At 40.3% G+C, this 124,839-nt stretch overlaps 6 protein-coding genes across 9 annotated transcripts; 5 read left to right on the top strand and 1 right to left on the bottom strand.

Moving 5' to 3' along the window:
- The first annotated feature begins 4,192 nt into the window (after positions 1 to 4,192).
- LOC124263032 (heparanase-like) lies at positions 4,193 to 12,259 on the top strand. The gene is made up of 7 exons (XM_046697651.1): positions 4,193 to 4,315; positions 8,308 to 8,358; positions 9,382 to 9,582; positions 10,405 to 10,519; positions 11,233 to 11,345; positions 11,647 to 11,787; positions 12,053 to 12,259. Exons 3-7 carry the CDS (start codon positions 9,437 to 9,439, stop codon positions 12,204 to 12,206), a joined length of 669 nt encoding a protein of 222 aa, XP_046553607.1. The 5' UTR covers positions 4,193 to 4,315; positions 8,308 to 8,358; positions 9,382 to 9,436; the 3' UTR covers positions 12,207 to 12,259.
- Positions 12,260 to 14,175: 1,916 nt separating this feature from the next.
- On the top strand, positions 14,176 to 21,352 carry LOC124263028 (heparanase-like). Its single transcript, XM_046697647.1, has 10 exons — positions 14,176 to 14,364; positions 14,513 to 14,643; positions 14,975 to 15,148; positions 16,910 to 17,081; positions 17,497 to 17,547; positions 17,837 to 18,037; positions 19,541 to 19,655; positions 20,297 to 20,409; positions 20,675 to 20,815; positions 21,147 to 21,352. The coding sequence occupies exons 1-10, from the start codon at positions 14,180 to 14,182 to the stop codon at positions 21,304 to 21,306; spliced, it is 1,443 nt and encodes a 480-aa protein (XP_046553603.1). The 5' UTR covers positions 14,176 to 14,179; the 3' UTR covers positions 21,307 to 21,352.
- Positions 21,353 to 23,294: 1,942 nt separating this feature from the next.
- LOC124263021 (heparanase-like) lies at positions 23,295 to 30,618 on the top strand. The gene is made up of 10 exons (XM_046697631.1): positions 23,295 to 23,488; positions 24,267 to 24,397; positions 24,611 to 24,784; positions 25,849 to 26,017; positions 26,216 to 26,266; positions 26,921 to 27,121; positions 28,467 to 28,590; positions 29,734 to 29,840; positions 29,991 to 30,134; positions 30,427 to 30,618. The coding sequence occupies exons 1-10, from the start codon at positions 23,295 to 23,297 to the stop codon at positions 30,581 to 30,583; spliced, it is 1,452 nt and encodes a 483-aa protein (XP_046553587.1). The 3' UTR covers positions 30,584 to 30,618.
- A 3,796-nt stretch (positions 30,619 to 34,414) lies between these two features.
- Positions 34,415 to 45,683, top strand: LOC124263038 (heparanase-like). The gene is made up of 10 exons (XM_046697655.1): positions 34,415 to 34,634; positions 34,953 to 35,080; positions 35,464 to 35,637; positions 36,064 to 36,238; positions 40,454 to 40,504; positions 41,645 to 41,845; positions 44,057 to 44,177; positions 44,661 to 44,773; positions 45,052 to 45,195; positions 45,429 to 45,683. Exons 1-10 carry the CDS (start codon positions 34,426 to 34,428, stop codon positions 45,589 to 45,591), a joined length of 1,479 nt encoding a protein of 492 aa, XP_046553611.1. The 5' UTR covers positions 34,415 to 34,425; the 3' UTR covers positions 45,592 to 45,683.
- A 4,715-nt stretch (positions 45,684 to 50,398) lies between these two features.
- Positions 50,399 to 90,118, top strand: LOC124263041. 4 transcript variants are annotated; one of them, XR_006894757.1, is made up of 5 exons: positions 50,399 to 50,654; positions 67,148 to 67,231; positions 68,963 to 69,642; positions 70,145 to 71,650; positions 90,107 to 90,118. XR_006894757.1 is itself a non-coding variant. In XM_046697657.1 (4 exons), exons 3-4 carry the CDS (start codon positions 69,111 to 69,113, stop codon positions 70,255 to 70,257), a joined length of 645 nt encoding a protein of 214 aa, XP_046553613.1. In that variant the 5' UTR covers positions 50,399 to 50,654; positions 67,148 to 67,231; positions 68,963 to 69,110; the 3' UTR covers positions 70,258 to 71,978. The 4 variants fall into 4 exon arrangements, 2 of the variants coding, with proteins under 2 accessions (XP_046553613.1, XP_046553614.1); XR_006894756.1 differs by lacking the exon at positions 90,107 to 90,118 and adding an exon at positions 72,901 to 72,954 and having other exon boundaries at positions 70,145 to 71,915; XM_046697657.1 differs by lacking the exon at positions 90,107 to 90,118 and having other exon boundaries at positions 70,145 to 71,978.
- LOC124263043 (ubiquitin carboxyl-terminal hydrolase 48-like) lies at positions 84,071 to 122,057 on the bottom strand. Its single transcript, XM_046697659.1, is given in 30 exon segments — positions 84,071 to 84,496; positions 85,822 to 85,870; positions 86,933 to 87,058; positions 87,183 to 87,350; positions 87,998 to 88,206; positions 88,297 to 88,418; positions 89,297 to 89,410; positions 91,408 to 91,576; positions 91,578 to 91,581; positions 95,949 to 96,073; positions 96,859 to 97,017; positions 97,282 to 97,406; positions 98,526 to 98,642; positions 98,974 to 99,020; positions 99,753 to 99,801; positions 101,199 to 101,304; positions 101,804 to 101,879; positions 102,767 to 102,882; positions 104,548 to 104,646; positions 105,604 to 105,786; positions 106,725 to 106,807; positions 108,123 to 108,256; positions 108,995 to 109,103; positions 112,076 to 112,200; positions 113,304 to 113,361; positions 117,365 to 117,440; positions 118,355 to 118,487; positions 119,322 to 119,439; positions 120,590 to 120,739; positions 121,940 to 122,057. Coding segments are annotated over 29 exon segments (3,186 nt in total). The 5' UTR covers positions 120,724 to 120,739; positions 121,940 to 122,057; the 3' UTR covers positions 84,071 to 84,443.
- Between the last annotated feature and the right edge of the window lie 2,782 nt (positions 122,058 to 124,839).

Genomic DNA, 124,839 nt, shown 5'->3' with positions numbered 1-124,839 from the left:
TAAATAACTTTTTTGATTTTAGGACATAAATTCTGCAAACAAATCACAGAGTTGGTCTGATATTTTGATTATGATCAGCGTTTCATTGAGTATTATATGTATATTAGTTTTTTAGTTAGATTGCAATTCATCGGTCCGCTTTTAAGCCAAACGCACTATATACACTTTCACCCTTTATGTGTATTACTTCTATATGATATCCAAAGAGGAGTTGTCCTGGAGAATCGTGCTTAGCGTCGAAGATGACCGTATCCATACAGAATCAATGTCATATAATTATGATAATGAATGAACACTCTTTATTTCCCAATAGTTTGGGGGGGTACATACAATTTCAGTACCTCATTGGTCAGTGCGACTGACAATGGAAAATCGACAAACTTTATGGATAACAACGTCTTTATTACGAGAGTGCCAAGCAGGTGCTAGAATCCGTATCGAAACGTCGCAAAGAATTTGTTATCTATAAAGTTTGTCTATTTTGTACTTTACAGCTTCTAAAATGCCACCCAAAGAAGATATATTCGAGACTTAAATGGAGACTCACTAGGAAGATTTCTCTGTTCAATGAGAACCTTCGCAGTAAAGTCATTGATCCTCATATACGCGGTTACAGGATAGACAATGTCCTGACGTTACATTGATTGATAGTTTGCTTAACGCCGCACTCAGCAATATTCCAGCTATATGACGGCGGTCGGTAAATAATCGAGTCTGGACCAGACAATCCGGTGATCAACGCAATGAGCATCGATCTACGCAATTGGTATACGATAACATGTGTCAACCAAGTCAGCGAGTCTGACCACCAAATTCCGTTAGTCGCTTCATACAACAAGCATGGGTTGCTGAAGACCAATTCTAACCCGGATCTTCACGGGTCCCCATACACACAGATTCCAGAGTCAATATGGAGCAAGGTAGATGTGAATATCACCAACCCCATGCATATCTTGACGCTGTTGCCTTTCTCCACTGCATATATTTAGACACAGAGCTTGTTGTACCATGCTTTCCCATGAACCCTTACATGGAAATTCTCCAGACTTAATTTATTTCTATTGTGCGCCTGATAATTCATATTTGTTGGCCACATCGGGTAGATCATGTATCATGGATCTGGTACTATGCTAGCGAGGGGTGATATACCAGGTTGAAGATATGCTTCACTAGGGTTGTGCAGGAAGAGAAGCTTAATATTGTCCATTCGGCCCAGCATTGTCCATAATCCTAGAATCTTAACTGTGGCAGCTGAAGATGATCTCATGTGAATATTTTGGACTCGTTGCGCTTAGTGCCGTTGCAGAATTTCCTTTTTGCGGTCTCATAATTGCTGATGTTTGGCCAGAATTCACATGCAGAAAACGTAGACGGGAAGATAACCTGTTACCTGATATTCGATAAGATGCAGGGCACACTTCTCCAGTAAAGTCTTAAGCCATTTCGAAGGGAGTTGGTTATCTCCCCTCATTGTTAACAGTCTGTCAGAAATACTTTCTGCAATATGTTCTTCTGCCAACTAATAAGCCACAGTTTTATGAGTATATAAATCGGAACTGTTTTAATGCATCACGCACGGAACATGTTGTTACTGATAATAACACGCGTAAGAAACATAGGATAGTATTAACGATATGTCTTTTTTATTCCATTGACAAAATATTGTAAACCAAAGTACATGTATCTAAAAATGAGAAAAGAACTGCTTTTGTAATTACATGGTTCTCAAAACTCAAATGGTATGATTGTGATTCGAACTTACACATGCTTGAAACACACACACACACACACACACACACACACACACACACACACACACACGCCAGGAAGATCCTGGATTGGCGAAAAAGGCCTGGTGCCTTGTATGCAGGAGTGTTATAGCAGCTCGAAGGTGTAGATCGTCTGCCATTCATAGTGTATGATTATTAATAATGTTTCATTGAATTTCATCGGGTTGGTCTGTGATAATTCCTTGTACACATAAACCGTGTGGTCTCAAGTACTGTTAAAAAAACTACATGCTGTATATTACGATCTTGCAAAACACGTCTGCAATTGCAACACATTTATGTTGTATTACACTGAGAAATGTTAATAGAAACGGGGAAAACCCTTCCCAAATCCATATGTATAGAATGTCAGTGCGAAAGAAAATCCAGATTGCTTTGGACCTAAAACTCAAAATAGCTGTGAGATCTGTATGCAAGGATAATTGCAAATATATATTCATACGAATATGCATAAATAAATCTCTGTCAAAGCAGAGTCAATTATACGATTCCGACTAAATCAAGAGTACGTGAATCTCTATCAAATAGTATTACCGGGTGTTCACAACAAGTGAGTGCGTCCTGTCGGTGGCATCCGTCATAAACATATGCTACTTTAGTCAGTTGGTCAGCTGAAAATACACGGGACCAAACTTCCTACACTTATGTGTCTATCATATATGCTTCTGGAGTTTTCGTAAAAAGAGCTTGCTCGTCTCTACCTTAAACCTTGTGGAATATTAACACCACTGGCTGGAGCTGCAGGAAATACTTCTCGACATACCCAAACAAATAATGGAAGTCTTCAAAAGAGTAATAAACTCTTTTGAAGAGTTTTTATCTCACTGAATCTTTACACATGGATATGAATATGGAACAGATGAGACAGTCTTACTGGTTTTCTGTCTTGGCAGTTCAGATGAGTAAAGTAGTACAAGGCAAGTGCCTATGTAATAGTTATTGATCATCAGCTCATCGAAGGGCAAGTTAAACGTCTTGCCTAAATTACTTTGCTTTATATTTGAATTCAGGTTCACATACATGAAGAAACAGTTTGTGCCCATTGAAATGGCTACTATATATCATAAATTTGAAAACCATCATTATTGTGCTGCTGACTTTGACTCCCCACGGAACAAAGGAAATGCATCGAATCATTGCACTGTCATCGTTTCGTGAGAAACACTACCTGATATGCAACCTAGTAAACTTTTGGAATCAGAATAACAATGCTGTATACTGAAGTTTATATGGATGACCTTTGATGCACAGTTCTGACCTAAAGTTTCTATTTCAGGCCAACTACTTTTAATTATATCGTTTATCAGCAATGTGTCCTCGACTCGAGGTCAGTGCTCCAGATTAAAAGAAAACGTTTTTATCTGATTTAGTTTACTGCTGACACCATGGATGTGAGACGTGTGCTCGTTATTCTCTGTTCCTTGTATGTGCAATGTACACACAGTCAGTCTGTTTCTGTAACTGTTGCCACAGACAAAGAAATAGGATTGATAAATGACCATTTCGTTGGAGTGACATTTGATTCATCAATGCTACCAATATCAGCTAATTGGTATGGACTTGATTTCAGGTGAGTGGGCGTACTTCATACAGATAAATTAATAGCTCTTAAGTGTTTGAGTTTTACAATGAAATACATTCATATGGTGCATATTCTTTGAAGTTTATAAATATTAAAGCAACTTTGAAAATAAACTTTGCTTTAATACTAGATCACCTAAAGTCCAGACGCTGGCTAAAGCGATGTCTCCGTGCTACCTGCGGATAGGCGGAACACCTGGAGATTTTATGACCTTTGACCCAACAGGTCATGGGGGTACAAGTGCAATCTCCACTTACACCGGTATAGCTATATGTCCTATGTCGTATATTGTTTTTGCAGCTCTACTATAATGCCATAACAATACTAAATAAGTAGTGCTTAGCTGATTCATACCGTTCAGCATGCATGAATGACAAATGATTGTGCTAACTATATGAGTACACGCAATATTCTGGATATTTTCAGCTGACTTATAAACTTCTTCATTTTATCATTGAAGTGCTATGTGGGACAACGTAAATGACTTCGTGAAGACTGTAGGATGGGACCTTGTGTTTGCCCTAAATTTACTGAAGCGGAAGCACGGACAGTGGGACCCTGCGAATGCCATGGAACTGATGAACTACACCATTTCCAGGAACTACAAGATACCCGCATTTGAACTGGGAAATGGTATTGTAATGTTCTATAGCTCACTGGATAATATGCATAGCTATGTCATCTTTGTTTACCATAATAAATCTTCCTGGAATCTTCATCTCTGTGTATTACAAATTGATACCACGAAAACGTTCTCTGGTTGTTCTCTAGAACCTGCATACTTTCCCCCGCCCTTCACCGATACAATATCTGGAGCACAGCTGGGGCGAGATTTTGTCCATCTCAGGGCAATCCTCAAGTCTACTCCTGGGTTTGAATCTACCCTTGTTATTGGACCCGACGTAACAGCCATCTCGGGACCGAAATCAATTCTGTTTAAAACGTGAGTGAACAGACATTCTTGTGATTAATATAATTGTTATTAATGTTTTTTTCTGAGACAACGCAACCTTATATGATATAGAATAAGTAATATGTATGATACTGCGCTTGGTAGCAGCAGCATGTCTTTTGTGCTCTCACAAACTTGGACTTTTTCACTGGATTATTGTACAAATTTGATTCTACAAAGTTGATCATATTGTACATGATCATTTCCTCCACACATTGCTGCAATTTTTGAGACTTTGGGGACTGAAATGTGGATTTTGTGTATAATAATCTCATTCATAAAGGTTGATTTTATTGTCAACTTGAGTTCACCACCAATCAAGGGTGTAGCTGAGGCCTTCAAAACCCAAGCTGACTCGGCCAGTGTAACAATGATCAATCAGTCAACAATAGCCTACAGCAGGGAGACTCTGCTTGCCATTGGTGAAAAGTGTTCAAGTGCACATCTTGGAACAACTGCCAAGGGACATAACTCTGAACTACTTCACCATCTGAATAATCTTAGAATTTCATTAAGAAAGCGAACCAGAAGAGGATGTAGAGCTGGCAGAAAGATACCAAAACGGATTAAAGTGATTCAAGGACGATGGAACAAGGAGGTCAGGTGTTAACTTTAACAACCTGGTTCAAGTTTATCCTAGAAGATTTCCAAATACACTCAGTGTCTCCTTGATAAACGTTCAATCATGCAAAAAACAAGACTTTGGAACTATCTGATTTGATTCAGGAAAATGATATTGACATTCTTTTTCTCACTGAGACATGGTTACGAAAAGAGGGGGATGAAGTGAAAATCGCTGAGCTGACACCCCCTGGATACAGCTGCATACATGCTCCAAGATCCCAGCGCGCTGGTGGGGGTGTAGCAGTGATACATAGGTCTAACATTCAGATAGAATGTTTAGACAATTTGGAAGAATTCAAAAGCTTTGAGTCAATCAACACTAAAATTAGTTCTGGAAATACTTGTGCTCGTGTTGTGTGTTTGTATCGTCCACCGTCGTCAAAGAAAAACCAACTTTCAACCTCTGTATTCCATGGTGAGTTGTCTGTACTCGTTGAGAGGTACAATCAGTTGAACACTATTTTGCTAGGTGATTTTAATATTCACTACGATAACAATCAGTGCTCAGATACAAAGAAGATGAAACAACATAGTTTGTGTCAGTATGTTGATGCTCCAACACATAAAGGAGGCCATATCCTTGACTGGGTGATATCCTCTGAAAGTAGTTCCTTAGTGTCTTCTGTCAATGTGCAGGATATACAACTTTCCGACCACTTTCTGGTTTCTATGACCTGGAGTATGGACAGACCTCAGCGTCAGACTATCAAACAATCCTGTCGTAATCTCAAGTCTATTGACAATGTTGAGTTTCGAAGAGATCTTGTAAACTCTGACTTACTCCAAGACCCCCCGGATGATGTAAACCAACTGGCTGAGTTGTATTCATCCACATTGTCATCTCTCTTAGATAAACATGCTCCATCAGCTCTGAAGGAAATAATTGTCAGATCAGGGACTCCTTGGTATAATGAGCAGGTTCTCTTAGCCAAGCGGAAACGCAGAGCTGCAGAGAGAAAATGGCGGAAGAGTCGCCTTGAAATTCACCGTCAGTTGTATAAGTCTGAGCGGAACTCTTGTGCTAGGGCTCTTAGAGGAGCCAAATCCAGTTACTGTACCAAGAAACTCTCTGACAATGTGAAAAATCCTTCCTTCTATCACAAATTCATGGGATCTCTACTTGGCAAGAAGAATGATACCCCATTACCACCGTCCACTAATGACAAGGATCTTGCTGACAATTTTTCAGCCTACTTCTCAAGTAAAATTGAAAATATCAGGAAAAGCTTTGACCAAACATTTCTTGACACACAGGATCCTTCAACATGCCCACCCGATGATGGGATCTGCCTGGACACCTTTGATTCTTTCACTGAGGGTGAGATAGCTGCACTCATCAAACGGTCAAAAAAGACATTGTGTCTTTTCGATCCGATGCCAACTCGTCTCCTTGATGACTTTTTGGAGACTCTTTTGCCAGTTATCACGAAACTGATCAACTTGAGCTTAGGTAATGGTGTCTTTCCAGAGGTGTTCAAGCAAGCTGTGGTAAAGCCATTACTTAAGAAAGACAATTTGGATATCAATACTCTCAAGAATTACAGACCTGTCTCCAACCTCTCTTTCCTTTCCAAGATCCTTGAACGTGCAGTTGATGTCAGACTCAGATCCTATCTCTCTTCAAATGATTTTCTGAACAGATTCCAATCAGCCTATCGTCCTAGGCACAGTACCGAGACCGCCTTTACTTCAAATTCTGAATAACTTGAGATGCCATGCGGATTTGGGTAATGTGTCACTTCTCCTCTTGCTTGATCTCTCAGCGGCGTTCGACACGGTCAACCATCAGAAGCTCCTTAGCCGTCTTCAGGATGACTATAACATACAAGGGGATGCATTGGCCTGGTTCCGTTCCTATCTGAGCATGAGGAGTCAGTCAGTTCTTGTCTCTGAAAGCATCTCTGAGTCAACGATCCTAGAGTGTGGTGTACCCCAGGGCTCAGTCCTTGGGCCGCTTCTCTTTGTGTTATACACAAACCCTTTGGAGAAGGTCATTGATAACTTTGATCTGAATCACCACGCATTTGCAGACGACCTCCAATTGATGGATTCCTTCAAACCAGAGGATGTACAAATAGCCAGATCTAGAGTGAGTCAGTGCACGAAGGCAATTAGTTCATGGATGATGACAAATGAGCTGAAGCTCAAAGATGATAAGACTGAGGCTATGTTGATTGGCACATCGCAATGTCTGAAAAGGATAAACTCTACGGACATCACAGTAGCCAACTCAGATATCCCACTTTCATCCAGTGTAAAAAACCTAGGTGTTCATCTTGATCCTTGTCTCACCATGGAGCAACATGTGAACCATCTCTGTAGAGTAGGCTACTTCCATCTCCACTCTATTGGTAACATCCGCCATCTTGTAATCACAGATGCTGCTAAAGTTCTCACTCAGTCACTTGTTCTCTCCAGGATTGACTATTGCAATAGCCTACTGTTTGGAATCTCCAATGATCTTCTCTTCAGACTTCAAAACTTCAGAATGCTGCCGCCAGAGTTGTCACTAAAACATCCAAATGGACTCACATAACCCCAATCCTCCAGAGTCTGCATTGGCTGCCGGTTGAAGCAAGAATTCATTTCAAGATCTGCACTCTTGTTTTCCGCTGCAAACACGGCCTAGCTCCTCCATACCTCTCTGAGATGTTGTCAACATATATGCCTGCCCGTTCTCTCCGCTCTCAGAATCAACATCTTCTCTCAGTTCCCCAAGTTCGTCTCAAACACTTTGGCCATAGGTCATTCAAATTTGCAGCACCAACCCTATGGAACAGTCTTCCTACTCCCATAAAAAAATGCTTCATCCCTAGAAGCATTCAAATCGGGACTCAAAACCTTCCTCTTCAAAAAAAGTCTACAACCTATAACTGTAAAATACTCTCACGGTTATTTTTGGCTAATTGTCATATCTTCTTCTTGAACTCTAGTCACTCTTTTTATATGTAGCGCTTTGAGCATGCTCTGGATGGACTATGGCGCATAAGAAATATCCATTTATTATTATTATTAATATATGCTACTGATTATATACCATGCCCCTACTGGTACGTCCTAATACCTTATGTTTTGGAAGCCGAGAAGATCGTTGTTAGAATTGGTCTTCAGTAAACCATGCATGTCATAACGGCATTGGGTGGTCGGGCTCACTGACTTGGTTGACACACGTCATCGCATCCCAATTGCATAGATCGATGCTGATGCTGTTGATCACGGAATTGTGGTCTAGACTCGATTATATACAGACCACCGCCATGTAGCTGGAATATTACTGAGTGCGGCGTAAAACTAAACTTACTCATTCAGTTATGTTTTGGCAGGTCATTATGAAACGAATCATGTTATATTTTTTACAGTTTCTTTGAAAGCAACGGAAGAAAAGCGCTCGACAAGATAACCTTCCACCAGTGAGTAGTCTTGTATCATTGTCTTACTTATCTTATAATTAGTTTAGTTGTATTTGGCAGCAGATACTTTATAAATCACAAATGTTCGAGATGTTTTCTAGTGCGGTTAATATTACGGAGAACTGAGAACTTAATTGGATTTCTCAAAGTGGTCATTTTAGTCCGTCAATAGGTTAATGGCATAGTACAGCCGAAAAATATTTTCTGAACAATGACACACTGTTAATTATTTTGGTAATTTTCTGCGTCAGCCTTTCATAAACAATGAAGAAATTTGTCTGGGAACTTAGGAAGTTCTATGTGATTGTAAGAATTATATAAAGTAGCGATCCAATATGAACATTACTCGCAACCACTCCGCGCCCTGACGTCTACCGGACCAACGATGAACTATGTCACACATTATTTTGAGAGGAAGGGAGGCCACTCCATTTCCCTTTGGCATGTGTCTATATTTCAAAGACCTGACACAAGGCATTTCAGCTGTTAGTTTTATCTTTGCTCTCTTATCTCTGACATAAACCATGTGCATGTATATCAGGACGTTTCGTTTCGGGAAAGATATCATAGATCTGTGTCTGTGGACAACAGACACACTATGTTCAGTTTGTCATGAAACTGGACAATGCGGACAGCAACTCTCCGATGTTTAAAAATGTTCATCAGATTTGTATTGCTTCAAGCAGCATCAGAGTTGCAGGCTCTTCTACCAAACTGAGATGTACACTTATATCAGCCGACCCGTTTTGAAGGATTACTGAAGTTCGAGAGAATATTGCTTTTGAAATGTGTTTCTTGTAAAGCTGGTTCATTAAAATGTGTGGACTACAGGACATATTGTTAGACTTTTGTCATGTCGTCTCCATGATCTGGTAGATCGACGGAAGGCGGAAACTCTGTGGTCCCATCCCAAGCTCTATCATACTAAGTCATGTTGAAATCTGGTTCCTGTTGTTACCTTTGCATGAGGCCTTAAACACCACATTTTGCAAAACCTAATTTCGAAATCAATTGAATGTTTAGTTACTACGGCTTCGAAGGCAATGTCAAAGTGGAGACCTTCATCGACCCAAAAGTGATGGACAGCCTGATAACATTCATTGATATTGTACGTAACGTCACCACCCCTGCCGACCCCAACACTCCATTGTTGCTTGGTGAGACATCGTCTTTCTCGGGAGGGGGAGCCCCTGGACTATCTGACAGATATGTAGCCGGCTTTCTGTGAGTATGTCACCACAATGTCAGTATTCAAAAGGTCAACGTTCCTTTTTGTATGCTTTCAAAATGTATCTGCTGAGTAAAATGAGGAAAATCAGAGGATGATATTATGAGTGCAGTAAATGCACAAGGAACGATGGCTTACATGTACACTCGCCACCATGCATTGTGTCAGCTCTTTTAACACTTTGTCATTAGAACCGTGCCCTACAAATCACAGCAGTCCCGGAATTCACAGACTCAAAAATTAAGGATATATTTCAAACAAAACGAACGGTCATGGTTAGCGATCCAGGGGGTCCTTTCACGAAGCAACCTTTACTAAGGTTAACCTTAACTCCCATTCTTTAACATTGTACTAAGATCACCTTAGGGACTTACGATCACCTTAGTGCTTTGTGAAAGGAGGCCCTGGTTTACAAACCTTCTTTTACCTGAAGTTGTCGATATGTGTATTGCATCATATTTTGTGTGATAATTCAGGTAAACTGTGTACCACACGAGTTAATGACTAACATATAAGTTTGAAAACAGAAGGCCTTCTTAGAAAGTGTCCAGTAAATTATATTTGGGATTACACCTTCTGAGTAATGTTCGGATTCTAGTACATTTCTATGGGGTCAAGTCCCATCCTGGATTCGAACCCACACTTGCAAGGTCAGGCACCTAATCGCACACATTGATAGTCATTGATAGCCCTGGGTTACTGCTGACTGGAGCTTATAACACTATCATAGTATAGATAATGTACTCATTTTAAAAAAAACAAAGCATGACTTGTATATTGACATGAACATGTACATGGTATTGTCGTCGATGTTTCAGATGGTTAGACAAGCTTGGGATTGCTGCACGGATCGGACTTAAAGGGGTGTTAAGACAATCGTACTATGGGCAAAACTATTCTCTCATCGAGATGAACACGTTTGAACCCTATCCGGTACGTACAAAACTTATCTTGTTCAGTTTGCTTAGGGTTTGCAGAACCACAGAGTGTTCAACTCGGATATATATTGTAGAGCACGTAATAGTGATGCACCTGGGGCACTGTACCTGGGCTTTGTACTGTGTGTCCTGGGCATTATACTGTGTGACCTGACCATTGCACGGTGTGACCTGACCTTTGCAAGGTGTGACCTGGCCATTGTACTGTGTGACCTGGGCATTGTACTGTTTTCCCGTTAAACAGGAAACAAGGGAATATATACTGAATTCTGCTGAAGCGTGGGGAATCATCAAATTCAGCAGCTAAACACGATTATCTGAAGGCCTCAGTTTCTAAATGCCTCACTGCATACATTTGCGACATCTTGTGATAATGGAAGGATTTTATTACTTTTCACCATGAACGTAATCACTATCAAGATACAAAAATGTAGTACGTAGTATTACACTTTGTCTGGTGAACGAATGTGTGAGTGTAGATGGGATGGGGATGGGATGGGGATGTGTTGCGAATGTTGGACTGCCGCTGTAACTTGTTCAGCGGACGTGGATCCCTCAAGCTTTTAATGAAACCTGTGTCCACGTGTTGTTCCTGATCACGTGTCTTACCACTGGCTCATGTCTATAAGAGTAATAACACAAATTTGACTATCTGATGACACGTGCTTTATGCTGTATGATATTAAGTCTGAATGTGTCACTTTCCAGGACTATTATCTGACGGTGCTCTACAAGAGGCTGGTTGGGTACAAGGTGTTATCTGTACAGACCAACTCAACCAACAGTTTCAGAGTCTACGCCCACTGTGCAAAACAGGACAGGTACTCATTTGGAACGTGTTTGATGATGTTCTATCTGGGCATCTAGGACATAATTCATGACGATTATTTCAACAGTCAAAATCACTTTCACACACAACAAGGAGAGACAGGCACGTTAATTATCAGCATGTGCCAAATTTAATCAAAAACGTATGCTGAAAGAATATCTGCAACGAAATTAGACCATGTCTGCCTACAATGACAAACACATCCACTCAGATTCCCAAGGCATTTAATGGTTTTTTGATGTTCTTAACAACATTGCCCCATCACTCAAAGTGTTGCAAATGTATTGTTACAGTCTCTACAACTACAAGCCAGGTAGTGTCGTTGTCTACATCATCAACGTCAACAACTACACCACCGTCGTCACCTTCCCACAATTCAAAACCAATATGGATGTCTTCTGGCTTCAACCAGAGTTCCCAGACCTTACTTCAAGGCGAGTTGAATTTTTATGAGCACGTCAGTGATATCCAGTGATCCGTTCATATAATATCCACCACCGATTTGCCTCAGTATTCAGAGGAGTTAATTGGAACATATTAAACCTCAGAGAATAAATGGATACAGGCTTGCCTCTCAAAAGTGATTTGTACTGTTGTAAACTGTTTTTGATGCAGCTGTATAATTTATAGGTTGTTGTTGCTGGGACGTGGTTTCATATTGCCAGAGACATTATACATCTTATGATCTTGTAATTTCAGGAATGTCACTTTAAATAGTGAACGGCTGGATTATGTGAACAACACCCTCCCCGAAATGCCGCCTAAACGAGCGTATGGTGGGAGCCTCAATATCCCAGCAAACACCTTCGGGTTCGTTGTGTTCCCTGATGCCGATGTTAATATCTGCATGTGATACTGAATGTCATGTGTTGTAATGTGTACCAAACAAAGTTTCATTATAAAGTTTGCTTTTGTTCTTGCTGGTATTCTGCAGTAATGCGTGCAATGCACTCAATGTGTAAAAGTGCAAGTATACTATTAATAGAATATACGTACTGTGGAGCATTTGCCAACACACACATGTAACACGTGTTATATTTGGAATTACACTTTCCCAGTAAAGTACAGTTTCTAGTTCTTTTGTTGAGTTGAGGCCCATCCGGGATTCGAACCCACATGTACATGGTTGAACATTAAATATACCAGCACAATGATATCGATCTCAGATCTCTTCGGGAAAATGTTACAAAGACGAGATCTATGTTTGTTCACGACTACGACCATGATGAAGAATTTCCGTCCGACTTCTGCAAGTGGCAGAGCGGGTCTCCGTACCACTGAAAATCTGTGTTCATAAAAATATTCACCCAAAGAAATCTCTGCCGAATGTACGATTCGGATTAAATAATGAGCATGCACTTATGAATAACTATGAACTATTGATGAGACGACGTGTTCAAGAAACATGAGCGCATTCCGCCCCACCACCATTGACAAATCCAAATTGTAGTCAATTGTTCACCTGAAAGAATCGGGAACGTGTGTTACAGGTCAAAATAATTAATTGCATCGGAGATCCTTTTTGTACTGATGACAGATATTGAAATGTCCTCGTGGGTACCATAAATCTTTTTGAAAGCTTCACTGAGGTCTTGTCACCTCGATCGGACAACTTCTGTTCAGACGGTGTCCCTGGTCTCCATTGTTCCTATTGCTGGTGGACCAATCAGTTGAAGGGAATCGGTTTATGATACTGACTAAGCCATATCAGACCATGGTATACGTGAAGCGTAGGTTACGTTTCTTTACCAAATTAACTTATTTTACTTTTCCAATCCGAGCAGAAATTCTGATTCAGTATGCGTAATGAAACAGATCTGTAAGAAGGGGAGTATAGGTTGTGCCAACGGGGATGCCTAAATGTCTTCATACTGGACTAAATATACCTCAAAGCGCCACGAATGTAGTTCAGAGCAGGTCCGTGTTGGTGAGGATAAACCATAACTTGTTCCTGATTGTTCTTCAATAGCTCCGTACGCCAGACTGTTTATAGTAAACTCAAAGAGCTTTAGGCGTCTGAATGATTATATTCTGTTTATTGTTGTAAGCATCAAAGATGTCATACAGTTTCATATGCGGTAGGCGTATGTCACATCCCAAATACTCTGTTATCAATCGTTATCAAGCATAGATATATACGCACATACACGCAAATAAACTGACCCAGAGCTTATTTTCTCATGATGACATGCAGATTAGTTTTAAATCTGACAGCGTTATCCAATATTGTGTCTTCCATGACAAGCAGTAATTAGTGACGGGCATCAAAATATTTTTTCTACAGCTGGCATCATTTCTCCTCAGAACATATTGAGATCTTTCACATAAACGGTAGTATATATCACCGTATTGTGTGGGATACCAACAGAAACTAGTAAACTTTGGGAAATCGGAACACTGATGGACACTTCTGAGAGAGTGAGTGAGTGAGTGAGGTTAGTTTTACGCCACACTCAGTAATATTCCAGTTATATGGCGGCGGTCTGTAAATAATCGAGTCTGGACCAGACAATCCAGGGATCAACAGCATGAGGATCGACCTGAGCAATTTTGAACCGATGATGTGTCAACCAAGCCAGCGAGCCTGACCACCCGGTCCCGTTAGTCGCCTCTTACGACAAGCATGGGTTACTGAAGATCAATATTCTAACACGGACCTTCACGGGTTGATTGACACTTCTGAGTTTAGCTGAAATTTTCCATCATCACGAATGCCAACTATTTCCTTATCATTTCTGGCTTATCAGCAATGTGTACTGGTCTCCAAATGGCTGTTTCAGATTAAAAGAAATACGTCTTTATCTGATGTACTTTAGTGCTGACACTATGGATGTGAGACGTGTGCTCGTTATTCTCTGTTCCTTGTATATGCAATGTACACACAGTCAATCTGTTTCTGTAACTGTTGCCACAGACAAAGAAATAGGATTGATAGATAACCGTTTCGTTGGAGTGACATTTGATTCAACAATGCTACCAATATCAGCTAATTGGTATGGACTTGATTTCAGGTGAGCTGGCTTACATAATACAGTTAAATAACTCTTATTGCTTTAGGTAAATAATATATTGCATGAATACGGTGCACATGTCTCTTACATCTTAGAATACAAAGCAACTGTTTCCAGTTTCTGAAAAGATACAATATTTTAAAACTAGCTCACACAAAGTGCAGATCCTGGCGGAAGGAATGGCTCCATGCTACCTGAGGATTGGGGGAACGCCGGGGGACTTCATGACTTTTGACCCAACAGGTCATGGGGGTGGAAGTGCAAACTCCACATATACTGGTATGTTTCTGTGTCCCGATAGTTGCCATGACAACTATAACTGATGATGTTGAACTGATTCATTACTTTCAACGGTTTGGTTTGCCTAGTTCGTATAATCGCCATTTTATTTTCATTTCGGTGAAACCGGAACTAAAGTGGTTTACGTATTGTCGTGAAGCGTGATTTCATCTGGCTAAAATATAAAGAAAGCCTCATTAAGTGTGTGGATAATACCTCAATTATGACATATAAATCAGATATGGACATATGTATACCAACATAATTCCTGTTTAAATTAATATTCTGGCTGTTTTGTATGAAGTATACATTTCTATTTTTCCTCATTGAGGTGCTATGTGGGACAATCTTAATTACTTTCTGGCGATTGTGGGATGGGACCTGGTGTTTGGCCTCAACGTACTGAAGAGAAAGGACGGACAATGGGACCCTACAAACGCCTTAGAACTGATGAAGTATACCAATTCCAGGAACTACACCATACCGGCATTTGAACTCGGAAATGGTATTGTATATACCAATAGTTCATTTGATAGTATATCAAGCTTAGACCAGTATGCCATATTATCTGTCCCTCTTCAAAGTTTGCATCTGTGTGTATAACTAAAAGCCTGATAATATTGTGTTGCGATCAGCGCTTATTTCAATGATCTATTCCTTTGTGCAGTATAACCACACCGATTTGTAGCAAGTCATGACACTATGTAGACATTATATAGCGTTACACTGACTGGACTATAAATAACGTAGTGCTGCGAACGCTTTGTGGATCGGGCCTCTGTTTATGCGTTTCTTTAGATCAACTGTTCTATAACTCATTTAATGATATAAATGTTCTCTTGGAAATAAAGGATTGAGTCCTGATACCAAAGAACAATGACAATTATTGACGGCAAATATCCTATGCAAAAATATTTATGCCTGTAAATACTTTCCACAAAATATCCGATAGTGTTCGCTATTCGCAAGGAGTAGCGCCAAACACATGTGTAGATGATCATGTCTGATTTAAACTTCCGAGGAGTGAGTGGTTATCGTTTTACGCCGCTTTTAGCAATATTCCAGCAATATCACGGCGAGAAACTTCTGAAGAAGGTCAGTGAGTATCTGCTGACCACTACTATGTCTGTCACTCATTCTGCGTATCCTGCAGTCTGAATTGTTTATGCACTAGCGATGCACCATCTTCACAGCGTGTGGGGTTGTCGGTTTCCCCAGCAGTCAGCGTACAATGCCAAAGTTTGTTTGTTGATTAACGCCCCACCCAGCAATATTCCAACTACACGAAATCATTGGAATCACGGTAGCAAATACGTACTACAATGTTCCAGTGTGTGTTGTAGCAAGCTGTGGAACAGGTTCTAGGAAAGCCATTATTCCCGTGATAAACCAGGGTTCATTTTCAGGGAGTCCTATGCCAACCGCAAGAGTACAGGGGCCTATTGACCCGAAACCACGCATAACCAATCGATGTGAGACAGCGACTCAAACTGCTGCAAACTTACATAAGGCTACTGGACCTCAAGTTACTGCTCAGACGATCAGAAACTGCCTATGTGCAGCTCTTATCTATGCAGGACGGCTATGTGGGGTGCCGTTTCTTACAAATCGTCATTTTCCAACAGCTGTATGGTCACAGATGTCAATCGTACTTTCATGTTTAACGTCCTTGATGTACGTGGTCTTGTCTGGCGACGTCGATGCCGATGTCAACCTGCGTGGATCGACGGATCGACGAACAGAGTGGATCGACGAACAGGGGAACGATCCAGCGACAGTCCCGTTGTCATCGTTGTCAGTGTTGCAGCAGCATTGTGTACAAGATTCCCCTCTTCGTTATTTTTTCATCAAGGCGAACTACCAAAACATGCCCTCGTTGTAGTTCATGCATAAATCAAAGTCATCTGTGGAGTGCTTGATGAATGCAGGTATATGTATGGCAAAAGTCACATACTAGACGATCCGGGGTAGAATAGGTCTTCAGCAACCCATGTGCTTGCCATAAAAGGCGACTATGCTTGTCGTAAGAGGCGACTAACGGGATCGGGTGGTCAGTTTCGCTGACTTGGTTGTCACATGTCATCGGTTCCCAGTTTCGCAGATCGATGCTCATCCTGTTGATCACTGGATTGTCTGGTCCAGACTCGATTATTTACAGACCGCCGCCATATAGCTGGGATATTGCTGAGTGCGGCGTAAAACTAAACTCACTCACTCACTCACTCACATACTAGACACTGTACTCTAATGTTGTTGTGTTCTCCAGAACCTGCATGTTTCCCCCCGCCCTTCAACAACACAATATCTGGAACACAGCTGGGGCGAGATTTTGTCCATCTGAGGAAAATCCTCAAGTCTACTCCCGGGTTTAATTCTACTCTGGTGATCGGACCCGACGTAACAGCAGTCTTTGGACATAAATTAGAATTTCTTAAAACGTGAGTGGAAACGTACAAACAGAAATCCTGCAAAATAGTATAATTGTTATTTTGGCTCTGAGACATGACACAGCATCGTATTGATACGTATTGATACGATGATATCATCTCCGTATTGACAGTCAGGCTGTCAACATTCAGTTATTTTGGAGATAAGCATAATGTGTTCGAAAATCAGAGGTATATAACGAAGTAATAATATCTCTAATGCTTTTTATTTAAGAGCCATTATAGTTTCCTTATATACCTCTGATGATTTTCCAACACAGTATGTTTATCTCTATTCTACCTTAACCGCGTTATTAAAATTCTAAACAAATACATACTGTGTTGGAAAATCAGAGGTATATAACATGATTATACTTAATGTTCCCGGTGGGACATTATAAACAGACTTACATTTTATCTTCTACAGTTTCTTTGAAGGGGAAGGAAGAAAACCTCTCGACAGAATATCCTTCCACCAGTGAGTATGCTATCTTACTTGTCTTTTCAAATATACGGATTTTGGCAGGCTGTAGCTCTTCAATCAATAAGGGATAGCAGCATGAATACATAATTTCGGCAAGCTCTCCCATGTAGTCTAGTGGGTGGAGTGACTGCCCTTAGAGGAGAAAACTGGCGGGTTGATACCCGGCCATATAACAATCTTTGAAATACGTTTAAACATGGCTCCTGTTATTTTTCTTGTATACGACGGTAGACGATATTTCAGCTCTTATAACCTAATTGGATGTTGGTTTAATTACTTGTAGGTACTACGGCCCCGAAGGCATTGCCAAAGTGGGCACCTTCATTGACCCTGAAGTGATGGACCGTTTAATAATTTCTATTGACACTGTACGCAACATCACCATCCCCGCCGACCCCAACACTCCCATGTGGCTCGGTGAGACATCGTCTTTCTCGGGAGGGGGAGCCCCGGGACTTTCTAACAGATATGTGGCCGGCTTTCTGTGAGTATCGTACCACAATATTAGTATACAAATGGTCAGCGTCTCTTTTGTGTGCCTTACACAATGCCAGTTGAATAAATGTTGTTTTGTCAGAAAGTCAGTATTTAAGCTACAGATGGAAGGAAAGTAAGTAACGAGTCTTGACCAGGAAAATCAAATGATGACAGAAAGAGTTTAGTCAGTGAAGTCAGGGAACGGTGAAAGAAAAAAATCAGTTAGGATGAGAAAGCCAGAATAACTCGGTACGCCTAGTGGCAGCAAGAGTTATATACTCCCAAGGGCGTTGAGAATGATAATATCATGTGCCTTTGAGATTGACATCCAATGATCGAGGGAAAAATACCAGCGCCTTGAGCATGCACCAGTTGCGTGGATATGTGCGCTATATAAATATACTATAATAATAATAATAATATCAGTGCACAATGGTCTTGTTGACAAAAGCATGACCTTTGTAGGTCAAAAACCGCCTCGGTTGGTTGAACATTGGAGTGAGGTAGTTTAGTTTTACGTCGAACTCAGCATTATTCCAGCCCTATGGCGGCGGTCTGTAAATAATCGATTCTCGACCAGACAATGATCAAGAGTATGAGAATCGATCTACGCAATTGGGGGTTGCACACTGGACAAGAAGTAACAACAAATGACATAAACTCACTGGTGACATCTGTCGTCTCGATAGACGCTATTTATTCAAGTATATGAGAAACATGGGATTCCTATTTGTTTTATTTGTTCAAATGTGGCTGCTGACTTGTTCTATCCCTTCTGTGCAATGTTTGTGTAGTTTTACAACTTCGTTAACCCCGCAATCAGCAGTATTCCAGCATTATACAGGCGGCCTTTAAATAGCAGCATCAAGAGATTTCACCGTATAAGAACCAATACCCGACACCATAATGATGGTAAGAGAAGCTAACGATGTCGATATACAACTGCGACTCTTGATACAACCGATATTTGATGCACATATAACCTGCATTAAGAAACTTAAACGTTACGAACAATGCAAGTGTGTTAGACCGCCTCCGTAGTGTAGTCGTTAGAACGCCCGCCCGGAGTGCGGAAGGTCGCGGGTTCGATCCCCGACCGCGTCATACCAAAAGACGTTAAAATATGGTACTTGTTGGTCACTGCCTGGCGCTCGGCATTAATGGGTACAACAAGGACTGGTCGGCTCGGAGTCGGTATAATGTGTCTGAGTGGGGTATTCATGCTTCACTGCGGCATGGTATCTCAGTGAGCTAGCACTATAAAACCAGCTTCAGTCTGGGCTAGTACAAGCAGCCGCACATACACATACACACGCATGCACGTCGTCATATGAGCGAAATATTCTCAAGCACGACGTTAAATCCAATTCCACCACCACCGCAAGTGTGTTAATGCAGGTTATATGTGCTGAAACTTCCCTAGGTATAGATAACTTCCTAGTCACATGACTGCATCATACTGCATCATATATACACCAACAAGTACATTGTATTGTTGTCAATATTTCAGATGGTTAGACAAGCTCGGGATTGCAGCACGGATGGGACTTAAAGGGGTGTTAAGACAATCGTTCTATGGAAAGAATTATTCACTCATCGAGATGGACACGTTTGATCCCTACCCAGTAGGTACAAATACATACTATCCCCTTCGAAAACTTGAAGCGCATTGTCTTTTGAACCAATTACTGTTCCATCTCACTGACGCTTTTGTTGTGTGAAGTGATGAACATTGATAAACAATGCGATATCAGCAAAACAGAAACGATATCTTGAGGTTATAGAAAAAGTATTTTCTCACCTTACTTGTTACTTCCACGCTATTTAAATACGAAGCTCAAAACTTGTATATTTGTACATTTTATTACACTTTGTCCGCTGTGTGACTGCACATGTGTGTGTGCGATGTGGTCGATATGTTGTGCCAAAATGCAATAGTCAGGCGTGAAACCCATGTTTATGTGTTCTAATGACAATGTCCTCCTGTTATGATTAAACGTTTGACATTACACTGTCCTCGTCTCAAGCTGTGACACAATGTAATACCATTCCAAGCAACGTTGATCTTAACCCACTCTCATAATGTTGAATGTGAGGCTAACACAAACGTATTGACTTAATTTGCCAGTCCTTGATCGCAGACTAGATATTCTGTAACGTACCACTATGCCACCACTTTACGCCACTACAGGAATAACAGACATAGCTAAGTTAGCGTTATATGTCCGACACATATTTAACATTCGCTTGAATGTGTCATTTGCAGGACTACTGGCTGACGTTGCTCTATAAGAGGCTGGTTGGGTACAAGGTGTTATCTGTGCAGACCAACTCAACCAACAGTTTCAGAGTCTACGCCCACTGTGCCAGACAGGAAAGGTACAAGGTGGATTGTGTCTTCATCACACGGGGGATGTAGGATAATTTCATCAATCAGAATCGTCAATCAAAAACATCAAGGAGGGAGAGGTCACGTTGGTTATCAGCATGTGTCATGCTTAGTCACTAACTTAAGCAGAATTAAACCATATATGACTGTCATGGCAAACATGCCCGACAGTATTGTCATGAGGAAGTGGGTGATTTGTGATGTTCTTAACAAACTTGCAGCTTTACTCACAATGTCCACGATGTATTGTTTCAGTCCCTACAGGTATCAACCAGGTAGTGTTGTAGCTTATATCGTCAACGTCAACAACTACACCACCGTCGTCAACTTCCCTCAGTTCAAGACCAATATGGATGTTTTCTGGCTCAGTCCAGAGTTCCCAGATCTTACTTCGAGGTGAGTATATGTATCAACACTTCAAATATGCTTACTGTTTTCTCACCTGGTGTCATCACTGATTTTCAGAGATCCATTTACTGTCAAGTGATCATTTAGATTGATTATTTACTTCAGTTGACAATTGATATTGAAATCACAAAGATACAGAACACTTTGAGCACTTGAACAACCAATAAGGTCCAGTGGCTTCATCATTGCTCTCAAGGGTAGAGATGGTATCATTTTTGTAGAACGAATAAGTGATGGGTTCTTGTTGGCAGACCGTGGTTTGGTCCCATACTGCCAAAGAGGTAAGATAGATATTATTACCCAGATGTTTTAATTTCAGGAATGTAACTCTAAATGGCAAACGACTGGATTATGTGAACGACACCATCCCCGAAATGCCTCCCGAACGAGCTTATGGTGGGAGCCTCCAGATACCAGCCACGACCTTCGGATTCGTTGTGTTCCCTGATGCTGGTGTGGATGTCTGTCAGCAGGACTGACTGTGTTGTAACGTGTAACCACACGATATAAAACAGTTCCATTACAGATCAATGTTTGGGTTTTCTTGTTGCACTACTGCAGTTAGTTCTCAATATATCAAATGGTAACGTTTGGAGGATATGTTTATACATATGCCTACATATATATGCGGACACTATGTCTGCTTGGCATCGGGTGCTTGGTTGAGTAGTGCTGGAGAATGTGTATTCTGCTGAAAACTACCTGCACCAAGCAAAAAACAACAACTGTTAGTCAATCAGTTTTTCTCCGAAGCATCTATCACAGGCAGCTGATAACAATTATTTTAAGAAACGACTGTATTCGCAAATACATGGCATCTCGACCAGTAAGTTTGTGATTCGAACTCACTCATATTGGACGCCTAACCACACAAACACTCTTCAGAAAGATGCCACATAGCATGATTGGATATTCAGGCTTTTTGACCTGCTTAACTGTCTGTCATCTGAGCCCTAAGACGTAGATCTCGCACGTTTTCTTTTTTATTAATAAATACTTATTAATTAATAAAGTGGCCATACTGAAACATATGTCAACAGATGATATTAAGGTCTTTCAGTGGCGCTCAACAAATATTGAGTAGTTTTGTGATCATTTCCTGTAAACTTTCCTTTAATGTTACAGAAGTTTCCAAGTCTTGTTAGAGGTACAATAACAATTACACGTTGTATGAATGAATGAATGAATGAATGAATGAATGTGCTTTATTTCCTCCATTAAGACGGAGAGTACATATATGAAAACACCTTAGGATATAATATTAAACATATTTACATATTCAAACATAGTCTCCCACATAGTCTCTGACATAATGTCAGCTTCACAGATACAGCAGGGCTTAGAGGTTCCAGGAGCTGATGCTTTTTGCTGTAATGTCAATAAATACAGCCCACTCATTCAGTGACATGTTTTCAATGAGTGGTTCGATTCCACCTAGAAGGGTGGTAATCTTGAGTTCATTATCATCACAATCCTCGAATTGTATATAGCTTTCAATGGTCATATTGTCAAACAACGGTCACTAAGTGCATTGCGCTTAGAGAATAAACTGCAGCAGTATAAGAGTTGGTGTTTCACCATATCATCACACTCGGTGTCACAGAGTAGGCACATCCCACCTACAAAAGGTAATACACCAAGTTTAACTAGATTGTACACAAGTGTGGTTGAGATTGGGTACAGTTCACACATTCCCCACAGTCTATGGGGCTGGAGCACCGTGAATGTTGGCAAAACGGCTCATTTCTGGTGTCTGAGTGAGTGTCATTTGCCAGTTATAATATTCTGCGTCGGCTACTTTTCTAATTATAGTTCTACTCCATTCCAGTTTGCACGGAAAATTACCAGTCTTCATAAATTCACTCACATGCGACCAGATCGTACTTTTGAACAATTTTCAGAAGATCATGGGTTAACCACACATCGCACGTGTTATCAGTAATAAACTGTCCTATTCTATACAGGAGTACTCTTTTGTGGGTGCTTCCTGTGAATCATGATATTAAGATGATATTAAGGTCTTTCAGTGATGCTCAACAAATATTGAGTAGTTTTGTGATCATTTCCTGTAAACTTTCCTTTAATGTTACAGAAGTTTCCAAGTCTTGTTAGATGTACAATAACAATTACACGTTGTATATTCATTGTCTTACTCTCTTGACTTGTATGACACGTGACCATACTCGATTCATTTTTGTCGTCAATAATCTGCTCCGATTTTGAAATGTGAAACATACCAATTTTGATGGCAAAGCATAAAAGATCTATATTTTATTGAGCATAACGTATGGTAATAAGGGAAAAGTGAAATTACAAGGTGAGATTGAAAGATTTGTTTTGGAACATATTATGAAGGATATTTGAAGCCGATAAGACAGTACACAGTTCGTAATGTCAACCCTCAGTCTGGTTATCCAGATGTAAGGCAACACGGCCTTAGAGTCTTATCACTTGTTCCAGACAAACAATGGTTGCCACAGACACTGTACTACTGTGGACACTCAGTATCTGCACCTTGTCTGTTGTCTGTGGAAAGTCGTCCGTGTCTGTAGACATCAACACTGATTCGGTACTACAAACAATAGACCACAGGTTTGTTGGTGTCACATTTGATGCCATCTTGATTCACAATGGATTCCAAAACACTGGTGTTGATTTTAGGTAAGAAATTATAGGTTACCTATGTAGTATACACAGGAAAAGGCATCTAAATATGCTTAGTCTAAATGCCACTATGTATTGATACTGACAGGCGTTGAACGGCGTTAGCTACCAGGGCGACCCCGTTCATCACTATGCAAAGACGAAACATCACACTTCAGCAGGATAATGCTTACCCCCATGTTGCACATGTTATAAAATACTCTGTCTGGTGTTGCTAAGTATAGGTAAATGGACTACACTTCAAATAGGCGTTATCAACTCACTGATGACATGGCCGCCTCCGTGGTGTAGTGGTTGGAGCGTCCGCCCGGAGAGCGGAAGGTCGCGGGTTCAATCCCCGGCCGCGTCATACCAAAAGACGTCAAAATATGGTATTTGTTGGTCCCTGCCTGGCGCTCGGCATTAATGGGTACAACAAGGACTTGTCGGCTCGGAGTCGGTAAACTGTGTCTGAGTGGGTTATTCATGCTTCACTGCGGTATGGTATCTCAGTGGGCTAGCACTATAAAACCAGCTTAAGTCTGGGCTAGTACAAGCAGCCGCAAATACACATACACACGCATGCACGTCGTCATATGAGCGAAATATTCTCAAGCATGACGTTAAACCCAATTTCACCTCACCTCACTGATGACATCAATGTTTTAAATGATAAAGAAGATCTTGTAGTTGCTGCAGCTGCACACGTTGGTGACTATTACAGTGTGATGGTGTTAAGTGTTGGTAGCATTAGCGTGAAATAATGTTGGTGACGCTCTAGAGAACGCATTTTCAGTTCACCACAATTAAAGACCCTTGCTCGTGCGTTTTCTCCCTGTATACTCCGTATTGGGGGCACGGATGCAGATGGTGTGAGGTTCAACCCAAGTCTGAAGACACCGACTGTATCTGACAGTGTACTCACAGGTGATTAGTGTAAACAATTACATAGTGTTGAGTAAATGCTGACCCATGTTAAGTATTTGCAGGTGATAACGATCATTTAATCTGAAATACAGAATCAATGGAATCAACCTGGAATATTCACTATGTCATTCTCAAACAGCAATAATCCATGTTTGTTCGCTGTACACATACTACACATACTTGTATATGGTTTCAAATCAATTCACACTGCAGCTCATGTTTGGGACGAAATCAACAATTTCACCAGGGATGTGGGCTGGGACCTGATCTTTGGTCTGAGTGTGCTGCAGCGGAAAGATGGACGCTGGGACCCTACAAATGCCGACCAACTGCTCGACTACACAACCCAGAAAGGATATGACATCTATGGCTTTGAACTGGGCAATGGTATAAGGCCTTCGAAGGCATAATGATGAAACACGAACGATAAAAACAATATGTAACATGTTGCTTTGGGACCATGAGAAACGTGTGTAAGCCAGTAATATCTCCAATCTCACAAATATATTAATGACCTACTTTGTAGGAATATACAAGGAATCTTAGTGTTTAGTCTAACTCAAGATACGATCAGCGAGCAATATGATCTTAAATACCATATTATGGAAAAACATCGTCATGCATTGTAAGGTGATGTACGAGGGTGCACATACGATGTATCATCATTTTGTCATAGAATCTGCTTCCCTGCTTCAGTCTATAGATACTACTACATACCTCGTTTGCCAATGACTTACACTTTGTTGTAGGCTGAAGTCAAACTGAAACATACATACATACATACATACATACATACATACATACATACATACATACATACATACATACATACATACATACATACATACATACATACATACATACATACATACATACATACATACATACATACATACATACATACATTTGTATAGCTCCGATATCCAGCATTGTCAATCTCAACTCCCTGGGGAGCATACAACTCTTGCAGCCACTAGGCGCACCGAGTTATTGTGGCATTCCCATCCTTACGAGGTACCCATTCACAGCTGGGTGGACTGGGACACATAGTCACAGTACTTTGTCCAAGTTTACTGCACGTTGCTGTACCCGCAACTGGGTGTTTGCACGTATTCATGTGGCCACCATCCGGTCATATACCAACGGATTCGTGGGTTCTTTTAAGTGCACAGGGTTGTGTACTGTACACTAGGGGTTGTGACAACACTGAGAGAGTCTGCACACAAAGTTGACTCCAAGGTTTTTACACCCGGTCACAGGTGGGCTCGATCCCGTCACCTCAACCTCGCTGGATCATGTATCAGTGGGTGGAAAATGGCGCGCTAAAAATATCCATTATTATTATTATTTATCACTAGCCTGGCGCTTTAGCCAGTTCGCCCCCCGCGCCATACATGAACTTACTAAATTCCAATTACCGTCAGCATGTGCATGGGTATGTTTTCCTGCAGAACCCCTGAGTATTCCGGATCATTACAATACAAGCATTTCCGGCTCGCAACTTGGAAGAGACTTCCTGACTTTTCACGATGAACTGCGGAAGCGTCCATACTTTAAGGATACATTGATACTCGGGCCGGATATATTCTACATCGAGAGGGGGATTTCATTCATGAAAGAGTATGTTTTTCATTATCATCAACAAAACACTCCATCTTGATTACATGTATTATGTATTACCATTAACAAACGAGCTATACACAGGTGTGGACTTCGTTATGTATTCCTTGTATTTACTTCTGTACATGTTCAGATGAAGACTTACTAATTTAAACCAAGACAAATGCAATGGTAATATTCAGTTTTTATGTTCCATAGCTTCTTGACCTCTGGAGGTGCCCGATCCGTGGACGCCATTACATTCCATCAGTGAGTGAAAGTCATATACTCCAATATGTACATTGAATGTACAGCTGGTAGAGCCATCAGATGGCGTCGTCATGGAAACGTTTGATTCATGGGCACATATGTCATAAGCTCTCAATAATAACGCGTGCTGGCGACGTTCTTAATTATCGCATCGTGTGTGTGGTGGGGGTGTTCCAGAAAGAAAATGTATAATCTGTTGACTCACTTAATTATCTTTAACCATTGGATGCTACTATCTTTACGACCGAGCGTATAAATGCACCAGACAATATACTGCGTCGGGATCTGCTGATCGTGGGTTCAAAGCCACGAGTCTCCTCATCCACGATGCTTGAAACTTCAACAACATATAAGTATTCGTGATATTGCACCATTTGTCAGTGTTTCATTAAACATTAATCTTACATGACATGATTTGGCTGTGCAGCCCTCAGGTAGCGCAGCCCTCATCAGCATTCACAGTTAGTTCTGTTGTGTTGTATCCTTAGATATGTGTTTTTTTATTGGTTTGTTCAATCATATTCATCCTCGTGTGTTTCACCTCGGGGGTTACCTCATCGAGCTGACACTATATGACAGTATTAATGTTCAACACCACCTTCTAAACGTGGTATATATTTCACGCACTCTGAACTGAACTCTTTCCTGTCACAGCTACTTCGGCAATGGCAAAGAAGGCCGACTTGCAAACTTCACCGACCCCGTGTTTATGGACAGGCTGAAGGTGACGCTGGACATTGCACGCAACGCTACGTCAGATGCTCCTGCTGGGACGCCCCTTTGGCTTGGAGAGACGGGGTCATTCTTTGACCATGGTGTGATGAATATGACTAATACTTTTGTGGACGGATTTCTGTGAGTTGTTATTTGTAGATTATGTTAGCATCATGTACAACCTAATTATATTTTATTCTGATGATAGCGTGTATGGGTAAGGTGCACGATCAGCACTTCTAAACATAACTTGTCAACATCATGTCAAGTTTCAGCACATTAAGTTGACCACGATTTCAGGATGTAATCATAACATTAATTTGTTAGAGATAAATATTCCATGCATGTATATGAACTGAATGCAAGGTATCTAATACCATGGTACATAATATAATATAATATAATATAATATAATATAATATAATATAATATAATATAATATAATATAATATAATATAATATAATATAATATAATATAATGTAATATAATATAATATAATATAATATAATATAATATAACATAATATAACATAATATATGATATAACATAACATAACATAACAAAATAAAACATAACATAACATAATAAAACATAACATAACATAATAAAATATAACATAACATAATAAAACATAACATAACATAATAAAATATAACATAACATAATAAAATATAACATAACATAATAAAACATAACATAACATAATAAAATATAACATAACATAATAAAATATAACATAACATAATAAAACATAACATAACATAATAAAATATAACATAACATAATAAAATATAACATAACATAATAAAATATAACATAACATAATAAAATATAACATAACATAATAAAACATAACATAACATAATAAAACATAACAAAACATAACATAATAAAACATAACATAATAAAACATAACATAACATAATAAAACATAACATAACATAATAAAACATAACATAACATAATAAAATATAACATAACATAACATAATAAAACATAACATAACATAATAAAATATAACATAACATAATAAAACATAACATAACATAATAAAATATAACATAACATAATAAAATATAACATAACATAATAAAATATAACATAACATAATAAAACATAACATAACATAATAAAACATAACAAAACATAACATAATAAAACATAACATAATAAAACATAACATAACATAACATAATAAAACATAACATAACATAATAAAACATAACATAACATAATAAAATATAACATAACATAACATAATAAAACATAACATAACATAATAAAATATAACATAACATAATAAAACATAACATAACATAACATAATAAAACATAACATAAGATAACATAATAAAATATAACATAACATAATAAAACATAACATAACATAACATAATATGATACAATACAGTACACGCAATGCGTTCCTCATTTGTGCCAGGATATGTCATATGATATAGATCTAACTGCATCAGCTATTGTTCAGGTGGTTGGACAAACTGGGTCTGTCAGCCCAGTCAGGCATCAAGAAAGTCATCCGCCAAGACTTCTCTGGTCCTGGTTGGGTGTTTCATAACTTGATAGAACCTTTCATCAACTATCCTGAGACGGTACGTATCTCAACAGTGAGGTGAGGTGAAATTGGGTTTTACGTCGTACTTGAGAATATTTCGCTCATATGACGACGTGCATGCGTGTGTGTGTGTATGTGCGGCTGCTTGTACTAGCCCAGACTGAAGCTGGTTTTATAGTGCTATCCCACTGAGATACCATGCCGCAGTGAAGCATGAATACCCCATTCAGACACATTATACTGACTCCGAGCCCACCAGTCCTTGTTGTACCCATTAATGCCGAGCGCCAGACTGGGACCAACAAGTACCATATTTTAACGTCTTTTGGTATGACGCGACCGGGGATCGAACCCGCTACCTTCCGCTCTCCGGGCGGACGCTCTAACCACTACACCACACAACAGTGATCTCATATAGTTAAGAACAAATACGGAATAACAACAGTCTCTATGCATGTTGCTTCACGGTATCACACATTATATGCTGACGGGCAAAAGAAAGTATATACTTGAACATTGGATTTGACAAAACACTTACAAAGTACAATTTGGCATAAAAGTCGTCGAAATGGTTTGGGGCTGAACAACCATAAAAATTCATCGGCGCGTGAGGGATGCGAACTCACACTGTATGTTTCTGGCGTGACGACACAACAGGAAGACCGCTACTTGCACGACACTTTAAGTATAGTTTGTCGGACTTCGGGCGAGATCTCCGTGTATTCGGGCCTACCGGCCAAGTCCAAGAGAACGGCCTTGGCCGACTAACAACTGGGCACTTGTAAGGTCGACACTGGCGGATGTGTGACTGTGACTGCTTTTTCTAAAGGCATTAAAAGGACAACCAGCGACTCGGTGCAGTTTCTCTTGACTCCCTACTGATTGAGGCAAGGGGGGGGGTGCACTTAGGAAGGGCATCCATGTAGTGGAGGGAGGCTGATGGCTAGTGGCAGCCAACTAATAGTGCCTATCGTAATATCGTAGCTCGGGTCCGCAGGGATGACGTGTTTGTGCCACCATCAAGTTAGGTTGTATACATTCTTTTGCCCGGCAGTGTAGTTTCCTTCGTTCTTGAGTGGTGGGAATTGTGCAATGTGCAATGGATTCCCAATTGTATGCTTGAGATTAGCTGTGTCAGAATATGTAACTGTACTTCAAGACAATTCTGTTTCTCTCCTAGGACTACTGGCTTACTCTCCTGTTCAAGCAACTGGTTGGCAATGTCGTATTTGACACGAAGGGTTCCACCAACATCAGAATATATGCCCATTGTACCAAGAACAAAAAGTAATGTTCCTACATCGTATAGAAATCTCGCATATTACATTGTGATATAATGAATTAAGTTTTCTAAATACGCAAATTGACAACATACGTTTATATTACCACCATGCAATATGTAAACTGTTAATGGTACGTTTATCAATCTGACTTCAGTAACTATGGTTATCCGTCGGGAAGCGTCACAGTCTATGCAATGAATCTTGACACTGAAGATGCGTCCGTCATCTTTCCAAAAGCATTAAACAACCGCATGGAACTGTTTTGGCTTTCCCCAGTAGGTGACGACCCCAGAGCCAAGTAAGTGAAGCAGACAGAATTCATTTACTACACTATAGTACCGTTTGTAATGGCTTAAAACACGGTACCGATGCTTTATTCTGATATTCTAAGATCTATTACCCTTGCAAAACAGAGGCTACTTATGGGATCATCAATAAACGTATCACATCAAGGCAGTCAGGTCACATGTTTAATTAGGGCACTTGATCATACTTTCACATCATTGATCGTAAGTATAATAGATCTATATGTAGACTATTAAGTATGTTTTCACTTTCACATTCACACTCACATTCATGTGACCGTACAGGAACGTACTGCTGAACAGAGTACAGTCTCTGTACATGGTGAACAACAAGATCCCCGTGTTCCGTCCTCGATCCCAGACTGGAGGACCGGTCATCCTGCCCCCGCGTACATACGGCTTTATTGTCTTCCCTGAAGCTCATGTCTCTGCTTGTTACTGAGTAGAAACCGGAAATAAAACAACTCTTGCACAAGACAACGTTCTGTCTCTGAGTCGCCTAACGGCTACACGGCATTCTTCATAATTATGTTGGTAAATCGGACAGTACGTCACGTTATACATTATGGGTTGTATGCTTCTCTCGAAGGTAATACAGTCTGAAGTTCTCCTCTTTGTAGCAGTGTCACCCGAGCCGGAAGGGGTAATCAGACCGTATTACCCAAGGGAAAAGCATAGAACGTAATCGTACCGCCATGTTATGAATGTACAAAATATCATTCTATTTCATTTTGAAGATCGCTACCGACTATATGACATGTGACCAAAATGGTGTCTGCTTCTCGACTGGATGTTTAAAATCAGTGAAACATATTCTGACAACCTTAAAACTGCTTTAAAATGGTTAATTATGTTTAAGTTGAGTGTGCAAACGATTCAAATTATAAAAGAGTTCAAATATAGCAGTGATTGTCGGTAAAATAAATGTGTACAAAACGGTTTTTGAACTCCGGGCACTGCATGCGTCATATTACGACGTCATGCGATTGTTAGCGATACAGCTTCTCGGCGGAGAGTTTGGCGTTTACCGTGGGTAATATTTTTTCCAGTGGTCACCCTCCTGGGAGGGGTGACACGGAAACTTGTTAAAGCGTCATTGACCAATGAAATTAAAGCATTTTACATGAAGGTAAGGTAAACTGATTTGTTTAGTGTAAGGTGAGTGAGTGAGTTCAGTTTCATGCCGCTTTTAGCAATATTCCAGCAATATCTCGGCTGGGAACACCAGAAATGGGCTTCACACATTGTAACCAAGTGGGGAATCGAACCCTTCCTCTCCGCCCCATTTAGTGTCAGGTCAGAGAGAACTGAACTGAACTGAGAACTGAACTGCCATTGCGTACATGCATAGGGAGACACATCACCAAAGTAACCAAAGTATATATCATGCCTGGAGACACTGCCTTTTGTATTCAACTGTTAAGAATTAGGTTCCAGAATTTAAGTGGCACAGAGGTTGACCCTCGGTTTGGTCGTCCAGGAGTGGGTGTCTACCGTACCGTCTACATGACTGCATGAGTTCAGCAATCATGCTGACAGTTTGAATGTACGAATGATTTTAATTCGTAAATGTCGATCCACTATACGTTTACGTAATACTGAATCCAATCGTCGTTTAGGTAGGTGTCGTTATTATCGAATGCCGCCAGTAAATGAGGTCATTGCTAGTTCCCAAAAATGACCTATATTCTTTGCAACAATACTATAAATTATTTTGGGGTATTTAAGCCATACTACCCGGAAATTGATACATTTAGTTAAATGGTCATTTTTTAAATATTTTTTTAGCATCATTATTAGCAATAAAATTCCACGATTTTACATTCCCTCTACAGTGTCACGTGGACATACCAAGGTATTGGGGTTAAAAATGATAGGTCATAATCAGCAATACAGTTGTCATAAGTGTTAAACACTATGCACATAGAGATTTCACTTTTTCACTTTTTTTTCCAGCATGTTTCAGTATTTGATAATGCAGTTTTAGATCGTTTATGACAGTGTTTAAATTACAATCACTTCCAGTGACTTTGCAGCGATACACTATAAAGTTAGCAATACATAATGAAATAATTTACAGTCTTCAGAGTCTCCATTAAGGCCACATAATACAACATCGCTGTAATTTGGATGCACCTTATCTTGAATATTTGCTTTTGCCCATTTAAAATAGGAAAGCCAGAATGGCAAAACATGAGAGCAATAAAACATATAATGTCTGATAGTGTCAGCATTGCAACAGTGTTCACACAGTTTACTATCTTTAACATTTAACTTGTTCAGATATAAATTGCAAGGCAAAATTGAGTGAGGAATTTTAAACTGTAATTGTTTGTATGTAGTTTACATTAGCCAGGATGTATGGATTAGAAATCTCTTAAAGAAAACACAGAGTGTATACCAATGCTATAAAAAGAGCTGTTGGTCAAAATGTTTATTACAAATATATGACTTGTTCTTTACCAAGTGATGTTTGCCCAGATATAAACGGCGTAAAACTTGCTGATATTCCTGATAATGCCAAGTCCTGGTACAACTTAATGCATGATATTTGTTCTGTGGCAGAAGAGGATTCTTATAAATGGAAAATTGTACAAGAATCTGAATTTTATGGTCATTTGCACTACACTCTAATCATCCTTTCATGTCGCATTTTAAACAATTTATATTTTTTTGTATCTGTAAATACAGATTAAAGAGACCTATTCCAACACCGAGATTCTGTTAACTCATTGCTGAGCACGTTTATGTAATCACACAGTCACAAATATTAATAACAGATTATCCCATACCAACCAAATCATTTTAAATGATGGTCCTTTGAAAGAAGTATTTGGAAACAACACAACATGCATTTCATTTTCAATATAGATGCTGAATACTAACAGTAGATAAACTAATTATATATTATTTTGTGAAAACCCTTTCTGCTACTACTAGGTTAATGGTGAACTTTAGTTGTATGTGTTACTTATCAACAGACGAGTGAGTGAGCGAGTTAAAGTTGAAAGTCACATCGACAATATTTCAACCATATCGTGACTAAATCAAGTTATAGATTTACAATAATTAAAGGTATTTTAATCTGTCAACGAAGGACAGTAAAACAACCAGATTGTCACAGATATTAATTTCAAACTAGTAACATATTCTCAACTATTTTAACTAGACATGACAAGACAATATAAAAACAGGCTATAGATTGCCAACAAGTGAAGGGAGGTTACCATACTATGGACCACGGGGACTTACAGTACACTTGCTTCCTGCATGGACCTTAGCTGGATTACTATCATCCCTTCAGCTCCTAGTTCCAGCTAGGGAATAATAGCTGCCACAGCTACCACAGTGGTAGAACATCCAGAGTAGACCTTGGCTGGATACCCAGGGTGGAACTAGTATGGGCACTCAACCGTTGGTCCACGTAATGTCAGATGATAAAGGCATGCGCGTATCCCGCATATAGTCTTAAGAACGTTCCGGAATTGCCTCTGCTATGCAAGATTAATCTGTGCCATTCCAAAACATTCCAGACCACCCTTGACCCCAAGAGTATTTATATATAGCAGCGTCCACACCAATGCTTACATCAGTCAGTACCAAATTCCTGACAACCAATTACTGTGAAAACACAATGTCATGATTTTTTACAAAACTTTACTGAAGCAATGTAATGACATGCAAAAATGTAAAATAAAATAAATCACTTTGTATAAGGATTAACATGACAAACGTATCATTCACGACAAAACTAAAGGACAGTTTCGATGGTATTATTCGCCCACCAATACAATAAATAAAGGTGAACTTGTCTCTGTAACCTCTGTGCTTATTTTTTATATCCCCCCTACATTAAGTTGACACAAGCAGTCAATGTTATTAACTATGTTAACGTATTACATTTCCTTGTTATGTCTCATATAGGTTCCAAACATGACCAAACATTTATTCTGATGGGAGTTGTTAGCCACGAATATGTTCAGTACCTATCAATACAACATAATCTGACAACTATCTTTTCTCAGACCTGATACCACATTTCAATAGCAGATATAGCGAACAGGCTGTGATTAGGGTCAAGGAAATTTTAAATCTTTGTTCCTTTGCTCATGTTCCGAGTCAGCAATGAAGTTGTCTAATGACCTAGATCCCTGCAACAACATTATCAAAATGTGAGTATTAACGTATGTTAAAGCAAATGGAAACAAAGACAGGAGATAAGATGATAGTCTCCAAAGAAATTCTCTGATAAATAATCGGCCATGAAGTTATCTGTTTAGGACAATGGTAGATTGGTTGTGGTTGTCCATGGGTTCGTTAGGTCATCTGCTCTTCTTGAGCGTGGTGTTATTCCCTGCTGTCCATGGTATAACTGCCAATATCTACATCGACACCAACGTCGTCGTCAACAGAGTTCAGGATAGCTTTGTTGGCGTCACCCTCGACTCGAGTGTTATTCAAAGTCCTTTGGCAAAGAGTGGTCTAAACTTCTCGTGAGTACATCAGTGTGAATTCCCAGTGTTTTCTTTGGTCCTGCATAAGTGTGGTTTCGAATTCTTCATTAATACTGACATGGTCATGTAAAGGGCATACCCCCTGCATGAAACTGGCCTTTTGTGAAAGCTGAGAATCTATGGTACCAAGAATAACTCGTTTTATATTCATTCTCTGCAACTGATTCTATGCCTGTTTTGCCAATTTGCCACATTCAATAAACATAAAGGATACATGAACTTAAATACCAATGTCATTCTCATATTTCATTCTGAACTGTTACAAGTAGCTTCACAATATATACTATTTACAATTAGATCTCCAAAATTACTCAATCTTGCTGGGGGCTTCCAACCAAACATCCTTAGAATCGGCGGGACTGCGGAAGATGATATTTCCTTTGACCCGAATAACGTCACTGAGGACAGCCATGGGAATCTGTCAGGTAAATATCTCTGCTTTTTCTTTGAGATCAGGTGAAAATGTCCAATCTGGACAAAATGCTTTATATTGATTGTCTTGGTATTTGATTCCGCTCACAACAGCATTTCAGCTACATGAAGCAATATGGTAGTTATCCAATGTGAATAGACAATCCAGGAAAGAAAGACTGAGTCGTGTATTCATATAATCTCTTTAAACTGTTTTTCATTTAAGCCCAATGGAATATGTTTTGTCAGATAATCGATACTGGCTTACCTTGACGTTTTGTAAGCCTATATTCAAGCCACCCTTTAAATAAATTTGTGAACGGCAGATTTTTATCTGACATCAAACATTCGAGTAGTTCCTATGTGAATATGATACGATATGTGTATAATGTTCCAGCTAGTCTTTGGGATGAAATCAACGCTTTCACAACGTCTGTTGGATGGGATCTGATCTTTGGTCTGAACGTCCTTGAACGACGAGATGGACAGTGGGATCCTACCAACGCTGAAGTATTCTTGGATTACACTTCCAAAAAAGGATATACATTATATGGTCTAGAACTTGGCAACGGTAGGTAGGATACGGGAGTGATTAAGGTCAAGAAAGACGATAACGAAACAATACTGCACATCTTACACTTAAAGGAAACTATAATCAAAACAGCATACATTCTGCACGCGACACAGTTGGTAATCGGTAATAAATATACTTCAGTCGATGATCTGAAAGCCATGCATGATGTCCCCTGCCATAATATTCCTGGAATATCGCTAGGAAACTATACCCAGTAATTCGTTTGTGGATACGACACACTATATCAAAATCATACCTGAATATTTCATAATATTTTATTCCTTTCTCGCAATATCTGCGAAATGTGATCAACAGCAACAGTTCCGGGTCGTCCTGTCATTTTACATGTTATGTTATTATAAGCTGGCATTGAAGGCAGCTTGATATCTGAACTGTGGAACCGTAGACTGGTCATTGTCCTAGAGCCTCGGATGTTCCCCAAAAATTTCAACCAGTCGGTGATGCCCAAGCAACTTGGAAAGGACTTTGGAACACTGGAGAAGGTGCTGAGAGATCGACCATACTTCAACAACACTCGTATTCTAGGGCCAGATGTTTCGGGCATTTTATCGAAAGATTCGGTCTCATATGTGGAAGAGTGAGTTTTGTTTTCAAATGTTCATTAGAACTATCTATTGGACGGATCTAAGTTTAACATTGTGCTTGCCCCTTGGAAGGATACCCTATTGTCCGATCTATAATAATGATTTTTCAAAGGAGGGCCGATGTTTCGGTCCTCCAGTAACGTCATGCCAAACAAACCGTTAGACAGATTGAGACTCCTGTTACCCTGCATGTTCGTTGACATAAGTGGGACAAAAACATGGACTGGTGAGCTGGAAGTCGGTGCCATATGTCCTTTTCATCCCAAACTAAACTATCTTGATCTTGACCACACAACCGTTTTGTGTGCTGAAGATTCTTCTAGCCTGTCTGATAAACATGAACACATTCATTCTTCAACAGAAAAGTGAAACTAAAATCTTATATACTATTTTGAATGTATATTTGTATAGTATAACAACAATAATCCACATCTTTTAATAATGACCAGTTACTTCAACGAAAATGTACCTTACAAATTGCAATGAGAAAAGTTCCTTTCGTCCTCTGTTGATATTCCTTTCTATATAGCTTATTTTCTATTTCCCATTTAGGTTTTTAGCTGCTGGCGGAGCAAGTGTCGTGGACGGGGTCACATTCCATCAGTGAGTACATGCATACCGTCAAGTCGATAGGCCTTAGTCTATCCCGATGTTGGGTGGGACTTAATATCGCTTGTAAAATGTTAAATACACCAGGCTAGCTATTCTCGAACGTTCGTAGCCCTACGAAATTTGTAAGCCCATTCTTAACACATTGGCTACGATCAAATTTAAGGATTCTTAGGGCTACGAACGTTTCGAGAATAAGGGCCCAGGATACTTCATAAGGAAGTACAACCATTTACCACCGTTATTCGGCACTAATGCAATACATATATGTAGGTAGGTGGCACATTTACATGTTCATGCATTTGTTCTATTGACTGGTACCTTATAAACAGATGAACATGTTCCTTGTATCTGTATAATCGACTGGGCGGTGGGGTATAGCCTAGTGGTTAAAGCGTTGGCTCGTCACGCCGAAGACCCGGGGTCATTTTTTAAATATTTTTTTAGCATCATTATTAGCAATAAAATTCCACGATTTTACATTCCCTCTACAGTGTCACGTGGACATACCAAGGTATTGGGGTTAAAAATGATAGGTCATAATCAGCAATACAGTTGTCATAAGTGTTAAACACTATGCACATAGAGATTTCACTTTTTCACTTTTTTTTCCAGCATGTTTCAGTATTTGATAATGCAGTTTTAGATCGTTTATGACAGTGTTTAAATTACAATCACTTCCAGTGACTTTGCAGCGATACACTATAAAGTTAGCAATACATAATGAAATAATTTACAGTCTTCAGAGTCTCCATTAAGGCCACATAATACAACATCGCTGTAATTTGGATGCACCTTATCTTGAATATTTGCTTTTGCCCATTTAAAATAGGAAAGCCAGAATGGCAAAACATGAGAGCAATAAAACATATAATGTCTGATAGTGTCAGCATTGCAACAGTGTTCACACAGTTTACTATCTTTAACATTTAACTTGTTCAGATATAAATTGCAAGGCAAAATTGAGTGAGGAATTTTAAACTGTAATTGTTTGTATGTAGTTTACATTAGCCAGGATGTATGGATTAGAAATCTCTTAAAGAAAACACAGAGTGTATACCAATGCTATAAAAAGAGCTGTTGGTCAAAATGTTTATTACAAATATATGACTTGTTCTTTACCAAGTGATGTTTGCCCAGATATAAACGGCGTAAAACTTGCTGATATTCCTGATAATGCCAAGTCCTGGTACAACTTAATGCATGATATTTGTTCTGTGGCAGAAGAGGATTCTTATAAATGGAAAATTGTACAAGAATCTGAATTTTATGGTCATTTGCACTACACTCTAATCATCCTTTCATGTCGCATTTTAAACAATTTATATTTTTTGTATCTGTAAATACAGATTAAAGAGACCTATTCCAACACCGAGATTCTGTTAACTCATTGCTGAGCACGTTTATGTAATCACACAGTCACAAATATTAATAACAGATTATCCCATACCAACCAAATCATTTTAAATGATGGTCCTTTGAAAGAAGTATTTGGAAACAACACAACATGCATTTCATTTTCAATATAGATGCTGAATACTAACAGTAGATAAACTAATTATATATTATTTTGTGAAAACCCTTTCTGCTACTACTAGGTTAATGGTGAACTTTAGTTGTATGTGTTACTTATCAACAGACGAGTGAGTGAGCGAGTTAAAGTTGAAAGTCACATCGACAATATTTCAACCATATCGTGACTAAATCAAGTTATAGATTTACAATAATTAAAGGTATTTTAATCTGTCAACGAAGGACAGTAAAACAACCAGATTGTCACAGATATTAATTTCAAACTAGTAACATATTCTCAACTATTTTAACTAGACATGACAAGACAATATAAAAACAGGCTATAGATTGCCAACAAGTGAAGGGAGGTTACCATACTATGGACCACGGGGACTTACAGTACACTTGCTTCCTGCATGGACCTTAGCTGGATTACTATCATCCCTTCAGCTCCTAGTTCCAGCTAGGGAATAATAGCTGCCACAGCTACCACAGTGGTAGAACATCCAGAGTAGACCTTGGCTGGATACCCAGGGTGGAACTAGTATGGGCACTCAACCGTTGGTCCACGTAATGTCAGATGATAAAGGCATGCGCGTATCCCGCATATAGTCTTAAGAACGTTCCGGAATTGCCTCTGCTATGCAAGATTAATCTGTGCCATTCCAAAACATTCCAGACCACCCTTGACCCCAAGAGTATTTATATATAGCAGCGTCCACACCAATGCTTACATCAGTCAGTACCAAATTCCTGACAACCAATTACTGTGAAAACACAATGTCATGATTTTTTACAAAACTTTACTGAAGCAATGTAATGACATGCAAAAATGTAAAATAAAATAAATCACTTTGTATAAGGATTAACATGACAAACGTATCATTCACGACAAAACTAAAGGACAGTTTCGATGGTATTATTCGCCCACCAATACAATAAATAAAGGTGAACTTGTCTCTGTAACCTCTGTGCTTATTTTTTATATCCCCCTACATTACGTTGACACAAGCAGTCAATGTTATTAACTATGTTAACGTATTACATTTCCTTGTTATGTCTCATATAGGTTCCAAACATGACCAAACATTTATTCTGATGGGAGTTGTTAGCCACGAATATGTTCAGTACCTATCAATACAACATAATCTGACAACTATCTTTTCTCAGACCTGATACCACATACCTGAATATTTCATAATATTTTATTCCTTTCTCGCAATATCTGCGAAATGTGATCAACAGCAACAGTTCCGGGTCGTCCTGTCATTTTACATGTTATGTTATTATAAGCTGGCATTGAAGGCAGCTTGATATCTGAACTGTGGAACCGTAGACTGGTCATTGTCCTAGAGCCTCGGATGTTCCCCAAAAATTTCAACCAGTCGGTGATGCCCAAGCAACTTGGAAAGGACTTTGGAACACTGGAGAAGGTGCTGAGAGATCGACCATACTTCAACAACACTCGTATTCTAGGGCCAGATGTTTCGGGCATTTTATCGAAAGATTCGGTCTCATATGTGGAAGAGTGAGTTTTGTTTTCAAATGTTCATTAGAACTATCTATTGGACGGATCTAAGTTTAACATTGTGCTTGCCCCTTGGAAGGATACCCTATTGTCCGATCTATAATAATGATTTTTCAAAGGAGGGCCGATGTTTCGGTCCTCCAGTAACGTCATGCCAAACAAACCGTTAGACAGATTGAGACTCCTGTTACCCTGCATGTTCGTTGACATAAGTGGGACAAAAACATGGACTGGTGAGCTGGAAGTCGGTGCCATATGTCCTTTTCATCCCAAACTAAACTATCTTGATCTTGACCACACAACCGTTTTGTGTGCTGAAGATTCTTCTAGCCTGTCTGATAAACATGAACACATTCATTCTTCAACAGAAAAGTGAAACTAAAATCTTATATACTATTTTGAATGTATATTTGTATAGTATAACAACAATAATCCACATCTTTTAATAATGACCAGTTACTTCAACGAAAATGTACCTTACAAATTGCAATGAGAAAAGTTCCTTTCGTCCTCTGTTGATATTCCTTTCTATATAGCTTATTTTCTATTTCCCATTTAGGTTTTTAGCTGCTGGCGGAGCAAGTGTCGTGGACGGGGTCACATTCCATCAGTGAGTACATGCATACCGTCAAGTCGATAGGCCTTAGTCTATCCCGATGTTGGGTGGGACTTAATATCGCTTGTAAAATGTTAAATACACCAGGCTAGCTATTCTCGAACGTTCGTAGCCCTACGAAATTTGTAAGCCCATTCTTAACACATTGGCTACGATCAAATTTAAGGATTCTTAGGGCTACGAACGTTTCGAGAATAAGGGCCCAGGATACTTCATAAGGAAGTACAACCATTTACCACCGTTATTCGGCACTAATGCAATACATATATGTAGGTAGGTGGCACATTTACATGTTCATGCATTTGTTCTATTGACTGGTACCTTATAAACAGATGAACATGTTCCTTGTATCTGTATAATCGACTGGGCGGTGGGGTATAGCCTAGTGGTTAAAGCGTTGGCTCGTCACGCCGAAGACCCGGGTTCGAATCCCCACATGGGTACAATGTGTGAAGCCCATTTCTGGTGTCCCCCGCCGTGATGTTGCTGGAATATTGCTAAAAGCGGCGTAAAACCAAACTCAGTCAGTCAGTGTATAATCGACTCCTGTTTTAAACATATACACATGTGCAAAGCACTTGCTCCTTGTATCTCAACAATCGACTTCCTTCTTAAATATATACACATGTAAATATCACATGTTCATTGAATCTGTACAGTCGACTCATTTTATAAACATATGCGTGTGTACATAGCACATGTTTCTTGTATCTGTACAATCAACTCCTTTTTAAACGTACGTACATGTACATAGCACATGTTCGTTGTATCTGTGTCCATGATCGATACATACCTTTACATACTGAGAATATAATACATCTTACATTTGTTGAATATATTTACTCTATGCAACAATAATAACACGAAGTGTACCGGATTCACAGAAAATAAGGGTGTCAGCTGTAATTAAATGTCATTGGCAATTATATGTACCGGGCAACCTACCAAAACATGATTATATAAAACGTCATGAATTCAATATACTCCTTGCTCACTCTGCGAATTGCAGTGACGTTTGTGCAGTTATGACTATTCACATTAGGTAAAGTAAAATAATATCCTTTCTTCATTTTGTTTGACTTGTAAAACCTATCGGTGATAAGAGTACATAACAGTTTCATTATGTTTCTCGAGGTATTTTGGAAACGGAGACAATGCAACCAAAGAGATGTTTACAAATACCACGTTTATGGACACTCTGAATGCTTCCTTCGTATCGGCACACAAGGCAACACGAGCATTGGCGTCAAACAAACCTCTCCTCCTGGGTGAAACTGGGTCCTTCTACCACGGCGGCGTTGTGAACATGACAGACACCTTTCTTGGTGGATTTTTGTAGGTATTTCAGACAACAGGCACGACTGACTGACTGACTGACTGAGTTTGGTTTTACGCCGCTTTTAGCAATATTCCAGCAACATCACGGCGGGGGACACCAGAAATGGGCTTCACACAATGTACCCATGTGCGTATTCGAACCCGGGTCTTCGGCGTCACGGGCCAACGCTTTAACTACTAGGCTAACCCACCGCCCCTAACAGGCACGAAGAGATCTACAGTGCGGTATAGTTTGTCCTAACACGTCGTTATCTTAACCTAAAGAAGGGTTTAGCATTTTCATTTACTGTTATATCAGGGTATATCAAGCAAAATATCCATCCACAGATTACCTGAAGTTCTTGCAAGGAATTTAGAAGATGAATGGATATGAATACAGGACACATTTTATGGATAACAACTTCCTTTTATTCTTTGTACGACGTTTCAGAACTAATTCTTGCTCCTTCGTCCCGTGAATGAGTGCACAGAGAGAATATGTACATGTTTTAACTTCTACTTCAAATTAAACATAACAAGCAATTAAAACATTTGGCACCATTTAATTAATTCAAAAGCCTGGAAGATACACCATGAAACGTGTCAGCATGCAGTGACTTACAAAATGTTACAGTAATGTAATAATGCATATTATATCTCCCAGCCCAAAGTAGGAAAAGAGGTAATGTTAGAAGAAGAAATATTAGAACCTCAAACTTTCAATTCTGAACATTAATTACGCACGCTCAATTATGCAGCCCTGCCCAGCCCTGGGATGCTAACCGATCTGCACTATATTCTCTTGAGCTATAAAATATTTTGTTACGGTACTCTTTGTCATAGAAGGGAACACTGCCCCAGATGTACTTGGAAGACAGGCGACAAACATCCTGCACATATTTCAAGTAATCGGTAATGTTAAAACCCTCAAACCTTTTCTCTGAACACTGAAATATTGAGTCACTTCGTAGAAAGAAATGTTAGAACCTCAAACTTTCAATTCTGAACATTAATTACGCACGCTTAATTATGCAGCCCTACCCAGCCCTGGGATGCTAACCGATCTGCACTATATTCTCTTGAGCTATAAAATATTTTGTTACGGTACTCTTGGTCATAGAAGAGAACACTGCCCCAGATGTACTTGGAAGACAGGCGACAAACATCCTGCACATATTTCAAGTAATCATCACCCCATATCTACCTCTGACGAAGAGATCATGTCACGTAGCATGCCGATGCTGGCATAAACCCACATTTCCTGGGTGACCTTGCCTAATTTCCCGGCACCCTTCGAGTTAGCGTTACCAAGGTCCAATGTAATACCATCACCTAACTCGACAGTTCTGGGCTCTACATCTAACGCTTCTAATGTTTCGCTTTTTGCCAGTTGAAGTTGTACCGCCGGTCCGCTGATGTTGACCTTGACTGTCGCCGCCATCTTGCCGAGCGTCCCCTAGCTGTTGTTTCAAGTCCCCAATCTCATCCATCAATTTCTTGCGCTTGGCTTCAAATCGTAGTTTCATCAATTTGGCCTCCAGAACTTCACATTCGCTCTGTAAAGCGGTCGTATAACAGGGGACCTAGTAGCGCGTGACTGTCCATGAAAACTCACTTGACAAGGCGGTCGACCTTGCCGGCGAGCTTAACGTGTGTCTGTCAGGAGACAACGTGATCCCCTGGTCTGACTTATGTAGTGCACCCATGATGATTGACATTCGAGATATTCTGCACCCTTATGTTTAGGATTAATCCCTCCGCTACCTTCCACCATGTTCAGAAACATAAAAACTTCTTCTTTTCGTTTTCATAAAAACTTGTGTGCGACAGCGGTCGCCATGCTGGCGGTAAGCGCGGTGTTACGTAACGCCCTCTACACCAAAGAAGATAACTCTTCACATCACAGTCAAATGCCTTAGGTCATGGGCTGGCGAAAGGGAGGCCACTCTATACGTACTGTTAAATCAGTTTTACTCTAACTTAAAACTATACTTCAAATTATAAATTCACTCTGTGCACTGACTCGAATGAAGGAGCAAGAATTAGCTCTGACAGAATTTAAGGAAATTGTTATCCATAAATGTAGTCATGCATTCACAGTTTTCCTTGTATATTATTGGACAGAAGTCGAAACCATTTCACTTCATTATTTAAGCATAAAATATATGTAATGAGCCAGTCTTCTGAGTATATCATGCAGGTGATAGGGTTTTATGGGTTCATTTCAAGATGGATGGACAAGCTCGGCATGGCCGCCCAATCAGGCATACAGAATGTGTTCAGACAGGACTTGTATGGACTTGGATCAACCAATCACCTGCTAGAGCCATACACATACGACCCTCTGCCAGTGCGTATACATTACATATATCTAAGTTACGAAAAGCTATGACGAGCCATTAGTAAGGTAGGTAGAGCTTGGGATTATGCAATTAGGAACGTCCCTCAATTACTTCCACCTAACCACCTCCAGAGTGGCAAATAGTTGGTCTCTCGATGTTCTACGTATTGAAAGTGTCATTATAATTGATATATGTTCTCAGCTTAAGGTATCTCAGGTCAGGTTGTCTAAAAGATGTGCAGACATCTCAAATGGCCAGGCTCATTCTTTCCCCTTGGTAGCCTTGTGGTTACGGTGTTTGCTAGTCATGAACTCACTCATGTATCCAGCAAGACATGTACAGTACTTACCTGAAATGCAGTTAAGAGCTGTGTTCATTACAACTCAACCTCTCAGGTACGAGCTCGATTACCTCCAGACCTTTGGAATACTGCTAAGTGCAGGTATGATAATAGAAACATGTTTGTATATCTGCCTAAATTATTGTTGTAGGACTACTGGTTAACATTTCTCTTCAAAAAGCTGGTGGGCAACGACGTGTTCAAGCCTCGAGTCGAGGGTCCGCCTACTGTAAGAGCGTACTGTCACTGTATGCGACACATAAAGTAAGTATTATAACACATTATACATTATAACATTGTATTATCAAAAGTGGAATGTAGGCTTTGGCAGCATTCAAATTAACGGATACCAGCTAGTTACATTGTCAGCGAATGTTACAGATAGAAGTTAAAATGGGTTTGAAGGCAACAACGGCAGGAGAAAGAACTGTTGAAATCTGTAGAACGTAAAGCCTTGTGGTACAACAGAACAGCTAGTATGTCATCGGAAAGATGGTCTCTGGAGCGTAAATTTTGTTCACTCTAAATATTTCACCTTTCAGTCCTTATTTCTATCCACCTGGTAGTGTGACGGTATTTGCAATGAACCTTGACACTGTGGCAGTAAACTTGACATTCCCAGCATACAAAGGTGGATATATGGACCACTTCCTGTTTTCACCGGAAGGAGGGGATGTACAGTCGAGGTATGACTCGCGACTAAAATATGTCTATCTGATGATACCAAGTGGAACTGACTAAGGTTACATGACCATCAAAACCATTTATATTTGTACATAACGTCATACCGATATTGGATATTATTTTTCGTAAATCTAAAGTTGGCATTTCCAGGGACCAAAAAGGCTTTTTACCTACCTGGCCCTATATATTAATTGGGTTAGGTAAATACTTAGCGGTTAACTATTACCTCTTGCAGAACTGTGATCCTCAATGGGCACCAGCCTGTGCATCTGGTTGAAGACGAGATACCATTTCTGGTTCCTGCTGGTGCAGGGGGAAAAACAATCACCTTCCCCCCTCTGACGTACGGGTTCATTGTACTGTATGCGGACGCCAGTGTGTGTAAACCTGACAACTGAACAGCCTATGTGTCGGTTTGCTGAAAGTCTATTGTCCTGGTTCCATCAGATATGTACATGGTATTTGACCAAATGATTTCTGACGGATTGTTTCTTTGAGTTGAAATGTTTTTGTGTTTTCTGCGTTAGACACAAGGAAACTTGGTGTCCGTGGGGAGGGGCGGTGGGGTAGTCTAGTTGTTAAAGCGTTGGCTCGTCACGCCGAAGACCCGGGTTCGAATCCCCACATGGGTACAATGAGTGAAGCCCATTTCTGGTGTCCCCCGCCGTGATATTGCTGGAATATTGCTAAAAGCGGCGTAAAACCAAACTCAGTCAGTCAGTCAGTGGTGTCCGTGGGATGTATCCGAACGAAGTCCACTACTACTGTCCTTGGGAACTTTTTTGAACATGGTTGTTAATAGCATCTACAACCGTTGGTGCATATATTCGGCTATGGTTGTTAACCTTAAGATGTGTCGCAACATCTTCCACAACTACTGTTAGAACCTGAATGTTAATGTCCACTACTGAAAACATTGGTATCAAATTCGAATCTGGTTGTATACTGTGATATATGCCTGGACACCGTCCTTTACTTCAGTCTTGGGTATTATGTAGGGGTGGGTATTGCAGAGAATTTTCATATTGCGATATATTGCGATGCGAAAGCATGTATTGCAGTATGTATTGCAATATATTGCATGAAGTATTTTTAAACAAAAAACTACTTATAATCGAGTTAATGCTTGATTTATAGAGCATAAACACAGCAAAATCACTTTGCTTGATTAAGCTTCAATAACAAATTTCATCATGATAAAATAGAAATGTGAATAATATTTGGCACAAATGAAACAAGGAAATATCCGAAGATTTCCGAGTGTTACGAAGTTTTCCGAATGCAAGTCAAAATGCCGGTTTTCGATCAGCGTATCGCAATACGTATCGTTTTCATGTCTGAACCGGTAAATACCGGTAAACCGGTTATATTGCGCAGCCCTAGTATTATGGATTCTTGTTGTTAACCGAGTATACAATCATCCACGTACAATATTGTTGTTAACCGAGTATACAATCATCCACGTACAATATTGTTGTTAACCGAGTATACAATCATCCACGTACAATATTGTTGTTAACCGAGTATACAATCATCCACGTACAATATTGTTGTTAACCGAGTATACAATCATCCACGTACAATATTGTTGTTAACCGAGTATACAATCATCCACGTACAATGCCGTGACGATTCGATTCAGAATTGATCTTCAGCAACCCATGTTAAAGGAATCAGGGTTAGCCTCTCAGACTCGGTTGATTCATGGAATTATTTCACAACTGAGTGGATTCAAAGTCATCATGTCAATCACCGGATCTCTTGGTCCGTACTGGAATATTTATGAACCGACGTCAAACAGCAGAGACGAGAAACAGACAAGCAAATATCCACACAAAATTCATGCAATGGGACAAATATACATTCACATGTTTTTATGCATATATACTCTTATTAAAATTAATGACAATTGCACACAGGTTTCTAACGTGCAAATTCTGTTTATACCCTCGCAATTATACACACAGGCTTTGATTTCAAAACTACTATACAATGTGAACGTTTGTTATAGGCCTTTTTAAAATGCCAGTCAAGTGTAAACATGCAGGGTAGCATGGCTCACCTACGCCTGTACACGTTTCATTTTCACACCAAACATATCGTACATGAGGTTTTTGAATTTGTTTAAAAACTGATGGGATTTGGAGTCTTTGTACGGATTTAGAAGAGATGCACATAAAGGCGAGAATTTTTGGGAAGTCAACTTATTTATTTTGGGTGGCGCGACGTTTTGGAGTATATTCTCATTATTCTGCAACTAACATGGTGAAGGATGTTGTCGATGGCTGGAGATCGGTTGGACGACAGTTATAAACCTGTGGGAATAAGGTTGGTGTTACGGCAGCGGAGTAGGACAGTTAGGTGCTTGTCGGTTTTAACACTGCTAATGCTCCTGTTGTACCATTCTCTTCCCACAGAGGTTTCGTACTTGTCATATCTTTCGTAGGAAGAGAATGCTGTTGTACTTGTTGATGATATCTCAATGTTGATGTCGTGTGGAGTCATTTACCTGATGAAAGAGTAAGAATATACTCCGAAACGTCGCGTTCATCTCTCTCACACGCACCGAGTCTGCTGGGCCCAAACATGGAATTATTTGCCTAATTCCATATCCTCTGCCTTCTGTGAGCATGTTTCTACATCAAGTTTCATTCTGTTTAGATGACTATTATTTGCGCTAATGTCTTCTTTCAACGTGACGATATTATTGTGTCTATTCTTTTCATTTCAAAGATTGTATGTGAATATGACATAGCACCACCACCTGATCTGAGATTAAACTCCCGATCCCATGATTGAAACAGCATTCTGTACTGTGCGCTTTTCACTATACGTGTGAATAAAGATTGACAATTAGATATACAGTCACAGGAGTTGGTGACTTAAATGCTTGACTAAGAAGGGTACTGAGGATATTCTCTGACTAAAGATCCCCACCAGTTGGACGCGGACAGGAAGTTTGTCAGTAATTGGACATGTACAGACATCATGCATCTTTGGGTTTCCAATATTTTAACATCTGTCCCGACTACACAGACGAGAAGTGTTCTTAATCGATTGCCGAGTCACTTCAAAGTGAGGGTTGAAAACAAAGGACATACTGTAAACGTATTATATATCGCGCAGGTTTTATTTTCGCGCTTTTCGCGCAAAATATTTTACCGCGAAAATGTATACACAGCGAATAAACCTTTCATTCATTCACTCAAGTTTGAAGATAGAAATCTACGGAAATCTAAATGACGACTGATATTGAATTGAAATATTGAATTGAATTGATATTAGCATAACTGTCGCTGTAATGCATTTCCCAAATCATGTCCCGACATGTTCTATTTTGACCAATCGTAGTGACAGATGGTTTGATACAAAACAAATTACCATGAAACGACTCGGAAAGAAATAATACAGCAGTATATTTATTATTCATTTTAGATTTTATTTACATTTATACCTGCATATCACGAAATGAAATCACAAAGTCCAGGTGTCTTAGGGGTAGGTGTTTTCTTTAACCACATTCGCAATGCCATCGTCAGATCGTCAGAATTCGGAACATAAGACTGATGTGTTTTTCATCTCTTTATATGTACATGTCCTTGTTGCATGCAGAGGGTTATCTGACGCACAATTAATACACAGTCAGTGATTACAGCAGGGGCGGATACAGCTTTTTGAGAAAGTGGGGTGCACACTCTTTAGAAAGGGGAGGAGGGGGATGCACACTTTATTTTCATGAGAGTTTCAATGGCCCTTTAATAAACTTTTAAGACAAAAGGGGGATGAGGGTGCGCACCCTGACCTCCCCCACCCCTCCCCCTCTGGATCCGCCTATGGTTACAGGTAGTTGGAATTGATACTGCGCAATAAGTACAGGGATCCCAGTCGGAACAGAATATATATACGAAGCACTCGTAAAATACCTGCATCTAGACCTAATGGACCTATCAACGAACCTGCGCACGTAAATAAACGCAGCGGCAGTTCTGTTATTCAATGCCGAAGAAAGGGCTATATTTCCTTGTCCGACGTGTCAAATGCCAAATGCTCAGATTCATCAGAAAACTGGATTTATTCATTTAACATTTGGATAGAACGGTTGACTTTATGACTGTATTGTGTGCTTACCTTGTCCGTCAGCAATATATGCATTGATAAAGACTATGTTAGAACACAATTATTTAAATTACATGATGTGAACAAACAACAGCCCTTTCCTCGTAGAGCTATGCGTAACAATGTTGTGCTCAATGCAACTGTATTTTAAACCCATGAAGATCCGGATTAGAATTGGTCTTCAGTAACCCATGCTTGTCTTATGGGGATCGGATGGTCAGTCTCGCTGACTTGGTTGACACGTGTCATCGTATCCCAGTTGCGTAGATCAATGCTCATGCTGTCGGTCACTGGATTGTCTGGTCCAGACTCGATTATTTGTAGACCGCCATCGTATAGCTGGAATATTGCTGAGTGACGCGTTAAGCAAACAAACAAGCAACTATATTTGAGGTGTTAGGTCTGTAGTAAGAATCATGTTTTTATGAGGTTCCGCTAATTAGTCCAAGGTTTCACTTCCTGGAAATGTCTTCCAGCTTACCAACGTGACCTTGGGAGTACTCTTACCATGTTGATGTTATTCAACAATGTTTTGATAATCTCCAATCTCACCACCATCAACAGGTATTGCCTGGATAGGTATAACGTCAGTGAAGCTTCAATCAGTTAATGTTAGGGGTATTAGAAATGCTCGCAAAGAAGCGATATATTTACATTTTTTAAAGATAAAATCTCTCTCTCTCAGTTGAGAACCCAAATGCACATGTCCTCCCCATTATGTTGCTAGAATGGTTCAAAATGCCGCGTAAAATCCAAACTCACTCATATGTGATAAATGACTTCATGCATATTCGGTCCTTGTCAGGGCATAGCATGTCAATGTTTTGTTGACTATGGAAACATGCGAGCACGGCGGGGATTTAGACTTCATTATAAATTACACTCCTCTAATAATTGTTTGTTTTATTCCGTGTTGTTTCTCGGTTTAATGCAGAGCACGTGATTAACGTACTGGCTCCAAAGTCTGCTTTCATGATCATGCATGCGTGATTCACATCCCTCGTGGTTTAGTCAATATCATATGACAGATGTTAACCAGGTTAAATAAGGTCACCTCGATCAATGTTCCGCTGTATGCAGCATACAGCATTGGTTCATCAACACTAACTTGTAGATCTCGTGCTTCGTGGTTTTGCTGTTCGTCGGCAAGTGGTACAAATTCGCTGCCAAGACTTACCATCTCGGGCACCTGGTAGCCCTGACGTCACCGTGACGTCACGCATACCACCAACATGGCGTCATGAATGAAATCGGAAATACGAGGCAGGTCCATTCATAGTTAGCTCGCCTCGCGGACAGGATTAGGTTTTACTGGCTTGGGCTGTAGTCAGCACATCGAAACACGGTAAATATTGTTTATCTCGTCCTGTATATGATTGTCGACAGTGCAAACAATCACGAGCGCTGTCGATCAACTGTAGACCAAGTTCCCAGTTCAGTGTTTGGCTTATTTCGCATGACTGCACTTGTATTCACTCTCGGATGCTGGGCAAACCGCTGAGATTTTATAGCATCAGCATCTCATGCGAGATCTTGTTACAAGTTTTCATCCCATACGTGTTGCAGAAAGTCTGGATTGTGTTCGAGGTTTATTTATATCTTGCAAGGAAATTCGTGTAACAAGTTAGGGTGACCTACAGTTAGGCGTACTAATGACTCACAGCTGCTTTGCGGTTATATACTACAATCCCGTCGACTGTTTTGGATGTAATTATTCCTTGTAGACGTCTGTCGGATACGTGAGCAGTTGTTATGTTTTTCAAAATGCGAGGTGAGTGGATGTGTTTTGATAAATACACTTGTATTGTAAAGAAACACACAATGTTTATTATTAGGGCAACATTTTACTGTAAAGATAAGGAAATGTTCAACGTGGCAGTATCTTAGCATGTTTATGAACTAAAAGTGCACCCAAATTATGTACAGTTCTTCAGTTTGGATTAAAGTGATAACGGCCACATTTGTATTGTGACTAATACTACAGAATAAGCAGCAAATTAGTGTCCAAAACTATGCATGGAAGTGAAGGCAATGAAAGATCGATATGAACTTTTGTTATTATAAGGATGTTTAGGTGTGCCCTTTGGAATTTAACATTCCAACTAGAGGAATACTTTTGGTCTTTCATGTCATTTGACAAGTTTATATAATAATCGGGTATTGGCTTGGCCTCTGTATAATTATTCAGTAGAATTTATTCATTGATTGTACCACAATATGTTGCCTGCATTCTGTTTTCTGCTGTTCCTCATGAACCCGAAAGTAGTTAAGTGACATGTGTTATGGACACATAATGTACAGGAAAATGGCCGCAAATAGTTTTGATGTTTTCCTTCACTGGAATAAGCTGCTAATTTCCTCAATTTCGTAATTTCAATTTGAATCGTCACTCTTTAATTTTGCCAACAAGTTGAAAGTATGAATAAATTTGAATGTATTATACAGGTATTTTGATGCGCATTTATTAATGCTTCACAACATGATATCCTTGTATACCAGTAATAATGCACACCTCTAATAGGTTATAGCAGTTATAATTTAGAAAGTTTAACCCTTTCCTTTTCATGAAGACTGACTACCCAGAAATATTTTGTCAATAATACCTATATTACCATTAAGTTATATGTTCATCACTTTCACATAACATTCATATACATAGTCGCAAGGAAGTCTTTCTTTTTAAGCACTAAAATACAATGAATTTCAAAGTGGTCCTAGTGTCATGAGCCTAATGATTGCTAATGTATCCAAGATTTAGGTGGTCAATGTAGCACAGTAGCAAACCATAATGACTCTCGTAACTTTGAACACTTTTAAAAAACCCAGTGTTGGTTATCAGTAGTACTCACATACTGTATTTGGAAGACAGTGTATATGCATATTAATGTTTAATCATTTGTATTCAATAATTCGAATGGTATTTCTTCTCGAATAATGACACTATATTTCATCATGAGTGAGTGAGTTGGGTTTAATGTGCTAACACCAGTATGAACTGTATTCCATTATATCATGTCATGATGTCTGAAGTCACCATGAACAAATCTGTTAATTTCCATCACTTAGTGCACTGAGCTTGATAGGCTGGTCAAGTTTTGTGGCTTGGCAGGCTGCATGTCATCTTGCTATGGTGGCATGAATCGATGCTCATGTTATAACCACCCCTGAATATCCGGGTTAGAATTTTTTTCGTAAGAGGCAACTAACAAGATCGGGTGCTCAAGCTAGCTGACTTGATTGACACATGTCATTGTGTCCCAGTTGTGTAGATCGATGCTCATGCTGTTGATCACTGGATTGTCTGGTGCAGATTTGATTACTTACAGCCTGTCGCCATGTAGCTGGAATATTGCTGAGTGTTGTGTAAAACTAAACTCACTCACTCACTCATGTTATAACCCACTGGTTTCAGGAATCTTCTTGATGCCAACTACTGCTTCCAATAAACATACAAATATTAAATGGGATTGACTAATTTTATCCCTACAGGGTGCAAAAGAAGGGTACAAAAATTGCTTCAAGTTAAGAGTGTCTGAGGTTAGCTTTCCTCAGTTTTATGTTGAAATCCCCATCTACATCAGCCTAACGCTGTCTGAACACATGCAGTGATCGTCAGTACATCATCCAAAAGCCGCCAGCATAATCATGATGTGTACCCACAATCAGAGCTCCACATAAGATTTAGCTCATGTGGGTACTGTACCCACTGTATTTTTTTGGAGTGGGTATTATGAATGTTGAGTGGGTATTTCATTTTCCGTTACCCACTGCTTTCAAATATGTGCGTATTTCAGTCATATTTCTCACCTAAGTATTATGTCATTGAGTAAGTTTACTAAGCAGGTATGTTCTGCCTTATGTCATACCTAATCAAAACCAAGTTATATATAATGGAAATGATTTCATAAAAAGTCACTCATCCTATACTGACAGTACAACACTTATCCTATACTAACAGTACAACTTGATAGCAATCGATGTCTTTTTCATTACGCGAGTGATTTTTATAAATATATTCCGTACGCATTTGTTTTAAACTTTTTGCGTATCTAACATTTTAAATGCGTAATTGGTACGCAACAATTATTTTTCAATGCGTAATTGGAAATTTTCTATGCGTATTTTACCCGGATACGCAGCTTATCTGGGCCTCTGCCCACAATCATCATAACTCATTGTTGTTTGAACTCATAAACAGACCCCGGTATGTTCCTACTGTTGTTCCTGATTCAGATTTGATTATTTCATGGCCACATTGAAATAGCTAGAGTATTGCAGAGTGCTGTGATTCAACAACATTCTTTCACTTGACGATCTGATCTCAGCTCAGAAATATGATTCAATGTTCCTGGAACGTGGAGACTATCTGAGATGCAGGAAATGAAATTTACCCTTTCTCTACCACAAAGGACTTTACAAATATTCACGTCCATATGAATAGGCTTTAGCATGTCATTTATAAATAATGTGTGTATTTGCTTTGAGGTATTGATGTCCTCACTATGGTAACGATCTACCGTATGTACTGTATTAAAACTCTGCTCCTTGAGTTCCTCCTGAAAGACCATTAGGCCAAGTTGTAGGTAATTTTTATGTCTCTGCTATTAATATGATTAATACAGCTGTAAATGAACATAAAAGTCCATTTTGTTACACATTTGTTACAGGAAATGACATGAAGAAGTGTTGTATGAATCACTTGTTGCTACACAGAATATCCAAAATGGCAGTTTCAGTTTCATTAATATTTTGCATGGTTTAGGCCAGACCAATTTTATTTCTTGTATTACGGATCTGCCGGTCATATTTTTTCAAGAATAATAAAAAAAAATAAAAAATTCCCTGTTCAAAAAATAAAATCCTAATGTTTGTATTGGCCAAAAATGTAAACTTACAAGAAATATTTTTTTAGATTGTATTGTTCCCCATATACACTTCATAAATTGCCAAAAGTAAAATACTTTTAGTAGTTAAAAGGAATGTTACATTGACTGGTGATATTTTGTTTTCTCCTCCTGCCTTTAGGTTTTCTGAGTACAAAAATCCGAAAAAACAAGAAATAAAATTGGTCGGCCTAACTTTGTTTTTATATTGTCAGTTGATTTCAGAACATGATTCAATAAGTGCCCTTATTTCAGGATGTGATTTCAGATAGTACCACTTTGTGAATTCTCGGTTTCTGGAGTAATTATTACAGCAACTACAGTAAATGCTGTGGAGTGTTGGTTGCCCAGGGGTCTGAAAGGACACAGCTCCTCTGTTGAGATGTTTGTCATTTGACGTCATCAATGTCAGTGATAAGCATCATTGTGTGTTTTTTCTAGCAGATAACATTGATTCCCCTTACATACTGTAGGTGGAAATACACCAAACTCACTCACTCACTCACTCACTCACTCAGGTTACTTGTTGATAGGTAATTGGATTATGTCATGCATGCTGACAATATTATAGGCATGTACCAGTATCTATTCCTGAGTCAAGCCGAGGGGAGGGTTTATGAAATAATGCAAAGCAAAATAAATTTGTTCTCAGAGATCATGTAGAGAACAAAATTGCTTCAAATGTCAGTTAAAAAATAAAATTGAAACTGTTTTGACTATATCTTCATACAATTTATACTCCCCCCTATGTTTATAAAATATGGACTGTCATATTAATGTTTTGTCTTCATTGAGGTTCTTGCTGGTTGGTCTAGAATTTAGTGAGGGTTTCAGCGAAGTAGGGCATATAACATGGTGAATGTGGAATGTCTAATTACATCTGCATAACTGCTGATCAGTTTCTGTATGTTTACCAAGAGATAGCTAATGACAGGGGTGGAAATAACTTTAAGATTGCTAGTGTACTCCGGTACAGTGGCACATGTAAAATCACTTGCCCTGATAATTTTTCCACTATACCGTCCGTTTTCTTGTTGATTTTTTAAATAAACAACATAATTAATATTGGAAAGTCAACTGGACACCGGTACAGTGTGATATACAAATTTGCTTGCCCAACAGAAAAAAACACTGGACTCGGGCGTCGGGCAATGGGTTATTTCTACCCCTGAATGAAGATATTCAAACATGCTGTATTTACTGGTAGTCATGGTAGTAGTGTAAACATGGTAGAGAAGCAGGACTGTCTGGTCATGCAACTGTCTCATGTTGTCTTGTTCCTTTCCTACCTCAGGGATTTGTCTGGGCTTCTTCAGAGACAGACATTCATCCCCATGTCTGCAATTATTCTGCAATAAAATTTCCTACTCATGTTATCTAATAATTCATTTAATATGTCCTTTTAACGATAACCTGTATTTCACTGGTAAGAGGACCAATACAGTGGAAGAAAATTACATGGCACTCTTAACTGTGCTTTTGTATTCTTTCTGAGGTGTTTGTGTGTGTGACTGGGGGTAGATGGGTAGGAAGTTCTGATTCACCATCTTTTTTTCACAATCAATGTCTAAAAGTCTTAACTATTCATGTCCACTGATGCAACGACCTTCTACTAGGGTTTGTTAGACTCAGTATATACCAGTGTAACAAATAATCCTGAGCCTAAGTTTACTTAGACTGCAGTTCCTCCCAGTCTCAGCTAGGAAATAAACATTGCAATAATTTCTGGATAAGTCTTTAAAATACATATGTCGGAGGCTAACTTGGCAGAAAGTGGCAAAGCGATGTGGGACACAGTCCTCTTTGAAGCAGGCAACTGTGACAGGCTGATGCTGTCACTATCATAAAGTAACTTCCTTCATACCACTTATCATGTTTTCTGGTTCAGCCCTGTGGCAGGGATAATGACATATCAGCTCTTCTGTAGGATCATCTTATTATACCCTCAGTTTCATGTTATCACACCCTGGATTACCTCAATCATGAGATCTTATCATTACAACCAGAGTTCCGTGGTATGACATTTTCACGGATGTTCCTCAAGACACCTTCTAAGTGCACCGATGCCGTTTCAGTGATGTGATGAGTTTCCTGTTCAGTACAACGTACGAGAGACTGCGAGCCATCTTTTATGGTTATTTTCGGTACAATTGTTAGCAACTGACAAATTCTAAGATTAACATAAGGAAGTTGCACACTCAGTTTGAACTGACGCCAAGTGAGTGATAACAACAAAGCAAGCTAAGACGGAATAGATTTGACTCCCAGCTTCTCACCAAATTCCATCACGCCTACTCGCATTCTCATTTGTGCTATTTTGAGACATTGGGAGGGTGTATACCATGTATACAGTTGTGACATACTTTGTGCATGTTCATAGGTTAGTGTCAAACATGATATCCACAGGGACATGCTATGATCATTATACCATGTATACTATTGCCCAAGTCTCAACACAACTAGTCATCACATCCGGCAGAAATGTTTGTCTTGTTTTGTATTGACCGTGCTGATGATGTAGTGGAAATAGACAAGTCTAACCACAGTTATTTCTAAGTCTAATATGTTATTTCTGGCAACCATTGAGGCCACTGATAGACAAAATGATCGACTGTTTATAGAAAATTTGCTAGGATAACACGAGTGTAATCCTTCATTAATCAGGGGTTTATCTCATTACTATTATTGACTTATCTGCTTCCATAGTTTCGATTGGTTAAGTTTATCACAATCTCAGACTCTATTATTAGACTTCCCACAGAACTTATATTGTAATTGAGTGTAATTTTATTGGATGGCTATTCATAGCATCATGTCTTTCTATTCCAACTGAGTTCATCTTCTTTGAGGGGCAATTTGGAAGTTGGGAAGTACAATATTGACAAGCATTCCTTATTTTGTGAAGTTTCGATGCAGATTCTTGTACTGTTGTCGAGAAGTTGTTATCTATAAAGAAATATAGAAGTTGTTTTCCATAAAGTTTATCTATACTGAATTTTGCTGTTTGCAAGGTGGTGTTGAGTATTAATGTATACTAATGTTATGCTACTCATTGACTGAAATCAACATACGTAAATGAAGCTTATTTTGCTTGGATATCTTCGTATTCCATGTGATATGGCTACTGAAAAGCTGTTCCCATCAAACCAATCATGCTATTTCTGGCACAGTTCAAGGAGGCTCATTCAAGTGTTGTATTATATAATCAGAGTTAGCAATGTGGGTTTCATGATAGATAGTGTTGGGAATTGGTTAAAAGCTCATAATTGATGATTGGTTCAATACCACCGATCAATCATCGAAAATAATTGGTTAGCGTCATTTATGAAATTTGTTAATGCACAATAAATAAGGAAAAAAACGTGTAGATATTTTGGGGTTTTGGGCAAAATTTCACATCTTTAAAGTATGACTAGTATGTGAGGAACATAAATCTCTTGGTGTCCTTAAGAAAAATTCAATCATGACTTGGAACGCTTGTAGTGCTTATGAAATGTAACAGACAAAACCAACCTTGTGAAAAATATTGTTGATGAAAACAAGTGTCCCAGAATTGTTTGTGTTCGATTATGAGAAAACAGGATCGATTGCTTGGTCGTTTAGTCACTGCGACCAATCTTCGATTATTTCAATTAATTGGGTCACCACTAATGATAGATTGATACAGCTACCTGGAGAGACTGTAGGAGAGTGATCTTGCATGTTTGTCGAATAAAAACTACTGGTCATGATTAAAGATTATTGGCATTTGTCTATTGAACAGATGAATTCATCAAGCCCTTCTTTTGCTTTCTTGAAAAAGTGTTTGTTGGTGACTGGTGACCATGGTGACAATTGACAAATCACAAACACATTTCTGTGGACAGGTCATTGGACCGAGATCAGAAAGTCCAAAGTTCGAGTCCCATGACACGTTTCTACTTGTTGGTAACCATGGTTACAATAAAAGTCCTGCATCACCACAGGTATTCCTCTGATACTGACATAATTGGTGACTTGGTGTCATAACGTAGCTTGATGCTCATGATGTTGATCACTGGATTGTCTGGTCCAGTCTCGATTATTTACAGACCACTGCCATATAGTTCGAATATTGCTGATTGTGGCATAAAACTAAACTGACTCTCTCACTGGTGTACTGAACTACTGATCCAAGCAGAACACATCTCATTGTACCTTCTCTACCCAGTCTCTGGATTTATCTGGAGCAGTGCCTGGGCAGAATATTTGACTCCAAGTCTGCAGTTAGGTGTCAGTAACAAATTTGTAAAGTGGAGTCAGGTTCCCAGTTTGTGTCAGTAAAGACACAACTAATGTTATATTTTTTGTGTTATAGCGGTGACTTGTGTTGTACTGATGACAGGAATCAGAAACAGGAAAGAGGAAGAAGCTTTAATTTACAGTATTACATTAAATGCAATATTCAAATTCTTCTAAAAAATCATAAAATAACCTTTAAAATGTCTGAAAAATTATCAGTTAGAGCATGTTTAATGAAATAACACTTTCTTAATATGACTGGGCACTTAGTTTTAACTATGTACAACTTGACTTGGGATTTTAAAGTCGTGAAGTTCCTAGTTGTGTGTTCACAGATCAGTCAGACAGACCCCCTTTAAGGCATGTACCCAATGTTCACAGATAAGTAAGACAGGCATCTTTGAGGCATGTACCTATGTTCACAGATCAGTAAGACAGGCATCTTTGAGGCATGTACCCTATGTTCACAGATCAGTAAGACAGGCATCTTTGAGACATGTGCCCTATGTTCACAGATCAGTAAGACAGGCATCTTTGAGGCATGTACCTATGTTCACAGATCAGTAAGACAGGCATCTTTGAGGCATGTACCTATGTTCACAGATCAGTAAGACAGGCATCTTTGAGGCATGTACCTATGTTCACAGATCAGTAAGACAGGCATCTTTGAGGCATGTACCTATGTTCACAGATCAGTAAGACAGGCATCTTTGAGGCATGTACCCTATGTTCACAGATCAGTAAGACAGGCATCTTTGAGGCATGTGCCCTATGTTCACAGATCAGTAAGACAGGCATCTTTGAGGCATGTGCCCTATGTTCACAGATCAGTAAGACAGGCATCTTTGAGGCATGTACCCTATGTTCACAGATCAGTAAGACAGGCATCTTTGAGGCATGTGCCCTATGTTCACAGATCAGTAAGACAGGCATCTTTGAGGCATGTACCTATGTTCACAGATCAGTAAGACAGGCATCTTTGAGGCATGTACCCTATGTTCACAGATCAGTAAGACAGGCATCTTTGAGGCATGTGCCCTATGTTCACAGATCAGTAAGACAGGCATCTTTGAGGCATGTACCTATGTTCACAGATCAGTAAGACAGGCATCTTTGAGGCATGTACCTATGTTCACAGATCAGTAAGACAGGCATCTTTGAGGCATGTACCCTATGTTCACAGATCAGTAAGACAGGCATCTTTGAGGCATGTACCTATGTTCACAGATCAGTAAGACAGGCATCTTTGAGGCATGTACCTATGTTCACAGATCAGTAAGACAGGCATCTTTGAGGCATGTACCCTATGTTCACAGATCAGTAAGACAGGCATCTTTGAGGCAACCATGTACCCTATGTTCACAGATCAGTAAGACAGGCATCTTTGAGGCATGTACCTATGTTCACAGATCAGTAAGACAGGCATCTTTGAGGCATGTACCTATGTTCACAGATTAGCAAGACTGACAATATTCCTGATACATGGTGGCAAGTAGTACTCTGACTGAAACAATTAAGTCACAGATAGTATAAGCAAAGATCCACCTTTTCATGTTATTATGACATGCTAATCACCAAGTCTGGCCACCCTATCCCTTAAGACCAGCAGACATTATTAGGACCAGTTCTACTAAGCCACAGACTGTTACCATAATCATTGAAGTGAGGTGAAATTGGGTTTAACGTCGCACTGGAGAATATTTCGCTCATATGACGACGTGCATGCGTGGGTATGTGTATGTGCGGCTGCTTGTACTAGACCAGACAGAAGCTGGTTTTATAGTGCTAGCCCACTGAGATACCATGCCGCAGTGAAGCATGAATACCCCACTCAGACACATTATACTGACTCTGAGCCGACCAGTCCTTGTTGTACCTATTAATGCCGAGCGCCAGGCAGGGACCAACAAGTACCATATTTTAACGTCTTTTGGTATGACGCGGTCGGGGATCGAACCCGCGAGATTCCGCTCTCCGGGCGGACGCTCCAACCACTACACCACGGAGGCAGTCCCATAATCATTGAAAATGAACATTACAGCTTAACACTGAGAGTATCAGCTGTACTACGATTGGTGATTGGTGGCAGTATTATCCCTTGTTGCGTGTATTGGTTAATCAGTAGGTACAATACAGAGGTAAATGGTGTGTGGAGCCGATGTATTGTAGTTGTTCTGGCAGGCGCCCAGGCTGACTTACTACTCCAAGAATGCAGTTACGCTCAGCCTGTGGGGAAGCACAACTGCCCAGCATTGTATACCAATGAGTCATTCACCAATATGCGTCTTAGTTACCGTAGTAACCATAATAATGTGTGTTGTGTGACTCTGGAAAGGAGTGTAGGTACACACGAACGGTAGTAATGGCGGTCATCAGAATAACGTCATTGGCTTTGGATGTGCTGTAGTTGATCTCAAGTAGGACATTTCCCATCCTTTAATACTGTTACTTGAAGACGTAGTGGGGATCCATATGAGATTCTAGTGTGCGCACTCCTAGTTTTGAAGTGCACAAGACACTTGAATGTGTGAAAAACATATAGCTCAGTCATTTGGAATGTTCAAAATAATCTGACTAACAAATTCATCTGTCATGCTGTGTTAGTGCACTCCTTCTTCCACTGTGCTGTATCCTGATTGAGAATCACTGTATAGTAATGGTTATATTTAACAGCTCTCCGTCTTATCTGAGTCATATGTTCTGAATCACCAAGGATGTTTGTCAGACTGACAGACAGACAGACAGGCAGACACAACGAGGCTGTAACTGAGCTTGTGATGGCTTAACTTGTGCCTCTAGTAGGTACTTGCATTCACTGATCACTTATGCATATGTACCTACCTATAGCACATCCCCCCAAGTTCAGTGAGAACTTACCATGCCTCGGTAGGTGCTATGGTCACAGATCACTGGTACAGACACCTTCAAGGCATGTACCCTATATTCACAGATCAGGGATACAAACACCTTCAAGGCATGTACCCTATGTTCACAGATCAGGGATACAAACACCTTCAAGGCATGTACCCTGTGTTCACAGATGAGGGATACAAACACCTTCAAGGCATGTACCCTATGTTCACAGATCAGGGATACAAACACCTTCAAGGCATGTACCCTATGTTCACAGATCAGGGATACAAACACCTTCAAGGCATGTACCCTATGTTCACAGATCAGGGATACAAACACCTTCAAGGCATGTACCCTGTGTTCACAGATCAGGGATACAAACACCTTCAAGGCATCGATGTACCCTGTGTTCACAGATCATGTAATGCAGACACATGCATTAAAAATGTTCTGCAAGTACCGTATATGAAAAGATTTGAAGCATTTTTCTGATCATTTAGAAACTTTTTTAGTAGTAAATCTGATAAAAGTAGGAGTGCCATCTTAGATATTCTGGCGTATGATGTCTTGATTTCATGGTGATAATTACTTTGGATTCATACCCAACCAAAGCACTGAAGGAGGTAATTATATCTCATGATCAACATGCGTGATCTTTTTATGTCTCAAAAATACCACTTGGAGTACTTAGCAGCATTGGGACCCCCTGTCTTGATACTGAAAATATCTTGCCTGATTATAGGTGAATTAAGCTTTTAATTTTTTTTATTTTAAATGGTTTTAGGGCTTGCTCAAAGTGAATGAATGAGCATGGTATTCACTGCTTTTAGCAATATTCCAGCAAAATCACAGCAGATGACACCAGAAATGGGCTTCACAAAGTTTAGCCACAAAGGGAATCAAACCTGGCTTGCTTGTCACATGAGTAATTCAAGGTCATCAGCATGTTCAATGATGCAAGCACCTGCACCAAGTATGTACCCCATGCCCACTGACCACTGATACAAGCACCTGCACCAAGTATGTACCCCATGTCCACTGACCACTGATACAAGCACCTGCACCAAGTATGTCCCCTATGTCCTCTGACCACTGATACAAGCACCTGCACCAAGTATGTACCCCATGTCCTCTGACCACTGATACAAGCACCTGCACCAAGTATGTACCCGACATGTCCTCTGACCACTGATACAAGCACCTGCACCAAGTATGTACCCGACATGTCCACTGACCACTGATACAAGCACCTGCACCAAGTATGTACCCCATGCCCACTGACCACTGATACAAGCACCTGCACCAAGTATGTACCCCCATGCCCACTGATACAAGCACCTGCACCAAGTATGTTCCCCATGTCCTCTGACCACTGATACAAGCACCTGCACCAAGTATGTACCCGACATGTCCACTGACCACTGATATAAGCACCTGCACCAAGTATGTACCCCATGTCCTCTAACCACTGATACAAGCACCTGCACCAAGTATGTACCCCATGTCCACTGACCACTGATACAAGCACCTGCACCAAGTATGTACCCCATGTCCTCTAACCACTGATACAAGCACCTGCACCAAGTATGTACCTCATGTCCACTGACCACTGATACAAGCACCTGCACCAAGTATGTACCCCATGTCCACTGACCACTGATACAAGCACCTGCACCAAGTATGTACCTCATGTCCACTGACCACTGATACAAGCACCTGCACTAAGTATGTCCCCCATGTCCTCTGACAACTTATTCAAGCACCTGCATTAAGTATGTCCACTATATACTCTGACCACTTATTCAAGCACCTGCATTAAGTATGTCCCCTACGTCCTCTGACCACTGATACAAGCACCTGCACCTGCACCAAGTATGTACCCTATGTCCTCTGACCACTTTTTTACAATGACTCAGTACAGGTGTTGGTTTTTTATTTGATTTTGTGTGGTACACTACTTAAACTCTTTCCTTTTCAGTCTTCACACCTATCAGTGAAGATTTAAGTATTGCACATCAGAGTAAAGACGAGGATATTCCTCACACACATCAGGAAAACTCCTGAACTGTCAGTGTTCTGTTACATCCTGGACACTGACTCTGGCACCCCAGGAAGCGGTGACTCACAGTCATCACCAGCTCCCCTGTGGACTATGCAGCTATATTCTAGCCTAGTGTTATTTAGGCAAGTACAGTAGATCCCTGCTTGCAGTGGAGGTGTAGAATCAGCTCGGTCTATATATACCTACAGTGTAGATAGATGCAGGCCTTCCTTATCACTCCCTGTAGTCAGAGGAACAGATTCCTTCATGTGAGTAACTGACTGCTCTCTGTGTGTCGTGGCCTGATAGTACGTACTCCTGGTTACGGAGGCAGGCATCTGTGTACACTGACTGGCTCAGGTAAGACATGAATTACTGATGAATTAGGCCATGGGGGGAATATCTGTCTACATTGTTGATGGCTGTGTTCTGGTGATGTTGATCTTAATCTCGACTTAACCTACAAGATTCTTTATTATGAATGTCACAGGAACTTAATTTGTTGGGTTATTTTATTGGTTACAGTGGAGTTGTAGATGATTTGAAATGTTTTTGTTGCTATTTTTTCGTGGTTTTTGATGAAGGTCGTAGAACTTTAATCATGTGTTAATTTATTTGTATTTTGTGATATTACTTATGCAATGGTCATGGTTTGATTCCCCACATGGGCACATTGACTGAAGCCCATGTCTGGTGTCCCCCAGCATGATATTGCTGGAACATTGCTAAAAGCGGCATAAAACCACTCACTCACTCACTCACTCACTCCAGCCGTGAAGATCCGGGTTAGAATCGGTCTTCTGAGTAACCCATGCTTGTCGTAAGAGGCGACTAACGGGATCGGGTGGTCAGGCTCGCTGGCTGGGTTGACACATATCATTGTATCCCAATTGCGTAGATCTATGCTCATGCTGTTGATCCCTGGATTATCTGGGCCAGACTCGATTATTTACAGACTGCCTCCATATAGCTGGAATATTGCTGAGTGTGGCGTAAAACTAAACTCACTCACTCACTCACTCATTGCTATAAAACTAAAAAGTATTGAAGTCACTCCTGAAAGTTATGATGACACATAATGAAACTGTAAAGTACAGTAATATTCAGTTTGTAAACTGCTGTTCTACCATGCCACTACAGCCACAGCACCAATTCACTATTTAAATTGAAAAGGAGCCCAAGGGAGACCAGAGATTCCTAAACCTGGGGAAATAAATCCTTGCTTCTTTAGGGCTTCAGCATTGCAGAGAGGGCTAGGCAGTAGGAAAATAATATGGTTCAGGGGCCGAGACACACTAACTCATGCATGTACTAACTTTTGGAGAAAATCCTGAAATGTTGCAGGCCTCAACACACTGCTCATGTGTTACAACTGCAGAATGTTTCTACATGAACATATATCAGTGTGCCTATCACAGGCTGATTACTATGATCATCTCAGCATACTCAAGAACGTTTAGCTAATTTCAAAGTTGCAATATGAACCCAGTGGTTGATAATGTAATCAACGTCCTTGACAACATGTTTACTTCTGAGATCCCACAGGTGCTGATATGCACACGGGCGGTAATGTCCTGGAATCTGCTCGGACGTTGACCCAGTCAATGCATGAGGTACTAGGGACCTATTTTCTCTCAAATTACTCATGGGGTGTTGGGACACGAGACCTATTTGTCTTAGAATATACATCGGTGTTGAGATACTAGTGCTGTGATGAGATTAGGCAGTTACACACACAGGCATGATTTGTCACTTTGGTTTGGATGTACCACAGGGGCTTGTAAAAACTGCCATCAAGGTATATACTGTCACTGAGGGGGTCTTAGTACTATCCTTTTTATAGTACTAAGACCCCGTCAGTGACAGTACAGGGCTCCAGATAAGGTCTGTATCGGCGTATGTACGGATAAAAAATATGCACGATACGGTAGGAAATAATTTAGAAAACGTAGCACATACGCACCACAGCAATAGTGTACGGTCTTGGAATCATTTACAGACGTATTTATCTGAAAGAGTGTTGTTTATTGTTTATTGACCTGTTTACACAAAAGTAGTAATGTTGTGGTGCATATATGAAACGAAACACAAGATTACTGATACGCCATTAAATTCCATTCAGTACTCAAAATGTACTCTTAAGTTTATCCAGTACTCCTATATTGAAAATATAAGGAGTACGTACTCCTGATGTTGAAAAATTATTTGGAGCCCTGCAGTATATAACTTGATGGCAGTTTTTAGCATTACAAGCACCTGTTGGACATACCACAGAACAGCTCTGTGCAGTGTGCAAAATGCATGCTGGTCCTGTGGTCCTTGGCTAGTAATAATTCATCAGGACCACTAAATGAAAAGCTTGCAGTGGTCCTGGTGTCCAGTGAATTTTGTATTGATAGTTAAGTAAGTCTACAAATGGTATTTCAGACCAGTGATATACAATCTTGACCACTAATTATTGTCTACTCAATGGTCCTGTGATCTTGTGGGAAAGTTTGAAAGGTTTCTTTCCTTGGAACATGTTCTTGTAAAACTGTTAAAAGAGAAACAAATAGTTTCTAGGAATGAGGAAAGTAGGAGCAAGTTCCAGAAAGAAGGAACTACGGCCACTTGACATGCAACACGAGACGGGTCAGGATGTGCCTACTATGTAGTAACAAAGTGCAAGTGTGCCAGCGTGTAAACTTCCGCCAGTGTGGTTATATTTCAACACACAGGCTGATTTACTCCCTGCTACACATACCTTCACATCCGGCCCCACAGGATACCTTTATTAACACATCCTTCATGATACATGGGATATGTACGCAGGTTGAGATATGGCATATGGTAGTTTGTTATGATGAGTTTTAATAATGATAGTAATACCAACTATAACAATTATTTTGTAATTAGAATAGAGGAATAACATATAACAAATAACAGGTTTCTGTGTTTCTTTCTCAGTCAGGGGGCGTAAAACTTAAGTCACTCACTTCTCAGTCAGGATGAAACCTTAGAAATTCCCAGGAGTTTGTTTTGACTTTTCCTAAGTTAAAAATATTTACTCACATTGACACAAATGTATGGTTATTACAAACTCAAATTTGTTTATGACCAACGTGTAATGTTAGCAATAAACATTGTAATTTATTTGTGACATTTATCTTAGACTTTTGTTAGATGCAGAAAATATACCTGAAGATTTAATCAAATCTTGTGTAATAGTGAGTGCATTTGTTTGGTGTCTCATGTCTGTTAGCAACAATTAAAAGACGTTCTGAATTATTTTTTTAGAATATATATGTGTGCTGGTTATGGTAAGAAAGTAAAGTATTATTAGGGATAGTCATGATATTCATAAATTGTCACTAACCCTAGCTAACCATAGCTAGTGCTAACGTGTGCTTAGCATGGAAGGGGACTTAGATGGGCAGGATTGATGACTCTGTTGGCTGTGTGTACTTTAACAGTCTCGATTGTTGTTCATAGAGTCATAACGTCAGTTACGACATTCCAGGCATTGTCAAATGAAGACTAACTTGATCGGATGGTCAGGCGCTCTGTCTTGGTTCAAGCATGTCATCGTATCCCAGTTGTGGAGATCAATGTTCATGGCATTGATCCCTGTGTTGTCTGGTCCTTATAACTCTGCCATTTACGGACCAATGGAATAAAGCTGGAAAAATGCTGAGAGCCAAATTACCAAAAAGCACTAAAGACATGTTTATCGACAGTCACATAGCTGGAATATTGTTCACTGTGGTGTTAAACAACAATAAAACACAATAATTACCTTTATTTTCTTGTTTATGATTTCAGATGATGAGGACTGAGAGGAGCCCCCTGCACCCCTCAGCACGTGAGAGTCCGCCAGTCTGCTATCTCCACACCACCTACTAATCAGTGAGTCACTGCAGTACATGTTGTAGTAGGCTGTCTTCCTCATCACAGCAAGCACCTGCTGAACTAACAGCATTACTGGTGCTTTATGTACCATTAGCTACCAACTACATTATATTCTGAAGGGGGCCTGGAATTATTTTTTCTCAACCACTGCTTCCAGACTAGACCAACTCTTATTCTCTGATAAAATATATTTCTGACAGAACAAATAACTCCATATAAATGAAGAAAGTCAGTGAGCTTGGAGATGCAGAACCTACAGAAAACTAGACATTGTTTTGTGCTGTGTACAAAGGACTGGGCGGAGTGGACATTTATGTAGTTCCGGAACTACGGACCACTTCAAGACACACTTCTTTCCTGTCTGAAACCTGTTGTAGGAGAAGCTAAATGGTTGCATATTTTGCACAACGTATTTTTGGTCAGAGCACCAGTAAGTCTGAAGCCATTATTTTATACAATACCAGAGTCAAAATAGTCCACTGAGTGTCCACTGCAGCATTGCCCAGAACATCAATGGTAGCCTAGTGTTTAAAGCATTCCCTCGTCAAACTGAAGACTGTGTATGAAATAAGGCCTGTCCGACCGCCCGAGATGGGCTAGATTTCTGACGGACAGTCTAAATTTACAGCTAGCCAGTCCGATGGTCTGGTAAAAAATTTGGATGTTCCATACATCTGAGTAAATTTACAATATCTTGGTGTCTGGTCTGGTTAAATCCATCATGTCTGACTGGGTTTTTAGCTTATTTCATACACTGCTGAAGACCTGGGTTCGAACCCCCACATGGGGACAATGCGTGAAGCCCATTTCTGGTGTCCCCCGCCATGATGTTGCTGGAATATTGCTAAAAGCGGCGTAAAATCAAACTCAGTCTGTCAGTCAGTCGAATCCCCACATGGGTACAATGTGTGAAGCCCATTTCTGGTGTCCCCCGCCGTGATATTGCTGGAATATTGCTAAAAGAGGTGTAAGACTAAACTCAATCAGTCAGTCAATGGTCAGCTGAACTGAGAACATTACTGGAAGGTTATGCCAGTAGTTTAAGCTATATCCCTTCCTTTTCATCTATTTCAGCATGCTAGTGCTGATCATAGTTTTCAGGGTTGATTGTGTGGAGCTGACACACTTATTGTTCGCAGGCTGGTTTCAGATCATCAACACAAAGGGGAGTCATTTCATCAGGGGTGTGTTTGTTTAAATATATTTTGTGAAAAATTGCTCGCAGCTGGATGAAAGTCTGTTTATTTTTTGTTTGGATTCTATGAAGTGTATGTGCTAACTTAGACAGAAAGTTAATGGAATTGCTTTTGTCAAGTGTTGCCATGTTTTTTGCTGTTTCTACTTGAACCTTGTCATGTACTATTCTGTAGAGGCGTAATTACTTTCTTGTGTTCTCACTATTGGGGGCGGTGGGGTAGCTTAGTGGTTAAAGCGTTTGCTCGTCACACTAAAGAGATGGGTTCGATTCCCAACATGAGTACAATGTGTGAAGCCCATTTCTGGTGTCCCTGGCTGTGATATTACTAGAATATTGCTAACATTTTGTCCTACATTTTAAAACAAATATCCAATTTTGTCCAATATCTTTTTGACTGAAAAAGGCAGGTATTGTCTGTTCATTACTGATATTAATCATCACAGTTTTCTATCTTTTAATGCAATTCATTTGTTGAGAATAACATTTAGGTGTTACTAATTGATGAGTGATATTTCTTTCTCAAATTTTAGATTATGGGTGCTACAACAAGCAAGAGAAGGAAAACCAAAAAAAGAAGGAAAGATGGGGGTGACCTTGACCTTGACACTTCACCATATCAGGACCTTGAACGTTTGAGGACATTGTCAAAAAACCCGACTCAACCGACTCTCGGCTGAAATGGACCGCCTGTCAGTCCCCACAAGTCAGTATTACTCCAGTGATTCCCTGCTTATCCCAGACACACAGAGAAGCACGATGTCTCTGAACAGGAATCTCATTGGACATCCAACATATCATGTGAAGGGGTCATTCAGTGCAGACAATCTGATCCTAGATGACCATCCTGTCCTTACCAAACTTCAAAATGAACAGAATGCTCGACTGGAGCACATGGAACAGAGAATTACGAAGATCCGTACCAACGCCATGCAGGCAGCAGAACGGAGGAAGTATGCTCACATGTTCCGTGCGAAATCAGATGACTCAAGAACTGCCAAGCTTCTAAAAGAAGCGAGTGAGGCTCTTGAGGCTTTAAAACGTGAGAAGAAATCTCAAATGACACTCAGTGAGGAATATGACAAGGGGGAGATAATCCCTGTGAGAATTTTGTGTGAAGAGCAGCAGAGGCAGAAGGAAGAATCCAAACCAGCTAAAAAAGTATCAAAAAAGGAAGAACTGTGGCCGGCTCAACTGCAAGCCTTGAACTTTGGTATGTATCTTGTTGGATCTTGTTGCTGTTATTTGTGATTGTATATGTAAGTTAGTGAGGTTTTCTGATGCTTTTAGCACTGTTTATTACATTTTATTGAAGGTAAAATGACATCGATTGGACAGCTGCTTCACATACCTCATCTTACACACTCTTTCAGGACTGTGTCTGCGCAGAGAGACCCAGTTCAGTCCCTAGTCATGTTATACCAAAGCTATTTTAAGATGGTACTTGTTATTTCCCTGCCTGGGGTGGTGGGGTAGCCTAGTGGATAAAGCGTTAGCTCGTCATGCCAAAGACCCGGGTTCGATTCCCCGCGTGGGTACAATGTGTGAAGCCCATTTCTGATGTGGGGTTTTAGTTAGGGTGTGGTTTTTGTAATGATGGGTCTGCTTTCAAGGCAGTTATTGGCTGAAAAACTGGGACTGTTGGGATTTCCTGATGTGCTTACAATCATACTCATTCCTTGACTTTGCGTGATGATAGTGATTCTCTGATTCAGGTGAACCGGTCACATGGCTTCTGCTGCCATTTCTTCTTCCCCTTCTGCTCGTCCTCTACCTCATCAGATCAGTTGGTAACCAAGGCAATGACAGACAAAAGAAGAGACAATGATGACTACTTAAGATGAAGACTTTGTGCCTCATAACAACCTTAAGACAACTTAACCCTCACATCAACACGACTCAGTTAAGTTCCTCTGTGACATGGAATTTATACATTCACAGCAGTCAATGTCAGACCTTCCACGGATATTTCGAAGATGGTGGAAAACTCATACGCCAAGTTTTTAATTCCTTTGGAGACAAACCTTATGTGATTCACAGCTCTGCAGCCCTGGTGCTTCATTACTTGAAGGTGGATGTGTTTAGTCATATCTTCGCACACATCGCTATGGAATCCATGCCAACATTGTACAACCACGCTCTGTTCTTTCAAAGCATGAAACATCCCAACAGGTGCACTCCAAACCCAGGATAGGCTTCTCAAAGGAAGGAATATGTTGAACATATTGAAGGAATATTGTATTCATACTGTCTACAGTAATGCTGATTTCCAGGATATATCGTAGGATTCAGCAGCTTTTTGTGTCTGAATCACATGATGAAAAGAACATCATCCTAATTAGGCCCTTACCTTACACCGAGGAAAGAAATATCAACAAATATTTAAATTGGAATAACATAGGAATAATAGTTTAGTTTCAACATGTTTCTATCTTTTATATGATGATTCTACTCATGGTGTTGTCACCAATTTGAAATCGAACAATAACAAATTTGTAGTGCCCGACTACAGAATGGTCACATGACTTCTTGGAAGGTTATACTTAATCCTGCAGGTGCTTTCAGTTCTTGAAAACCTGACAAGAGATCCCACACCCATACACCACTGACATCTTGGATGACGACGAATTTGCATTTGAGACAAAACCATGGTAATATGAATATTTTCACAGTTCATGTTTAATTTCCTGGGTATGATGTGTATTGAAGAGTGTGCATGAGATGGAGAGTTGTGAACTAGGAGACTCCCTGCTGATTGTTGTAATGACGATTGGCAGATTCACCATACACTGATGTTCAAATAATTGATATTAACAAATCAAGAGGAATTACGTCCAGCTATTCTTCTTGTGACTACTTTTGAAACATTTGTAAACAGTGGTAGAGTTTAGTGGCTGCTGAGGTCCCTGATTGTGTGTTGGATACACTAAATGTTTACTTTTAAAATGAATGTTATGACAACAATCCTGTCTTTCATGGTAACTTATGTCAGTCTGTTTCGGACTATTTTTTCGGAAGATTTTTGTGTCTTCATACCTCTACTTGTAACGAATAAATGCAGATTTTCAGAAAAGGATTCTCAGGATTGTGAAACTCTAGTCTTTGTATCAGAGTATGGTGACTGATTGCTGAAGCGTCATCCCAACTGCGTGCCTATCTACACCTGACGATCAACTGACATAATACCTGATTTGTGATACTCCATACATGACATGACACCAGTACCTTCGGAGCACATATCCACAATCAGTATGCTTCAATGGATATGGAAGATTGACAATCTTGCTCTGAAATCACTTGGTCATGTTCATGCTGTTATCCACGTATGTGGAGAAGATTATTTACCATTGGATATTTGGTCCTGATCATACAATATGATGTTTGTTGTGGTAATTGTTATGATATTTGTGATGATACAGTGCATGTCATGGTGCAGTGCTTGTCATGATAAAATTCATGTCATGGTGCAGTGCTTGCCATGATACAGTGCATGTCATGGTGCAGTGCTTGTCATGGTACAGTGCTTGTCATGGTACAGTGCTTGTCACAGTGCAGTGCATGTCACAGTGCAGTGCATGTCATGGTACAGTGCTTGTCACAGTGCAGTGCATGTCATGGTACAGTGCTTGTCACAGTGCAGTGCATGTCACAGTGCAGTGCATGTCATGGTACAGTGCTTGTCACAGTGCAGTGCATGTCATGGTACAGTGCTTGTCACAGTGCAGTGCATGTCATGGTACAGTGCTTGTCACAGTGCAGTGCATGTCATGGTACAGTGCTTGTCACAGTGCAGTGCATGTCATGGTACAGTGCTTGTCATGATAAAATGCATGTCATGGTGCAGTGCTTGCCATGATACAGTGCATGTCATGGTGCAGTGCATGTCATGGTACAGTGCTTGTCATGGTACAGTGCTTGTCATGGTACAGTGCTTGTCACAGTGCAGTGCATGTCATGGTACAGTGCTTGTCACAGTGCAGTGCATGTCATGGTACAGTGCTTGTCACAGTGCAGTGCATGTCATGGTACAGTGCTTGTCACAGTGCAGTGCATGTCATGGTACAGTGCATGTCATGGTGCAGTGCATGTCATGGTACAGTGCTTGTCATGGTACAGTGCTTGTCATGGTACAGTGCTTGTCACAGTGCAGTGCATGTCATGGTACAGTGCTTGTCACAGTGCAGTGCATGTCATGGTACAGTGCTTGTCACAGTGCAGTGCATGTCATGGTACAGTGCTTGTCACAGTGCAGTGCATGTCATGGTACAGTGCTTGTCACAGTGCAGTGCATGTCATGGTACAGTGCTTGTCACAGTGCAGTGCATGTCATGGTACAGTGCTTGTCACAGTGCAGTGCATGTCATGGTACAGTGCTTGTCACAGTGCAGTGCATGTCATGGTACAGTGCTTGTCATGGTACAGTGCTTGTCATGGTGCAGTGCTTGCTATATAAAATGCTTGCATGATTCAGTGCTTGTCACGACACAGTGACATTCATTATAATCAGCAAGTTGGGAACTTGGTACAAAACAAACAGTATTTACCTAAAAGGGTGGCAATGTTGCACCTATGTCACAGGCCACAGGCCATCTTGTGATGTGCGATGTGTCTCCGCCAAGGGGCCACTCTGCCTCCTGTTTGTATTACATGCATGTAGTATTATTTTGATATGAGACTATTGATTTTCATATTACCATGGTAACTGATATTCAAGTATATCATGCAAATACAGTATGTTTCCAATCCTGGTTTAAGATAGTGTCAAATTGTGGCATTTCAGTCTAAGCATTGTGTCACCTGTGAGTGAAGAAATGCTTGACCACTTTCAGCAGAAATCTGTGATTGCCAAAGATTTGTATTGTGCAATGGTGATATTAGTTTACAAAGTATGTGATGACCCCTGTCTAGTCACTGATGTGTTTTCAGGACCTACAACATCATGTTTTAGCAGATATCAACAGTGTATTACAAGTTGGAACCATGTTTAATGACAAGACATTCAAATAACTTCGTGTTATTGACTTAGGCCCATGTTCAAGTGCCAACTCACTGACATGAGTTTTTTGCAGGTGAGGTAAAATGTTTATGATCTATTGACCATCTTGACTGATTAGAAAATTGATGCAGACCCTTATTGACACCATACATAATAAGTTCAATTGGGTTTTGTGGATACAGTTTGTAGAACAAACAAATTCATACCTCAATGATGGGCTTAAATATAGGCTTCAGATGAAAATTACTACGCAATTTATTTCCCTTCTGTGCGGCTGTTGGTTGTAAACAATGTGTCTTCAGAAAATAATACTTCTGAGCTGTTTTATGGATATTTAACTACATTACAGACTGATCTAGAATTTGGTCAGGGGTTTTACAGGAACATTGTGCTTAAAACAGTGAATATAAGGGATGTCACGATACATAAGTTTCATGAATCAATACGTATCACGATACCCATGTCACGATTCGTTACGTATCACGATACCTATTATTGCATAAATTTAGTTACATTTTGAACATTAATATTTCATATTATAAAATTCTCCATGAAGTGATCAACATTTGTTATTCTCAGAGATTAAAAAGTTCTAATTTCCCATCTTTGTGCATGAAAAAAAATAATCATTTATAACTCTCATAACATCAAAAAAACATGATACAATTGCAAAATGTAAGCGATACATAAACATATTTAAACCAATACTTTCAAAACTAAATATCGATACAGTTTTGAATGTATTGATAATTGTATCCTCTTAGAGAAAGTATTGATTCATCGATGTATCATGGCATCCCCAGTGAATACAGAAGCTATGTGTATCTTGTTTTGTCGGGTCAGTGGGGTAGCCGAGTGGTTAAAGCGTTGGCTCGTCACGCCGAAGACCCGGGTTCGAATCCCCACATGGGTACAATGTGTGAAGCCCATTTCTGGTGTACCCCGCTGTGATGTTGCTGGAATATTGCTAAAAGCGGCGTAAAACCAAACTCAGTCAGTCTTGTTTTGTCATCTAATACACAATAACGATCACTATGGTTTTACTGAACATTTTCAGGCAAGTCACAAAGTATACAGTTTGTAATGAAATTAACCTTAGCTCCAGTCTATGAATGAAATAGAGTTAGACTGATACAGCAATGATTTTGTGTAATACCAAATATGTTTAGGGTGGTAATATTTCTGAAAGCCTTGCCTCAAGTAATACTGTGTACAAGGTTGGACAGTATTATGATCCTGCAATGACTGAATACAACATCTGTGAGTGTGTTACAACACTTGGGTAATGGCACTGCTGTAAGGTAATATAAGTAGTGGGAGTATCATCTGTTATGCTACATTTGACAGGTGATAACAGAAATATTGTCTACTTGGACTGTACCATTAGCCAGCTAGGGGAGCAGGGATGTGGGTGAGGTCATTCAGTACAGCTCATGGGAGATGAGTCACTCTCACTACTTTCCTTATCACTGGTTGCAAGTTGCCAGGAGGCTGCGGTGGCAGATACGCCATGCGTCATATCAGACTGGAACAAGCAGCTGGACATAGCTTGCCTCCTCCTCCCCCCCCCCCCCCCTACAGTGGGATACAATCACTTGCTTGTTATGTACACTATGAATCATCTAAGTGTGGTACCTCCATCACAAACAAAGTGATGAGTTAGACATGCAGTGTTCACATTTGAGAGTGTCCTTGATAATTGCTACTGTAGTATTGGAGACTATACATTAACTATTTTTAACATTAGGGGTTTGACAACCCCCTTGACTTTTTATGGTAAATTGGACCTGGCAATGCAATAGTGCTGCTAGTCTTCAGTGATGGAAAGTGAGGTTTATTAGGTCCGTGAAGTTTGTGCTCCTATAGTATTTAAATCAAGGTTCCCTTAAATTTGTAACATTCAGGACCCCTTGACTTCCATGTTTAATTTTGATAATAATTGTTTATGCAAGATGAAATGTCAAAATATTTCAAGTGTATCAAATCCGTCACGTTCATATTTTACCAATAGTGATGTTATGATAGTTTCTGTTTATATAGATTCAGTTTAACCCAATTGAATAATGTTTGCAGAAAATTGAATTATTGAAACTGTTGACTTAGTCTGTTTGAATTAGACAGGTACACATTAAATAAATGACACTCATGAGTTAATATATTTTCTTGACATAAAGTGTCTTAGCTGTTGAAATAAATATTGAAATTGTTTTTCATTACTGCCATTTTCATGCGACATGTGACAATCTATTGATGCCTAAAGTTTCAAAAATAATATATTTTCATATATATAAGTGTACAGATGAAATCTATGACTTGAAAATAAGAAAATGTCCATGAATTTAGTCTTTCACTTATCCTTGCATTTAAAGGGTATGTTCTCTACCAACACCAAGCCTTCCTCTGTTATCCAGTGTCGAATGCCTCCATTGTCATGTGATCAGTACCTTGGAACCTTTCGCCACTTCGTCTTGGGAGTGTCATCACCAGCTCCTTTACTATCACTAATGTAGCACAGTTTCCTTGCTCATCAGTTTAAAATCAACATCGAATCAAAAAGCGTCTACATGCAGTTTCCCATTTCTGGTGTCCCCCGCTGTGATATTGCTGGAAAGCGGCGTAAAACTAAACTCAGTCAGTACATGCAGTTTCATAGCCTCATCCGAGTAATCTCTGGATCGGTTTAATACAATCAGAAAACTTTCCTGATTGAATATTCAGCAGGAAAACATGTTTCCTGAGTAGGAAGAAGATATGGGAGAGGAAATATCTTTGCCGTTAGATGCCTTGGTTGCTGATGACACAGCTTGCAAAGGCCAGTACGGTATGTCTGATAATAGGGGCGGTTGGGTAGCCTAATGGTTAAAGCGTTCACTCATCATGCCAAAGGCCCGGGTTTGATTCCTCACATGGGTTCAATGTGTGAAGCTCATTTCTGGTGTCCCCTGCCGTAATATTACTAAAGTGGCGTAAAACCATGATATTACTGCCTCATGTTTCAAAAATGAAAATGCCAAACAGTGTAAATTGGATTTATTTAAAACAGGCATGGAATTGACAGGGTATCCATGACAACAGACTAGGCATATGCAACACTGGATCACTGAGGAGGACAATATGCCTTCAGACTTGATGTAACTGTTTGAACCCCTGCCATTCTAAACAGACATCTGTATACAGGTGTTATAGTGGGGGTGTGATAAGTGTGGTTATTACCTCAGATATGTGGTGTATTTTACAGAAGAAACCATAGCTGTAGCAGTGCATGATCTATGTGATAATACCTGTCCATTAAAAACTGTACAGTTTGTTCCTAAACCACAATATTCATGTAGTACTTTTAAATACTTGAATATAGGGCAGCAGCTGAAACTATCGACTTTGCATTGTAAACCAGTGGAGAGTGATTTAGTGGTCATGTTGATTCTGTCTGCATTTATCACAAGGTGCCACATGTTATGTTGTAAAATGAAATCTTTGTTGTGCTTCATGTATTAATGCACCTCAAATTTCTATTTTTGAAATAGAATTATATTATTTATATATGTTGATATGTGAAATAACTATATGTAAATACATAAAACCATTGTGACATTTCAAAAATGTTTAAGCTATTTGATAAGGTGATACTCAAACAATATACTAGTCACTCACTAAGTGGAATGCTGCTTTATAGCAGAATGAAACTTGTACAAATAACAGAAGGTGAAAAGTATTCTCCTCACAACTTATGATGGTACTTGTATTGTCATGAACCTCAGCCGAATGTGATGTTAATATCTGACTTATGAAAAGTATTGGATTTTCAGACAGTTCAGTATTCATGATTATATTTCATTAGACATATTAGTCTAAATACTGCATGTGTATTGTGTCACTATATCCTCTTGGACACCAATATGTCTATATTGTGCCAAATACTAGTCAAGATGTCACAAAATACTCATAAATCCATTATGTCTGGGTTTTTTCCTATGAGTGATATAACCTTGTATTTCATTTCATGCATTTATTTAAAAACTGAGTATCAACATTGTGGGCTGAGAGATTAGAAGCTTTGGATGAGCATGTCATGCAGCTGAGAAATAATTTGATTTCTACAGATTAATACAGAGCAAACTTGCCAATTTTGGCAGAGCCAGACCTGTACAATTTCCAAGAACTGTTTTATGCACTATGGTGGAATCATAATCAATAGCTAGACGAGGAAGCATGCATTTTGAAGTATGATTTTATCATAATAATTAGGAACATGAAAGGCCAAGCCAATTATGCTAATTGTTCAGGTCGACAGGCCAAGTTACAAGAAGCAGGTCAAGAAAAAACAAGTTTCAAGTTAATGTCTGAAAATCACATTGAAATAATCAAAGACCATTCTTTCAATTTTCATGTATTTTCCTTTTAGAATTTGACAGAGGCTTTTTCGTAAAACAGAAAATCACATGGGTCTCAACCTATATTGATGAACTGCAACATCTGTTTGATCAATAACAATTTCTTTCGACTATCGTGTCTATTTTTTGTAACTGAAGACAAGTCAAGGTCTTACTGTTGACTCATGACTGTATAACTGTATTGTGTTTAGAAACTACAGTGTGTAAAGCTCCGATCTAGAGCTTGCATCATTTAATTGTGAAGTTAGTTTTAACCCATGAATGAATTTTAGTGACCTCGAACAGATTGGCCCAGTGAATCTTAGACATGCTTTGGCCCAGCGCAGCTAGACATGTATAGGCCATTGTTCTGGACAGGAGTTGCCCATTGTATCAAGCTGTTTTGTATGTGTTGACCGAAGATGTTTTGCTGATGTGTGAGGTAGATCCCTGTAGCCATGATGCTACTTGTCATGCATAATATTGTAATAAGTTTTATTTTCATGCATAAAAATAAAGAAATATTAATCAAAAATATGTTTGTAATACTTCTTGGGGTGACAAGATTGTAACGGGGTATTGTTAACCCTTTGAAGTAGCGTTCGCTTCAAAAGCCTAGTAGCCTAGTGGTTAAAGCGTTGGCTCGTCACGCCGAAGACCCGGGTTCGAATCCCCACATGGGTACAATGTGTGAAGCCCATTTCTGGTGTCCCCCACCGTGATGTTGCTGGAATATTGCTAAAAGCGGCGTAAAACCAAGCTCAGTCAGTCAGTCAGTGAAAAGCCCACCTGGATCAAAGCCAGTAGTATCCCTTGATGTTGTCTTTAATGCCCAGATTACATATGGCAGTTACAGCAGGAATCCAGGGTTATTCTGCAAAGGCTATGCTACAAATACCAATGTTCAACCTATATGGCAGAAGCCTGTAAACAATCAAATCTAGACCAATCAATCCAGTGACTGGTATTATGAGCATTGATTGAGTTTGGATATACAGTGAAATATAATCACACACATCACTGAACCTGACCACCCGATCAATTTGCGCAGCTTTTAGGACAAACATTGGTTGCTGGATACATATATTCTAATCCAGAATTCCCATAGGGGGAGAACAGAATACGCTTCCAGGAACATGTACAATGGAATGAATGCCCAGAGAGAGAACAGAATAAGTTCCAGGAACATATGTTGGAAACTGGAATGCACACAGGGAGAATACAATAAGTTTCCAGGAACATATGTTCTACAATGGAATTCCAGGAGGGAGAACAGAATATGTTTCCAGGAATGAATGTTCTATGCTAGAATTCCCCCAAGGAGATCAGAAGAGGTTGTGGGTACGAACTCAATATTTTTATTAAAAAGAGATGTTTAGTTTCCTAAAATGAAGTTATAGTTGCGAAAGTGTCCAGGCAAATCTTAAAATAGAAGTACGAAATAATTCTGTTGATAATCCAGGATGGTACAACTGTGGTGTGTTCAGATGTCAGGCTATATGTCGCTATCCACGCATACACAAGTAGGAAGGAGGAAGTTTTGTCAACGCCTCAATCATCAACAATAAAAGTTGTGAAAAAGGCAGTTACCCGGTAGTAAATAATACTGACCTGACAAACCAGTGACTGATAACATAGGCAACCTCTGCCTTTAAGCATCCACGCTGCTGTGGGGTGGCCTAGTGGTTAAAGCATTCGCTCGTCACACTGAAGTCCTGGGTTCAATACCCTATGGGTACATTGTGTGAAATCCATTTCTGGTGCCCCCCGCCATGATATTTCTGGAATATTGCTAAAAGTGTAGTAAAACTATACTCACTCTCACAAGCTGCTGAGCCTGACCACCCAGTATGACATATACTAGTAACACTTGTGTGAATGTTACAGACATGTCCTCTTGTTTTCAGTTGAACATAGCCTCATGAACAAAGTGTACATCGCAGACCATAAGGTGCAGACATTACTGTCTTATTAAGAAACAGACAACATATACTTCATATGATCAAGAAGTTTAATTCACTTTCACTGTGCAGGGCAGCACAAACAGTATCTTTCTTCACAAAACCCTTCAGATCGGAACTGCCCAGATATACACCACCTCAGAACAAATCATTTCAGATCTATTAATCCAAGTTGGTTCAAAATACATGTATAACGAGCAACATCAGCTTCTGTCTGTGCATGTTTCATGTAAATGTAAACAGGAAGATTCTGTTAGTCTTTTACAGACAATGACAGAATCAAGAGTACCAGCCATTGTCTGTGAGTGTTTGCACCGAGAGGGATTCCTTTGGTTCTTTGAAGGCATAGGAAGCAGTTAACTCAAACACTGGTCCTTGACAGGATTAGTCGTCTTGACTATCTTATTTTACCCCATTTGGTCATAGAATGAAGTCCTTCCTGCTCACCTGTCCATCAGCGATGAAGTATTCAATCATCATTTGAAAGACGGCATTAAACTCTGACCTTAGCACCAACATTGTCTAAGGTCATTGATGAAGTATTCAACAGTCTAAACTGAAAGACGGCATTAAACTCTGACCTTAGCACCAAAATTGTCTAAGGTCAGTGTTGAAGTATTCAACAGTCTAAACTGAAAGACGGCATTAAACTCTGACCTTAGCACCAACATTGTCTAAGGTCATTGTATTCAACAGTCTCCAGTGATATCAGTCATAACACTGTAGCCATAGCACCAAAACTATTTACATTCACTGTTGAAGTACTTACAGTCTCTAGGTATGACACTCCAAATCTTAGTGCCAAGACTAACTTTTGTCCGCGTTCAACTATTCAGCAGTCTCAAGTGGTAACAGTCATAACACTATGAAATCAGTGCCAAGATGATCTAATGTCAATGCCAAGCTATGACAGTCAATATCCTAGCTTAGGTCAATATGGAAGTACATGCCAGTCCAAATGCTATGATCTTAGAACCAACACTACCGGTGGTCTGTACTCCAGTATTTGACAGTTGTCCAAATGCTTTGATCACAGTGCCAAAGACTACCTAAGGTCAATATTGAGTGAGTGAGTTTAGTTTTACGCCACACTCAGCAATATTCCAGCTATATGGCGGTTGTCTGTAAATAATCGAGCCTGGACCAGACAATCCTGGGATCAACAGTATGAGCATCGATCTTCGCAATTGGGAACCGATGACATGTGTCAACCAAGTAAGCGAGCCTGACCACCTGATCCCGTTAGTCGCCTCTTACAACAAGCATGGGTTACTGAAGATCAATATTCTAACCCAGAAGGTCAATATTGAAGTGACTGACAGTCGAAGTGTTATAAACTTAAGAGTCGAAAACTGGCTGATGTTAGTACTGAAGTATCAGTTAAAATGTTATTATCTCAATGCTAGAACTATCCTAAGTTTACAACACTCCTGTTTCATAGGTATACAGGGTATGACAAAATATCAACCGATTCCTTTTATAACATACTTTCTCAGTGTAACTATGTGCTCAATCTTGTGAAAACATACCACTGTATTTGTGATCTATATCAGCCAGAATACATAGGATTATCTCATCAAAACTAATAAAACAAATTATGCTGAAATAACATGTATACTCAACAAAATTAGAAACTTGACACTCAGCTTATTGGTAATAATTGTGAGGGTGGGTGGGGTGGGTGGGGTGTGTAATTCACTTTTTAGTTTCTTCTTTTGCCACACACACACCAGTGGCATCCAAATTGTTTAAACATGGCCTTGGTGACTGACATATAAATATTGGTCAAAAGATGTGAAAAGAACAACCAGACAGGTATGCAGATATTGCTAAACAGGAAAATACATGAAAGTTGCAAGTTTATGTAAACAGGCCAATCAGCAACGTGAGCATGCCATGGGTAAGCTTAATGGTGGACAATCAGCTGCAGCAGCTGCACGAGCCCTTGGTATCATTCAGTATTTTCAGGATAACTTGTTCCGATGGCTTCTCCTGTCCATGAGAGGACGATGTGTTGCCATCACTGCCGATATGGTCTGTGTCATCTAACTTCTTGCATTATTATATTAATACAATGATGCCACAATCCATTTTTCATCTGTATTGTTACCTGGATGATAGCAGTATGACACACGTCTATTTACATACACACAATACATTCACTGTCGAATTCAATGTAACAGGAGTCAAGTTTCTAATTTGGTTGAAAAGATGTCACATTTAAAAACAATCCAAGGAGTACTTAACAGTGCTGGGATGACTAAATTCTCAAGTCTTCATAATATCCATCACAGGTTATATGAGTTGCACACAAAAACTGTGGCATTTTTTCGTTTAAAGAACATATCATGTCAGTGTGTAATTGAAAAGCTTGAATAAATACAACTACATGTTGTTCATGAATTAAAACCAAACTAGATATATGCATTTCCTGTTCTCAGGGAACAATGAATTACCATCCAACACTGGAGAAGCCCACAAGCACAGGTGTGGTACTGCCAAGTCATGCAAAACCCCCTACAGTCATAAGTTTCTGGCACACCTAAGGGTGACAACTCTGCACAGAGAACTGTGCTTCCCCAATTATGGCTGGCCCTTCTATGTTGCTCAAACAAGTTTTCAAAGTCAGACCCTAAATTAAATAAGTATTTCTCTTGAGTTTTATCACATGCAAATACTTGAGTCATTTAATTAAGCCCCGGTAATCATGTCAATATGACCATCAGCTGTGATATCACAGTAGCATATAGGGGAGTCAACCATCCAACTCAAACATATATTGACATATTGATACATGCATCAAAGATACCATGGAAAGAAATCACAGACAGCATTTTAATCTGTACAATAAGGTCTAGGTTTGTGAGTGAATCAGCAGTAAAATATTTTAATGACTGCAATGTTATCCTGTTCATCAAGCCTCTCTTTGGCTTCAGTTCAGCCTTCCTTTACTAAGTACTTGGGACGAGTAACCTGTAGGCACTAAGAACAACCCTGTAATTACTTTTTTTCGAAATAATCTCAGTGGCTGATAATTAGTGTTGGGAATCGGAAACCAAATCTACTATCGATTATCGGAGCAATTGTGGTGAACGATCATTGATTATACTTGAAATATACACATTTTTAATGTAATCACGAATTTTAAGGGTTTTCCCCCAGTTTTTTTTCTAATTAATGTTTTTTATAACCAATACTGTATGGAATGAAATGCATGCATGCAAGAAAGACACCATTCTCTTCCCACAGAAGTTACTCCTGTCATATCTTCCTATGTAACCTGTTCTAATACGGCCCTTTCATGGGGTGAGCGTTCAAGACTCGTGATTGGAGGCAATCAGATTTAGTTGTGCAATCGGCGACGTTGTTTCAAAAGTGATCATTCGCAAGGCCTCAGTAATTTCCGTATGCTTCGAGAAAACTAAACCTCTTCCCCTGCGCGATGCGCAAACGTTTCTTCTAGACAGAACTCAGTCATGTTATGGCGGATCAGTGGCGTCTCCATCGCCCTTGTTGACAACGGACAAGCTAGCCATTAAACGTCTTGTGTGTAATATCAACACAAGTCCCCGGCAGATGGGGGATATTTGTGGCCTCACATTTGCTTGTGTTAGTCAAGTTGAATCTAAGTCGATGTAACACGTGTTCTGATTGGATAGAAAGAAGGGAGATAATTTGTGTTGCGATTTTTTGCCGCTAGGGGATTTTACGAGAACCGGAAAATATGGCCATATTAGAACAGAGGTTGGTAGGAAGATATGACAAGTAACCTCTGTGGGAAGAGAATGGAATGACACTGGAATTGTAATTAAACAATAAAAGTGGTTAAAATTTTACAATGCACATAGCTTTACGCTGTTGACTGCGTGTTTGTTCGTGAATATTCCTCATCTATTGCCAAATTGACATAAGGAACACAGAGTAGTTCCATCACACCACCTATTGAGGAAATGATATGAGCTACAAGTAGCCCCCTAGACACATCACCTATTGAGTAATGATATAAGCAACAAGTAGTCCCCTAGAAACATCACCTATTGAGTAATGATATAAGCTACAAGTAGTCCCCTAGACACATCACCTATTGAGTAATGATATAAGCTACAACTAGTCCACTAGACACATCACCTATTGAGTAATGATATAAGCTACAACTAGTCCCCTAGACACATCACCTATTGAGTAATGATATACGCAACAAGTAGTCCCCTAGACACATCACCTATTGAGGACACATTATAAAGAACAAAAAGTAGTCCCCCCAGAAACGTCACCCAAGGACTTGTTTTATGAGCAAACACTGTGAAAACAATACACTGGAGATGTTTCTTTATTGACATATCTAATACTGACAAAGCCAAGCTACACTGTCTGCTGAATGACCTTGTCTATTGCTGTGGCACAACATCATATGCTGTTAGGTGGTCAGTTTGTATGTACAATAGGATGGGATTTTCAAAGTCACTCCCGAAGCACAACCTTGTCATTGGCGAACTTGAGTCTAGCACAGAACAAAATGTTTGTCTTCGGTATGTCAAGCCTGGAAAATGATAATCGGTTTTGCTGAATTCTGACAGTTCAAATACAATACACTCAAAGTCGAATGTCTGGATAGTTCTTAAAGTTGAGACGAGAGGTTATCTGCCCTTTGTCTGTTTCCATGTGTGTGGTGTTGAGATGTCTGTTTTCAAGTGCTCAGCAAGTTGGTTCCCTGGAAGCCTCTCTCTGGTTTTGATGACCCTGCAACAATAACCACGGATGAGACACACAACAGCTTCAAGCTGGATCAGGCACAGCACTCACACACAACAGCTTCAAGCTTGGTCAGGGACAGCACTCACACACAACAGCTACAAGCTGGGTCAGGCACAGCACTCACACCCAGCAGCTTCAAGCTGGGTCAGGCACAACACTCACACAACAGCTTCAAGCTGGGTCAGGCACAACACTCACACACAACAGCTTCAAGCTGGGTCAGGCACAGCACTCACACACTCACAGCTGGGTCAACAACACTCACACACAACAGCTTCAAGCTGGTCAGGCACAACACTCAGGGGTCACAGCACTCACACACAACAGCTTCAAGCTGGGTCAAGGCACAGCACTCACACACAACAGCTTCAAGCTGGGTCAGGCACAACACTCACACACAACAGCTTCAAGCTGGGTCAGGCAGGCACACACAACAGCTCAAGCTGGGTCACACAGCACTCACACACAACAGCTTCAAGATGGGTCAGGCACAGCACTCACACACAACAACAGCTTCAAGCTGGGTCAGGCACAGCACTCACACACAACAGCTTCAAGCTGGGTCAGGCACAGCACTCACACACAACAGCTTCAAGCTGGGTCAGGCACAGCACTCACACACAACAGCTTCAAGCTGGGTCAGGCACAACACTCACACAACAGCTTCAAGCTGGGTCAGGCACAGCACTCACACACAACAGCTTCAAGCTGGGTCAGGCACAGCACTCACACACAACAGCTTCAAGCTTCAGGCAAGCTGGGTCAGGCACTCACACACAACAGCTTCAAGCTGGGTCAGGCACAGCACTCACACACAACAGCTTCAAGCTGGGTCAGGCACAGCACTCACACACAACAGCTTCAAGCTGGGTCAGGCACAACACTCACACACAAAGGCTATAAGCTGGGTCAGGAACAGCACTCACACACAACAGCTTCAAGCTGGGTCAGGCACAGCACTCACACACAACAGAGGCTACAGTTCAGATGACATTTGAAAACCACTGACATCCATCTGATTGAGTAAAACATGAAAACACCATAAGTCATCGTTAATTTGACCAATACGAATAAAAACACTTTGGAGGCATGTAAATCTATGTGTAATGCAATGGGCAGTATCTGAGCAATATCAACAGAGTTATGCCCCTTGCATTCTGCACAGTGTTTGTGCCAGTGCCAGACAGAAGTGACACAAAATGAAGAATGTTTGCATGAAAAAGTGTTAGCATCAAGTGAGGATGAGAGATGGGAAGTAATATGAAAGACATAGGTAGCACAAGCGAGAATGGGTGACAAAATGGTCTCACCTCTATATATATCCTCTATGGGATATGCTTCTTCAGATGGCTCGTCAGCCTAGAACACAGGAATACATGTTACAGAAAGCACACGCCATACACGATCCTGTTAATAAATCTTGATTTTAATTCAAACCAACACTTTTGAAACACTTTTGTCAGAACAATGTCCATAACAAACACACATAAGTTACCTTAAACTAAAGCACATTGTTACCTTCGCAAATGAGATTAAATATATAGGCATAAGAGGTCAAGAATGGTGTTACTGACGGACCTGTTACGTAGTTGGAAGATAATTCTGACACCAACATGGTTGATTCACCTGCAGTAGGATGACACAATTATGGACAATGTAGTCGACTCACCTGTTGTAACGTACAACTTTATGGATGACAACTTCTTGTTTATTAAGTTAAGCAACCTTTCGATGTAGATTCTTACATCGTTATCAAGCCAAAAGTGATGGAAGAATTTACATAGAAATGTCGCTTAACGCAATAAACAAGAAGTTGTAATCCATAAAGTTGTATGTTTCATTTTTTGACTCACCAACTTCTAGAATGCCGATCAAACAATCACCTGTTGTATTGTGACACATCCAAGGAAGAACAGCTGACTCACCTGTTGTATTCTGACACAATGTAGGATGAGTGAGTGAGTGAGTTTGTTTTAACGCCGCACTCAGCAATATTCCAGCTATATGGCGGCAGTTTGAAAATAATCAAGTCTGGATCAGAAAATCCAGTGATCAACAGCATGAGCATCGATCTACGCAATTGGGATACCATGACATGTGTCAACCAAGCCAGCAAGCCTGACCACCTGATCCCTTTAGTCGCCTTTTGCGACGAGCATGGGTTACTGAAGATCAATTCTAACCCGGATCTTCACGGGTCAATGTAGGATGAACAGTAGACTCACCTGTTCTATTCTGACACATCCAAAGATAAAGCTTATTCTGGCACATCCAAGGATATACAGCTGACTCACCTGTTCTATTCTAACACATCCAAGGATATACAGCAGACTAACCTGATGTATTCTAACACATCCAAGGATGAACACCTGACTCACCTGTTGTATTCTGATACATCCATGAATACTACAGCTGACTTACCTGCAATAGGATGACAGCACCAGGAGATACCTTCAGATCTTGTAGCGTACTGGAGTCATCGATTAGGTTCACTCCATCGAGAAATAGGTTCTGGTCAAATGGTGGCACGGAGAACTGCTTCATTATCTGAAAGTACCATCAAGGTACAGATTACCACACTAAACTCTCAGGCAGATAACAGACATTACTTCCTGTCTATTTAGGATGCCACACTGTGTATATCGTCAGCAAAAGTCAAAATCTGACTGACCTTTATTTTCAAGTCTTTGAGGGTCAGATCAGATGAGACAAGCACCTCTTTCTCTCCACGTGTCTTCCGATGTCTCTGACTCCTCCTCTTGAGTGATCCCACCTCCTCCATCTTCATCATCTTCTCTGTCAGTGACTCTTCATCCAACTTCTTCTTCTTGGCCTGGGACTGTTGGGGAGGAGAAAGCATGATGTGGTGGATAAAAGCCTGACCCCAGTAATATCAACAACATTTGATCCCTGGCCACTTCACCCTCGCCACAATGTCGTAACTATACACAGCCCTGTCTGGGCACATGGAGTGAGTGAGTGAGTTCCTGGACATAGTTGTATACAAGCCACACATATATCTAGACAGATATAAAAGTTGGCAGTAGTTGACAGTAAGCTGGCACATAATCAGCCCAGTCATTAACTGTAACCACCGATCTCTTACAAGCTGAGAAGATATCCCAGTCAGGACCCACTGTGTGAATACAGGCTGTATCAGTTATTGTGTGTGTGTGTGCGTACGTGCGTGCGTGTGTGTGTGGAGAGAGAGAGAGAGAGAGAGAGAGAGAGGGAGAGAGAGTGTGTGTGTGTGTGCATGCGTGCGTGTGTGTGTGGAAAGAGAGAGAGTGTGTGTGAGTGCGTGTGTGTGTGGAGAGACAGAGAGGGAAAGAGAGAGAGAGAGTGTGTGTGTGCATGCGTGCGTGTGTGTGTGGAAAGAGAGAGAGAGAGAGAGAGAGAGAGAGAGAGTGTGTGTGTGTGTGTGTGTGTGTGTGTGTGTGTGAGAGAGAGAGAGAGAGAGAGTGTGTGAGTGTGTGTGTTTATTACCTGAAGATAGTCGGGGTCCTCAGCCCTCTCCAAGTTACTGTTCTCTCCATTTCCCAAGCCTTTCGGCATGACCTTCTCCAGTGGTGCCGGGCCCACACCATTCTTCTTCTCTTGGGCTATCTTTCGGACATACACAACAGAGTCCTTGAAGATAAACCGGTTAGATTCTTCTGTTGCTAATCTATGAGACAGACAGTCCTGGCAGATTTCTGGAAGAGAATATTTGCCATTTTATATTGATTTTGAAAAATGTAACAAACTGTATATCTACTTGGAAATGTAACAAACTGTATATCTACCTGGAAATGTAACAAGGCATCTGGATCCATCAGTCTCCTCAAGCTGAACGGCAGTGACCTCAACATCGAAGCCCATGTGCTGTATCAACATCGCCCACTCTGATGGCCACAGCAAACTAACACTACAACACAAGCAATGAATTCGCCATGAATATAACTAAGACTTATTGCTAAGTCATAAATACATTTTCTCCTTTGCATAAGCATAAAATAGAATAGACCATAGAGGTATCTTTTGCATGCCTAAATTTTCAGATACCTCAGTCAAAGTGATCTGAAATTGAAATAAAAAATGACATTAAGAGCATAAGAGAACATAACAGCTAGGCATTTTATATTCAACATATTGTTTGCAAGATCAAATGACAATTTGCAACAGCAGCCATATTTGAAATCTGCATGTATATCTCATTTTGAAGGCTTTTCTGTTTCAGTTAATAGCCTTAGTTGCCAATAATGGTTTTTAATCATACTATATTTTAGCAGTGTGATGATCACAATTATATAAGAATTTGTCCAAATTCATGGTTTTATCAGCTATTTCGGCTTTCATAGGACCCAAGAAATCACCTCATTTCAATGTAGACTTCTAAATTTAATGCCTTTTCAAGCCTCACTTAACTTTGATATAAATGCATAGGCTCCTGGGGCCCTATACTACCCAGTGGGAGTGGGGTAGCCTAATGGTTAAAGCGTCTACTCGTCATGCTGAAGACCAGGGTTCAATTTCCCACATGGGTATGTGTGAAGCCCATTTGTCATGTCCCCTGCCGTGGTATTGCTGGAATATTGCTAAAGCAGCATTAAACAATACTCACTTACTCACTCAGCCTATACTACCCAGATGCCCCATGGTGAGGCCAGCATAGGTTGCAAGGGCCCTATTTCGTATGACACAAGCTCACATGAACCTTCCATCCAAGCAAGCTACACTGCAGTTTGTTTCCATTGGGTATTAAAACATGGATGCGACAATAAGATAAGTCAAATGCTGACTCACCAGTCCTGAAGTTCACCATGGCCATTGAGTGTTGGTGGGAAGAGGAGGCCGCCATGCTCGCACAGGAGAAGAGTGTTAGCGATAGATGTGACAGGCTCCCGTCTACCATTGTCCCTGTGCACAACATATTACACACATGATTAATTCTCTCTTTATTCCAGTACTGAGGAGGCCACAGGCCTATTGTACACAGTATGATAACAATAAAGGCATACAAGCACAATGTTTGCAAATGTTGTTTTCTATGTACAAAAGCAGGTGGATATACCTACCAAGTTTGCGAATATAAGTTGTGTTATTGGAGTTCATTAACAAATTAAATTTAAACATGGTAAAATATGAAGGGTAATATTGTGGCAGATATTTTGTCCTTCAATCAGTGTAGTAAGGACATACTAGCTAAAAAAAACCCCAAATATAAAAGTACTGTAAAAAGTGGATTTGGGTGACTGTATTAAAGATGAATTCCAGGTTTGAATGTACATATTTTTTAATTATAAAATGACTTTGGGCAGGTAATCTTTTGCGACAGAAATACCTGACTAAACCCACAATGATTTAGTAAATTTCTAACATCACACATGATTAGTTATTCAACATAGGTCATTCACACAAAGTTCAAATAGTAATAATTTCCCAACCTTCAGCATTATTGACACTACCACTGATGTAATACAGATACCACTGTTTCAGTACAGAAGACATATTCTTTGATAACAGATAATAGCAATGTGTGGATACCTCATCCATTTGGTTGCCTCCTTTGACCAGTATAAGATATTGGGCCTTACACCAATCAGGTATCCTGAGGCCAGCATTTGGAGCCCCATTCCAAGCCAGATACTCTACAATAAGACCAGCATAGGTTTCTGGATCCCTATTCCAGGAAATCCTATGGTGAGACCATCGTAGTTTGCAAGGGCCCTATTCCAACTCAGATACACCACGGCGAGGCCAGCATAGGTTACAAGGGCCCTCTACTACCCAGATGCCCCATGGTGAGGCCAGCATAGGTTGCAAGGGCCCTATTCCAACTCAGATACACCACGGTGAGGCCAGCATAGGTTACAAGGGCCCTCTACTACCCAGATGCCCCATGGTGTGGCCAGCATAGGTTGCAAGGGCCCTATTCCAACTGAGATACACCACGGCGAGGCCAGCATAGGTTACAAGGGCCCTCTACTACCCAGATGCCCCATGGTGAGGCCAGCATAGGTATTCAAGCGTGACGATCCCGGTTAGAATTGATCTTCAGTAACCCATGCTTGTCGTAAGAGGCGATTAACAGGATCGCGAGGTCAGACTCGTGACTTAGTTGACACAAGTCATTGTATCTCAATTGCGTAGATCGATGCTCAAGCTGTTGATCACTGGATTGTCTGGTCCAGACTCGATCATTTATGATTATGTTTATATTAAGTTTTAATCGATTGCATGCGATTGTAGCGTAGTGATCAGCAAAGCAGGCAGGAAGGGTACACCGAAGTGACCTTGTCATAATGTATTGTACTGTGAAGCATTTCGAGTCGGGGGTCATCTCAAAAACAATATTTTTTAATCATTAATCCTTGCAAAGACACGAGGGCCTGTGACAGTGAGGCCAGCAAAGTTGCTTAAGTCCTATACCACCCAGATACCCCACAGTGAGGCAAGCAAAGCTCCTTGGAACCTATACCACCCAGATACCCCACGGTGAGGCAAGCAAAGTTCCTTGGACCCTATACCACCCAGATACCCCACGGTGAGGCAAGCAAAGCTCCTTGTGCCCTATACCACCCAGATACCCCACGGTGAGCCCAGCAAAGCTCCTTGGACCTTATACCACCCAGATACCCCACGGTGAGGCAAGCAAAGCTCCTTAGACCCTATACCACCCAGATACCCCACGGTGAGGCAGGCAAAGCTCCTTGGACCCAATACCACCCAGTAACCCCACGGTGAGCCTAGCTCCTTGGACCCTCTATGGCTCAGATACCCCACAGTGAAGCCAGCAAATATGCTTGGGGCCTATACCACCCAGATATTCCAACCCAGATACAGGGTGCTAGGGCACTGTTCTTACCAGGAATCCCATGAGTACCCTAACAGACTGACTAGTCCCTGCCACTCACTTGATGAACTTCCTCCACTCTTCAAGGAACACTGCACTGACCACATTCACCTGCTGGTTCACATCCAACTTGGGCCCGGTTCCTCCCAGCAAAGAGGTCAGCCAGCACTGACTTCTGTGTAAGAGCGCTCTGTCGGTACACACCCTTGGTGTGCTCCTCCTCTGCTGTCAGTCGCTGCAACAGAGCTTAGTTAGATTGTCTGTTTGCAACCCTGCACAACACTTAGCAGGGCAAAACGTTAAGAAAAAACGAATTTGATATCCTTTATATAATAATCATTTATAACTAAGACCAGACCAATTAGATTTCTTGTATTACGGATTTTTGTCCTCAGAAAACATAAAGGCAGGAGGGAAAAAAAATATTCCTTCTAAATATTAGAAATATGTATTTTTTTAAGTAAAATTGATAATTTTATACTTATCCTGACTCATGATTTTTTGGTTATCTCCCTTTCCCTTGCGAATGGTAGTGGAACACTTGAATGCCTTGAAGTTCCCGAAGCGGACGTATAAATTCACTCACCCACAAGTTACCTCCCTTTGCCCTTTCCCGCGCAAACCAGTCAGGTGACCTGCCTTACTTGTCACTCTCTCCTGATTTTCTGCCCATGCACTTGGATCTGCTGTGAAATCTCAAGTGTCTTCAACGGGTAGGTTGGGAGGGCTTCTCGTCATGAGTCAGGAGTATAAAAATATCAATATTACTTAAAAAATTACATATTTTTACTTATCCTGACTCATGATCTTTTGCTTATAGAATCCGACAGATTGGTGATAGATCAAGCCACTTTGTGGATTCAACAGCTGTCTTTAGATACGTCCTGTATCCCCCCCATGGGAACTGCGAACCGGCATTTCCATGATCCCATTCTTCCAACTTCTGTTATAACTCAGGGGGACCACTTTTTGTCTTACTTCAATCTCAGACAAGTTGAATCATGTTGATTCATGTGGCAAAGATAACTAGTATCTTCCTATTACTAGATATCTTATAACAACCCATAGATTATGATAAGATCTTTATCATAAATGAGTTGCGACCCCTTCACGTACAGGTAAGATCTTTATATGTACAGGATCTTTAATCACTCATGTAAGCCTGTGCTAGACTGTGCGCATGGACTTTCAAACTAGTAGTTTTCCTTAGTAAAAGTTATCAACAAGTCAACGTGATAAAGGGTGAGATTTTCCAACTCAGCACCTTTGTGGAGCCGTTAGTAGCTGTGCTACAACGAGAGGTCCAAATTGGTGAATGCCTGAGACGTCTTCAGTGGCTATGTCTTGGAGCTAGTGGTTGGCAAACACTGTGTCTGACTTCCAACAGCAGCCCTCCATAATTGTTGGTATAAAGCAATTTCCGTGAAGAGCCAGTGTTGATGCCAGTGCTCTAACTTCGTGTGGGTTGGAAGCTCTAGGAGGTTCTAGTCCTGCTGCTTTAAGGCTCTCAATATAACGGCTCTCATCCAGAACAATATGGTCGTTCTTGAGACTTCTGCTGATGAAGTCTCTGTTGATAATGGGATGAACAGGCGCTTGAATTTTTGTCTCAGTCTTTTAAAGATACATCTTCAGGGCTCTGACCGGACACAAGGATTAGTCCTCTATATCCTGTGGACTGAGGATTGTAGACAGCGCTGGTACGTGGAACTGTCTATCTGGTTGACCAGGTAGCTCGTTCTTGGTAATATTGTCCCATCTAAGTCCTAGATGAACTGCATTATGTTGCCCTCTGTCGAATCTGGTTCGACCAAAGTCCAGCGCATGTATCTCCGATATTCGAGCTGCCGTGGCTAACGCAAGCAGGAACAGAGACTTCTGTGTAATTTAGCAGCTCGAGTGTAATCTGGTCTAGTGGTTCGTAGACATCACTGGTAAGATGACGAAGAATTACATTTAGATCCCAGGCTGGAGCTCTGAATTTCTTGTGCTGGTCCTCCAGCTTAAGAGATCTCAGCAGAGCAAGTAATTCTGGTACTTTCGTCAACTTGATGCCTGTTTTCATGGTAATCACTGCACTGATAGCAGCGAGGTATGTAGATAATGTCGAACCCTTCAGATGTCTGGTCTGTCTAAGGTGACACAGATATTCTGCCACTTGAGGATGAGTGGCTATCATCGCAGTGAAGCCTTTCCGCCTTGCATAAGTCTCAAACTTCAGCCATTTGTCGTCATATAGGTTACGATTCGATCTGCGTAACGCTAGCGTTACTGCTTTGGCTGCCCTGGCGGAATATCCTCTTTTCTTCAAGCATGTTTTGATACGGTCCACACGTGTAACTGGAATACTGTAGGGTTTCCGTGGACTTGCTTGGTGTGCGGATGTATTCGTAGGTTCGGCCAATCTGGTAATTTGATTACTGGGTTTCCGAGATCTTCAATTAGGACTGGGAACCATGCTCTCGCTGGCCAATAGGGCGCGACCAAAGTCAGTTGTAGCGTCTGAGTCTGTTTGATCTTGAACAGTACTTTTGGCAGTAGTATCGGGGGTGGAAAAGCGTAGCCGTTTAATCCTTCCCACGACATGCTCAGTGCATCTGTTGCCCAAGCTTGAGGATCTTGAACTGGCGAGACAAACGTCTGTAGTTGTTTTTTGAACCTCGTGGCAAACAGGTCTATACAAGGGGATCCTATTTCCCTTATGTTCCGAAACGCTTCTGGATGGAGCATCCATTCCATAGGTGACGGGTGTAGTGGTCTTGAGAGAGCGTCTGCCAGTACGTTCTTGGGTATGTGACACGCCTTTATCCAGATGTTTGCTTCCTGTGTGATCTGGAACAACTGGAATGTGGGCTGCAATAGGCTTGGAGACCTTGTGGATCCATGCCGGTTTATGGAGAACGCCACTGTAGAGTTGTCCGTGTGGATCATCAGCATTTTGTTGTTCAGCAAGCTCGACCATAGTTGTAAGGCGTTGATCACTGCTTTCATCTCTAGCAGATTGATGTGAAGCTGCTGTTCTATTTTGGACCACTTTCCCGACGCCAAAGATGCGCACCCCATCCTTGCATCGAGGCGTCTGCGTAGAGATGTGTGTCAAAGGCCGGCTCTTGTAAATAGGTCCCTTCGTTCGACCTGTGTGTCCACCACAGTAGATACCTCTTGAGATTTTCCGACAGCAAGATAGGGTCGACGCTGTGTAAATGTTTTATCAGGAACCGTTGCAGCGGTCTTAGTTGTAACCTTTCTGTGCGAGTCAAGTCTTGAGCCGAGGTTAGCAGACCGAGTAGAACTTGCCATGATCGTAGTGTTAACGGAGGGACGCCTGCTGGCGGAATCATGGTTTGTATCTTGACCCAACGATCCTCTTGGACGGCAATACGATTCTGTGTTGTGATAAACCTTATCCCCAAGAATTGTAGATCTTGTTTTGGTTCCAACTCTGACTTCAAAAGGTTCACCAGCAATCCTAGTTGAGTGAGCAACTTGATTGTGAAGTTCAGTTGTAGTTTGAGTAGACTGGCATCTTGGTGAACCTGAATTCCGTCGTCCAAGTAGAAGGCATTGCGTAGACCTCGATGATGTAGGCTTGCGACTATAGGCTTGGTTATTCGTGTGAATAGCCACGGAGCCGAAGATATTCCAAACGGTAGGACGTTCCATTGGAAGCGCAGGCCCGTAGGTTCACACAGGTACATAGGTTTGCCCACGTCGTCGGTAGATGAGAGGCTTTTCCTAGCCTTCGCTTCCTCCTGGAATCTGCGTTCCATCATGGCAACAGCTGACTTCTTCTGCGTTGTAGAAGAGGATGACGTCTTTTTCTTAGCCTGAGACGGGGTCGACTGAGATGTAGACGATCTCTTCTTGGCCCCCTTACCAGCAGACTGCCCCTGTAATGCACTAAACATAGCACCAGTATTATGAACATCGGCAGAAGGCTGATCTCCAGTTTTATCATCCGTGACTTGAGATGACTTTCTCACCCGATCAATGGCACGTCTATATGTATAAGACAAATATTGATTAAATTGAAGATTTGATAAATCAATACAATAAGTACAGCGCAAGCTGGAAGAACATGGTTTTATGCACGAAGGCACTGGGGGTGAGGATCAGCCACGGATAACCTGTGCCTGCAAACACTGCAGGATTTCATGAAATGTAAACAACCTTACATGACGATGAAAGCACGACTCAAAAGTCAATAATTTTTACAAACTTTTTACAAATACTACATAGTAGTTATAGCCAAATCCATATACAGCGTAATTTTGAAGAATAGGACCAAAATAAAAAGGACATAATGCCGTATACGGGACTCCCGTAAAAGGGAGAGAGTGACAAGTAAGGCAGGTCACCTGACTGGTTTGCACAGGAAAGGGCAAAAGGGAGGTAACTCGTGGGTGAGTGTATTTATACGTCTGCTTCGGGAACTTTAAGGGATTCAAGTGTTCCACTACCATTCGAAAGGGAAAGGGAGATAAGCAAAAGATCATGAGTCAGGATAAGTACAAATTAGCCTCTTCCGACAAGCATGGGTTGCTTCATGGGTCAGGCAACAATACTTAAACTACCACAGTAGTGAAACTTAGAGAAACTTACCAGGCATTTCTCACACACAGCATCGTCTCTCCGGTATTGCGGACATGTTGGAAAATAGGTCTTCAATCGCTGCCATATTTCTTCAGGGATCAGCCGACGACAACTTTTGTCAGGATTGAGACAACCTGCAACACAGGAAGTATAACCGCATGGCCTAGAAACATCAGATAACATCTGCTACTTCATGCATCATACAACCAAGGCATGTGTAGTAGTGGTGGTCCGATTAATTGAAATAATCGAAGATTAGGTCATAGTGACTAAACGACCAAGCAATCGATCATAATTTCTCATAATCGAACACAAACAATTCTGGAACACTTGTTTTCATTAACAATATTTTTCACATGGTTGGTTTTGTCTGTTATATTTCGTAAGCACTACAAGCTCTTTTCAAGTCATAATTGAATTTATCTTAAAGATTCCAAGAAATTTATGTTCCTAACATACTAGTCATCCTTTAAAGATATGAAATTTTGCCAAAAAAACCCCAAAGAACTACATGATTTTTTTCCATATTTTATGTGCATTAACAAATTTCATAAATGACGCTAACCAATTATTTTCGATGATTGATCGGTAGTAATGAACCAATCATCAATTATGAGATTTTAACCAATTCCAAACACTAATGTGTAAACCACCTAACCCTCCTTCCTACAACAGCTCATTCCAAAACCATGCTGCCCCTGGATACTGCTTCAAGTTTCCATGCTGATACTTTACACACTTGAGGTGAGCTCCTTATATTTGTTAATTAGCAGGGACGACCAAAACATTTTCTTCAGTTTACATAACCCCTAAGACAAGGATCAATAATTTTGTCTTGAAAGTAATAATTGTCCTCTCTACAAACAAGTTGGAAGATGCTTAAGTGAACTATAATATGAGCTAGTTTAGTGTGCCTCACTGTGATCACACAGCAGGTCTGTGTTAAACTGAAGTTCACACTTCTGGTCATCGTCATCTTGTTCCCCATTATCTCCCAAGTCACGTGACGGCTTCTCCTGTCCTTCACCACCTGGCTTGTCTCCTCCCATATCACCTGGCTTCTCTTCTGGTTCATCACCTACAGAAGAAAAGACAGCTGCTTGACCAAGTTCAGGCAATTACAGCAAGGCTGTTATGTTTGACATTTGAGTGGCATGTTGGAAGTTGAAGACCCATTCAAGGATATTATAACTTGATTGATAAAAGCGTTAGGGTTAACATCAATATCAGTTCTTCATTTCAACAGTTGCCTTTGTACTAACTGGTTCACAAATCAGAAAGAAAACCATATTTATTTCAATGTTTGTGTTATTCACATGAAATGAAGAAAAGCTGTACCCACCATCTTCTTCCCCTCCCTCATCCACAACCTTGTCCGTAGCCTGCTGCGTATCTTGATGGAAGGTGGAGAGAGCCAGTTTCTTCCAGCTCCTCAGTGATGACCTCCCCACCCAGTAGCACAGCTCACTGTAACACACACAGGGAACCATGGGGCCAGGAGGTGTAGTAGATGCTGGAGCAATGGTGCATACCACTGGGTTGGGGTTGGTGTAGGGGTTGGTGTTGGGGTCAGGGTAGGGGTCGGTGTTGAGATTGGGGTTAGGGATGGGTAGGCTGAAAACACCTCCCTACCCAGTAGCACAGCTCACTGTAACACACACAGGGAACCATGGGGCCAGGATGTGTAGTAGATGCTTGGCCAATGGTGCATACCACTGGGTTGGGGTTGGTGTTGGGGTCAGTGTCAGGGTTGGAATCGGGGTCGGTGTTGGCATTAGGGTTGGGGGTGGGTAGGCTGAAAACACCTCCCCAACCAGTAGCACAGCTCACTGTAACACACACAGGGAACCATGGGGCCAGGAGGTGTAGTAAATGCTGGAGCAATGGTGCATACCACTGGGTTGGGGATGGTGTTGGTGTTGAGTAGGATGTTATCAAACAGATATGACCGAGGGGACAGTGTCTCTTCCTCAAGAAATTATATCAAAAGACATTGTTCACTTCAAAATTGGGATAAGGATGAAAGTGTCTTTCTTTTTATTTACAAGCATAATAGTGCAAGCTAAACAAGTAATGAATCTACTGACCGGAATCGGAAAACATAAAAGTCATTTTTGAAACTTCAATAATAAATTATGTAGAACTGGGGCTGAGTTTTGGACCCTAGATGTATCCATGTCCTCTTACTGATGGTGCATACAACTGAGCCCCAAGGGGCGGTGGGGTAGCCTAGTGGTTAATGCGTTCGCTCGTGACGCCGATGACCCGGGTTCCATTCCCCACATAGGTTCAATGTGTGAAGCCAATTTCCGGTGTCCCCCTCCGTGATATTGCTGGAATATTGCTAATAGCAGCGTAAAAACATACTCACTCACTCACTGAGCCCCAAGTTTTCATGCCAGTGATCTAATTTCTCACAGCTGAAGGTGACACCGAACAGGTTCACTCTGTCACTCATGGCCTATTCCATTGTAAGAATAAGTCAATGCCATTTCAATTAAACATGGTTGCTAAATCCAGGGTCTTTTCAAGGCCAGACTGTCAGGTTAAAAGCATTTAAAGCTCTGAAAATGTGGGGCTACATACCTATCATATGTAAACTTGGAGACCATGTTGACAGCTTTTTCATCATTCACCATCTGCTGCTTCATCCTTGTCACATGACACCGATTCCGCACGCACTTCCAGCACAAAGTCTGCTCCCTACAGGCACAAATAGCTCAGTGGTGATTAGCTGAGATGCCAAAACATCACATCTAATCGCATGTTATCATTCACAAAAAAGAAAATGTTTTCTGAAATTCTCAAAATGCTCAAGAAAGCCTTGTCTGAAGAAAACATATCTGAATGAGGTCTACATGAATATGATAAAACTAACTGTTAGTTTTTCACTTAAATTATGCACAACTTACGACAATATGCTGACAAAGGGAGGTAACACAGTATCATATTTGTCCTTGACAGCTGGAAGCAACCAGTAATGCTACAGTAACAGCTGGATGCACCAGATACCACCCACACAATGGGATCTTACCCCTGCAGCCTCACGTCAGGCTTGTGTTTCTCTATCACTCGTGCTGCCTACAAAACAAAAGCAACAATTATTTAGCACCAAAATGAATATGCAATGTCTTCAATTTTGTTATGAAATGATAATCAATGTTGTGACAATAAAGGTCCTAGACAACTCATAATTCAAGTAATATGCAAGATGAAAATGCTTTGGACATGCTTTTAATTAGTCGTTGAACTTTCTTACACTCTTATAGTTTGACTTTCTGAAAATGTTAAACACAAATGCATTATGTAATTATGTATGGATACAACAAGTGGGAAAGGCTGTTTTGTTTGATTCAAAAGAACACAGTAGTGTGAGCATGTTTTATTATCAGTCAAATGTATGTGTTTATAATGAACAAACCCAGGTTCCCTAACAGAGGACGAGTGCCAGTACTGTTGTGGCAACAAAAGAAGAGCCACAGTTGAGACCTTTGTTCTCGCGACAGTACATTTATATCCTCATAAAATACTGGCACAAGTTCTCTAGAACAAAGGTAAATACTTCACTTCCAAAAAATCTACACTTCACAAACTCAACCATTCATATTCTAAGCAGATTGCATGATTTCATATAAACTCGAAGGTTTTGTGCAAACTGCCCAAGCATGACACTCTCTGTACTTCATCAGCAGATGTGTACTCAACATGACCTAAACAGTGACCACCCATTGGATGACATTTGCCTGTGCCCTAATCTACAGATAGAAATTTAGTGCATCAAGTTCAGAAACCTCATAACAATTGTCAACTCACCCCTTGAGATCGGACACACTTTAGCTTGGGCACAACATCAGGATCTAGTCTACAACATACAGTAACATATAGAGGCAGTTTAGATATTTCCAGGTGTTGTGATACGATGCATGTGATAAAATATATTCCTGGAAGCTATGCACTTCTTACCCAAGAAAACTTGGAATATCTACATGTTCTACAGGATACACAGCCTAGTGCCATAACCTGCTCGATGATAGTGTTAGAATCTACATCATTAACAGGAACACGGATGGAAACTCATGTCTATACTACATTGACAAATCCAGTTTGAAGGCACATCACGCCAGCTACCAGTAACTGCAATTATTTCAACATTTCAAAGACTCCATATCTGAAGCATGAGGTAGTTTCTGCCCAACTGTCATTCAAAAAATTAATTGCATCCATCATGTCTATAGATACTGCATTGTTAGATCCAGTTCCAAGGTACGTTATACCAGCTATTATATTACGGTTTCTTAAAGAAGATTTGGTCAGTTTTACTACTTATGAGAAATGAAAGCATCATCAATGCAACAGTACTGAATACTGAGCCACTGAGAAGTCCAGACAAATACCTGTCAAACATGAGTAAATATTGACTGCAGTTACAGTCTGAGTGACTTATTTCATTGCTGACTGCATGACATACAACATACAGAGTTGTAATGCTAGTCACAGCTGTACCCATGGCTGACTGCATGACATACAACATACAGAGTTGTAAGAGTTGTAATGCTAGTCACAGCTGTACCCATGGCTGACTGCATGACACAACATACAGAGTTGTAATGCTACAGACACAGCTGTACCCATGGCTGACTGCATGACATACAGAGTTGTAATGCTAGTCACAGCTGTACCCATGGCTGACTGCATGACATACAACATACAGAGTTGTAATGCTACAGTCACAGCTGTACCCATGGCTGACTGCATGACAAACAACATACAGAGTTGTAATGCTACAGTCACAGCTGTACCCATGGCTGACTGCATGACAAACAACATACAGAGTTGTAATGCTACAGTCACAGCTGTACCCATGGCTGACTGCATGACAAACAACATACAGAGTTGTAATGCTACAGTCACAGCTGTACCCATGGCTGACTGCATGACAAACAACATACAGAGTTGTAATGCTACAGTCACAGCTGTACCCATGACTGACTGCATGACATACAACATACAGAGTTGTAATGCTACAGTCACAGCTGTACCATGGCTGACTGCATGACAAACAACATACAGAGTTGTAATGCTACAGTCACAGCTGGGTCACACTACAACATACAGAGTTGTAATGCTACAGTCACAGCTGCATGGCACACTGAGTTGTAATGCTACAGTCACAGCAGGGTCACACTGCAACTTCTCATGTGTTGAAGAATTGGAAGACAATTATGTACTGGTTGTTATTGTAAGTGAAAAATTACATACTTTTGGTGCTGACATAAATATTGCAGATTCTTGACTTTCGGAACTTTTGCTGGATCAGCCAGCCACTTGCTGATCCAATCGATGCTCAGCCACTCAAAGTCACAGCCTGAAACAGTGTTAACAGTCACATGGAGTTTGCCAGAGGCAACAGGATATTTTGATGACTCTTTTGAAAGAACATTCTTCCAAATGTTTACAGAAATGACTGAATGAATCAGTAAATGTCCTGAGAAATGAGCTATTGTGAAACCCTGTGTAGTATAATCCAACACACTCACAGCTTCAAACATAGCATCAAGCAAATGATACCAGGGCCACCATAGCAGGGTACAGAAGCCAAACTGTCTGCATCAATCGCCGAGGAGCACATACCAGTGAAATGTGCTTTAAACTTCCAACAGGTACAAAGGCTGAACATATTTTACTCTCAATAAATGACGTGCAACTAACTGGCATTCTTAACTCAAGGACACATTTGGTTGATGTGAAATAGGCTTAGGTGTGGGTTGTTGCTGTACACCAGATATCTGAGAAGTAGGTACAAGATGAACTGCGAGGCCATGGAGCACCCACAAGATCATCAGACAGAAGGACTCACGACTTACCTGGTTCATAAAACAGAGCCAGGTACTTCTCCCTGACTTCTTCTTGTTCACATTTCCCACTCAGAATTTTAGTTTCCTGTTGAAAGCAGACACAACCACACAATGGGAGTCAAGTCGGTACTACAGTAATGAACACTTCCTGGACAAGAAAACTGATTGCATTCGGTCTCTTGAAAAAACACAACATTTTCCATCAAACAAGAAAGGTTATTCATCCAGGTAAACAGGAGAGACAGGATATAGTGATCAGCATGGGAAGGCATTGTGTGAGAAGATGGTCACCAGTTGTATCGATCATGTTCAGCCAAGAAAGGAATTCACAAATTAATTTGAGTCTGAGTGAGTGAGTGAGTGAGTCTGTGTGTGAGTGGGTGGGTTTGAACGAGTGAGTGAGTGAGTGAGTGAGTGAGTGAGTGAGAGTCTACACAGTACAGTTTCCTTTGGGAGGAAACCCCTAGTAATGCCATGACATTCTGTGTATGATATGAATTGAAGTAAATGCTGCCATACTTGATAACAATTTGGTGGTCTAGTACAACATCCTTGTGATTGACACTAGTAGTTATACCAATGTCACAAACAGACAAATGATGGAGGTTTCTGTTGTCCAATTTTCACATACTTGTAAGCACCATTAAACATGGCATAAAAAATCCCTATTTCCATTTGTAACCTACATTACATAAAAGAGAAGAAGCTCTCTCTCCCCTCAGGTTACATCCATCAAGTCCATCACGTATTTGTTCACAAGTGTCCCTTTGTACTCATGACAAACAATCGCTCGCCACGCCAATGACCTGGCTTCGTTCCCCACATCGGTATAATGTGTGAAGCCCATTTCTGGTGTGATTTCACCGTGATATTGTGGGAAAACTGCTAAAAGCGGCATAAAAATAATCCCAAACACTCGTGACAAACAAGCTGGTTTAGAGTCAGTTTCACCCCTTTCACCAAGCATCTTACCCTGGCTGTGATCAAGTCTGTGATCCACTCTTCAAACTTGTCATTATCTCGGAGGACGTATTGCTGCACCCCAGGGGGAAGGAGGCCCTCCAGGCTGCTGCACTCCTCCGGGGTAGCTGAAACATGTCAGTCTCTCAAACAGCTATCTCACAAACAGTCATGTTGCTCAAACTGTTGCCAATAATACACATGATTAGATCAATATTTTGTAGTACATGGACTTTTACTAGGGGCTACTAGTTGTGAAATCATCTCTTTTTTACAACACTTCTGAACACATGCTATATGTCACCACAGACACTGATGTTGAACCAGGATTCTACCATGACATTTAAGTATGTTCGTTTTGATTGGCTGTTACTAAAAATTAGAAGTGAAAAATTTTCAGTAACTACTTCTGAGAGCGGTTCACTCTTGCGCGTAGTGTCAAAACACTACGCAAGGGTAATGAGTGCATATTTAAAACGCGTTTTATTCATGGTGCATATGTCATGGTAGAATGGAGATAATCCTATTGTGTTTACATTTTGGAAGTGATTATAGTTGGTTGAACGCTGCTAAATGTTTCATTTAACAGCGTTCAACCAACTATAATCACTTCCAAAATGTAAACAGAATAGGATTATCACCTAAGTGTTATGTCAATCTGGTCAACATTCCAGTCACACCAAGACTGAGCTTCCCACTACCTGATGATCAGCACCTGAGACTTCAACACATTAACCTCTAAAACATTTTCAATAAAATATTACTTTCAGTTCAATCAATTTACAAATACTCCCTCATCACATCTGTTAAGGTTTTCTACATCCAAACTGGCATCAGTATCTACACTGGTGTAACAGGGAAATGTTGGTGTTGTCTTCATCTTAATATTGTCTCATCAGTTTAGAAATGTAAATCAGACACTAGCAGTGTTACCGTATATGACCGTCTATAAGCCGAATTTTGAGGACCAAAAAAAAGCAGACTGTAGAAGGGGGTCATCTTATCCATGGGTTACGCTTTTGTCAAACTTTTTTCCAGGGTAAGAAAACAACATCGTATCACTTCGCGTGAACAAACAACGGAAGATGACTTTGTCAGTAGAGACGTCAAATTTGCAAATAAACATCACTAGACAAGATTATTTACATGCTTGATTGGCATTTTAGAAGATGATATTTGATGAACATAGAGATTTTTTCTGGGTTACATCTTCTTTTTATTCTAAAAATAAAAAGAATAAAAAGAAGATGTAACCCAGAAAAAATCTCTATGTTCAAGATTATTTACCTTTTAAGTTCTAAGTTGTTTTTGCTGGGCATTGTATTATTTGCAGGGATTAAGATTACCGTGTGTATCTGAGCTGGAAATAGCAATCAGCTGTGCACATGTTTCCCAGTACCCATACTTTCATGGGGACAGACTGTAAAGGTACAGACACCACTCTGCAGTTTATCTGTAGATTTATCCAGCGATCACTTCTAAAGATCTACTTGTTTTCAGTTTGAATCCCATATTCCCCCAGATTAAGATCCAAAGTGTGTCATGATACTACGTTTGTGGATTTCTTGTCTACCAGGGTCCCGTTTCACAAAATTCTCGTAAGTCTAAGATCTCGTAACTTCTTGTAGCATTTGTACCTCCTATACTGAAACATAGGAGATACGAATGCTACAAGAAAAGAGATCTTTGGACTTACTAGAGCTTTGTGAAACAGGACCCAGAGGTCTACAACATGCATCATGTTCTCATACAGTCAGATGCCTCAAATACTAGGACAAGATGTATAAACCCACCTTCTGCCTGTGTGCCTTGCCTCGTGTACACCAACATATAGGCATTCTTGGAAGAGTGGCAACCTTTAGCTACTCTCCCTTTCTTTTCCTTGGAGTTCTCTGATAATAGATAAAGTATTTAGACTCACATTCAGAGATTGACAATTCAGAAGTTGAAAATGTGTTGGCAAATAAGTGATTCATAATGTTCTTTTACAGTAAATAAACCAGATCACCTATTAATTTTTCAGGATGGTGTCATAGCCAAGTGATCGAAGCGTCCACTCGTCATGCCAAAGACCCAGGTTCGATTCCCCACATGGGTACACTGTACTGTGTTCTGGCATCCCCTGAGTGATATTGCTGGAATATTCCCAAAAGCGGCGTAAAACCCAACTCACACACTTATTCAGGTAAGCCTGAAGCCTAGGTACCAGAGGTATAGTTCGACTAATCCAGGGTTCGACACACCTATCCAAACATTATTATGACCTGATCAAGCAATCAAACAGAAAGTAAAATATACCACGTTGTGTATGGTAGACACATAACAGTCATTAGTGTTTAACAGAATAAAGGTGTTGCCATTACTTAGTCTCAGATGTAACATTGATCGATGTCAAGACACCGAATTGTGGCAGACAATCAATTCAAGGATAGAATGCAATTTTCTTCGAAGGGTGCTATTGGGCACCAGACTTCATCTTCTTTATACAAATAAGTGCACCATACCTTCTCGTGGCCCAAATAAACTTAAAACATCACAAACAATTGTTTTATAAATCAGTAAACATCATGTAAACATGTAAACTTGAGAGTTGCAAGAATAGTTCAGCTTCATTTGTCCAGGACCAATAATCTAACCCACAAGCTATGTTATCATCCAAAACGTGATTTCCTGATGTGTGCACTAGCCCCACCAATGTTGAGCTGTCAGATTGAGAGTGCCACCATTGATAGGGGTGCAATAAAATAGTGTTAAACAGAGTTGGCAAGTGAGTTTGTTACAACCGGAAATTCAATAAATCTGACAGTGGCTGTAGCATGAATTCTTCAAGGAAGTGGCCTGCAACTTACCCTGGATCTCTTCCTCTGACCCCAGGTGCAGGTTCCGCCCCTTCATCTCTTCGATGTCCTCATCATTAAACTTGTACCACGGATGCTGCTGTCCTTTCCTGATGTGGGCTACGTAGTGGCCGCTGTAGGCGCTGGGGCCTCGGTGTATCAACACTGCAGTCAGGTCGTACACAGCGGTGTTCTCTACAATCACAGCAATTCAGTCATATCACTGTGTGCCAGCGGTTGGGAAGATGGAGGTCACACATACTTACCCCATTTGTGAAATTTTGCATGGTGCTGACAAACCAAGTTTGAACATGGAAGATTCTGAGTCTGGACCAGATAATACAATGATATTTAACCATGGTCACCCAAGACATTTCCAGTGAGGATGAGAGAGTGGGTGGGAGGTAGGGAGAATGGTTTTACGCCGCTTTTAGTAATGTTTCAGCAATTTCACGGCGGTGGACACCAGAAATGGGCTTCACTAGTGTTGGGAATTGGTTCAAATCTCATAATTGATGATTGGTTCATTACTACCGATCAATCATCGAAAATAATTGGTTAATGCACATTTGTTAATGCACATAAAAATAAGGTAAAAAACAAGTAGTTCTTTTGTTTTTGGGGGGCAAAATTTCACATCTTTAAAGGATGACTAGTATGTTGGGAACAAATTTCTTGGAATCTTTAAGATAAATTCAATCATGACTTGAAACGAGCTTGCAGTGCTTACAACATGTAACAGACAAAACCAAACATGTGAAAAATATTGTTAATTGTTTGTGTTCCAGAACTGTTTGTGTTCGATTATGAGAAATTATGATCGATTGCATGGTCCTTTAGTCACTATGACCAATCTTCGATTATTTCAATTAATCGGACCACCACTAGGCTTCACACATTGTTCCATGCGGGGAATCGAACCCGGGCCTTCAGCATGACAATCTAACTCTTTAACCACTAGGGTACTCCACCATCCTGGACAATTCCAGTGAGTTTTTGGCTGACAAATACAATACTCATGCATCACTTTGGGGTTTATTTACAACTTCAATCTGCAACATTTTTATGGGTTTTTTTGTTTTGCTTATGTGCTAATTGCATTAATCAACAGTGGAGGGAAAATGGCTGCCTACCTGGCTTACGAAGATACTTGCTCATATCTAGAACTTCAGGGAACTGAACAAAACTGTTGATCTTCTTCTTGTGCCCAGTGTTTCTGACAAACATGAGAGAGGAACCAGTCAACAAACATTTCACACACATAACAAGGAGGTCTTCCAGTTTTCTCTAGGGATCCAAAGTCATGCCTCTTGAATGGGGGCCACTTTGATGTTTGTGAATTCACTAAACAGTGTAAGTCCTGTTGAAACGTTTATGAACATGTAACAGGGACAAAGATATTGGTGTCAGTAGCCATACTTTCCTAGGGATCTTCACTGTTTACCTTATCTCCAAAAACAGACATTGATGCTGGCCATGATGACATCTGAATGTTGAACCATATGATAACTAAGTTTGAAAATAGCATCAAGGGACTGTGTGCTAATTTAGTCACGGGTCTGAAGATAGTCCACAAAATGTTACCTTTGGTTTCGTCAAGTAATCAAGGAGTGACATTCATGCTCCAGGCATCACCTTTAAGGCTGTACAACAGCAAGTTCAAAATAATTAAGTCTGATAGGTTGTTGTTTAAAGTCTCACTCCGCAAGATTAACGGCTGTAAATAATCGAATCAGGACCAGAAATCCAGTGATGCCTGTTACATAACCAGCATATGTTTCACGGGAGCTATTCTAACCAGAGATCCCAAGTACTCTTTAGAGTAAAACGCAAATATTATGGATGACAACTTCTTCTTTATTGTATATCACAATGTTTCTGGGACTATTCCTTGCCCCTTCGTCAGGTGAATTGTAACAAACAAGATACATCAATGATGGATGGTTTCAGGGTCTTATATTAGAGTGGAATGTCACGTCGATGCTGGTAGTTTTCTTTGTGAGACGGCTGATGTGGTGGCTGATCTGGCCATGGTCGGGTATGTTGATTCGATTAGGAGAAGGTTCAGGTTTGGGAGGGCATTCATCCTGCTGCTGCTGGAGAGTTCAGGCTATGGTTCTTTCTACTACTCATTGATGTATCTTGTTTGCTAACAATTCACCTGACGAAGGGGCAAGGAATAGCCCAGAAACATTGTGATATACGATAAAGAAGTTGTCATCCATATAATTTGCATTTACTTGAACACCAACTTCTAAATGCCTCTCAAGAACCTACTTTATAGAGGTTGAGTCCCATCGGAGATTTCGAACCTACACAGTAACTTGGTTTGCTGGCGATTAGGTGTCTCACTCTGAGACTGTGGGTTTGAATCCCAGATGGGTCTCAACCTCTAAAAAGTACTAGAATCTGTACCTTACATACAACGAGTAATCCCAAATTTAACATTATCTTACATTTGACCACTTTATGAAAAAGGCATTATTTATTGATTGACACAATATCCCACATGAGGAAGACTACAAACTCACTTGTCAAACACAAATCTAAGCAGCTGGATGTTGAGGACTGGAGGCAGGGACTGCAGATTGATGGCCCTGGTGGCGTTCTGTTTGCTCTCGCAGGATTCACACATGTACTGGTTCTCTCCCTCCAGCTTCTCTTCCTGCAGACACACAAGGCACACATCAGACATACAAGAGCAGAACACATCAGCCACACTAGTGTAGATTACATCAGAAACACAAAAGTAGAACACATCAGACACAAAAGTAGAACAAATCAGGCACACAAATGTAGAACACATCAGACACAAAAGTAGAACACATCAGATACAAAAGTAGAAGAAATCAGGCACACAAGTGTGGAACACATCACACACAGAAGAAGAAATCAGGCACACAATTGTAGAAAACATCAGACACACAATAAAACACATTAAATAGAAGTGTAGAACATAAGATATACAAGGGTTGAATGCATCACATGAACAAAGGGATAGAACACAATCAACACAAAACAGACATACATGAGACACATCAGTAACACATTAGGTACAACACATCAGGCACACAATAGTTGAACACAGAAGCCTAACAGTGAATCCCCCACATGTACTACAGCCAGAACAGAGGAGGGCAACACCTGATCATGAACTTCATCTCCCTGCAGAACGACAAATGGATCACTTTTACAAAAGATAATTAACATGTTCAACAGGACACATATCTCCATGTTCGGCTTCCTGTAACATCATCCTGTGTACATGTGACAGTGAACAATGCACATGGTTAACTTCCACACCACCTGTATGGTACCTCCATACACCAAGTACACAGTAAGGGTGTTTTGGACAGTGAATATTGTAAGCATGGTATGAGTGAGTAAAACGTATGCAACTGACCTTGAGAAAATCCTCAATGCACTCTTTTAATAACTTGTGTCCCTTGATGTTCAAGTCCAGCTCATAGAACATTGACCCCGTTCTTGACTCATTGCCACAGTTCTTGCACCTGACCAGAAGTCAAACGTACATGTCAACACTACACAGAGACATCACAGAACACTAAACCATAAAATCTATTACCAGTACTTCTTAAGGAATGTATGTATGAATGGGAACTACACAATGAACTTGCCTGGAGTGAGTAAGTGAGTGTGATTTTACGCCACTCTTAGCAATACCAGCAATACCATGGCAGGAGACACCGGAAATGGGCTGCACACAGTGTACCCATGTGGGGAATCAAACCTGGGTCACTGGCATGATGGATGAACGCTTTAACCACTAGGCTACCTCACCACCCCCTTGCCTGGACTTTTTTTAAGTTCTCATTTTCATAATTCAGCTGTTTTAACATTCAAGACAACATCGTAAAGAAAAGTATTAAACATGTTTTACAGGGATATTTGTTCACATTCACAGTGAGGTATAGAGGTTTTTGCACATCTATGTGTGTCAGACTGTTATGAAAATAGTCTCAGAATTGTTGCCATTACAAAATCATAATCCATGAGTGTTATCGCGTATACATTTTGAAATCTAATTCCAGCACGACATTGTGTGATACTTGATTCTGATTTGCTGAGAGCTCATCAAAACCGTACTTAAATGGCAGTTTAAGACCGCTAATTAAAGTGACCGATTCACCTGGTATGAATACAATGAACTCGTTGACCCTATTGTTTGTAAACAAACATGTCGGACATCGGCAATTTCTATCTCGGCAGCATCTTTGGTGTTTTTGAAGTAAAAAGCGAATGGTTTGAAGAAGAATTTTTTTTACCCTAATCCCAGTGAAGAAACTACGAAGCTAGAAAATCCGTCAGCAGCACAAAAGTGGCAGTATATTTAAACCGGGTCAATATCTACGTGTGTTGACGTCGAGAGAGCCACATGCCCTAACCTGACCACTTCCGTCCCGGCCGTAAAGCCCAGTCCTTCCACTTCCACTGTCCATGTATCCCACATAAAACGTGGCATGTCAGGTCTTTTCCAAATTGGGAATAGTAGGGTGGTTATCAACAATTATTTCCGTGAATAAAGTTAATTTGGGTGAGTCGATTGTCATACAGTAGGGGAGATCAATAATTCTCGTGAGAAAAATCAAATAATTGTACTTGCTCACAGTATAAACTGTATTTTTTATTTATGTGTGCTACTTGTTACAAATACAAGCATACTGGTTCCTGAAATAAAGCATTTATGTTGCTGAAAATGTCTTATTTTGTTCATTACACAACCTGTCCTTCAATGGGACGATTCCAAGAGATTTCCAGGAAAAAGGCCCCTTCGCGCCTTGTGTTCTTGCGCGCCAAACAGTTCAGTTTTAAAACGCTTATCAGTCGAGCTAGAATGAAGATAAAGCTACTGTTTTCAATTTTGCGGTCCTTCATCGTTGATTTAAGACCGCTAAATGTTTAATATAAAACCTCACGCTACCGCATTTGGTTTATAAATTGCATTTAGCGGTCTTAAATCAACGATAAAGGACCGCAAAATTGAAAACGGAGTAGCTTTATTTTCTAAATATTGAATATTTACTCAGAGAATTGAATTTAAGAAAAGACCAATAGTGATCACAGGTATTGTATTGTTATCAAATCATTCTGAAACATTATTGATGACCTTAGAATCACCCAGAATGTTTTTGGGAAATATGCAAAAGGAATGTCAAAGTGACTGCCATATCTATAAAGTCATGTTGTTATGTTGGATATATTACACCAATTACAATACATATGCTTTAAACTGATCTTCCTTGTCATGAATAACTGAATTCCTCAAACTGTTTGCAATAAAATGACAAATGTTTCAGTGTTCACGAATAGCGTCTGACCCTCTGACAAATCCGGCAGATTCGCCAACGGTCAGATAGAAGTCTACAACCCGCCGGCCCCAGTGTCTGACTGTATATTTCACAATGACTTTGACTGAAGTTGTTATATGTGACATGTGACACTTGTTTGCTGTTGATATATCGGATGCTTGTTAATAATTTCAATGCCAATTATAAGAAATGTTAAATCTGTAATGTGTGTCTAAATGTATTCTATGGGTCCTGTGATTTTCAATGGGTCAGACAGACATCTGAAACATACAGGACCCAATGACCTGTTACTTTGAAACACCATTCGTGAACACTGATGTTTTTTGTCACCAATACTAAATGTAAAATCAAGTGAAAACCATGATTTGGTATATTCAACACAATATATGATAGTTTCCTTCAAGCCACGACAGACACAAACTCATGTTCAATGTTAATGGGTCTTCTCCTCATTTTAGACTATTTCCCTTGGTTACAATGAAAACATAACGAAAACAACAACATGTAAATTGTCAGAATGTTTCTGATTACTTACATGGCACATTTACATACTGAACAACATTAGAAAGGCACCACACTTAAAAAACACCTGACGATGCTCAGACATCATGGGTATATTTCAGTCTGACGGGGATATTTCGTTTTATATGGGTGGTGCGTTTCTAATGTTGTTCAGTATACATATATACGATCCTTGAATCAGGGAAAGTACTGTTCCTAATATCGCACAGTGAACAGGCCATTTTGCGAAAGTCAGCTACCGATAAGGATGTCATACACATGTCATCATTATGACTAGACAGGAGACCAGACTAAATTAACTGGCACCAATTACGACATATTCTAAGGGGGGTAACTCAGTCCTGGTTAGCTAAGAAAGCAAAGGCCTCATAATTCCCTATTATTTCAATGCTTATATTGACCGCTTTACTTTCAGTGTGACAAATAGTATATTTTGAAACACTGATGCTGAATTTAAAATTCCCTTCCGTTTCAAACTGTGATTAAAATTTTGTATACACTTCCCGTTTAAAAAATTCCAAAGAAACAAATGTAAACACACACTGAGATGTTCAATCGAACATATTCAAAGTACAGAGAGCAAGTCATTCTAATTCTGATCCTGATGACACTAACTATAGTATGACATTCACCTTGTGACGTAGCAGTACTCCCCGCGGAACTGTTGCTGCACGATGTTGGAGCTGCCGTGAGCAGCCTGGGCAGACATGGCATCCTCTAGCAGGGACAGGAACAGTTTGGAGAACTCCTGGGCATCCTGAAAACATCTAATATTCTCCTCAGTGTGTCATACAATACATGGTACAGATCACATCACATTAAATCTGACAATATCACAGAACACCACTGACTACAGGAGTGTCAAGTATTCTTTCAGTGTTTATGCAATTTAAAAACTCATGTGGAGAACAAGGGAATGTCACAATGAGTCATTAATACACATATGAATGTCAGTTTAGCAATCACATGATCGACCTCTTGTCCAGTGGAAAAGCTGTATATCATGTAAACTTCACGGTAAAGTATTATTCATGAATCAACTACATCATCATGAATAAACAGTACACTCGTGAAGACATGATATACACAAATATATGTGTATACAATACATGAATCTGTACACAACATACTCATCATACTCTTGATTACACAGTGTACTGAATATACAAGATATTTATAATAAGCCAAGTAATACTCATGAATTTACCACAATATATTCATTAATACACCAACACATATGAATACACCATATACTTCTAATTACAAAACCCCCTAATACTCATGTTTACAAACCATTCTACCATGACATATGCACCATGAAAAATAAAACGCGTTTTAAACAAGCACTCATTACCTTGTAATGTTTTGACACTACGCGCAGTGAACCGGCACTCAGAAGTGGTTATTGAAAATTTTTCACTTTTAATTTTTTAGTAACAGCCAATCAAAAACGAACATACTTAAATGTCATACTCACGCTAACGCGTTCGGTTTTAAATGACATTTAGCAGCATTCAACCAACAAAAATCACTTCCAAACTATAAACACAATAGGATTATCTCCTAAATACACATTTTGAATACACTCTACACCACTGAAAACAAGGATAATTCTTATTACCACCCAGTAACCATGGTTACAGAAACTATTACATTCATTCTTGTAAGATACATCAAATAGCAGAAAAAGATTTCTTCATTAACGACTTAATTTTATTACAAGGTGTTTGCAATGACTGCCAGTCTGCCAAGTGTGGCTCAAAGTTGTCCATCTCATCACGTCAGTCTAACGTAGTGGAGAATACAGACACCAGATCTTCACATTCATGTGACACCTGACAACACATGGCTGGATATTACCTGTTGCTGACCAGCGTCCAGGCCCAGGTGGTTGATGAACGAACTTGGATCAATGTATCTGAAGAAAACATGAAATCAACCTGCTATATCTTATTCATGGAAAACACCAATGCTGATCTTTATGTAATGATACAATCAATTATATCTACCCACTGATACACCTATCTCTATCTACTTGTAGTGGTCGCTAAATGGCAAAAGTACGCCCTGTTGTGACACATCCAAGAGTATCTACCTCAACTGTAGTGACACATCCACTTTTACCAAACAAAAGTAATACACCTACCTTTTATATACATAATGTATGTAATACATATCATGGATTTCTGTGGTGCCTGGTATTGAACTCGAAGCTACTCAACGGCGCATCACAAAGTCTAGGAGGGATTCCCCCAGATAACCCAAGCTGCCTGTGAGGCGTTAGAAGGTTATAGTCACATGACTTATCCCACATGGTACACATTTTCTGCTAGGTGCTGCGATCTTGACATAAATGGATGACAATGTATCCGCATAAAATGGGGGTGTGGTCGAAACAAGCCCTCTGATGCCTATCCTGCCAATATCGGGGTGGCAAGGAAAGTCAGTATCAGGCAAAATATCACTGTATTAAGTGATAAATAGAGAATACTACATGAGGTCTCATTACATACGAATTACACGAAACAAGTGTCCTTGCTATGGTATCTGACGGAGCGAAAGCGAGGTCAGATAACATAGGAAGGTCACGAGTTTCGTATAATTCGTATGTAATGAGACCGAGTGTGGTATTTTATTTATTACCCACGTCTTACATGCATTAAATTGACAAAATAGCGTATTTTTGTTAATATTTTGGTTTCAAACCAAAACAGGTTTCATAAAGAGGTTGCGGAAGAGTTTTGTACCGTAGTACAATATTTGCATGACGTCACACTGTAATGACGTCACTGCCATGGTAACCGACGTCACGATTCATGTCAGTTGTCATCGCCTCGTACAGCCTCCTACAGTCAACTACTCCGTAGCACCCCGTTTCTTGGTTTGCAGTTGCTTCATTCGGCTAACATCACTGGTGGAAACATTGCGTTTACGTTTTTCGACGGATATAATGTCTCAGTTCGACTCACAATTAAACAGCGACACGGCAACGTTCGCGATGTTTACATTCCCACAATGCATTTAAGTTGTAGAATGAATGAATTCACGTGTTTGTTATGAATGAAAAAATAGTTACGTCAGAATGTGACCTAATTGAGAGGTCATCGGTTATCCAATCAAATCGTTAGAATCTCAGGTCAAGTCGTTACGACACAGGTCAACGCGATACGACACTCGTGTGAGGTACGAGATTAGTATGCAACTAGCCATACGTTGACCACGTGGGTAATAAATACCAATATTAAGGCACAAGTGTCATAAACACAGTATGATATGAGCACAAATATAATATTCTGTTTATTACCGAACTTGTCAAATTGAGGAAAATTTACCCAAATCTACTTTCAAACATAGGCTGGCTCCCTGCCGTCGCCGCATGTAGAAAGCAACGTCAGAGAAGAAACGTTACATCATAACATTGTTCATGTCACGTCACCATGACAAAGTGATATTTTGACCCAGGGCATGGTATGAAAAATATGAACCCCGATATTTACGCCCATGTAGGTAATAATGTTTGTACTGTGGAGCATTTCAGGTCGGGGGGTCATCTCAAATTTTAATATATCTTTTAAAAATCTTTAATCCTCACAAAGACAGGGCTTGTGGACAGGAGCTCATGAACATAAAATATGGGGTCATTTCAACTGTTGTGGGGACCACGTTCTGAGACCTAAATATTGTGAAGACAGTCAGTAACTTCATCTTTAACTCAGATCCACCTGTAATGACACACCCACCTTACCTATAACTCAGATCTACCTGTAATGACACACCCACCTTACCTATAACTCAGATCTACCTGTAATGACACACCCACCTTACCTATAACTCAGATCTACCTGTAATGACACACCCACCTTACCTAAACTAACTCAGATCTACCTGTAATCTACCTTACCTAACTCAGATCTTACCTGTACACACCACCTTACCTAAACTCAGATCTACCTGTAATGACACACCCACCTTACCTATAACTCAGATCTACCTGTAATGACACACCCACCTGTAATGACCTATAACCTATAACTCAGATCTACCTGTAATGACACACCCACCTTACCTATAACTCAGATCTACCTGTAATGACACACCCACCTTACCTATAACTCAGATCTACCTGTAATGACACCCAGATCTACCTGTAATGACACACCCACCTTACCTATAACTCAGATCTACCTGTAATGACACACCCACCTTACCTATAACTCAGATCTACCTGTAATGACACACCCACCTTACCTATAACTCAGATCTACCTGTAATGACACACCCACCTTACCTAAACTAAGATCTACCTGTAATGACACACTCACCTTACCTAAACTCAGATCTACCTGTAATGACACACCCACCTTACCTATAACTCAGATCAACCTGTAATGACACACCCACCTTACCTATAACTCAGATCTACCTGTAATGACACACCCACCTTACCTATAACTCAGATCTACCTAAAATGACACACCCACCTTACCTATAACTCAGATTAACCTGTAATGACAAACCCACCTTACCTATAACTCAGATCTACCTGTAATGACACACCCATCTTATCTAAACTAAGATCTACCTGTAATGACACACTCACCTTACCTAAACTCAGATCTACCTGTAATGACACACCCACCTTACCTATAACTCAGATCAACCTGTAATGACACACCCACCTATAACTCACCCTGTACCTTACCTAACTCAGATCTACCTAAAATGACACACCCATCTTATCTAAACTAAGATCTACCTGTAATGACACACTCACCTTACCTAAACTCAGATCTACCTGTAATGACACACCCACCTTACCTATAACTCAGATCAACCTGTAATGACACACCCACCTTACCTATAACTCAGATCTACCTAAAATGACACACCCACCTTACCTATAACTCAGATTAACCTGTAATGACAAACCCACCTTACCTATAACTCAGATCTACCTGTAATGACACACCCATCTTATCTAAACTAAGATCTACCTGTAATGACACACCCACCTTACCTAAACTCAGATCTACCTGTAATGACACACCCACCTTACCTATAACTCAGATCAACCTGTAATGACACACTCACCTTACCTAAACTCAGATCTACCTGTAATGACACACCCACCTTACCTATAACTCAGATCTACCTGTAATGACACACCCACCTTACCTATAACTCAGATCTACCTAAAATGACACACCCACCTTACCTATAACTCAGATTAACCTGTAATGACACACCCACCTTACCTAAACTCAAATCTACCTGTAATGACACACCCACCTTACCTTTAACTCAGATCTACCTGTAATGACACACCCACATTACCTAAACTAAGATCTACCTGTAATGACACACCCACCTTACCTATAACTCAGATCTACCTGTAATGACACACCCACCTTACCTATAACTCAGATCTACCTGTAATGACACACCCACCTTACCTATAACTCAGATCTACCTGTAATGACACACCCACCTTACCTATAACTCAGATCTACCTGTAATGACACACCCAACTTACCTAAACTAAGATCTACCTGTAATGACACACCCACCTTACCTAAACTCAGATCTACCTGTAATGACACACCCACCTTACCTATAACTCAGATCAACCTGTAATGACACACCCACCTTACCTATAACTCAGATCTACCTGTAATGACACACCCACCTTACCTATAACTCAGATCTACCTAAAATGACACACCCACCTTACCTATAACTCAGATTAACCTGTAATGACACACCCACCTTACATAAACTCAGATCTACCTGTAATGACACGACCACCTTACCTAAACTCAGATCTACCTGTAATGACACACCCACCTTACCTATAACTAAGATCTACCTGTAATGACACACCCACCTTATCTATAACTAAGATCTACCTTAGTGATACACACCTTCTAATACTGTACTGAAGCAGGGCAAAGATGACTTGAAGATGTCCACAGATTGTTGAGGGAGTCCAATCATCACCTTCAAGCAAACACAGGCTGACGATTGACAAGATAAACAGTTAAGTATAGCCAATCAAGTCTCTGGTGTCATAAATGTGTCTACCTCTTCTAAGATCTAAGGGGCGGTGGGGTAGCCTAATGGTTGAAGCGTTGGCTCGTCACGCCGAAGACCCGGGTTCGAATCCCCACATGGGCACAATGTGTGAAGCCCATGTCTGGTGTCCCCTGCCGTGATGTTGCTGGAATATTGCTGAAAGCGGCGTAAAACCAAACTCAGTCAGTCAGTCAGTCTAAGATCTAAGGAAGCAATGATGATAAATGCACTGCAATGATCCAAGTCCTAATACATGTGGTAGTCTTAGGCTTGTCATAGATTTCTTAACCCGTGAAGGTCCGGGTTAGAATGTGCCTTCAGTAACCAATGCTTGTCGTGAGCGGCAACTAACGGGATCGGGTGGTCAGGCTCGCTGACTTGGTTGACATATGTCATCGGTTCCCCATTGAGCAGATCGATGCCCATGCTGTTGATCACTGAATTGTCTGGTCCAGACTCGATTATTTACTGACCACCGCCATATAGCTGGAATATTGCTGAGTGTGGTGTAAAACTAAACTCAATAACTCACTCAAAGATTTCTTAAACACAGATGTGTCATGTATATGTTAAAGTATAAGCAAAATTGACATACAAAGTTAAAGATTTTTGTTAAACATCTCATGACAACTTTAGCCATAGCACATCAGAGACCTCGACAACTTTATCCAAATACCCTGCACATCCATGATATAGACAACTTCAGCTAGATACCCCACCCCACATGTCCAAAGTAGTAATCCCAAATCCACTCCGTGATCTAGTGATCTTGAACTAAGAACCTTAATCCACACTTTGACAAAGCTTTCGGCGTGAAGGTTGGAACTGACAAGACGTACTCAACACATCCGGCATGTGAGTTTCCCTCCACTGGTACAGAGCTCTCCTCACAGGGAGGTTGTGAAACCACAGCTGTAGGAAGGTATTCACATAGCAGGTTGCACCAAGATTCTTCAACCCCACATAAGAACCCTGTCAAAGATAAAACATAAATTTGGCTACAAAGGCTTGAACCAACATGACATACATTAGGGAATACTTCATGTTGTCATTGTTTCTGAATCTCACCTTCATCACTGTGCAGGGTTTTATGCGACACACAAATATGCGTCCAGTAGAAATGTAGAGAAAGAGGCTGAAAACCCAAAATACTGCATCATGACCTGTGGTATGTGCATTTGGGCAAAAAAATAAACCGAACCCGTTTACATTTGCTTGTCAAAATTTTCAAAAGTCGACCTTAACAAGACATCAAGTTTCTATAGACCACATTGACGCAGTTAAAATTGACAAAATGCAACAGCATTTCAGCACATCTGTCAAAATTGCAGATAGGGCAGACGAAGTTCACCATAGTGACCAGACTGATTGTCACATTTTACAAATGCTTACTGTTTATGTCATGGCTCAAAAATATCTCTGCTGATACTTTTAAAGATTTGATGAATCTACAAACTATCAATGGTGTACAACACTGAACTAACTTTTACAGAAATCGAATGCTCGTGTCATTGAGGAAATGGAGGAATTGATCTGCCATGTGTTGGATCAGAAAATGACAAGTAACAGATATAAATAAATTCTTTAGAAAACTGTCTTTTTGTCCTTCAACTACTTCAACTAGAAGAGCCAACTTTTAGATCATAGGGGTGACACTAGTTTATAATTGCGTAATCAACAGTCAACAGACCATGAAATGTTGTTTTAAGACTGTAGGAGAATTGGGATGTAGGCGAATAGAGAACTAGGGGGGGGATAATGGGGGGAGGCCAGTGATATGATGGACAGGAGAATAACAGGATTTACCTTTTGCCGCCTCTCTGTCTGGGGGTCAAAGTCATGCCATTTTCTCTCATCCAGCTTGGCAAACCAAGACTTTTCTCCTAATGCATTCAAACAAAATGGGTTTCCCCTACAGTTCCTCCTGAAACAAACATTATTGCATGAGCTGAGGTGCAGTTACCATGGTAATGGCTTCAGGTATTTGTTTCAACTATAAGGTCTTCAGAAATATATCTATCAATTTGATTTCAGAATATACTCTTCAAAATATTCAGTTAATACTACGGTTGCCAGTTTAACATAATTTAGAAACACATCAACTAAATTTGTCAGCCTAGTTTCTTCAGGATTTGTTGGCCAGTTTGTGCCGTAACAGTTGCTGGATGATCATACTGCTTTTATCCTGTGTCTGCGGACGGTGGAAAGCAAAACCTGAGGAAAACTATTTAAGAGATAAACATGCTGTGTTGGAAATTATAATAGCCCTAAATTTGATTTAAAACTATATGCATAGCATGAGGTTTTAAATAACATAGTTAGAGCTATTATAATTTTGTTATATACCTTTGATTTTCCAACACAGTATGATTATCTCCATTCTACCATAACCGCATTATTAAGATTTAAAAAAATAATACATACTTTGTCGGAAAATCAGAAGTATATAACGTGATAATATTATTCTTCTTATTATTATTGGATATTTATATAGCGCACATATCCACACACTAGTGCATGCTGATGGCACTGGTATTTTTTCCCTCGATCATTGGATGTCAATCTCAACGGCACAAGCTTATTATCTTAACTCCCTGGGGAGCATACAACTCTTGCTGCCACAAGGCGCACCGAATTATTGCGGCTTTCCCATCCTTACGAAGTACCCATTCACAGCTGGGTGAACTGGGACACATAGTCACAGAACTTTGTCCAAGTTTACTACACGTTGCTGTACCCGCAACTAGGTGTTTGCACGTATTCATGTGGCCACCATCAGGTCATATACCAACGGATTCGTGGGTTCTTCTAAGTGCACAGGTTTGTGTACTGTACACTAGGGGCTGTGACAACACTGAAAGAGTCTGCACACAAAGCTGACTCCTAGATTTTTACACCCCGGTCACAGGTTGGCTCGATCCCAGCACCTCATGCTCACTGGATCATTAGCCTGGCACCTTAGCCAGCTCGCCCATACCTCTGAATGACTTTAATTAACCAATCACAGTCCAGTATTTACTGAAGTCTTGATAGAATTGTCTGTATGAGTGAAAACTTTGCTGACAATGACATACTTGCATGCTCCCTGTGAGCAAGGCTTCAGGTTGAGCCTGTAGGCCATGTTGACATGTTCCTGTGTGACATTGTGTGGGTCGGTTATATCTGCCCACTGCCAGGCAGCCTTGTCAAGCTGTAACTTTGGAGGCATTCTCACCACAGACAATCTGAAAATACAGTCAGTTAGGTTAAATGATTTGGCAACTTGTGTTCCAGTGAAAGCAATGCATGGCTAGACAATAGACATATACAACTTTTGTGTAACCCATCATCATAGTACCTTAATATGTTTATGTCTGCCATTATGAAACTACTATGCTTGAGTAATATTTCTATGATGTTCAATTGGCATGTTAATTATGACAAAGGCACAATGCTTTATAGATGACAAGAAGCAATAACCTTGCTTTACAACAATTTAAGAATCTATATCGAAATGCAGCACCATAATGTATTAAAAAGATGTCATCTGTAAATATGATAAAGTATCTTGCCTTTATTATTACAAATCAGCTTCTAACATGTCAATAAGAAGAGATGTCATTAGATTCTGTGTAAATCAATTGCTTTGATATTCTATTTCAAAGTCAAATCATATTAAACTATACAATTGAAAGCTGAGACATTTTTTCTGCTTATTTTGAGCTTTGTTGCCCAAGTTGAAAAACATTCATGCTGTAGTGTGCTGCTACATCGTGTATCCCATAACTTGCACGAGCCAAACATAGAAGAGAGGTGTCTGTTAGGTACAAAGAAGCCACTGCATAAAATATGTGACAGTGCACGGAGATGTATTTTATTCATTTGTATTCATTCAAACATAATCCAGGGAAAATTCACCAAACTGGTCATCATGATACAATTTATACTTATTCTTAACATTGTTCTACAATATGATCATAACTATTAGTGTAATTAATTTTTTTCACAAGCAACGTTCAATATATGGACGTTAGAGCCTGTCTTAATTTGTTGGGGTGACCAGGGTATATTTCGGTTGTTACTTTTATGGGTATTCAGATTCCTGGCTTAGTTCTGTATACTGATACACTCACTCAAGATCCAAAGGACGAATGTAGACAAACATATCGACCAATATGTACACATTCAATGTATACAGTTTTGATCACTCTTGTTCAAACGTGAATTGTCTAACATGCCACACGTAGACATGCAACAAGAACAATAGTGGAAACCAATGAAGGGACATTTTGCAAAATAGTGTCCAAAAAAAATAAAACAACTTTCGATTTCGTTCAATTTCTTCGATTGAACTTCGCGCCCCAAGTTCAAGGCATCTGCACCCAAACGACACATCCGATAGCCCATCCAGACTCACTCTGCGATCGCAAGAATTTCATACTTACATCTCTATCTAATATATGTCCAGTTTATGATACACAAAAATGGAAATAATGCCATCAAACCATTCCGCACATTCAAAATAATAAACTCTCTGTTGATGTTTGGTAACGTCGCAAGCGAAATTACTGTTGAGCCCCCTATAACATGTCTAAAGATTATGAGACGTTGTCTAGAGTGGCCTCCCTTGCGTCCAACCCCCATCATGCTTGGTTGTTTTGGTTTGGTTGTCGTTTAACCCCGCACTCAGCAATATTCCACCTATATGACGGCTGTCTGTACGAATCTGGACCAGACAATACAGTGATTAACAGCATGAGCATTTATCTAAGCAATTTGGATACGATGACATGTGTCAACCAAAGTCAGAGAGCCAGACCACCGGATGCCGTTAGTCGTCTCTTACAACAAGCATATGGATTGCTGAGGACCAATTCTAACCCGGATCTTCACGGGTGCTTTTCTTGGTAAAGACACGGGACGCAACTTTCTTAATTACTTATGTCAACTGGGTTTGTTTCGGCTTTTGTAATAGCCTCCGATGTATTTGGTGAAATTTTCTTTGCCTTGCAACCTAACGGGCTTACACGAAAATATTGGCTCGCTACGCGCCTGGCCATGCCAGTATCCACTGAACCCCCTGTGCTTCATTTCTGATTTTTTTTATCTGATTTAGGGACCGTTCATAATTTATGGCTAGGGGAGGGTGATGATGATTTTAAGGGTGGGTCACCCATTTTGTTCTAGGGAGGTAGGGGGGTCAGCAATTTTGTATACATGTGCTAGGGGGTCAGCAATTTTGTACATAAACATATTTTAAAACTATGCCTAAAATTATAGGAGGGGGTAGGGGGGTAATTGGTTTTGTACATGGCTTGCAGGGGCCCGGTCTCACACACACACACACACACACACACACACACACACCAGCCATAAATTATGATTTGTCCCTTACAACAACAACAACAAATGTTCACATAGGCGCCAAACTGGGGTCCCCGGTTAGAAATGTGTCCAAATCACTCTGTTGCAGGCAAGAGGACGTTGGCTCCGTGACTTCACTAGTTGATGTTGTACTGTCCGGTTGGAGGTTGTTCATATAGGCCTACTAGTATCAGGGAATCAATATTAAATGTCACATGACAGATTCAATCTCGCCCAGACCTGATGTTTTCAGTCCATCGAGCAGACTGGAAGCGGTGTCTGTTTTCTGTGTGATTTTAGAAATCTTTCTTTTCCTCCTTTTGCATTAATATGTGTTCCTCCGTTTGACTAATGAATATGACATATAACCCATAAAACTGAATGTGCCCGACAATTACTTTTTGAGATTCTCTGACAGTTCGTGGACACAGACAACTGCTGTGTATAGACCCGGGCGTAAGACGTTTCTGAAATAAATAGTCGCCCGCGGGTTCGTTCCAGGACCTACGGTATGTATTCCGTGTCGGTGTAGACAGCGGGTCCGTGATATTTATAAGTTGAATAGCGTCCGCCCGGAGAGCGGAAGGTCGCGGGTTCGATCCCCGACCGCGTCATACCAAAAGACGTAAAAATATGGTACTTGTTGCTTCCTGCCCTGGCGCTCGGCATTAATGGGTACAACAAGGACTGGTCGGCTCGGAGTCAGTATAATTTGTCTGAGTGGGGTATTCATGCTTCACTGCGGCATGGTATCTCAGTGGGCTAGCACTATAAAACCAGCTTCAGTCTGGGCTAGTACAAGCAGCCGCACATACACATACACACGCATGCAGGTCGTCATATGACAGAAATATTCTCAAGCACGACGTAAAACCCAATTTCACCTCACCTTACAAGTGGAATGAAGGATACTCTGGATGATCGAGGGTGGTGTGTGACACACACACACACACACAAGCACGCACGCATGCACACACACATACGATAATTATGTGTTATTTCAATTAAGTCCGCAAGAGGTTCATTTTGCTTTACATCGTCACATCATTCAAGATGACGATGCCAGCTGTTTATTTGGTTATCACCATGTGTAATGATAAAAATTATAGTGATAATAATACTCCGTCATTTCATACACCTTGGGTTTACAGTCTCGTGTACGTCAAGCAGCCGGACACAGACACCCAGCCGTCCACTCTGCGAGTAACTTCGCCTTGTTTATGATGTGCACGTTGTGCTCAGGACCATGTGTCATTTTTTATTTAGTTCTGAAAACGTCGCAGTGAGATACATTGAACAACCCTAGACAACTATATGTTTACTCAGAGAATTAAGACGTTATAGTCTTAATATATACATATACAAGATGCTATATAGTGGATGACGATATTAATATCCGGAGAACTATTTAGTTACTAGTTCCTATTAATCTTCTTAATGCCACTCTCATCAAAAGGCCAGAGTGTTGATCATTTGTGTCCATTTGTCCTGACCAGTGTAGCCAGCTCGCCCTGATGTTCCGTCTCACAGACCTGCTCATATGGTACAGGATACAGAGCTTTCAGTCATCGGCGTGTCCCATACATCCCTCGGGTCATTCATTTTCATTGTCAATGTGTTGGTTTTTTTATGCATTTTGCGTTGGGACAAAGCAGACTGTTATCTTGACTGCTGACGCTGATCTAAAGAGCCGAGGTCAATGTGTGTTCAGTTGTGATTGTTCGTATTGGTGAAGTAAATATATACTATTAAGAAAGTAGGGGATATTCCAGTTTTGGGCGATATTTATTGGGAACCACGTTGTCGTATTTCGTGCAATCGCTTTTTGAGATGTGCATTTAAACATGGTCGGGGTGAATTTCGAGAATTACAGTGAAACGTGTCAGTGTGTTGCTGTACATTTATCCGATAAAAACAGACTGAAAGATGTTTTATACGAAAGCCTAATGCTGCCATTTTTGTAGCATTTACTATTTTTTCA

The sequence above is a fragment of the Haliotis rubra genome, unplaced genomic scaffold (assembly GCF_003918875.1).
Source record: "Haliotis rubra isolate DU_JTF1 unplaced genomic scaffold, ASM391887v1 Scf866, whole genome shotgun sequence".
Lineage (NCBI taxonomy): Eukaryota > Metazoa > Mollusca > Gastropoda > Lepetellida > Haliotidae > Haliotis > Haliotis rubra.
Note: the sequence above shows the minus strand (reverse complement) of the source record. Positions and strands in the feature narration are given on the sequence as shown.

Coding starts and splice junctions, on each gene's coding strand:
- LOC124263032 (XM_046697651.1), top strand. CDS start 9,437: ATGGACAGCCTGATAACATTCATTGATATTGTACGTAACGTCACCACC. Junction 10,520..11,232: donor ACACGTTTGAACCCTATCCG/GTACGTACAAAA, acceptor GTCACTTTCCAG/GACTATTATCTGACGGTGCT. Junction 11,346..11,646: donor CACTGTGCAAAACAGGACAG/GTACTCATTTGG, acceptor GTATTGTTACAG/TCTCTACAACTACAAGCCAG.
- LOC124263028 (XM_046697647.1), top strand. CDS start 14,180: ATGGATGTGAGACGTGTGCTCGTTATTCTCTGTTCCTTGTATATGCAA. Junction 15,149..16,909: donor GGCATTTGAACTCGGAAATG/GTATTGTATATA, acceptor TGTGTTCTCCAG/AACCTGCATGTTTCCCCCCG. Junction 20,410..20,674: donor CACTGTGCCAGACAGGAAAG/GTACAAGGTGGA, acceptor GTATTGTTTCAG/TCCCTACAGGTATCAACCAG.
- LOC124263021 (XM_046697631.1), top strand. CDS start 23,295: ATGGTTGCCACAGACACTGTACTACTGTGGACACTCAGTATCTGCACC. Junction 23,489..24,266: donor AACACTGGTGTTGATTTTAG/GTAAGAAATTAT, acceptor ACGCATTTTCAG/TTCACCACAATTAAAGACCC. Junction 27,122..28,466: donor ACTTTTGTGGACGGATTTCT/GTGAGTTGTTAT, acceptor GCTATTGTTCAG/GTGGTTGGACAAACTGGGTC.
- LOC124263038 (XM_046697655.1), top strand. CDS start 34,426: ATGGTAGATTGGTTGTGGTTGTCCATGGGTTCGTTAGGTCATCTGCTC. Junction 35,081..35,463: donor CAGCCATGGGAATCTGTCAG/GTAAATATCTCT, acceptor ATAATGTTCCAG/CTAGTCTTTGGGATGAAATC. Junction 44,774..45,051: donor CACTGTATGCGACACATAAA/GTAAGTATTATA, acceptor TTCACCTTTCAG/TCCTTATTTCTATCCACCTG.
- LOC124263041 (XM_046697657.1), top strand. CDS start 69,111: ATGGACCGCCTGTCAGTCCCCACAAGTCAGTATTACTCCAGTGATTCC. Junction 69,643..70,144: donor ACTGCAAGCCTTGAACTTTG/GTATGTATCTTG, acceptor TCTCTGATTCAG/GTGAACCGGTCACATGGCTT.